Source organism: Coenobita brevimanus, chromosome 57 (genome assembly GCF_032717465.1).
Source record: "Coenobita brevimanus isolate Jiangsu-jjx chromosome 57, ASM3271746v2, whole genome shotgun sequence".
In the NCBI taxonomy this organism is placed as follows: Eukaryota; Metazoa; Arthropoda; class Malacostraca; order Decapoda; family Coenobitidae; genus Coenobita; species Coenobita brevimanus.
In genome coordinates this window covers 27,678,273-27,822,451 of record NC_137010.1, presented here as the reverse complement: position 1 = coordinate 27,822,451, position 144,179 = coordinate 27,678,273, and the positions used below count along the sequence as shown (strand labels likewise).

At 41.9% G+C, this 144,179-nt stretch overlaps 1 protein-coding gene across 1 annotated transcript; it reads left to right on the top strand.

Moving 5' to 3' along the window:
* Positions 1-37,931: 37,931 nt before the first annotated feature.
* ClC-b (chloride channel protein 7) lies at positions 37,932-131,841 on the top strand. Its single transcript, XM_080274053.1, has 17 exons — positions 37,932-37,944; positions 39,538-39,662; positions 41,482-41,581; positions 42,579-42,697; positions 45,415-45,613; positions 49,137-49,246; positions 52,362-52,505; positions 60,286-60,463; positions 70,839-70,970; positions 71,978-72,137; positions 82,161-82,299; positions 92,578-92,671; positions 98,878-99,047; positions 110,793-110,972; positions 122,657-122,746; positions 123,660-123,860; positions 131,482-131,841. Exons 1-17 carry the CDS (start codon positions 37,932-37,934, stop codon positions 131,839-131,841), a joined length of 2,514 nt encoding a protein of 837 aa, XP_080130179.1.
* Positions 131,842-144,179: the final 12,338 nt, after the last annotated feature.

Sequence of the window (144,179 nt, the reverse complement as noted above, 5' to 3'; positions counted from 1 at the left end):
CGACAGCAGTGGGGTGGGACTGATACGTCAGTCCCTCGTAGTCTTGTGGTGACGACCACAACTTCACCCCAATGGGACAGGAGGTCCCTAGGTGAGCCACGGGGTGTTTACACCTACTGCCACTGCGAGCCACGGGGAAGTACCTTCCTCTGCCGCAGTAACCCAGGTGAGCCACGAGGGGCTTGTATCCTCTGCCACAGTGAGCCACGAGGGCGTAATACCCTCTGCTACAATCAGGACAGGAGGTCCTTTGACGAGGGAAGAGAGCCCTCTATAACAAATAGGGCAGGAGGCCCAATAGTGGATTGTAGGGGGCTCACGCCCCTAGCCACTCTAAGGGTAAGAGACCCTCACACACCGCCACAAGTGGGTCCCAGGACCGATCAACCTGGTGCCACGGCAATTGTAAAGACAAGAGAGAGTCGCCTCTGTGCTACCCTCCATAAGTGCAAGAGAGACCACGGCCTCCGTGTGTCCTCTAGAGCCAGCTAACTCCTGCAGGAGTAGCCGGACACCACCCGGGGGAGTTACCCCTAAAGTGTCACCTGAACAGAGGCCTGGTCCCAGTCGGGACCTACCTCCTACCCCCGGGAAATTCTTGTCTTCCCCAGGTACCAGCGGGAGACGAGGCCGCAGCCCACACCTGACGGCGCGTCCCCCAGTAGACTATCGCAGTCCTCGGACCCCTAGGCGGGCCCGGCAACCCGTCGACGCCGACCTCCCCCTGCCGCAGACCCTACGACGTCAGGCCCGTCTGCTACACCTGTTTGGCCCCAGTCCCTAGGGCCAACACAGACAGGCCTCCCTTCACAGTGACCAGAGGAGAGCCTACAACAGGTCGAGACCCCAGGCAAGAGGGTCTCCCTGCACCGTGACCAGAGGAGGGTCTACAACAGGTCGAGACCCCAGGCAAGAGGGTCTCCCTGCACCGTGACCAGAGGAGGGCCTACAACAGGTCGAGACCCCAGGCAAGAGGGTCTCCCTGCACCGTGACCAGAGTGAGGACCTACACCTTACAATGACAAAGTGATATCGCCCCAGAAACTCGGGCAAGAATAGTGACTTTCCCTTTCCTGTAGTGATCCAGTGACAGAGTGAACCAGCGGGATTACACCAAAAAGTGTCCGTAAATACCTTCCCCTAGCAAAGACTATAAGTTCCGGGATCATCCGAGCAGTGCTATCCCAAAGTCCAACCCAGAGTAGTCTCCGCCCTTGTCAGTGTACGCGCGGGCGAGAGTTGCTGCGCCGAGCCTAAACAATGAACTCTAGTGCTCTACCTCCCTTGTTAATTTATAGTAATAATCCCTCCTCGGCTCATCAAGCCCAGACATCTCTATTGCCCCGACACGCTAAGACCTTTTGGACTTTGATACAAGTGAATCCCATCCACTTACGGACTCTTAACCTATTATAAAGCATAATTAAGGAGTGTGTGAATATCCCATATTACACTAACGTAACTCTGTATATCTGTATCCTCTGTTTATAATACCATCCTATGTGATATTGTTAAGGTGTTGTAATTAAGGTAATAGATGTGTTAAAGGTGGACTGCCTAGTTTTTATGTCCTGTTCCCTTGTTAGTGCATTACTTCCGGTCCGGAAAAAGGACCCTGCTCAGTAGCTAGTGTCTTCAGTACGAGGAGTCGGCCTAAAAACACTCAGCATAACAGTAGCTTTAATTAATAAATGTTTAATACAGTTCTTTTAATCGCTCACTGAGTAACTGTGATGGTATATTTTCTTTATCACTTTGTAGATGCAATAATGTATAGCTGTATGCATGAAACACGTATTTTATGTAGGTATAAATGGTAACACTCGTTGGTAGTAAATAAATGCTATAATAAATGAATGAATATATACAGTGTAGAATATTTATTGTTGGTGATTATTTAGTGTTTGAGTTATGCAGATAATTGAAGTAAGTATGTGTACGTAAGTTGTAACAATACAGCACGTTTTATATGTTTGTGCAGAAGTTTTTTGTCTCTCACTGTGTATCGTATAAATGAAGTAATTCACTAATTTTTACCGTGGTGGAAATGGTGTGAGTGGTGTTGCACGTGGTGATAGCGTTGTTCTTCACGGGTTGATTGACGTGTTGTGGGGTGTCAGACACACGGCTTGGCGTCGTCTCAGCACACGTATGGTGACGTCGACTTCCCACATTGGTAGCTGTGGTGAGTAAATGAGTAGCGATGAGTAACTTGAGTGAAGATGAGTGAGTAAGATTGGTTGTGAATATGGGCTTGGTATTTCCTTCGTTGTCTTGACCTCTTCACTCCTGCGTCAGCGGTGGAAGTTGGATGGATGTAGCAGAGAGAGGAGGGTGAGGTCTGGTAGTTGTGAGTTGTGAGTCGTGTCTCATTCTTCGTTTGTTTGTTTTGTTTTTCTTTCTCGATGTTTTCTCGGTCCTTTTCTTTTGTGATTTACTCGTTGTGGGATGAAGACTGCCGCTACTTGTAGGAGCATGTAGATGATTATACAGATGCATCGTAGAGTTGTTACTTGTAGTTGATTGTAGATGGTTGTAGTTCGTTGGTTCGTCGTAAAAATTGCAAGATTGTTTGTATCAATATATTGTTAAACTACTTGCAAGGCGTCCTGTGACCTCTTCACCTCTACATCAGCGTGATGATCGTGGAGACGGAGGGGGGGTTGGAGAGAATACTGTCAGGAGCTGGTTGTGAGTTGTTGGTTGTGAGAGGTATTTTTTTGTTTTCAATATTGATATTTTGTAGGAATTCACTGTTGATTCGTAGACGAGGTTCGTATACGTTCGCTGCCAACCATATCTCATAAAAGACTTTGTAGGTCCTTGTAGTGTAGTTTAGTAGATTAGTTATATATATATTAGACTCGTGGACGAGCGGTTGTTATACTTGAGTAGTTCGTAAGTAGATAATCTTGGTTCCCTTTTGTCATGCAATGACAGGAGAGGTAAAGAATAGTATGGGACTATTTTTATTTGTCTTGGAAATATTAACAAAGTCTCACACACACGAGTGAAGTATAAGTAGAGTCCCGCCTGCCACCGCCTGTCTCGCTCTCTCTCTCTTCCATGTTGCTAAGCCCTTCTCCCTACTACCTGCCTGTTCTATGGCTCGCCTCCTTCTGAGCTCTGCTTCCTAAATTCTGGTGAAACAAGGGTCGTGTCACGTGTGTTACACTGTGGTTGGAAAGTTCCAGAAACGTGTGTGTGAGTATGTGTGTATGTGTGTGTATGGTCACGAGGCGCTGTCGTGTGCCTATAAAGCATTCCTTGAGTTAAGAGTGTGTAAGCATGTTTAGCATTGCTCGATTCTTGCAGACACAGTACCTTCACATCATCTGACTTCCTGCTTCTATCTGTCTCTCTGTCTATCTATTTATCTATTATGATTTGTAATTATAATATGGACTCATAACAAAAGTTGGGCAAGGTGAATAGCACTTAGGGCAGAGGTTTATATATTATTATTGTAGGAAGTCCAAGTTTTATATATTTGTGGAGTGAGCGGTACTATTTCAATGTTGGCAATTATTACTTTAACACTGGGGTCTGTGTATGATTTTAGTATGATGCGGCGTTATCAGATGGTCGTGTATTCACTGTAATAGACCCGTATTTCACTGTTTGGCTGTGTTCACGGTTTCACTGTTACTTTTATTCACTCCACCACTTTTATATTGTCACTGGTGCTTTTCTCACTGACTTCCATTATATGGTTAATTCACTGTTCTGCCTTCACGTCACTAAGTCACGGACACTGTGCTTTCACTGTCCTTTCAGGTCTGGGCGTCGTGGGGTCAGGTACAAGGGCGGCAGAGATGACCTAGCCTCACTACTGACGAGGTTGGGTTCCACTGGGGGCTCTGTGTTCAGGGACCATGGGATCACGCATAGGGGCGTCCTCTCTCGCCCGGGGCTGTGGGTGGCGAAGGGCCCCACACTTTCGGGGCTTGGGGCGGGAGTACGTCCCTCAGGGCTGGGGCCGAATAACTGCCTGAACTTCTTGCTCAGGCACCTAATGGAGGACGAAGATCTCCGGCGTCTGGGTGTAGGGAGGTCCTGCCCGGGGGTCCTGGGGGCAGTCTGGGGGTCCTGAGGGCTGCGGTCCCTGATGCTCGGTGGTGCCGTCAGGAAGGGGCTGTAGCGCCAGCCTACATCGGGGTCCATCAGGTGAGTCCTTTCCAGATCCGGCTGCGGGAAGAAGAGGCCAGGGGAAGTCACGGGGCCTCTCCAGTACTCCTCCAGGCTGGGAACTCCCTCTGAGTCATAGGTTGGTGAACAGGAGTCAGCACCTGACAGAGGAGCAGCTACCGGCCGTCTCCTGCCGTAGGGCCCGGCTACTGGCCGTGGCCTTCTAGGGGCGCAGCTACAGGCCATTGCTAAGATCCAGCTACTGGCTGTGGCCTGGGGAAGGGAACAGCTACAAGCCGACTCAGGGGCACCTTCAGAGCGGCTACAGACCATCTCCTGACGAAGGCGGGAGCAGCTACAGGCCGTCTCCTGATTTCCCTCCGAGCGGCTACAGGCCGTCTCCTGATTTCCCTCCGAGCGGCTACAGGCTGTCTCCTGATTTCCCTCCGAGCGGCTACAGGCCGTCTCCTGATTTCCCTCCGAGCGGCTACAGGCCGTCTCCTGATTTCCCTCCGAGCGGCTACAGGCCGTCTCCTGATTTCCCTCCGAGCGGCTACAGGCCGTCTCCTGACAAAGGCGGGAGCAGCTACAGGCTGTCTCCTTCAGGAGGTTGAGCGGCTACAGGCCGTCTCCTGTTTTCCCTCAGAGCGGATACAGGCTGTCTCCTTCAGGAGGGTTGAGCAGCTACTGGCCGTCTCAGGGGTGCTGACTGGAACTGGAGTAACAGCTCCACCCCGATGTTGGTTGGGGAAGGTTCGCCCGGGAGGTAGTCTTGCATTCCTGCTATGGTGGTGGCGGGCAAGCTCCGGGTCATACGGGCGCGTGGCCCGGGCTGACTTATGTCGTTGTCGCCCTGAGTCCCGGCGCGCTGTCGTTGCTCCTCTGTGGGCTCCTTGGGGGGGTGTTAGGTCGCCCCCTGTGGCACTATACTGCATTTTATAAACTATACTTGAAAGTACTTTTCATTATTCAACGTATATATAAAGATGCAGTATCTAATATTAATAAGAGTACGTCATCCTTGTGCGAGTACTGCAAAATTTGTAAGGAAATTTAACATATACCAATTTAGGATAGCCAGTGGTTACTAAAGTGACTTATTATATACCCAGAATAATATTGTGTGTGTGTGTGTGTGTGTGTGTGTGTGTGTGTGTGTGTGTGTGTGTCCACGCACGTGATTCTCAAATACGCACTGGGCAGTAAGTATTTCCTGTGACGAACATTTGACTGGACCAACAGGTTCACCACCAGTAAACCCACGCGTGGAATCCGGGCCTATTTTCATGTAACACCCATCAAGCAAGGACTCACCAGATCTGTTTTAATGGCTGATGGTTCGGCTGGGTTCGTGTTTGTCAGGGATCTGAATCAGTTTGCAGGATGAACAGATATGGCAGTGTAAATTATTTCATATAATTTGTTGTCTGTATTTTTTCTCTTTAAGTATCGTAGCTGTATGAGTGAAGGCAAAAGAGGCGGTCTTATGTACAACTTTAGCCCAAGAAAGTTCGTGTGCCTCTGATACGAGTATATAACGCTGAGTGTGTTCTGTCCACATAATCAATCTATTGTCAGACGCCTTAATCCCGTGAGGGGTGGCCACAAACAAATCGCCTCCATGTCGCCCTGTCTCCCGCTATTTCACTCCCTACTCCCAGCTTACTCACCCTCTCTCGTATACCTTTCCACTCCATCCTTCCGTCTCATCCTCAGCCTCCCCCTCCCTCTTCTCCCCTCCACCTCACTAATATACACTCTCCTCGTCAGTCTCTTACTCTCCATCCTCTCCACATGGCCAACTAACTAATTATACGAACAAGAAGCCTTCGACATAATCATCTCCATTATTACATTTTCTCAAGTTGCATAAATTTTTTATAATGACCTTCATTTATCCCTTATCGTTCCTTTTCGCACTCCCTCCATTTTTTCCTCCCTTTCCTCCTTTCTCCCCTTTTTCCCATCCCTCTCTTCTCTCCCATATTCGTCTACCCTCACTCTCTCCCCTCTTCCACCCACACTCCCTCCCTCCATCTCTTTCCTCTTTAGTAACCTCAAAACCCCACTTTCTCCCCTCTCCCCTCTCTTTCCTTGTTTTCCTCTCTCACATATCTTTCAGTTTTCTGCACCCTTTCCCTGTCTCCCCTTCTTCCGTCCTCTCCCCTTCCATATCTGGTCAGACTATTGGACAAAGACTGTTTCCCTTTTGCCCCTGTTTACCCATGCAGCAGTAGTGTGAGGACCTAAACGTAAATATCACTCTAATTGGTAGACCGTATTTTAAGAGTAGGTTGTGACCCAGTAAAAATTTATTGTTTGTCCTTATTACTCTTGTACAATCGATGGACATTAATATAAACCTTATTCGCTTCTTCCCTTCCCTCCTCACTTTTGTTTTTCCATTCCTGTATTAAATCTCTCTCTCTCTCTCTCTCTCTCTCTCTCTCTCTCTCTCTCTCGGCGGTATTGTTGAGCAAAACTTTCCTAGAGACAACCAAGCATGGAATTTCCCGTCAGACATCGAGCAGGGTTGTCAGGGCCGAAAGTCACAAATATGAATTCACTCATGTAGGTAGGGTTTATTTTTGCACGAAGAGCAAGAAAAATAGGAAGTTTCCGCCTTCACCTCTCCTTGTGCATCCTGCAACAATGTACCGAATTAGCTGTTAAGGGATTTTTTTTTTAATATCTTCCAGATTTTCTGCAGATTCTGACCGTACAATTGCTTATTGCATTACTGAGCTCTCGGCATTTCTGGGAGCTAATATCCCCTTTCACAGCTTCTTTATATAAGATAACTGGATCGGATGTGGGAGGTGTCAGGGTGTAAGGCTGAGAGGAATTAAGACCACGAACAGGATGGATGGACAGTGTAAAGAGCGTTAGATGCGAGAGGGATGTCTGTAGAGCAAGGAAGAGTGACTGCGAGTGATAAAGATTCATCTACATTTGGTCTGATCAGCTGATCAGGTCAGGTGCGGGTAAGGGGATGCGTCCATTATGATGTGGCAGGGGTAAACCAGCTATATTGTCGGGCCTTGTTGCTGATGTCGCAGATTGCACTGCGCAGTTGACCCTCGTGCAGTGTGGTACGGTGAGCATCTGTCCCTTCTCCCCTTGAGGATACAAGCTAGTGTGTGTGTGTGTGTGTGTGTGAGTAAAGTGGTGTGTCGTCCTGTCTCGGCTACCACGCTTTTTTTGGGGGGAAGCAGCCTAAGTGTATATATATATATATATATATATATATATATATATATATATATATATATATATATATAATTAAAATTTATTTTATGATTCAGCCTTTCTTGTCTGACCGGACAGAGCTCATTGGACCGGGCACTGTGCGACCGGTTACCGTTTTTGACAGGACGTGATGGTGGCCGGATATAGTGTCGAAAGCCAAATATTTGGAAAGTGTTAACTGTAATCAGAAGTATTAATTTCATTAGTTTTCGTACGACTTCATCTTATCTTTAAGTGACCCATTATCGGTCATTTCTGAACGTTAATAGATATCAAGGCCATGAAGAGTTGGACATATAATGCGTAAATACTCATCTCTCTCCTCACTTTATAAAATGCGTTTTCAGTTTTGTCATGAATTGATTTTAATACTGTAATGTGATATTTCTGAAACAGTTCCATGTTAAAATGTAGGGCTACAGGTGGGACCTTGAATCAGCTGGCCTACACAAACAAGTTACGACACTCAGACAGTAAACAAAGTCGGAGTTGGGAGGACAAGCCATTCTCTTTTCTACTCGATACCACTCCTACTTGCTGTCTTGCCCAGTTCTCTTAAATGTGAGTATTTTGAGGGCTCTACAGAATAATTTCTTGGAAGATATGCACGCGTGAATGAGAGATACGGCTGGAGTGGGGGCAGAGATAAGGGTGTCACGAGGGTGTCGTCACATGGGTTGTGACATTAGTTTGCTGATGGATGGTACTAAGTCACAGATTTCACAAAGCAAGAGATAGAGCGACTGCAAAAGACGGACAATAGCGTTAGTAGGCAAATAGTGGGAGCACCGAGGTTTACCCAGGAGGCAGCTCTTAGAGGGGAGATAGGCATGGCAAACATGAAGGCAAGAGTAATGGAAGGACAACTGAAGTATCTGCAGTATATTTTGAGAATGGAGGGGAATGAATTACTTAAAAGAACAGTAGAGGAGATGAGAGAGAAAAAGATGAATAAAGTAAGAGAGTGAGATATGAATGAGTGGAGAAAAGAAGTGGAAGAAAAATGAAGTTTGAAGTTGTATAAAGCATGGCAAAAAGAACTAGGAGGACAGGATGAAGTGTATGATAACAGGGAGGCTTCCATGATCCTGTTCAAGTGTAGAAGCAGTGCTTTGAATGTGGGGAAGAAAAAAAGATTTTACAATCAGTGGAGTGCCTGATGTGTGGTGATGCCTTGGAAGACTTGATCCACTTCGTACTGCACTGCGAGGAGTGAAAAAGAAACACAGTACTGCAGTGACCCCACCAAGAGGATGAAGACTCAGTAGTCTGAAATCTGCTCTTCAATAGAGGTAATGTACAATAGAAGAAAGTAAATCAGTATTGTATGAATTCTGGCAAATAAGAACCAAGATTTTGAAAGAACTAGACAAGTTTAAATAAGGCCCAGACTGCAAGAAGATACATCAGGGGGTGCATTTGTGAAGGCGTCATCCCCAACATTCAGCAGAACTGAACTGAACTGGAATGTATAGGTCCTCACGCTAAGGATTTCTCACAGTTGAACAGTGAGCGTCGGTAAGTTTATCTGTCTATCTATTGCCAGATGCCTTTATCCCTTATACGAGGTGGCCACAAACAAATCACCTCCACATCACCCTGTCCCCTGCCATTTCACTGCCCTTCTCCCAGTTCACACCCCCTTCTCTCATATATCTCTCCACTCCATCCGTCCATCTCATCCTTGGCCTTCCCCTCCCTCTCTTCCCCTCCACCTCACTCACATACACTCTCCTCATCAGTCTCTCACTGTCCATCCTCTCCACATGGCCAGACCACCTCAGTGTCTGTCTCCTAATGCTTCCTATCACATCCACACCACAATGCTCCTTCACATCCTCATTTGTCAGCCTGTCTCTCCATGTGACTCACAGGCTCCTCTCAAGTAACTTGTTTCCACTGCTCTCACTCTTGACTTCTGTCCCTCCAGCAACATCCAACCTTCACTTCCATACGTCAGAGTTGGTATCACAGTACTGTCATGGAATAACATTTTCATTTCCATGCTCACTTCCCTGTTTCTTATCACTGCCTTCAAGGAACCAGCAACCTTTCTTCCTTGTTGTACCCTTTGAAGCACTTCACCCTCCAAACTTCCATCCTTACTTACACTCCCCAAGTACTTAAACGTACTCATTTTTTCCACATCCTCATCATCCAGGCTTACTGTACATTCACTGACTTCACCTCTCTCAAAGACCATAACTTTACTATTCCATACATTCACCTTTGAATCCTGTTTCTTACACTCTCCCAAACTCATCCACCAAGTTGTCGGTAAGTTCATTCATTCATTCATTCATTGCCAGACGCCAGGTATCCCAAACGGGGTGGCCAAGGGCTTAGAGTTAATTGTTTTACAGGGAGGAGCACTAATCCTCCTCCAACCCCACTTGACGTAGGGATGCCAACAGCATCTGGTGTTCCTAGGCGGTCACCCATCCAAGTACTAACCAGACCCAACGTGTCGGTAAGTACTGTATAGAAAGTGAGTCGGCCCTGTGACTTTTTAGGGTATACCAGTATATTTCCTTTATTGCCGTTTCCTTAGTGGGCAATCTTACCATACCCAGTGGATCTGTGCTATCATATATTGAATGCCTGGTACTGGTATGTGTTTTTTTGTGTGTTCAAATGAATATTACCGAATCTTGCTCAGCATACGGTACTGAAATGTGAAATTCATTTCCCAGCTTCCCAACTGTATGCTGGGTTAGGTTAAGTTAGGTTAGGTTAGGGTAGATTAAATTATTAGGTACAGTTAAGCTAGGTTAGGTTAGGTTTAGTTAAACACATAGATTAGGCCCAAGATAGTCATAGTCATATTATGGTTATTTTTCATTTGCACAATAAATTAGGCCTCAAAACATACAAATGAACAAAAAAATTATCAAGTGGAAAAAAACACCAAAAAATAGGAAACGGCAATGAAGGAAATTTTTACCGTTATTAGTTAGTGTTATAGACCTATGCTAAGTGCAGATGAGACAGGCCTATGGTGGAATGGTATGTATAAGGAAAATATATCTGTAAATCAGTAGAATCATGTTGACATATCATGAGTGGTTGTGTAAGAATTTTGTAATGAGTATGTAAAGGTGACCATCAGAAAAATGGTGTCCATAGTTTTGTATTTTGATAACCATCTTAGGAACAACCTCATTGTTCTTGTTGTTATGCCAGGTTCATCTGAAGTGTGAACCCAGTGGACTACCAGCTGAAATTGCCCTCATGCTGCAATCCATCTCCTTTTTAGGGGATACTGATGGAATTTTGGGACATTTGTATGACTGGTCATTATATTGGTGCCACCACATGAAGGTGTCCCTCTCCAGCATCTTTGAGATGATGATTGTATATGAAATACACGTGTGTGCAGGCTGTGCGGGACAGAATTGTACTTAAGCAGTATAGTGTACAGTGAATCTTTACTACATCAAGTGCTATATCAAGCCAGATTGAGGAAGAGGCTGACATATCTGATAGTTTAATATAGGTGATGTTGAGTAGGAACAGCTATATAGAAACCAGGTATGATATGCAGTATACTAAATCTTGTTTGGTGGGCAAAAAACACAGTTGTGCATGTTCACAATTTTAGTTCAGTTCTTTGTGAGTTTGTACTGTGTGCTTTGATACTGTATAGATGAATACATGTTCTGTACTATATTATATTTTATCAAGTAGTAATAGACAGCAAAACAGAAAAAACAACAAAAATGACCATTTATCTCCCTTTTGTTTGGTCTGGCAGCTGTATCCCTTGCTATGTCGACCTTTGGTTTGATATAAAGCAAATTCATTCCGTAGGGCCAGGGTTGTTGATATAGCAAAGTTCAGTTCGATATAGAGGAAATTTGCTGCATTTAATATTCACGTGATGAAGGGATCAGTCTTTCATCCTGTGTGTAAGTTATACCAATTTTAACCACACATAACACATAACGGAGCACTGCACAGCACATGTCAGACAAGGATGCAGACATACCATCAGTGGATCCTATGAGACAACCCCCTAGGGGCTGTTGCTTATTTACAGTTGGAGGGTCTTCTTGATCAGGTGGACTAGGTTGAACTACAAAAACAACAGCAGCAACCATTACAATACTGTATTTACTTTTGTGCTTAGTACTCTAGTGATGTTAGTGTTGATAGAGACTATCATGGCCAACATAATAATTATATGTATATATATCCTGCCATGAGTGGATGGTATATGTACTTAATAAGTGAAATATCATTCAGTAATGAGGTTCTGAACACACATAAGGGTAACAAAATACTGTATACATGAAGAGGGGATAGCTTAATCATAATTACAGTAAGTTTCGCAAATGTGTCTGTTGCCATTTCTGGACAATTTTCTGGTCTTTACATACTGTATGTTTGAATTGGCAACTAAGGTATGTAATACATAAAGTGTTGTGCCAGTCAGTTTTATAAAGGAATTGGAAATTATATTTGGGATAAAAGGTGTGAGATGCGTTTTTTTTCCCTCATTGTTGTCATGTTACATCGAGTGAATTTTGGGACTGTGGTACATGATTGCATGAACAGGTACTGTTCACTGCTTGCTTTGTTATGGCATTCCTACATGGACTTTATGGGGAACTTAAGATATGTCCCCAGAATAAAATACAGTAATCCCTCAGTTATCCGGATGGCCACTATTTGGGCCATCCATTATCTGGATGCCGTGATCTGGCCGTTCAGAACTATCATTCATACATTTTTCCATTTTATCTGGGCAAAATGCCTACATCTTAATGGAAATTATAGCTGCACGAACATTTTCACGTGTCAGGGCCCTTTTTTTTTTTTTTTTTTTTTTTTTTTTTTTTTTTTTTAAAGGGCCTTATTGATTGCCTGTGGTAAATGGGTCTGGTTGACCATAATTATTGCTTGGCTGTGGTTTATAGGTCTGCTTGACCAAATAGAGTAGTGTACAACACCAGGAATAAGTGTTGTACTATGTACTGTAGTGGCCTTTGACAATGGCTTTCAAAGTTAGGATATGGCATGTACCATACAAAGAGGGGCAGGGGAGAAGTTCTCTATCTGGAGGGAGTCACTATTCGGACATGCCTTTGGCTCTATTATATTGGATAATCGAGGGATTACTGTATACTGTTTGTTCTGATTCTTTCGCTGGAGTCCACCTCTTTGGTATGGTATATCTTGCATCTTCATTCCCCATCCCTTACCAGTTTCAACCAGAAGACACTGATAACTGAGAATAGTAGGCTACAAGGAAGATTTGGCATAAGAGGTATTAGATAAGTGTTGCAGACCAGCAAATTAACATGGTTTGGACATGCTGAGAGTATGGGGAATGCCGACTGGCCGAGGAGGATCATAATTTAAGAGTGTGGAGTTAAGAATGCCCAGAGATAGACTGAGGAAGACTTGGGATTGGGGTTGAAAAAGGACTAAGATTGTGACATTTGGAAACCTCCACATGCTGTATTCATTTTATCATTACTTTGTTCAGATTTTTGTCCTTTTGCAGCTTATTTAGTTCAGTGGCTGAATAAGACTGTGTTGTGGCTTTAATCCTATCCAAAACACTTTTCATGACTCATCATATTTAGGCATTCATCTGTTGCTACAACTCAAAATTCAAGATAGAGAGATGGCAGTTTTAGGCTAAGTTAGAGTAAAATGGGTATAGCATGGTCCATGGTCTGTAAAAGTAATGTAACATGATACACAAAGTAAACAGAATTAAGTCATAGAATCTCCATGGTTGAAGGTACAAAGCACATTTTACTCTAAAGTTTTGAATAATATGCCAGGCATGAATTTAAATATGAAGAAAAATAATTAAGTTCATGGGTATGAAAGCTGTAGTTATACAGTAGATCAAAATCATTTTGGAATAATTATTGAGAGTGGCCTTTGTCCTGCAGTGGACTGTTGCAGGTTGTTATTGATGATGATTTATGGTAACAGTAATAATAACGATCTCTCTCCAGTGTGGTGGATGAGGTGGAGTGCAGTAGGCACATGGTTTAACGTGAGGCAGTGTGGGAGCGGCACTGAAAAGGATGGAAGGAGGAGGAGAGCTAATGTGTCTGGTGGATGCTGAGGTGGTTCCAGTGGAAGGCGGTGACACTGATCACACACCACAACACACCAGTGATACCGGTGAAGTTGAGGCAGTAAGTGTCATATGGAAATTATCCAAGAAACAGGATTTAGGTCCTATAATTGAATTTTAGCTTACTACAAGCTGTGGAACCAAGAATTTTTGAGGCTTCATTGTTTAGAGATTGGATGCAAATTCCATTTAACTAGGGACAATGTTCAAAATTTGTTCATTTGTAAAGGCTTGAACATGACTGCATGTGTTGACCCTGATCATCTGATGCTGGCTGTCCACACTGATTGATCTCTAGTGACCTCTATTCAGTTCCTTATCCCCGAGGTCACAGTGTATGACTTCATCATAGGTCTTTTTTGGTCTACCTCTCACAACTCTGCCCTCAGCGTTCGCACCTCTTACCCTCTGCACCAAGTTGTTATCCATCATCATCTCCAGATACTCAAACTATTTCAGTCTACCCTTTTTTTTTACACAGCACTAACACATTCAAGTCCCATCATTCCTCAGTTCTTCATTTTGCAGTCCTAACTACCCCATGCCTGTCATTCAAGGATGGACTGCACATCCATTTCGTCATTATCATCTTTGTACATTTGAACCTATGAATATCCTCCTCCTTTACTGCCCAAGTCTCACTACCATATATCATTACGCTTTTAACACATGCTACATACAAGGACCTCTTAATATGGAGGGAGAACCCTCTTGGTGTCACGAGGGGCAACAATTCCCTGAATTTCTTCCTGCCTATCCTTACCTTTGTGACTCCAGCCCCACCACCAGTACATAATATGTCCCCAGATAACAAAACTCCACATGTTCAAGAGCCTCTTCAGCAAGCTTAATCCTTTCCTGCTCCTCCGCCTCTGCATGCTTTCCCTAACTCACTGCATGGGCAAAATCAGCATTATTATGCCACATGCTTGTAATACTATGTCTCTTATGCACGCACTTGTCACAGACACTGCACAAGATATGTACTTTTTTTCTCTTGTTATTTGTGAATCTGCCCACTTCATTTAATAAAGGAAAGTACGGTTAAGATAATGATGACTAAAAAATAGCACAGTATACTCAGAAAGTTTAAGAACAGCACTGCAGATAGTGCCAGTGATGTGAAGGCATTGAGAGTAGTGTGGATATTATACAATAATAGCAGTATAAAAAACATATATATGTAAAAGTAGAATATGTAATACCTGTACATAGAAATATAAAATTATTACTGTATTAAGTAATATCCATAAAGGCTCAAACAGTGACTGATTGAATGCATGTTCTATTTCACTGGACAGCATTAAGTTTTGTGCTGAAAATACAGTATGTATGTCCATATTGTAGCAGATGGCTTGCACACACCTGACATATATATCTCCTTTTCCTCCCACCCTTTTATCCCTCTCTTCCCCTCATTCACTCCCCATGCCATCCTACTCCCTTCTTCTCTCTGTCCTCTCTCCCATTTCCCTCCCTCCCCATTCCATTCCATCTCTGTCCCTTTCATTCCTCATCCTGTCCTTCTCCCTTCCCCCTTCCTCTGTTTGTCCTCATTCCTATCTCCCTCCCTCTCTATTCCATTCTATATCTGTTCCCTCTCAGTCCTGTCCTCCATCTCAGTCCTGTCCCCTCTCCATCCCTCCTTCCATTTCATCCTTGTCCTCCTCTTCCTTCCTCCTTTCCTCCATCTGACCCCTGTCCCTTCCACCTCACCCCTCTCCCCTTTTCCTCCCTCCTCCACTTCATTCCTATACCCTTTCCATCCATCCATGTTCTCTTCTCCCTTCCTTCCTCTCTCCATCCCTATTCCCTCTCCCTCCCTCCCTCCATCTGATCCTTCTCCCCTCATCCTCCTCCCTCCACCTCATCCTTATACCCTTTGCATCCACCAATCCCCTCCTCCTCTCTACCTCCCAGTGGCATACCTGAGGGGGTGGGTGGGGGGAGCTGTTTGAAACTTCCCCCCAGGCCCCCAATTAAGGGGGCCCAAAAAAGCCTTAAAAATTTATAAGCCTTTTTATTAATATTTAAAAATATATATATTTATCATCCCGACAATCCTGGCTGAGATATTATATAAGTTTTGAGAATTAGGGAGGCTAGGTTCTTTGCGGGGCCCCCCCTCCTGGGGGGGCCCCACAAAGAACCTAGTCCCCGGGCCCCCAAATCTCTAGGTACGCCCTGCTACCTCCATCTGCCGATCCCATCCATGTCCCCTCTCCCTCCCTCCCAGCCTTCCTCCCGTGTCCTCTATATCTCATTCGCGCACTTGTCCTATCTTTGTACCTTCCTCCCTTGTCTCCTCTCCTTTTCTTCCTGTCTTCCTTGTCCCCTCCCTTTCTCCCTCCTTCTTTTATCTGTCTCCATCCCTCCACTTTCACTCTCATTCAGCCCTTCCTTTCCGTACACACATTGTTTTAACTACTACACTCTGATGACATCTTTTTTATTTTAGCTTCTATACTCACATGGGTTTAGATTCTATATTCACATAGGTGTGTCCAGTGTAGGAGAGACTTTGAACTGGAAGGATTAGGTACAGCTCTCATTAATCTGTTCAGTGCAAGAGATAATTTCTAAACTGAGTAAAATTGTATGGTCATTGCTTGATGAAAACGTCATTGGATGAGAGTGGAATACCCTCTTATCTGTCAGATTTGGAGTGAATTACAGCATCATCTGATATCATAGGGTAATCAGTAGTTGCTGATTAACAATCCCTCTCTCTCTCTCTCTCTCTCTCTCTCTCTCACTCCTTATCTCCCATTCATCAAGTCAAGATAATTATTCAAGCATTATGAAGAGTGTGCTTGCAAGGCTGTCCCTGGGGAGAAGAGCTGGCAATATATTGACTTTGGAATACTCCTCTGTTCTCATCCTTGCTCAGTTGAAGATTTTTTTTTTCTTCATTTCTCTCTCTCTCTCTCTCTCTCATCATCAGGTGAAGATAATGATTGAAGCTTTATGGTCATGTTTGTTAAACAGGCTTTAAACAAAAACTTACAGTGTAGTAGCTAAAAGAATATTTTACACACACACACACACACACACACACACACACACACACACACACACACACACACACACACACACACACACACACACACACACACACACACACTAAAGACATCGAGGAATACAAAAGGTGAGGGAGATATGAGAGAAATAAGACAAGGCCTCTGATAGTAACCTTCCAGAGTGTGAACACTGTGGAGGCAATACTAAAAATGCAAATAAACTCATGGAAAAAGAGGAATTTAAAAATGTTTGGGTAAAATGATGCCTAACTCAGGAGGAATTGGGAATACTAAAAGAGAAGAGGGAGGAGGCAAAAACAAAGAACAAGGGAAGATCAGAAAAAGAGAACTTTTTTTTACAAAGTAATTGGACTGCAGGTAAGAAAGCGGTACATAACCAACAGGGAAGAGAAAGGAGGAAGGAAGGAAGTAAACTTAAGTCATGGCAAGTATGTAAATAAGATGGTTAGGTTGATGCACTCAAATGTTGATGGAATGGTGTCTTAATTGTTAGAAATAGACGACTATATAAAAAAAAAGGAACCACACATTATCTGCCTAACTGAAACAAAATTAACCCCAAATATATCAAATGATACCCTAAAATTAGAGAAATACAATATACGGAGAAGAGACAGAAATTTTAGGAAGGGAGGATGATTTTATAATCTTAACAAAGAAAGATCTGCAAGTCAAAGAAGTAAAATTAGATATACCCTTGCAAGTAGAACTGATTGGATTGGAAATTAACACATATGAAGGGAACTTTTCATTCATTATTCATTGCCAGACGCCATGGATCCCACACGGGGTGGCCAAGGGCTTAGAGTTAATTGTTTTACAGGGAGGGGCACTAATCCTCCACCAACCCCACTTGACACGTAGGGATGCCAACAGCATCTGGTGTTCCCAGGCGGTCACCCATCCAAGTACTAACCAGACCTAACGTTACTTAACTTCGCTGATCGGAAGGGAACTTAATAGTGGCAAATTTATACATGCCACCTATAACAAACCCCTGGGAAAGAGGCGAATATGAAGACCTGGCAGAAAGTACAGTGCAGAGTTTAAGAACATAATTAGATAGAATGGAAGAGAAATCTGAAAGAATTTTATTAACTGGAGACTTCAATTCAAATATTAATTGGAATACTCCTGATGTAAAAAGCCTCAAAAGCAATTGGGATCAAAAGTTCTTAGATCTTGTGCGGTTCTTCCTAACAGAGCATGTAAAGGAAAACACCAGAAAAAGAGGACTTGATGATCCCTCTGTACAGTACTACATCTAATATTTACCAGGTAAGAAAATGAAATTGACTATAATGTATTATCTTCCATTCGGCAAAAACGACCATATAGTATTAAATTGTGCCTTCTGGACTGCATATGATTAAGCAGCAATGAGAGTTACAAAAAGAGTCTAAATTACAAATAGGACAATTATCATGACCTGGAGAAGTACTTCTTAGAAATAGATTGGGAAAAAGAATTTAGAGGACAAGATTTAAATATTATGCATAGAAAATTCTGTGATCTTTATGAAACAGGAGTCCAAAATTACATCCCACAGCACAAAGCAGCAGAAATGAAAATAAACAAATGGTTTAATACAGTGTGTAAAAGAAAAAAAGAGACTTACTGTGGAATAGATATAGAAGACACAATAGTGAGAAGGCATATAACAACTATAAACAGGCAAGAAATGATTATACAAAGATAAGGAGGGAGGCTCAGAGACAGTTTGAGGAGGACATTGTAAATAAAAGTAGCGATCAACCTAAACTTTTTTACAGCTACGTCCAAAGTAATACCAAAGTTAAGGATAAAATGTAGTCCATTATGGATGAGGGATCATCAATACACAAGAAAAAGATATTTGTGAAGTACTAAAAAACTTTCAATCATTTTTTACAAAAGAAAGAAATTCTTAGAGAGATGATATGGAATATGCATGCCCACATGTATTACCAGATATGCAAATATCAGAAAAAGAAGTACAGGAGGAGTTACATAAATTGGACAAAGGAAAAGCAAATGGTCCTCACAGAATTTCAGGTTGGCTGTTGCATGAATGTGCATAAGAGCTAAGTAGACCATTGTATATAATATTTAAGGAATCCTCAGGTCAAGGTAAACTTCCTGATATTTGGAAGAAAGCAAACATTGTTCCCCTATTCAAGAAAGGGAATAGACAGGATCCACTCAACTACCAACCAGTATCACTGACCAGTTGTCAGTAAGATACTAGAAAAGTTGATGAGGGAAATTTGGGTAAAACATTTAGAAGAACACAGTATGATAGCAGAGAGGCAGTTCGGTTTTAGGAAGGGAAAGTCATGTGTTACAAATCTTTTAAGCTATTATAATAGCCTTACAGAAACATTACAGAAAAGAGAAGGATGGGTGGACAGTATCTATTTAGATTTTAAGAAAGCATTTGACAGACTACCGCGCCAAAGACTTTTATGGAAACTGTACCATCAAGGAGGTACCCAAGGCAATCTCCACTGTTGGATGCAGGATATTCTCAGAAAAATTGAGATGAGAACAATATTAAGGGGAAATGACTCATAATAGTGCCACAGGGCTCAGTGCTGGCACCAATTATGTTTTTAGTATGTATAAATGACATAGGCAGTAACATTGGAAATGGAAGCTATCTAAATATGTTTGCGGATGATGCAGAAATTCAAAGGAAAATTACTAACATAGATTCTTGCATAGAGCTGCAAGAGGAGTTGAACAAGCTTCATGAATGGAGCAATAAATGGCAAGTGGAATTTAATGTGGGGGAGTATTCTTGAAAACCCCCCTACCCCCAGGGGGTAGGGGGGTTTTCAAAAATACTCCCCAATTATCCCTGCTTGTTGTATGAGACGACTAAAAGGGTTGGTGGAGGGTTAGTGCCCCTCCCTGGAAAACAGCTAACTAAAAAGACAAACAAGAAGCCTCGGACAAGGACTGACCAAAAAATGACGACCAAGGACCAGACAAAGGACATGGTACGGATCGCGACGTGGAATGTAAGGAGTGCGAATGACGAGGTGAAAGAGAGAGAGATTGTCCATGTGCTTGAGGGTGGGAAAGTGGATGTATGTGGAGTAACATAAACTAAATGGAGAGGAGAGAGTGTGAGAGAATGGGAGTATGGATGGGGTATATGTGCAAGAGTAGGTGAGAACGAGAGGGCAAAAGAAGGAGTGTGTATTGTTGTCAGTAAAAGATGGAAGAAGATAAGAGAGTATGGATCAGTTGCAACGCTCAAGGATTGTGTGGGTAAGATTAAAAGTTGGAATACAAATGTGGGTGATTGTGTGCATGTATGTGCCAACGCAAGATTGTGCAAGCAGAGTGAGAGAAGAGTTCTGGACAAATGTGTAAGTGTGCATGGAAAAGTTTGAAAGGAATGAGAGAGTGTTTTTGATTGGTGATATGAATGGTAAAGTAAGGAATGTGAAAGTGGGTGGAATAGTTGGTGAGTGGGGTGTGCCTGCTGAGATTGATGAGAATGGCAGTGCATTAGTGGACATTTGTGCCAGGAGGGGGTTGGTGGTAGCCACTACCCTCTTCAGGCACAAAATGATCCACAGGTATACATGGCAAGTGATGAGAAGGGTGGGTGGTGAGCTGAATGAAAGGAAGGCAATGATCAATTATGTGTATGTGGATGAAAGGATGCGAAGATGTGTAATGGATGCAAGAGCTTATAGAGGCTGGGGGAGTGGACTTTCTGACCACTTGGTGGTGGCCAGAATCAAGATCCAAGTAAGATGGAGAAATAGAAGAAGGGAAGGATGGGAGGAAGGAGTAGTTGCAAGGAGAGTGGAAAGGTTACAAGAGGATGAGAAAAAGACAGAATATAAGAAAAAAGTGGAGGAACGATTGGATAAATATGAATTAGAGCAGATGGGGGACGTGGAAGGTGTGTGCAAGATATTCACAGAAGAAATATGTGCAGCATGTGATGTGATGTGTGGAGTGAAGAGAAGACGGAGGGGGGTGCAAGGAACAGCATGGTGGAATGAAGAGGTGAGACAGGCTGTGGCACAAAAGAAGAAAGCATACAATGAATGGATGAGAGATAGGGGCGTGGAAGAAGTTGAGAGGCGGAAGAGAGAGTTATAAATTATGTAGAAAGGAAGAGAGAGGTGAAAAGATTAGTAAGAGAGATTAAGAAGAGAGTGGATGAGGAATTTGGAAGAAATTTGAGTGTAAAGTGGAGGGACTGTAAAAAAATGTTCTGGAAAGAGGTGAAGAGAGTAAGACAGGGTAGCAGTGAAGTTAGCTGGGGAGTGAAAGATAAAAATGGTAGATTACTAGTGGAGAAGGGAGAAAAAGTGAGCTGATGGAGAGAACACTTTAAGGAATTGTTGAACATAGAGGATGGAAGTAATGTGAGTATAAGTGGCTGGGGAATGGCTGGGAGAAAGAGGGAGATGAGAAGACAGTAAGAAATCAGTAGGATAGAAGTTGTGAAAGCAATTAAGAAACTCAAATTGGGGAAAGCCCCAGGAATTGATGGAGTGTGTGGTGAAATGCTGAAGCATGGTGGAGAGATAGTAGTAGAATGGATATGGAAGATGTGCAGATTGGCCTGGGAGGAAGATAGAGTCCCGGAGGATTGGAAATCAGGTATAATTATTCCCTTGTACAAAGGAAAAGGGGAAAAAGAAGTGTGTGGTAATCATAGGGGCATTTGTCTTGTTAGTGTAATAGGAAAAGTGTATGGTAGGATACTTATTGACAGAGTTAGGGAAATAACAGAGGATTTAGTTGGAGAAGAACAGGGAGGCTTTAGGAAGGGAAGAGGTTGTGTAGATCAGATATTCATTCTTAGATCATTAATGAAAAAGTTTCTAGAGAATGGGAAGAAGTTGTATGCTGCCTTCATGGATTTGGAGAAAGCATATGACAGGGTAGATAGACAAGCATTGTGAAAAGTATTAAGAATATATGGGATAGATGGGAAGTTGTTGAATGCTGTGAAGAGTATGTATGATGGTGCTAAGGCTGCAATGCATGTGGATGGTGAACTGAGTGAATTTTTCTCTTTGAAGGTTGGGTTGAAACAGGGATGTGTCATGTCTCCATGGTTGTTCAATCTGTACATAGATGGGGTAATAAAAGAGGTACAAGGTAGGGTAGTGGATGTTGGAGTGGCCCTGGTGAGAGAGGGTAGTGTTTGGAAACTCCCTGTACTCTCGTTTGCAGATGATACTGTGTTGTTGAGTGAGGACGAAGGGCTTGATCGATGAGTTTGGGAATGTGTGTAAGAAACGGAATCTAAAGGTGAATGTAGGGAAGAGTAAAGTGATGGTCTTTTAGAGGGGTGAAGTCAGTGAATGTACAGTGAGGTTGGATGGTGAGGAAATGGAAAATGTGAGTATGTTTAAGTACTTGGGGAGTGTGATGAGTAAGGATGGAAGTTGGAGTGTGAAGTGCTTGAAAGGGTACAACAAGGAAGAAAGGTTACTGGTTCCTTGAAAGCAGTGATAAGAAACAGGGAAGTGAACATGAAAGTGAAAAAGTTACTACATGACAGTATTGTGATACCAACTCTAACGTATGGAAGTGAGGCTTGGACGTTGTTGGAGGGACACAAGAGTGAGAGCAGTGGAAATGAGTTATTTAAGAGGAGCCTGTGGAGTCACATGGAGAGACAGGCTGACAAATGAGGATATAAAGGAGCGTTGTGGTGTAGATGTGGATATGATAGGAAGCGTTAGGAGGAACACATTGAGGTGGTTTGGCCATGTGGAGAGGACGGAGAGTGAGAGACTGATGAGGAGAGTGTATTTGAGTGAGGTGGAGGGGGGGAGAGGGAGGGGGAGACCGAGGATGAGATGGACGGATGGAGTGGAGAGGTATATGAGAGAGGGGGTGTGTGAGTTGGAAGCACGGCAGTGAAATGGCGGGGGACAGGGTGACGTGGAGGCGATTTGTTTGTGGCCACCCCGTACGGGATTAAGGCGTCTGGCAATAGATAGATAGATAGATAGGTTGCAGTGTCATGTAATTAAATTTGGTAAAAGTGAGAAAAGACTAGATTGGGATTATAAGTTAGGAAGATCAACTCTACACATATCAAAAAAAGAGAAGGACCTGGGAGTAATTATCAATAACAGACTATCTTCAGATGATCACATCAGTGAGAAGGTACATAACATGTATACATTGCTTGCTAACATGAGAATAGCATTCACATATATAAATGAAGACATGCTGAAGAAGATAATAACATCATTCATTGGACCAACCCTGGAGTATGCAACAGTAGTCTGGAATTCTCATCTCAGAAAACACAAAGGTAAGATTGAAAAAGTTCAAAGGGCTGCTACAAGATGGGTACCAAGCTTAACCCCTAATGTGCGGACAATGGACAGCCAACCCCCCCCCCGGGTGGTGGGGTTCAATCGCAGTCTGCGTACCTGTAGGAAAATATTAGCCAAAAATCAGAGATTAACCCTAGAACATTATACTTGGTATGGCAGATAGTACTTACATTCAGCTTTCTCCAGAGACAGGTGTTGAGCCTTCATGGACTACCCAAGGACTTGTGGAGACTTGCAAAGTTGGGTAACCAAATCTTCACTTTCACACCTCCAGCAGCCCGGTTTCCCCTCTACCACAGCCTCATTCTGTCACAGTAAACTTTATACTACAATGTACAGGTAGTTTGGAATCCGTATTTGTACAATAAGCACTGAAAATAAGGCTAAAATCAACGAAGCGTACGGCCGACATGCAGTGCGGCGGCGGTCTTCCCGTCACTCAACAAACATTTCCATTTTCACAGCTAAAAACACGTATACTACATTATTTTCAATCATATTACTTCCCAAAAGATCACCGCAGCGCGCTTTTTATTCTGCCTTACGCCCGTCACTTTATTCTCGTTCCTGTCGGCCGCTCGCACTGACTCGGAAGAGCTAGAACTCGCCATAATGTCACTTTGAAAGCCTGCGGTAAACTGACGCTAAACAGGGGCAAACCGTGCGAAAAAAAGCTAGTGTGACAACTGGGGAAACAAGCGTTTCCTATTAGCATAAACTGCTTGTGAGAGGAGAGTGCAGATTTACAGTTCTGAGCAGTCAGAGCGCTGCCATGTATCACAGCCAGGCTGGCTGGGCCGTGGTGAGGGGGGGAGGGGGGGAAAAAAACGCGATACTTGGCAACAACGGAGGTCAGTAGTACAAAGGTAAAGTATGCTAATTGTAGCTAAAGGGTGGTGGTACTGATAGACAATACCAGCTGGAACATCCTTGCCCGCGTTTATTCAAAATTAACTCGAATCGCAAACGCGACGCTCCGCCGTTATGTCCTTTTCGGCGAGCGTTGCAAACGCGACGCCCTGCGTTTTAGGGGTTAAGGGATCTAAGCAGTGGAGAAAGACTGGAAAGATTGAGTCTACCAACACTGCAGGAGAGAAGGGGAAGGGGAGACATGATTATGCTATGTAAGTGCATCTCAGGGAAATAGAAAATAGACATCAATGAATATATATCATATGGCGAAGCATCAGCAAGAGGACATTGCAAAAAAATGGATAAAAAGAGAGGTGATAAAGATGTAAGGAAATTCAGTTTCCCAAATAGGGCAATTAATCAGTGGAATGCACTACTGAATGAAGTAGTCTGTGCCAAAAGTATTCATAAATTCAAGGATATGTATGATAAAAATGGTTTAATACACAGGGCAGTACGAGCTTTACTCATTCCTGTAAAGGTACAGTTAGGTAAGAATAGTTAGGCAAGAACACACACACACACACACACACACACACACACACACACACACACACACACACACACACACACACACACACCTTGTTGCAAAATGCTTTTATGCATGTTTGTTAGAAACCAGTATCTTACCTATGAAGGTAAGGTGACCATCCCTGATCCCATGAAAGATGAGAGTTGCTTGGTGCCTAGTGTTGTGCTCAGGGTTGTGGAAGCTAGTTCTCAGCAGGATTATAGCTCTGAGGTGAAATTCTGAATGGTGACAAAAGTGAGATAAGATGATAGCTTATCAAAGATATCCATTGTATTTTATGGGTTGTATGCCTGAGGTGTACATCATTATCTGTGGTGTTGTTGATACAGTGGTCACAATAGCCAGCCAAAATGAGTAAGTTAAATCCCTCTCACAGCTCTACCATCCACAACCATGGATGCTAAAGGTCCATCAGGGGGGCGGAAAAGTATATTTAAATTGAGTAGCAAAGGTCAAGTAGAAGAAGAAGAAATGGTATCTATGGCCCCTGAGTTACTTGATCTCAAAGGAAAACGATTCCACAAGAAAAATTATGGTGTAAGTGGTATCATTTCAAGTACTTTTGAATTAATAGATAAATTGTATCTGTGTAGTGTTCAGTACATCATGTGTTCAGGTGTTGTGGTGGGATGGCCTTGAAATTTTGTTAGTCTTAAAAAATAAGTCCTGACATCTGAAAAAAAGTGCAGGATGATCATACATATTGTAATGAAAATGAAAAGCAGCATTCAGGTGAACTTAAGTATTGTACATAATGAACTAAGCTCCTCGTTTAGTAACTTGAAAATGCAGCTGTGATAGTAACTCATGTTTTCTGTGAGATAGGTAATGCTGAAATAAGTGTTGAAACTACAAGTGTAGCTGTGGTTCTTGTGTCACTGAAGTGGATAGATAGGTAGGTGGTGGTGACCATCATCCATTCACTTGGTGTAGTGCTGTCTGCACCTCCCTTCCCCTTTAGCATTCTTTTTGTGTCTACCCTCCCATTTTCCTATTTCTTCCATCCCTCCTGTCACTTTTTATTACTCTCCTTTCCACTTTAGGTAACTCTGCACTGATTGACAAGCTTTAGGGTTTCCTGTAACCTGGAAAACCATTTACAATGTTGGGTGGCAACCATATAGCTTCATAATGGGGTTATGTGGAGCCTACTATGGTCTCCTCTTGTAAATGGGTGGAGATGCTGATGTGGTATCTACCCAGGAACCAAACCTCCACTGTCTTCCCCATCCTTACTGTGGCAAGGCACTATCTACTGCATAGTAATGGATGGCCCTGCAGACTAAGGTCGCTAGGGTTGCTCAACAACAGTGACAAGTGGATATTTAGTTTGTTTTGCTCGGTGGCTGTTATATCATGATACCAATGACAGGTATTTTTGGAGAGATTCAAAGCAGTTGTGTTTGTGTGTTTAGTCTTTGATGCATGAACTATTTTGTTGCATAGGATAACTGGAGTCTAAGGTGTGTATTCTTGTTGGTTACGGAAGCTCCCTTACATCTTTTCCTGAGTGACTTATTTTGCTTATTACACTTTGCTTTCCTTCTTTATATTTCATAAGTCATTGTAATATTATCATATATTCATATATAATGTACAAAAGGATATTAAGTAACCTTATCAAAAAGTAAGTTGCTAAGGAAGATATCTAGTGAGCCTTCAAAGCTAGCAAGGACATGGGCCATAATACCTCAGTAGCTGTGCAGTTGCCTCTTGATTTGCATGTGCTCTGAATTTGAAACAAATCCTTGGCAAACATTTAACCCCTTTGATATGGATGACATCCTTAGTAGTTTATTCTTGCTGCTACTGGAAGATTTTATTTAGCTTAGGAAGTGCGTCTTGTACTGGAGGGATTTTTTTGAAAACTGTATGTAACCCCTGCAGTTTGAAAAGTCTGTCCTAAACTGAACAGAATTGTCAAATGACAAGACTACAGTGCAATACCGTTTGATTACCTCAAACTCAGTGGGTTAAAATGGATGCTGCTGATTTGTCCTTCTCTGTGCTAGTATGCGTTTGCACCTTTTTGTTCATACCAATGACATATACACACACTCGTTTGTACCAGCATAGACAAGACAACACTTCCATCCTCACATGTACTGTTTTCACAACAGACACTGCTTCCTGATTTGTACTTGACCATGATGGAGATAGCTTAATTCTGTCCAGCACTCTTCCACCAAAGAGAAGCTCCAGCCCTGCATTGAAGCTGATGTTAAATGAAAATAATGATGAAATAGAAAGGTGAATAGTTGAGCAGGCTGACGGCATGAGTAGTACATGAATGGTTGTTGGCATATTTTAGTGGACTTTTAACCCCATCAGCATGATGATGTCTTGTTTATTTTATTGTTGCTGTCTCCAAGCACTTTTATTTAACCCAAGGTATACTTTTCTCCCTGGAGGAGCTCGTATAGTTTTAGATATTTTCCCATCTTTATCCATCTACTGTCAGATGCCTTAATCCTTGCAGGGGTGGCTGCAGACAGGTTGCCTCCATGTCATTCTGTCCTCAACCATAAGGCTGACCTCTCTCCAGTTCACACCCCTTCGCCTATATACCCTCCACCCCATCCTTAAGTCTCATCCTTGGTCTCCACCTTCTCCTCCCTCCTTTCTGCATCACACTCATACACTCTTCATTTCAGTCACTTATTCTCCATTCTCTCCACATGGTCAAGCCATGTCAGATGGTCCGTTTTGTACTTCTAATGCATCTCATCACATCTGCATGAACGCCAAAACCATTCAGTATTAGAAAACCTTCTAGTTTGAACAAAATCAGCCTGACTGTAAGACGTGGTCAGCCTCAGTCCAGACTATTGCATTTGTGTCTCACATCTCTCAGCTTTGCCAAGTGTTTTTCATTGTGGAGATTGGCTGTGTAAGAAGTGTACAGCCATCTATACAGATACAGTGTACAATATATGTGTTCCCTACCATTTTTAGTCCAACCTGGCCTGAAATTGTTCTCTCCCCATCATGGTTGCAGTGTTATAATAATATAAGAATATAGTAAACTTTCAATTATCTGTTGTTACAATATCCTGCCCATGGCAATATCAGGCACATTCTTCTTGGCATTATTAAGGGAATATCTGGCAGAATTTGGCAATATCTGGCACCGGAACGAGAAGCAATCAGCGGTTCTGTGCAACATCAGACGGTGAGGCTTATCATCAAGCTTAGATGCGGGAGACAACCGGCACCCGGGAAAAGCCCAAAACACACCAGCTAATCAGAGTGCAGTGTGGGAGCAGCCCACCCAGCACACCAAGCCTATGTTGCTTTCCCGTTTTGTCCCGTGGATCTCCTACAATGAAGATGTATCTCAGCTCTCTGCTCTTGTGATCATGCAGTGGCAAAACCCTAATGCTGTGACTTACTCTGTTGCCTTCCATTCCTTGCTTATTGTTGTTGCGAAGCTTGTGGTCTCTCAGTGCTGTGTGACATAGTGCTTTGTTGTGATTCTGAAATTACTGAACATGTAATTACTGCCACTAGACCACACAGGATTAAGTGCAGTGTACTGTACTGCATGGTGTACAGCTCTTCCCTCCATTGATACCAACACTAGTTGGGTACAGTCAAGCCTCGGTAGCTTGGACTAACTGGGGGTTAACTTGGTCTGAGTTATGCAATTGTCCGACCTACACAGGTTTGTACTCTAAATCCGCATAAATCATCACATTTTCATGCATACAAGTATTAAGGCACATCAAAGTACAATATAACAAAACTATGACGACTCTTAACATTCCAGTAACCTCTCCAAATTAGCGAGGTTTACATTCCAAATCCCCTCACTAATTCTTGAAATTCCCTAATTCATGACGCCTTCCTGAAAATGACATTTACTGGTAATTGTGTAGCCTATGAACCACTGTTACTGTAGTGCATTACTCATAAATTAATGTTTCTTGTTAAATCTGTTTCCTCGTTGTTTTTAGCTGTTCAGCTGTGATGATTCTTGTTTGATTCATCAAGGTAATGGCAGAAGGGACTGTCCTAAGTGTTTAATTAAACCTAACCTAACCTAGCTTAACTGTTCCTAATAATTTAACCAAACCTAACCAAACTTGCAGTTGGGGAATTGGGAAACAAAATCCATCTTTGAGTACATGGAGTAAATTTCTTCCATTGCATTGGAAACAATCGTAGTTATGACTTAACGGCTTGACCCCTCAGTGGCTGTGGGTTCAGAAATTGGGATGCACCCCTGGCCGGCCCTGAACAATTTTTGAAGAGTTCAAAAATCAATTTATTTTTCTTAAAGATGTGAAGAGAATCATCTGGTGGACCTAGCAGTGTGTTTTTTTAGTTTCCTAAATCCATCTTGTGATTTGCAGTGATTCATGGAAGAATTCGTAAGATTACAGTGCTTGTGCCACATGGGTGAAAACATCTGAGATTAATTGGCCACCTGACTGCTTGGGATGGTGGCATAGGGTCATGTAAATAATACCAGTGGCCTTCGTTCCCTTCCCATAATTGTTCACATTTTTTTTATAGCTCGCACTATCGACGTCACTGACACCAGTACTGTAAAGGGTTCAACACCGGTGGTTATTAAGGGGTTAATGGAATGCAGTACATAACTGTGTGCACCAATCCTCTTTCATTCACATATACACACAAAAACGAACAAAACAATGAGCGTTAAATGTACATTTAATTTTCAGCAGAAAGACCTTACCAGTTCAGTTCATGTTTCAGCAGTTTATTTGTCTTTTTACGACTTTTTAAAAGGAAGAACTGGCTAATAAGTGAAGTTGGCGATTAGTGAGTTCAGCAACTACGGGGTTTTACTGAAGTAATAATATATGCACACAAAGAATAAGGTGAAGATAGTAAGAGAATAAAAAGTAACAAATAAGGTGAGGATTCCAATAAGTCAATGGTTTTGGGAATGGAATTTTCTTAACAGAATTATATTAGTGTTAATGGATATTTTTGCTTAAATAGGTCAAATTAATGCTGGAAAAAAAAGTGTATTTTCTGTAATTTCCCAACTTTTTTTTTTTAAAGGAAGAAATTGCTACAGTAATTAGTGGAGTCATTGATTATGAATTCGTTAGTTATAGGGTTCTGCTGTGTATTTATGACAGTTGTGCAAAGGAAAATTTTTTGTCTTTGAATTTTTCGTATGCCCGCTTATTGACCCCTTTGTCCAACCTGTTCGGGGATCCGAGTTATGAGTGTCCAACTTACCGAGGCTTGACTGTATTGCATTGATGTACTGTATCAATACTGTATTGTATTTTTTGTTTACCTGCTAATTTTCATTCTTTACTCATGGGAAAATTTTAAAGATAGAGGGTTGAGACAGAAAGTAACACATTATCCGGTTGGACACCAAATATTGAGTTGTTGGTGGGGTACTATGCAGTATCTGACATTCTGCAATTACTGGCATGGGGGTTGGCTGAATTATGCTGGGTATTTGAGAGTTTTCTGTACTAATTCCGAAGTACTGTGACAGGGTTGTGAAATAAACTGAAAAAGGGCAAAATTATGGGCCAGGTTAGTGTAAAATAGGTATAGTTTTTATATACAAGACTAGAATATGATATTGCAGTCATTTGTTTTCAATCATGTATCATAATTCCCACCCGGGGAGTGACCCCTGGATTTATTGATCTTTCGGATTCATCGAATCAGGCTTCTCCCCAATTAGTTCGATATAGCAAGGTTCTACTTTTCCTTCTTACAAATAAAGCGATACTTTTTGTTTATCTTTAAAGGCCTGAAACTGTTTTATCATATACTGTAATGAGAATTATGAATAGAACTCTAAAGTGTGTGATTAGGGAGAGAGTGAATATAAAGAGATGCAGTTTGGCTTCTTGCTAAACAGAGGAACTGCTGATGAAACATGTTAGGCAGCTCCAGAATAAGTTTGTGTGGTCATTGGCTGTACTGCTATATTTATGTGTGCATGTTTAGAGAAGCAGACATGTGAGTTTGTGAGTGGGTGTTGATGTAGGGTGGTGAATGAGTGAGTAGGTAGGTATTAGGATGTGGATAAGAAGTGGGAGGTGGTTTTAGGTATGGGATATGGGATAGGTGTATGTGTGTGGTGGTGGGTGGTTAGGTGTGTGGACCTGTACTTTTTTCCTACTGGCCAATCCTTAGACATGCAGAATTGATGACACTGTTGGATAGGACAGATCTCGATGTGGAACATGGATAAATTGGGTTTTTACTCTGTCTTGAAGACCTCCTCTTGTAAACTTTAAGGTCTGTTTAGCATGAACTCGATATACTTTTTATGTAATGTATTCCCACTGAAAATGAAAGACAAGGTCAAACATTTGAATCAGTAACAATAAGGCATATCTTATATCACATTATTGTTGAAGTTGCCATTGTCATGATTACCTGGTTTGCATAAAGGCAAGAAGTTTTCTCTACATTTTGAAAAAAAAAAAAAAAGTTATTTACTCTCTGAAACTCAGGATAGACTGTTGAAATATTTTACTGTATGATGTACAGTATATGAATAACAGTGGAATGTAATGTTATCTGTCTCAGCTTATAAAGCATCACAAGAGATGCAGAGGTACAATTTCTAAAGGAATCTCTCTTCCAAAGAAATAAAATCACGTGAGTTAAAATGAGCAACATTTTCATTATTTCTCTCTCTCTCTCTCTCTCTCATAATAATGAAGTATGTCAATGTCTGAAATTGGAATTAAAGATGCTTGCCATCTTCACCCTGGTGAATTTGCTTCTCTGAAGGCCTCAGGAGATACAGGAGTGTGTTTACTTACAGATTTGATAAATACGATTACTGGTATATGTGAGTGTGTTGTCCGAGACGAGTGGCTGAAGAGTGTGATTGTAATTTTTTTTTTAATTAATGTAACAGAGGAAGGAAAAACAAATGAATAAGAAAAAAAATAATCCATACACCTGATTACTAGTGTCCTCCATTCATAAAAAATCTAACATTTGGACTTGAACAGCTTTAGGTTGAAGATTAGGTGGAAACAGCTCTGGGGAAGCAAGTTCCAAAGAGATGCAGTTTGGGGAATAAAAAATTTAACATTTTCTGATAGGTGGAAGCTCTTCAATATGGCAGTGTGACATTCCAGTTATGAGCTCTACCAGATGCCCATGTAGCACAAGGGAAGTCGTGGAGAGGTGGCACAATGGATGCAAGGGGGGGGCAACATTCTTTCTTATCTGTAGGGAAGGTAGTTATTTGTAATAGCAGGGTTGTTCAGTAATCCCTCAATTTTCCAACGTAATAGAGCCAAAGGCATGTCCAGGTAGTGGCAATGTCCGTATAATGAACAATATCCCCTTACTATACCCAGACCCTACCCATACCTAACCTCCAACCTATACCTAACCTATTTATACAGTACTTCTATTTCCTTTGTCAGTGTTTTCAAGTCATTCAGGCATATTTAACCCACCCCATGCCGTTGACGTACATATGTGCCCAAACATTTTGTCACTGTGACTCCTGTTGACGTTTATAAACGCCTTGCAATTGTAAGGTCCATCATTTGCATAGTTTTCAAATTTTGCGTATGATTTTTGGTACATATACGCGGGACACCTTCCTCTACCTGAGGCCAGGCGGGGACAATGCTCTACCCCGCGTGACCTCCCTCCCCCCACCCCGCACGCCATTGTCACGACAACTCACCTGTTACCAGTGACCTGGCCAGTAAAGATATGTCACGCCATGGTACAAAATTTTAGGCGAGCGTGATCCCTCAATCAAAGACAATGTGGAGGACAAAGTTTACTTGGCACCAGAGGTAGAAATGAGTAGTGATGAGGAGGTAATGTCGTCAAGGAAGGTGCGGTATGTTGATGTGTTTGGTGAATGAAACAACGCTTATGTCACCTATATTACTGTACATGCTCTTGCACTAGATATACATACCAAATAAATGAATACAGTATCTATGTATTCTGAGTGGTTTGGAATAGTTACCCCTCCCATAGAACTTATCTTCTATGGAGCTGGGCTCGATAGAGGACAGTCTTAGGTGAGGGGCCGGTCACCTGTACCAGGCATTTCTAAGCTCAGACGAGCACTTTCTCTCTGAATTTTCGATGTTTCTCATTAAAAGCGAAGGTTTTAGCCGAAAGAAAACTTTTCGAAAATCTGCCAGGATTGGGGGGAGAGTCATTGGTGAAAAATATGCTGGAACACGGCAGATTAAACATCGGAACACATATACGAATATCAAAAATAATATTCAACACCAAAAAAAACATGCCACCCCGTGTGGGATACATGGCGTCTGGCAATGGATGGATGGATGGAAAACCAAAAAACACCCTACCTATACACTGCTTATGCACAGTACCCCTCATAATTTTGGCACTGTTTTTCAGTCATTCTGGCATATTTAGACATCAAATCACACATAGGAATATCAAAAATAATTTTAACACCAAGAAAACCATGCAAAAAAAATGTTGACAATCAAAAAACACCCTACCTATTCACTACTGTATGAACAGTACCCCTCGTAATTTTGGCACTGTTTTCTGGTCATTCAGCCATATTTAGATATCAAAACACACATACGAATATCCAGAGTAATACTAAACACCAGGAAAACCATTAAAAAAAAAAAAAAATACCTACCGGATATACTAAATTAGTGCCCCTCCTAATTTTGGCACTGTTTTCAGGTCAATCTGCCATATCTAGACATCAAAACGCATAGGAATATCCAAAGTAACGCGAAACACCAAGAAAACCTTGAAAAAAAACATTGAAAACCCAGAAACACCGTCCCTGTACACTGCTGGATGTACAGTTCCCCCTCCAAATTTTGGCACTGTTTTTAGGTCAGTCAGCTATATTAAGACATCAAAACACACATAGGATTATCCATATTAATGTTAAACACCAAGAAAACAATGCATAAACAAAAACATCCACAAAAAACTCAGGAGAGTTGGAAAATCAGTTATCTGACACCAGTGATGGATGCTCCTGGGCCATAAGAAAATTCCATGGACAAACATGCCACCGGAAATTGGTTAAACTGGTATAAATGTATACCATCATCTTTGCTGATGTTTTTACTATAATATAAGCCAATGAAAACACATAAAACTGATAAGTAAAAGTACAGAAATGCAGTAAGAATAAGTAGCATTCAAGAGTTACACTTACCTTCATATAACTTCCCACCATCGTAGTGCAAAACTTTGTCAGCACCTTCCAAGAGTTAAGCACATGTCTAGATGCAGAATATCATGAGCTTTCTCGAGGTCACTTCGGAATTTCTATATGACCAATAGTATTTGAACAAATCGCAAAAATCTTTAAAAACTTGTGAGTCAGTGCTATCAGCACGAAGGAGAAGAGGGAGTGAGCAGGGAGCCAGGAGGGCATAGAGGAGGGACGGGAGCGGGGGAGAAGTGAGGCTGTGGGGAGGATTTTCACCTTTCTGTCACGAGTCTTACAGGCGCTTTTACCGCACATTTACTTGTGGCTTGCGGTCTGTTAGACGCGTGGTGGCCATTCGGAAACAAGACTCCTAGTGACCGGGCAACTTTGGACGTTTGGTAGAGAGGCAGACAGCCTCTGTCACCGAACATGTACTTGTGGCATGTGGTCTGTGTTCAACGCATGGTGGCAGTTGAGAAAGACTTAAGCCAGTGGCTGCTTGTGGGTTACATTCATATTACAGTACAGGTACTTGGGTGCTGGAGGTTCACTGGGAGTGATTGGACCAGCGCGTGACTTTGACCATTCAGTACAGGGGCGGATGGACTTTTGAGCCATTTTAGCTCTGGTTGTGGGGTAAAGCCTATTTCCTAATTACAGCTCAAGCCCAGAGGCCACAGTACCAAATGTTTGAACACGTTGGCTGGCCGGCCGAAGTTCATGGGGACTTTTTACGTCTGGATAATAGCAAGTAAATTCAGATAATGGTTTAATAGAGCCAAGGTCCAGTATCTGGATACTGCACGTCTGGATAAATGAGGGCTTACTGTAATTCTAACAGCTGTATTTTGAATTTTGTCTAGTTGCTTTAGTGCAACCTCCCCACATCCACTCCACAAGGGTGAACATTATTCCAGCTGAGAGTGCACATGACTCTTGTAAACTACAGTACTGTATAATCAATTGCTCATCTGTGAATAAGCTATAAACCTTGTACAGTAATCCAGGTAAGATGGTTTTAGCAAGTGATCTGACATGAGAGGTCCAGCTTAGGTCATTGTTGTGAAACACCGAGAATTTCAATACTTTTGGAGACTGGAATATTAGTAGCACTGAAGGTAATATATGAATCTGGCAATATTTGTCTATTAGTAAATTGAATATATTTGGTTTTACTGGCATTAAATGAGACAAGGTTATTTTGTCCCCATTCAGTGATCCTAGATGAGTCTTGATTTATAGAGATGACTCTGCTGAGTTATGAGTTAGAGATACTAAATTTTGTGAATGGGTGATTAAATGTGAATGAACTGTGAAGTGTTGAGTTATCTGTATATGAATGGATGGGATTATGGATGACAGATTTGAGGTCACTAATATGAATTAGGAATAGGGTTGGAGCCAGAACTGATCATTGTGGCATGCGGACGTTAATTGAGTGGAAATTGGAATATACATCATCAACTTTTACCCTTATCTTTCTGTCACTTAGATATGAGGAGGTCAGAGAAACAAAAGACGTTAGTCCATAGCAAGGGAGTTTGGATAGCAGGGAAAGGTGCCACACTCTGTCAGATGCCTTAGAAATATCAAGGGCTACTGTATGAGTTTCTCCATGTTGGTCAGTTGATGGATGGATGGTGTGAGTCAGGAGATTAAGTATATCAATGGTGGATCTTTCGTGGCAAAAACCATACTGTCTATCACTCATTAAGTTATTGGATTCAAGATGTTTAACAATGTGCTTATTCATTATGATTTCAAATACTTTATCAGTAGAAGATGTGATAGCTGTTGGTCTGTAATCAGAGTGCTAAGAGGAACTTCCTTTCTTCGGAGTTGGGTGGATATTGGCTTCTTTCCAAGAATTTGGGAATGAAGAAGTACGTATGCATAATGTGAATAATTTGGCTAGAGCAGGAGCAAGTGTGTACAAGGCTAGAACAGGAGCGAATGTGTAGAAGTGAAAGGGTGATGCCCTAGAAAGAGGAAATTGCAGAGCTATAATTAATGAAGAGAGTTCTGGAAGGTACTAGAAGGGGTTCCCGGCTTTGCCTGGGTAAAACCCTGTGATCATGCATTACCTGAGACCCTGGATAGCCACTCCTTTTGGGAGAAGACCCTCGGGTTTCCATTTTATCCTTGGGCCCATTTCCCCAGGGGTATATTTTCCATGGACCTATTTTCCCACTACCCACCCACCCATCCCACCAATCCATCTACCCATCCATCCCACAGTACTTAATAATATGACTATAGAAGTAAAAAATTCAACAGTAATTGGCTACTGTCTTTCCACCATGGTGACTTGAGTATTTCTGATTAATTATAATCTTGGCCATCAGAGGAGCCACTTTACCTTATGTACTGTACACTTTTAAAATGTTTGAATTTATCGCAAGAAGTTACACCTGTCAGAGCTGTTAAAAGAGTTCGACATGCATCCTCTTCGATTTCCATAGAGGACAGACAGACATGCAGACTCTCTCTCTCTCTCTCTCTCTCTCTCTCAGTGAAGAGACATGAAACTCCACAGACATGCCCTGCCGCATTTACCACGTACCAGTAATATAAGATATGGATGTGTGTTAACAAAATTTTTGGTATCTGGAGGCCGATTGCACCCTGTTTTCTTGTTTTTACGCATTTGTTAAGTTTAGCGCATTATAGGTACACTCAACCCTCAGCTATCATTCCCAGTTGGTCCCACTATGGCTGCTCTATAGCCGAAACCGTGATAGCCGAATTGAAGAACTTATGGTAATAATTCTAATTGGTGCCATGACCTCAGTATTTACCCCTAAGATTCCTTTTTTGTACCACATATTAATAAATAATAGTCTAAAAATGAGCATGTTTTATGATGTGATCACGATTCTTATAAATACCCCTCACAGTTGATTCATTGATGTTATGTTTCTTCCCCACACTTCGCTTGGTCTCACCATTCTCTATAAGTTTCACATTTCCAGTTTGTCTGCATAACTTAGGTTTTTCCTCTTCTTTATTTCCCTGCCAGGTGCCACAGCATTATATTGGGTGATGGTAGGGGGATGGGGAGGGGGTACGTTGTTTATGGTCATATCATAAAAAAGGTTATTGTTCTCGCTATCGCTGTTCACGGTCTGAGGGCGTGCACTTGAATGGTTTGGCGGGCAGGAGACTCGGTTGGGTGGCCAATCAGCGCTCAGCTGGCGCTGACGTCACACGACCAATCACGGAGTGAAGCTTTTGTTGGCTGGGCGGAGCACTGGAGCCTGGCCTTTTTTAAGTTTTCGAACATTTGTAGTGCGCGATGGCAGGCATTTAGTGCATGATAAAGGTATTTGGGTAGTTTTTTTTATACAGGCGTGATAGCGAGATACGCTATAGCAGAACCCGTGATAGCTGAGGGTTGAGTGTACTTTGATTCAAAAACTGATGCACTGTAATGCACTGTTTCTGCTAATTTGAGGGTGCAAACAGATAAACAGAATAGGAATTTTAGTACAGTCAGTGCTCGCATAGCGCAGGGGTATTGTACCCTGAAACACCCGCTTTATGGGATTTACACGTTGTAGGGCCATATGTTTACATGTTAAAGGGTTTCATGGTACCTAAGTCAGCTCCAAGTTCACTTTTGGAGCAGTTTTCATTTTTTTTTTTTTTCTCAGGATATTTACTTACGTAATGAAGATTTCATTTCATACAAACACTGGAGGATTCCTCACCTTGAATGGAAGAGGCTTGCTGACAGGAGGTGGAGTGAGGTTCTGAGGCAGGGCAGGACTCCTACTGGTCCTCAGCGTGGTTGTCCTGCAGTGCCGGTTCCATAGATTCCTCTTCTTAGGAAGAAGATGAGTCCTGTATGTTCTGATTCCTCTGTTGCCAGTCATCTGCTTCCTGCACAAAACCCTCAAAACCAACAGAAACATCAGACATTGCATCTTCCTCTGGTTGTTATTGCTTAGGAATCTCTTGACGAGGAAAGTAACGAGTGAGGAGAGTCAGGTGGCATTGGCAAATTTTCTCTTTGCTGGTGGTCTTCATAGGTTTACATGGCATGCATCACAGTGTCCAGAGGTTCAGCCTTGCATACCTCATCAACTTCATATGCCAGGATGGCTTCCTTGAGTACATCTGCACCAGTCAAGATGTTGATACGAGCCATTGACATAACTGGTGCGATGGTTGGTGCTTTTGCCTCACCTCCCAGTCTAACTCGTTGATTGGCACACACTCCTTTTCCTTCCAGTTGTAGTACATCAGCAGAAACCTCTCCATCATTACGAGAGCAGGGTCAGACACTCATATCCTCTTGTCTATGGGTGATCCTCCATATGCCCGTGCTGTCATCAGAATGGCTTCCTTCATGCCGAGAATTGTATGATTGGTGGACTTGTTAACATGGTAAAAATTCAAAATGTCACAGTTCCGCTCTCCTCTCTCCATCCTCTTGACATCCACCGTTTGCTCCTGCGTCAGAGTCTTCTGACATTTGGCTGGGCCACGGTGCAACGGCATGATCGTTCTGGGTCAGGTGGCCAAAAAAAAAATGAGCAAAGCTCACACAGAGCACATTTGCAGCCAGAGCCCAGGGAGAGGGTAGGCTCAGCTGGGGCAGGAATACTCAGTGGACTGTGACAACACCCCACACAGACATGTGATAACAATACATCATAGGCTGATGAAATCCGCGCTCTGTCTATCACTTGCTGCGTTGTGTGATTTCCAACCATAATTTTATGCCTCTTGTCGCGTTCCATCCATCATTGACTGCGTAGTATGACTTTGAAACATAAATTGGGGCCTCCCACTGTGTTATGTCCATCATCACTGCATAGTCAGGTGTTGAGAAAAATGAGGCAGCTTCCTCTGGCTGTGTTATATCTGTTTTTTGCGCATTGTGACATTTTTGGGACACTAAATGGCACCTCCCATGTTATGCGAGATTTGCACTATGGGACTGCACATTATGTGAGCAGTGACTGCAGTATATAGATGATTATGGAAAGAATGAATATGGATGAGATGCAGTTTGGGTTCATGCCAGGCAAAGGAATCATTGATGCCATCGTATTCATTGTCCGACAGCTTTAGGAAAAATATAGAGGGGAGAGAAGAGATCTGTATTTTGTTTTTGTTGATTTGAAGAGGGCCTTTGACAGAGTCCCCAGAGAGGTGGTGAAGTGGGAAATGAGAAGGCTTGGGATCAAGGAGTGGCTGGTTGTAGTGGTTATGGCTGTGTATGTGAGTGCCTGCACCTAGGTGAGAGTGAATGGAGATTTGAGTGATGAGTTTTCTGTGAATGTTGGCATGATCAGGGGTCAGTCTTGAGCCCTGTATTGTTAATCATGGTGTTTGAAGCCCTCTCACATGACTTCAGAAATGAACTCCCATGGGAGATGTTATACCGTATGCCAGTGACTTGGTGTTGATTGCAGAGAATGAAAGGGAGGCAGAGGAAAGATTTAGGAAGTGGAGAGGTGATATGTGGCACGAGTGCTTGAGAGTAACCATCCATCCATTATCTAAACCTGTGTTGCCCCATGAGGAGTGTAGGAGCCTGGAGCTAGGCCAGTTGGTCCTGACTTTTAAGATGAGATTGACCAGCCTCATTCATCCCTCAGTGGAATAACATGAGCAGTGAACCCCAACCACCCCTTGGATATAAACCTACACAAGCTCAATCTGATTGGAGTGCCTTAATTACCCACTAAACCACCAAGCACCATAATTTGGTTATATGGTTACTACCCAGTGTAGTAAACAGTTTCCTGGTGTACAGGAAACCATTTGGCTTGTCAGTCAGTGTAGTCACCCATAGGCAGAAGGAAGAGGAAAAAATGAAAGAAAGAAAGAAAGAAGAGGAAGGAGGGAAGAGAGGAAAGGGTAGACACCCAAAGCAGCACTACAAGCTTGAGAGTAAATGTGGATAAAACAAAAGTAATGATATCGGGGGCTGATGGCAGTGTTGTCAAAGAAGTGGGAGAGTGGCCATGTGTGGTTTGCCACAAGGACATTGGAAGTAATGCCATCTTGTGTGATATTTTTTATATTTGATTGCATAAGAGGTGTAACAGTACTAGAGGTAGACTGTAAGATAATGCTGATTTTTTTCTTTGCAGTGTTTCAGGGAGAGGCCGTGGAGATTGTCAGTCATGAAAGGATTGATCTTGCTGATGAATTTCTTGAGTGTGTAGGAGAGTTATGCTACTTGGGAGACATGTTATGTGTTGGAGGTGGTGCTGGGGTTAGCTCTGTGACTAGAATGAGAAGTTCAGGGGGTTGTTGCCTTTCCAGGCATTGAAAGGGCTCTCCCTCCTTGCCAAGGGACTTTGTATGTGGCATGTGTTAGGAGTGTAATGCTGTATGGTAGTGAGACATGGCCAGTAAAGGAAGAGGATATTTATAGGCTCAAGCATACAGAAATGATGATGATAAGGTGGATGTGTAGTGCTTCCTTGAATGTGAGGGCTGGGAAAGCTAAGTTCATGATCGATGATTTGAGAGGAAAGATGGGACTGGTGCTTATTGGCGTTGTGATGAGGAGTAGATTGAGATGGTTTGGGGACTGTCATCCGCCATCCTCTCCACATGCCCAAACCATTTCAGTCTGCTCCTCCTCATCACAGCACCAGTACACTCCATTCCTATCCTTCCTCTCAACTCTAAAATTGTAAACCTAGCACCCCCAGCCCTCGCATTCAAGATGCACAACACATCCATTTAATCATTGTCATTTCTGTAAGTTTGACGTCGTCCTTTTCTGCCCAGGGCTCACTACCATACAGGATTACACTCCTAACACATGCCGCATACAAAGACCCCTTAGCATATAGGGAAGGCCCTCTCTGTTTTCAGGAAAAGCAGCTCTTTTCCTCCATTTTATATCACCAGATGTTTGGAGAAAGTTGTGATATTGTGCAACACATCCCTGACATTGCCTGGACTTTAGAGTTCCATATTCAATCATAATACAGTATGGAGTATCCATTTAATCATGTCTCCATCTCTGTCACTTTGAACATACTCGTGTTTATCTAGAATGATTGATCTTGCTTTTCATGCAGTTCCCTGTGCCTCTGATAATTCTCTTGCCTATTGGCAAATTTTATAAACCTAAACTTCATAGTGTACACTGTTAGTGTCATTTCCACATAACTAAAAGCCATTAATCATCATCATTATCCCAACAGTAATTATCACCCAAGTGGTGGGGTGTGGTAGGATTTTAATTAAATCAAAACATAACTAGTGAAATGAACTCATCATCCTATGTAAGTCTTTGAAGTCGTTGCTCCATTGCAGAAGCAAAACTGTTTATATATATATATATATATATATATATATATATATATATATATATATATATATATTTTTCATTTAGTTGTGATTTACACACACCTGTAGGACATACCCATTTCATTGGTGGACAGGTTAAAAAAGATTGGAATACTTGTCATGTACTGTACATCATACCATCATTATCTATAGTATTTCGTCCATCCATTACTATCTCTTGTCATTATGTTAACTTTCTCATTTTCCATACCTTATTCAGTTTTCTCCAAGTCATCATATAGGCTTACAGTGTTCTGTCCATCCTCCCTACTACTTCCCATCACTTTACTTTTGATTACATATACTCTTTGTTTCATTATCTCACATACAGTACTGCATTCTTCAAAACTCAGTCACCAGCTGCTATATACAATATTTTCTTCATGAGTTTCTTGTGAGGGCATGTATTGCAGATATAATCCTTCATTCTGATGACATAACATTCCTTTTATTCATGATACTCCCAGATGACTTTACCCAGCCCAAGAGGGTCTTATCAAACTGGAGGTGTTAGATTATAGACTCAGTTAATACCTTTGCTACAAGATGCCTCCCCTGAATTGGGCAAAATGACTTGGTAGTGGCATGAATGAAGTAAAAAGTACGGTACAGGACTCTTCACCACAGTAATTCACATTTGTCATTTCATACAGTTTCCATTCTTATGATACTATATCTACTTTCCCCATATTATGCCTCTTAATACAGTATTGATGCCACTCTTGCAGGCTGTGACTTTCGACACAGATTCAAGGTTACCAACAGAGGACTCAGTTGATACCCTTGATGGCTGCATTTCAAGCCCCAGTGGTGCCTCCCAGGAGTCAGGCATGTACAGTATATGCATTCACTGTACAGCAGTCTTCATTGTATTGCCTTGTTTTGTGTGTGCGTGCAGTTACTTCCTCAGCCATTCCAGAAGTATTCCCACTCAAAGTTGCTTTTATACTTATTAAGCTGATTTGCCAGTTCCCGCAATTTACAGCATGACATATATGGAAAAAGTTGAGATACAGTATTTTGGAACATACTTTACACATATCAAGTAGACTTGAGGACCTTAAAAGTGATCAGTCCCTCCTGACCGCAGACAAGATCCAGATAGTTTCTGGACAGAGTCTCATCCCAATAATCAAGAGTAATGCACATGTGAGTACATAGTATGAACTGTCAGTCTTTGTGGCCAGCAAATCTTGTTATCATGTTTTCATTATGTTAAACAAATACTTCTCAACAAGGAAGATATTAATCTTTCACAAATAGATTTTCTTGTGATGTTATGTGTTTGGAAGTTTTTCTCTCTCCCAGTGCAGTACATTTTAGTGTGTGTTTTTGGCATTTGATATTTAGATATTACTGTATATTGTGTTTCTAGCAGTAGATATTAGAAATTGAAGTGTGAGATTGAGTTTCAGAGATTTGGGATAGATATGTAAGTTTGTGTCTGTGAAAAAATAGAGATAGAATTGAGAGTGTATTTTTTCCAGTAAATAGCTAGAAATAGGCATATTAGTGTGTGTTCTTGAAGTAGACAGATATAAGTGCTAGAATGTTTCTGATTGTAGGTAGATAAAGGGATAGATCTTGTTTCCGGCAGTAGATAGATAGAATTAGAAGTGTGAGATTGTGTATCTGGTACTAAATAGATCGAGACAGAAGTTTTAGGTTGTGCTTCTGGCAGCAGGTAGGAAGAGATAGAACCATCTGTATGTCGATAGGATGATTGATAGATAATATAAAATTGTTGGGGATTGGGTTGATAGGGATTGACTGTGCTTACGATAGTAGAAGCATAGAAATATTAGTGTAGTCTTGCATATTACAGATGAGGAAGGGGATGTTGCTGAGAAGGTGGGCAACAGTATATTCTATGTGGATGACCAGCCTGAATGTCCATCCGAAGAGAACCGTGGCAACCTGAATATGCTCTCTGCTGCTTATGAGGTGGGCCTTTTTTTTTTTTTTTTTTTTTTTTTTTTTTTTACCCAGTGAAACCAGGAATGTCTTTTTTTTTAATGATTTTATTCAGTTTAGGGTAAAGTTCAGACTGGAGGGGTTAAATTTAGAGTAGCATTGGTAAACCCATTCAGTACAAGATATAAGTTGCTAAGTTGAATAAAATTGTCTGGTAGCAGCAAGGATAAACTAAGAAGGACTGAGATTATTCCCAGAGAGAACATATTGCCCTTTCCTCTGCAATCAGGCAGCTCTCTTTCCCTTCCACACTATTCTCAGTAAGATACCTCTCCATCCTTTCCTTCCATCTCATCGCTGTCTCTCTTTTCTGTCATGATCTTTATTATTTACCCTTTCAGTCTGATGTTGCCTTATACAGTACTGGTATTTCATTCTTGGTATCACCAGATGCTGTTCAATTTAGGACTTCTAGCAGTGAAGGGAATAATAATGGTTATATCAAAGCCCGCCAGTATGAAAACTTTCCCGTAAGCTAATTTTTTTTTTCTTTTTCTTAATGGAGGGAAGAAGGAACCAAAGGTCTTAAGATAGCAAAAATATAATAAAATTGTTATCAGATTCATTGGTTTAACTGTTATATACTCCTCAGATGGCTTTTAGTTTACTGTAATACTGTTTAGCTTTTTTTTTTTTTAATGACATGAACCAAAAGCAAAAATTTCACATAGAAATTAGATTATTTCCCTTAAAGAAATATTTTATTGACACATATTCTTGCTGTTAAGTAAAGAATGTTTTTATTTATTGTGTCTGTAAACATTACCTCTAGGAAAATTAAGAAGAACTTTTTATGATTTAGACACTAATGCATGCTTCAACCACTCAGTGAATTAGATCATATATCTTTGTTCTCTTCTGTTGTAAAACTATATTTTAATTATTCATTGATCCCTGAACCTTTGACTGCTAGGTTTTCTGTCATGATCATCATCATCATCATCATCATCATCTGGACCTCAGAACAAAATTATCTGATGTTAGCCTAAATTTAATTCTTTGATGTGCTGTATAAGTATCAGAAAGGGTTACTTGAGATAGTTTGTAAAGCCATTGAATGCTAGGATTTCTCTCATTTGAACAAAATCATACTTTGTTAGCCAGACTGAAATACACAAATGCACCAGTTGCAGGAAAAAAAAAATTAAAGTACACAATAGAGTACAAAAGGTTCATGTATTCAGTTTTGAAAACGAAGGGTCATATTCATGTCAGTTCAAGAGGCTTCCTAGTATTGGACCTCTTCCATAGGAGTTTACAAGGTCTGTTCAGAAAGTGTGCTACCTAAGGTTCTAAAAAAAGTAAGTAGCCAACTTGTTGAGCTAGGACTCTAATCCCCTGCAAAGTAGACCCCTTCTGACTTGATACATGTAGCCCAGCATTTCCATTGCCTGAAACATTTTTCAAAGCCAATATTTGGTATCTCCTGCAGGTGCTTCGTTGCATTTGTCATGATCTCTTCTCTCGGATGAACGTTGTTCAAGACATGATGGAGTGTGCAAATCGCAATCAAGACCTTCTGAAGACTGTTATTATTGGAGATAAGACGTGGGTATATGGCTATGACCTAGAAATTTAAGCACAGTCATTCCAGTGGAAGCATGCAGGGTTGCCTCGGCCAAAAAAGGTCCAGTAGATCTGCAGCACGGTGAAATGCACTCGCATGTTGACAGTTTTTTTCAACTACCATGGTGTTATGCATCACAAATATGCACCAGAAGGTCAGTCTGTCAACAATCATTACTGTCTAGACGTTTTCTGTCATCTTTGTGATGCAGTTTGGTGAAAGAGACCAGACCTTTGGAAAGTGGCAAGTTGGAAGCTGCACAGTGACAATGCCCCTGCCCATTCTTCTCAACTGATTCAGGAATTTTTAACCAAGCACAACATCCTGCAGGCCCGGCAAGCTCCCTACTCACCAGACATGCCTCCGTGCAACTTTTGGTATTCCACAGGTTCAAAACTCAGCTGAAGGGTTCTCAATTTGGGACAAGAGAAGAGATCGTGACGAATGCAACAAAGCACCTGCAGGAGATACCGAAAACCGACTTTGAAAAATGTTTCAGGCAACGGAGAGAACGCTGAGCTATGTGTGTCAAGTCAGAAGGGGCCTACCGGAACTTTGAGGGGGATTAGTGTCCTAGCTTAATAGGTTAGCTATTTATTTTTTTAAAGCCTAAGGTCTGACACTTTCTGAACAGACCTTGCACCGTATTTTGTATAATGCACATTACTATTCTCTTGAATGTTATTTGTACCCTACAGTATTTATATTGGCATAGATTGTGTGAAAGTTATACAAGAGAATATTAATGTAATGGTTGCATGAATCTACTACAGTGGTAAGAAAGAGCTGCTGGACAGCTTTTGTTTTTACCCAGTGACCATATGGCCAAATTAACCCTTAATGTCTCTACCGTGGTTGCATACTTTTTTTATTCTGACTACCAAATGGACTATGTTTTTGCAACGTAGAGAACACTTCTAGTACTGAGTGGTTTAATAAAGGCTATATCTGATGCTTTTGGCATTAAAATTTCTCAAACTGAATGAAGTCATATGGAAGAAACAAGAATAAACCATAGTTACAACATCTGATTTAAGGGGTTAAACTACACACTAAACTGGAGACACTGCTATAAATTAGTTTTGTACACAAATTTATCTTAATCATTGTTCATCCTCAGAGCCTTGATTATGAGACATGCATAAACTCTGTGCTGGTTGATGAGGAGCGAACACGAGGCTATCCATTCATGGTGAAAAAGGATGTGGCACGCTGGTTGGTGGTGCTAGTCACTGGGGTGCTCACTGCTATTGTTGCCTGCCTCATCGACATGACTATTGAGACACTTTCAGGGTTCAAGTATACATGGCTCAAAGAGTGTATCCTTTTATTGAATGCAATTTCAGTTGCAGGAATAGAGTGGGGAGTATGTGGGGAGGGCAGTTCGGAGCGGTGGAAAAGTAGACAGAGACAGAATACTGTGAAGAGATGAAGTGGTGGAGTACAGGTCTCCATCGATGGGGGTTACGTTCATAAGATACCATCAGTGTGCAAATCCTGTCAATACTGATTTTCTGATGGATGCCCTCATGTAATTATTATTGTATAATTCTTACGTGACCATGTATGTTATGTTAACATGATTTTTAATGGCTTAAAGTGCATTTCCTTTATACGCACCATTCCACTTTAGGCCTCTGTCAAGTGGAATGAAAACAGGTGACTAGTTACATAAGTCATGTAACACAAAGGAGACAGGCTGGCATTGCCAGTGTGCATATTTATATAAGGAATTTACATGAGGAATTGATACATAGAATAAAATTTCTTGTCCTTTACTGAAGTTAAAGAGATACGAATGGAAAAGCAGGGAATGTGATGATGGATGGAGTAGTTGGTGAGTGGGGTGTGCCTGCAGAAGTGGATGAGAATGGCAGTGCTCTGGTAGACATTTGTGCAGGGAGGTGGTTGGTGATAACCAATACCCTCTTTAGGCACAAAATGATCTACAGGTATATGTGGCGAGTGATGAGAAGAGTGGGTTGTGCGGATGAGAGAATGAAAAGGTATGTAATGGATGCAAGAGCATACAGAGGTTGTAGGAGTGGAGTGTCTGACTACCACATGGTGGTGGTGAAAGTCAAGGTACAAATGCGATGGTTGAATAGGAGAGAAGTGCAGGAGGAAAAGGTCCATACAGGGACGGTAGAAAAGTTGCAAGAGAATGGAAAAAAGGCAGAATATAAGAGAGAATTGGAGGAGTGATTTGGTAAATATGATTTGGTGCAGTTGAGGGAGGTGGAAGGTGTGTGCAAAATATTCATAGAAGAAATCTGTGCAGCATGTGAGGTGGTGTGTGGGGTGAAGAGAAAGCGATTGGGGGTGCCAGGGCCGGTATGGTGGAATGAAGAGGTGAGACAAGCTGTGGTGCAAAATATGAAAGCATATTGTGAGTGGACAGAAAGCAGAGGCATGGAGGAAGCTGAGAGATAGAAGAGAGAGTTATATGTAGAGAGGAAGAGAGAGGTGAAAAGATTGGTAAGAGAGAGTAAGAAGAGAGTGGATGAGGAATTTGGAAGATATTTTAATGTAAAATGGAGGGCATGTATGAATATGTATTGGAAGGAGGTAAAGAGAATTAGATAGGGTGATAGAGAGGTTAGTAGGGAAGTGAAAAAAAAAAAAAATGGTAGGTTGGTAATGGAGAAGGGAGAAAATGTGAGCACATGGAGAGAACACTTTAAGGAACTGTTAAATATAGAGAATGAAAGTAATCCAAGTATAAGTGGCTGGTGAATGGCTGGGAGAAGGAGGGAGATGAGGAGGGAGGAAGAAATCAGTAGGATGGAAGTATTGGAAGCAATGAAGAAAGTTAAAATTGGGAAAGCCCCAAGAATTGATGGAGTGTGTGGTGAAATGGTGAAGCGTGAGGGAGGGATAGTAGTAGAATGGATATGGAAGATGTACAGATTGGCCTAGGAGGAAGGTAGAGTCCCAGAGGATTTGTCAGGTATAATTATTCTCCTGTATAAAGAAAAAGGGGAAAAATAAGTGTGTGTGGCAATCATAGGGGCATTTATCTTCTTAGTGTAATAGCAAAAGTATATGGTTGAGTACTTATCTGCAGAGTTAGGGAAATAACAGAGGAATTAGTTGGGAGAAGAACAGGGAGGTATTAAGAACGGAAGAGGTTGTGTAGATCTGATATTCACCCTTAGGTCTTTAGTGGAAAAGTTTTTAGAGAAGGTTAAGAAGTTGTTTGGGTCCATCATGGATTTGGAGAAAGCATATGAAGGAGTGGACAGCCAAGGAATGTGAAAAATATTAAGAATATATGGAGTAAATGGGGAGCTGTTAAATGCCATGAAGAGTACATATGACGATTCTAAGGCTGCAGTGCGTGTGGTTGGTGAACTGAGTGAATTTTTCTTTCTGAATATTTGATTGAAACAGGGTTGTGTCGTTTCTCCATGATTGTTCAATCTGTTTATGGATGGAGTTATAAAAGAGATACATGGTAGGGCAGTGGATGTTGGAGCAGCCCTATTAAGAGAGGGCAGTGGATGTTGGAGCAGCCCTATTGAGAGAGGGCAGTGGATGTTGGAGCAGTCCTATTGAGAGAGGGCAGTGGATGTTGGAGCAGCCCTATTGAGAGAGGGCAATGTTTGGAAACTTGCTATTCTTTTGTTTGCAAATGATACTGTATTGTTAAATGAAGATGAAGGGGGAAGTGCACACAGAATCTAAAGGTGAATGTAGGGAAGAGTAAAGTTATAGTCTTTGAGAGAAACAAAGTCACTGAATGGACAGTGAGGTTGGATGATGAGGGAATGGAAAATGTGAGTGCATTTAAGTACTTCGGTAGTGTAATGATTAAGGATGGAAGTTTGGAGGATGAAGTGCTTAAAAGGGTACAGCAGGGAAGAGAGGTGGCTGGTTCTTTGAAAACATTGATAAGAAATAGGGGAGTGAACATGGAAGTAAAAAATTGCTGCATAATAGTATGGTGATACCAGCTTTATGGAAGCAAAGCTTGGACCTTGTTGGAAGGACACAAGTCAAGAGTGAGAGCAATGGAAATGAATTATTCGAGAGGAGCATGTGGAATTGCATGGAGAGACAGACTGACAGATTAGGAAAGAAAGGAGCATTGTGGTGTGGTTGTGGATGTGATAGAAAGCATTAGGAGAAATATATTAAGGTGTTTGGTCATGTGGAGAGGATTGAGAGCAAGAAACCAGCAAGGAGAGTGTATGTGAGTGAGGTGGAGGGGGGGAGAGAGAGAGGAGGAGGCCGAGGAGGAGATGAAGGGATGGAGTGGAGAGGTATATGAGAGAGGGGTAAGTGAGCTGGGGAGAGGGCAGCAAAATTCCAGGGGACAGGGTGACATGGGGGTGATTTGTTTGTGGCCACCCCTTATGAAGGGTCTGGCAATAGATAGATAGATAGGAGGAGGTTAGAATAGAGTTTAAAAGACTTGCTTGGTAACTCTAACAAATGTATGATCCACATCACAAGGCACTCCATTTTTAGTTCTACTGCTTTTCTGTTTTAGTTTTCTGTTTCTTGGTACCACTTATTCCATTTATCAGTGGGAAGTAAGGCTATGGTTTGGAGTCTTAGGAGCTTAAGAAATTTCATAATACCTCATCATCCATGAATTATTTTTCCTATAGCACCTTAATACTCTCATGTGTGTAACTGGTGCAAATTACCATATGTCTGTTAAAAAGATATTAATACCATACAGGAAGATACAGTAATAAGATATTGTATATAAAATAAATTCCTAGGGAAGAGTTGCTACAGTTTCTTCTGTGCCATTGAGAATGGAACTCATGAAGCTGGTGATAAAATTTCATTATCTTCATGTTCTTCTTTGTACCTTAACTATTGATACAGACACAGACAAGGCAGTGGAGACTGGGACACTGATTATTCCCTTCCTGTTGTGGGGTGCACTCAATATTGGACCCACTCTCATAGCGGCGTTCCTTGGGTCATATGTTGAGGTAAGGTTGTCTCATTCAGGTTTCATTCTTCTACTTTTATGCTCATCCACTTTATTTAGCCTAAATTTGCCACCTCTCTATCATGAATGCTGAGCTGTAATAGGAGCTTAACAATAAAATATCATGCTGGTCACTAAAAAAGTGTCTTAAATGGAATGTATATTTATATTATTGTCTTACTCTGTTATTGAGCTGTGGGAAGTATCCTTCAAAATTATAAAATTTCCACCAAGTTCAGGTGGATGAACTAGTCCATTTTGCACATAATTTTTCTTTTGTCAATGTAAGAGGTTGCTGGAGATTTTTCTTACATGTAATATGGAGCCAGGAGTGTAATGCAGTCTCTTGTAGCCTAAATGTTTAGGAGTAGGGAAGCATTGTCTTAGGCCCTCTTGCCTTAAAAGTATTGACTTTTTAAAAATTCTATTAAATCATAGCCCTGTTCTGTATTTTTCCCTTTTCCTCCTTGTGGATGATACCAGTATCTACCTCATGTATGGAAGTGGGAACAGGTTAAGGTGAAGAGAATATGTTAATTAATATATCACTAAATTTAACCCATTCATTAAGATTACATCTTTCATTATATTCTTTCTACCATCAAAGTATTATTTTCATTATGTCATTGGGTACAGTATGTGTTCTGTTTGCATGTACCAAAGTAGAACCAGCGGACTTCTACTTTCACTAAGCCTTTGAGAATGGAACCATTGTGTAACCCAAGGAGTGTCTCTACTCATCTCCATCACAATCTACCAGTCCTCCTTGTTCATCCACTTCACAGTTGTATAACCATTCTATCTTTTTCAGATTTTTTTTCAGGAACTTGGTGATCATCATCCTGAACTTTCTTTTTTCCTTATCTAAAGTACTGAGTGATGTAAGAACTTGGTAATGATGCCAAATTATATAATGTGGCAGTGATCCTTTTCTGTCTGATTAGTTTCTCCTAAGCAAATCTAGAAACATCTGTGCACAGTGTAATATTAAGTAAATAAATTGTACATATTGCAGTGGAGGAAGTAGACATGCCTTACATGTAACAGTGATGTAGAAAACACTGTACACATGTGATTTTCCTTGGAGTCAGACTCCCTGTAACCTGGGGAGTATTTGTAAATAAATAAAAGCATTGAAGTGCATCGCATTAGGTAATTCAGATGTGTATTTTTGTCCTTTAATCCCTCATGTGAACCAAAGCATGTCTCAGTTAAATTTGATTCATTTAATATTGCATTCTCACTACAGTGCTCGTCAGAAGTATGGGGCGCCCTGCGTCCCTCCTGAGAAACAAACCTTTCAACATTGAAAAAACATATAAATAATGCATTTTATTTACCTTTAGTGCTTCGTAGGGTAGCCTTTACGTTTCTTCACGGACCTGAGACATCTTGGAAATGAAAGGACGAGGCTCCTGAGGTGCTGGAGGGGTATTTTGTCCCAGGAGTCACGAATGGCGGCTTCCAGCTTAGGCAGAGAGCTCACGTCCTTCCCTTGGAGACTCTTCTTTACGAGGTACCAGAGGTTTTCAATCGGGTTGAGGTCTGGGCTATTTCCTGGCCAGTCTGTCATGAATGATACCTCGCAGTCACGAAGTCAATTGGTGACCGATTTGGCCTTGTGAGCAGGTGCACTGTCCTGCTGAAACACTCGTGCACCTGTTAGCTCGAAGGAGTCTGGTAAATGATCACACAGAAGCTCCAGGTAAACATCCTGATTCACTCTGAGGTTCTTGGGAAGTACAACAAGCTTCCCCAAACCCTTCCCTGAGAAACAACCCCATACCATGAGTGAATCAGGATGTTTAACTGTGCTTTCTACATACCGTGGGTCAAGTGGGTCACTACCTTTGCATGCTCCTCTGTTACAGGTAACACTAAATGTTGCCTCATCAGACCACAACACTGACAACCATTGCTCCTCACCCCAATTTAGATATTTATTAGCAAAGGCAAGGCTACGAATTCTCTGGCTGCTAGAGAGAAGAGGCTTTTTCACAGGCCTGTGACTTGTGTAACCAAGCTCATGCACCCTACGAGACACTGTTCTCACTGACACCTCACCAAACACTTCTGGGTTGCTCTCCTTAATTTTCCTTGCACTCACACAAGGATTAAACTCCACTGCACGTTTTAAAACATTAACAGACCTTGGGAAGTTTTCCTAGGCCTACCAGACCTCGGTTTCTTTGTGGGAACTTCGCCACTGTTTTCCTCCCAAAACCGCGCACACCAACGACGCACTGTCGATCGTGCCACACCAACCAATTCACTAATTTCCTTTGTCTGGTGGCCTGCCTCCTTTAGAGCAATGATCTGGGATATGATTTCACTCGATAGTTCACGGGTAGGTGCCATAACAAAGTTTTGAAGGCCAAAACACTGCGGGACACTCGGTAAAAAATGGCGCAATTTGAGAGGGACACTCGGCGGAGTTCCTCTCTCTCAGGCAGCCCGTGGGCGACTGAGGCGGGAACCAACCAGCGCGTCAGAAGGCCTCAGGCTACCGTGACGTCATGCTCGGAGCTCAAACTTATGGCTCAATTCTTACCCCCAAAAATGGGTGATTCTTTTTGGGCCATAAGTATTGCGCGCCCGGCGGACAACGCTGAATACTTCTGACGAGCACTGTACATGCATCCTACACTTCCATGACAACAGACTGTATTGTATTGTATTTTATCCTGTTACTATCAAGATTCATTAGTCTTTCTCAAGTTTGCCACAGTATCACCATTTCCCATTTTGTACGGTGCAAGCATTCTTCATAAGTCAGCTATGCTCCAAATTTCACAGCTTTTTCCCAATGACTGGTACCATAATTGGAACTACAGGCACTTCAGCTTAACAGATAGAAATTAAACATGTTAGCAGTTTTTATTATATATTATTTAATAGCAAAAAACGTGTCAAGAAATCAACCTACAAGAATGGCTTATTGCATCTTACTTTCTCCTTTCATTGTAAATGTTCACTTAGCTTATCTCTGATTTACTCTACAGTATATTTGTTTTCACTTGTGTGCTCTACAGTATCTTGTCCTCTCATTGTTAGGATTCTTTAGCACTCCTCAAGAGTACTAAAGCATCTTCATTTTATTGTGTCATGTCCACCAGCCAGTAGCAGCAGGCAGTGGAATCCCTCAGGTGAAGTGCTACCTCAACGGTGTAAAGGTTCCACGTGTGGTGCGCATCAAGACACTCCTCAGCAAAACTGTTGGAGTCACCATGTCCGTCCTTGGGGGCCTTGCTGTGGGAAAGGTTTGTTTTCATTATGAGATTTTGTTTATTGTAGTAGTTTTTGTGCAAGAATTATCATGGCATAAGTCTATTGAATGTTGTAGGGAAGGTATCCATCCATCTATCATCCAATCCAATGTTGTCCTATAAGGACTGGAGGAGCTCAGGTTTAGGCAAGTTGGTCCTGACACACTCACCCCTGCTTGGCATTACGTGAGCAATAAACCCCAACCACCCCTTGAATATAAACCTACACAGGCTCATTCCGATTCGAGCGCCTTAATTACCCACTAAACCACCAGGCACCATAATTTGGTTATATGATTACCACCCAGCATAGTAAATGGTTTCCTGGTTTACAGGAAACCATTTGGCCTGTCACTCAGTGTAGAGTCACCCATGGGCAGAGGGAAGGGGAAAGAATGAAGGAAAGAAAGACAGGAGAGGGAGTGTAAAGTCACTCATAGGCAGAAGGAAGTGGAAAGAATGAAGGAAAGAAAGACAAGAGGAAGGAAGGACAAGAGGAAAGGGCAAACACCCAAAGCAGCACCATATGGAAGAATTATTATAAAGAAAGTGAGGTATCAGATATCCTAGTGAGTGACAAACAGGATGGCTTTAGAAGTGGTGGATGATGTGTGGATCAAATATATGCAGTGGGACAGATAGTGGAGAAGGTGTGTGAGAAGGACAATAAGGTTTTTATGGCATTTATGGATCTGGAAAAAGCATACAACAAAGTAGAGAGAGAAGGATTGTGGAAGGTTTTGCTGATGTACGGTGTAGATGGTAAGCTGCTAGGTACTGTCAAAGAGATTTTGTGATGGTAGTGAGGCATGTGTAAGGATAAATGGGCATCTAAGTGAATGGTTCATGATCACTATAGGCGTGCGATGAGGTGCCGTGATGTCCCCTTGGTTGTTCAGTATATATATATATGGATGGGGTGATGAAAGAAGTAAAAACACGAATAATGGAGAGAGGACTGGTGTTGGTTATGAATGGTGATGGATGGAATATCTCAAATTTGTTGTATGATGATGATGATGATACAATGCTACTTGCAAATACTGGACAAGAGATTTATAGGCTAGTGTAGAATTTTGTAGATGTCTGTGAGCATCATGCCTTGAGAGTGTAGAAAAGAGTGGTTATTGAGAGAGAGGTGACTCAGTGTGATGTTACAGTGAATGGAGAGAGACTGGAATTGGTGAAAAAGTTCAGATACCTGGGTACAGTGATTAAAAAGAGAGGAAAATGTGCAAAAGAAGTGGAAAGTAGAGTGACACAAGGAAGGAAAGTAGCTGGTGCTATGAAGGCCTTGATAAGAAACAGAGGCTTGAGTGTTGCACCTGTGTGAGGCTAACATGAAGGAGTCTTAGTGCCATTTTTAACATACAGTATGGATGTGAGACAATGGTGTGGCATGAAAATGAAAAGTCAAGAGCAAGGGCAGTGAAGATGGGACTGCTGAGGAATGTATGTTGAGTACAGAAAGTGGATAGGATACGAAATAATATGATTTGTGAAAGATATGGAGTGAGTAAGTCTGATGCCAGAATCGAAGAGAGTGCCCTGAGATGGTTTGGTCATTTGGAGAGAATGGATGACAATAGAGTGGTGAAAAAGGTATATCTGAGCAAATATAAAGGGGGGAAGAGGCAAGGTAGGCCAAGGAGGAGGTGGAGGGATATGGTGGATGAGTGTGTGGGGAAGAGAGGTGTGGAAGTTGGTGAGGCTAAGGGACTGAAAAGAGACTGAGCTGGATGGATGAATTTTGTGCAGAGAAGTGCATATCCAGGGATTTGGCACCCCTTTTTAACGTGACAGCATTCAGATTGACTCTGTCATAGGTACAGTATATGTGAAGCCACAGTATGTGGTGAAAGTTTTTTGGCCTAACTGATGGAGCCAGGATTTCAAGGGCTTGAATGATGAGTGAATGGAATCATGGCCCATTGAATTATGGAAACTTTGGCTGGCTGGATGTTGCTACTCCTCATCTTGCCCTAGGTTGGGAAAGGAGGTCTGGATGATGATGATGATTATATTTTTCATTTGTTAACTCTTCCTGGCTTGGAGCACAGTGGTAATTAACTGAGCACCAGAATGAGCAGTCTGCTTTTGTTTTTATAGTTACATAAAGGATATTTCTATATGAAAGATCTCTTCTTAACTGCAGAAATTATTTAATAGTATCATCATCATCATCATCATCCGTCAGTCTTCAGTCATCATCATCATCATCATCATCATCCGTCAGTCTTCAGTCATCATCATCATCATCATCATTGTCATCAATCAACATCAGTCATCATCATCATCATCATCATCATCATCATCTTCATCATCATCATCATCATTCTCATCAATCATCATCAGTCATCATCTTCAATCATCATCAGTCATCATCTTCAATCATCATCATTCATCATCTTCAATCATCATCATTCATCATCTTCTTCATCATCATCATCGTCATCATCATATTTCTCATCAGTCAACATCAGTCATCATCATCATCATCGTCATCATATTTCTCATCAATCAACATCAGTCATCATCATCATTATCATCATCATCATCTTCATCATCATCATCATCATCATCATCAATCATCAGTCATCATCTTCAATCATCATCAGTCATCATCATCATCATCATCATCAATCATCATCAGTCATCATCTGAAATCATCATCATCAGTCGTCATCATCATCATCATCATCATCATCATCATCATCATCATCATCAGTCGTCATCAGTTGTCATCATCATCGTCATCGTCATCATCATGATCATCGTCATCATCATGATCATCATCATCATCATTCATCATCTTCAATCATCATCATTCATCATCTTCTTCATCATCATCATCGTCATCATCATATTTCTCATCAGTCAACATCAGTCATCATCATCATCATCGTCATCATATTTCTCATCAATCAACATCAGTCATCATCATCATTATCATCATCATCATCTTCATCATCATCATCATCATCATCATCATCAATCATCAGTCATCATCTTCAATCATCATCAGTCATCATCATCATCATCATCATCAATCATCATCAGTCATCATCTGAAATCATCATCATCAGTCGTCATCATCATCATCATCATCATCATCATCATCATCATCATCATCAGTCGTCATCAGTTGTCATCATCATCGTCATCGTCATCATCATGATCATCGTCATCATCATGATCATCATCATCATCATCATTTTCCAAACCTCCTTTCCCACCACAAGGTGAGTTAAAGGTAGGATCCAGAGAGCCAGAAGACCATCACACCATCTAATCCAGTGTTGCCCCATGAGGAGCATAGGAGCCCAGGGCTAGGCGAGTTGGTCCTGATGTTTAAGCCCTGATGTTTAAGATGAGAGTGACCAGCCTCACTCATCCCTGAGCAGCATTATGTGAGCAATGAACCCCAACCATCCCTTGGATGTGAACCTGCACTGGCTCAGTCCACTTGGAGTGCCTTAATTACCCACTAAACCACCAGACACCATAATTTGGTTATATGGTTACCAGCAGTGTAGTATTGTAAATGGTTTCCTGGTGTACAGGAAACCATTTGGCTTGTTGCTCAGTGTAGAATCACCCATAGACAGAAGGAAGAGGACAGAAAGAAGGAAAGAAAGACAGAAGAGGAAGGAAGAGAGGAAAGGGCAGTCACCCAAGAGCAGCGCTACATCGAGTGAGTGGATGGTGAACGCCCCCATCTACCACCAAGAGTCGGAAAAAAAAAAGATAAAATGATATGCTAACCAAAATTTGAGCAACACTCATGTGTACTCATCATGGGAATATGCAGAAAGAATATTAACCTTGTGTAGGCAACCGTACCAATGATAACACTGTAGGAAACCTGGGGTAGGATATAACCCATGAAAAAAAGAAAAAAAGTTATTTGGCATTTAATGATGGCCACCCTTTACAGGATTATGGTGTCTGGCAATAGATAGATAGATAGAAAAAATACAGGAAAACCTTAGAATCATTGTGCTTTCTTTTCAACCTAAAACTGGATATCAGATCATTTTCTGAGTATGAAAAAAAAAAAAATGTACATACTAGTATGAATATTGTGGAAGCAGTGCTTCTCAGTACCGTGAATGGTAACCTGGGGTATATAATTCCCACAAGCACAAAAAAAGATGCAAAAGTGGATATATGTGGATTGACTGAAACTAAATGGAAAGGTGAAAGGATGAGAGAATGGGAATACGGTGTAGGTATATGTGCGGGAGTCAGTGAGAATGAGAGGGCAAGAGAGGGAGTATGTCTGATGATAAGCAAGAAGTGGAAGGAGAATATAAGAGAGTATGGAACAGTGGGTGCAAGGATTGTATGGGTGAGGATGAAAGTAGGTATACAAGCATGGGCGATTGTATGTGTGTATGCTCCAACAGAGGATCGAGTGGCAAGAGTGAAAGATGAGTTTTGGGCGAGAGTAGAAGCATGTATGGACAAGTTTGAGAGGAGCGAGAGAGTGCTGTTGATTGGAGACATGAATGGCAAAGTCGGGAATGTACGAGTGGATGGAGTGGTTGGTCAGTGGGGTGTGCCAGCGGAAGTAGATGGGAATGGTAGTGCTTTGGTGGACATCTGTGCTGGTTAGGGGTTGGCAATACCAACACCTACTTTCGTCATAAGATGATCCACCGGTATACATGGAGAGTAATGAGGAGGATGGATGGTGAACTTGTTGAACGAAAGGCAATGATAGACTACGTGTGTGTGGATGAGCGAATGAGAAGACAAGTGTTGGATGCAAAGGTGTGGAGAGGGTGGGGGAATGGAGTCTCGGACCATCACTTAGTGATGGCCAAGGTAGAGCTGCAAAGAAAGTGGTTGAGGAGGCGAAGGGGAAGACAGGAGGAAGCAGCTCCTGTGAGAAGAGTGGAGAAATTACAAGATAGTGAGAAGAGGACAGAGTATAAGAGCATAGTGGAAGAAAGATTGGGAAGGTATGAGCTAGAGCAGATGGAAGGGGTGGAAGACGTATGCAAGATATTCACGGAAGAGATAAGCGCAGCGTGTGAGGCGGTTTGTGGAGTGAGGAGGAGATGCAAGGGTGTGCAAGGGACAGCATGGTGGAATGATGAGGTGAAACGAGCTGTGGAACAAAAGAAGAAGGCATATGGTGAATGGTTGGCGAGTAGAGGTAGGGGAGAAGATGAGAGAGAGAAGAGAGAGGTATATGTGAGCAGGAGAAGGGAGGTTAAGAGACTGGTGAAGGAGAGTAAGAAGAAAGTGGATGAAGAGTTTGGGAGGAATCTGAGTGTGAAATGGAGGGAGAGTAAGAAATTGTTTTGGAAGGAGGTAAAGAAAGTAAGGCAGTGTGAAAGGGGAAATAGTAGGGGAGTGAAAGATAGGAATAATAGATTGTTGGTGGAGAAGAGAGAGAAATTGAGGAGATGGAAGGAGCACTTTGAGGATTTGTTGAATGTAGAGAGTGAGAGCAGTGTGAGTATAAGTGGTTGGGGAATGGCTGGGAGAAGAAGAGATGAGAGGAGGGAGGAAGAGATCAGTAGGTCGGAAGTAGTGGAAGCAATGAAGAAGATTAAGCTGGGAAAGGCCCCAGGAATTGATGGAGTGTGTGGTGAAATGCTTAGGTATGGGGGTGAGATTGTTGTGGAGTGGATATGGAAGTTGTGTAGATTGGCTTGGAAAGAGGGAAGGGTTCCAGAGGACTGGAAATCAGGTATAATTGTTCCTCTGTACAAAGGAAAAGGGGAGAGAGAAGTATGTGGTAACCATAGGGGTATTTGCCTTCTTAGTGTGACTGGTAAAATATATGGTAGAATACTCATTGATAGGGTTAGGCATATGACAGAGGAGCTAGTTGGAGAAGAACGAGGGGGATTTAGGAAGGGAAAAGGGTGTGTAGATCAGATATTTGTTCTAAGATGTTTAGTGGAGAAGTATCTAGAGAAGGGAAGGAAAGTGTACGCTGCCTTCATGGACTTGGAGAAAGCTTATGACAGAATAGATAGGAAAGGTATGTGGAAGGTATTAAGAATATATGGAGTGGAGGGGAAATTGTTGAGTGCTGTGAAGAGTATGTACGAAGGAGCTAGGGCTACGGTGTGAGTGGATGGTGAGCTGAGTGAGTTCTTTGATCTCAATGTGGGACTGAAACAGGGTTGTGTAATGTCTCCATGGCTGTTAATATATATATGGATGGGGTCGTAAAGGAGGTACAAGGTAGGGCAGTGGATGTGGGGGTGGCCCTAATGAATGAGGGTGAGATTTGGAAGCTTCCGGTGTTGCTGTTTGCTGATGATACAGTATTGTTGAGTGAAGATGAATGGGAGTTGCAAGGTTTGGTGAATGAATTTGGGACAGTGTGTAGGAGGAGGAAGCTGAAAGTTAATGTAAACAAAAGTAAAGTTATGGTGTTTGAGAGGAATGAAGTCACAGAGTGTGCAGTGAGGTTGGATGGTGAGGATATGGAGAATGTGAGTGCATTCAAGTGCTTGGGTAGTGTGATGAGTAAGGATGGAACTTTGGGGGATGAAGTACGTGAAAGGGTACAGCAGGGAAGGAAGGTTGTTGGCACACTGAAAGCAGTGATGAGAAATAGGGAGGTGAGTATGGAAGTTAAGAAGTCACTGCATGATGGTATTGTGATCCCTACCCTGACGTATGGAAGTGAGGCGTGGACCTTGCAAGAGGGGAACAAGTCAAGAGTGAGAGCAGTGGAAATGAGTTACTTGAGAGGAGCATGTGGAGTGACATGGAGGGACAGGCTGACGAATGAAGAAGTGAAGGAACGTTGTGGGGTAGATGTGGATGTGGTTGAAAAGATTAGGAGAAATACACTGAGGTGGTTTGGACATGTGGAGAGGATGGAGAATGAAAGACTGACTAAGAGGGTGTATATAGGTGAGGTGGAGGGAGGGAGAGGGAGGGGTAGACCGAGGATGAGGTGGAGGGATGGAGTTGAGAGGTATATGAGGGAGGGGGGGGTGAGTTGGGGGGAGGGGAGTCAAATGGTGGGTGACAGAGTGACTTGGAGGCGTTTTGTCTGCGGCCACCCTTTGCGGGATTAGGGCGTCGGGCTATAGATAGATAGATAGATAGACAAAAAAAGACACCTAGGAGCAGGGGTAGAAATGTGACACCCCCACCTGCCAACAGGGTCTAAGGGTGGGTGAAGGTAGAGGGAAGCAGAGATTTTCAGCCCACCCACATAATTACCACATGACAACCAGTGGGAAATTATTACCCTAGGCTGCCTATCTTGGTAAAAGGTAACCTGGGGAATATAATTCCCACAGGCACAGGAAAGGCACCTAGGAGCAGGGGTAGAAATAAGACACCCCCACCTACAAAGAGGGTCTGAAGGTGGGTGAAGGTAGAGGGAAGCAGAGATTTACAGCCCACAGAATTACCACCTGACAACCAATGAAGCAGATAGTGTGAAATTATCACCCGAGGTTGCCTATCCATGGATAGAAGAAGCCATCATGCTCATGGGATACTTAGATACCCTAACCCTGTCAGTGGGAGAAGTCTCCTCTAATATGAATCTGATAGTCTGGTATTTGCCAGAACAAATGAAAGGATGTCAGTTAACTAAAAATGTTAATGTCTTATGCTTTTGATATTTTTAATATTCAGTACTGTTCGTGATGTGTAGTTTGGATTGTTAAAAATGATTAGTAGTGATAGAGAATTACAGATGTGTATCTGTTGTATGCAACTTAGAATAAACTCAAGGATTAGGTATTTGGTAACGAAAATGAGATCGAATTTTCCTTCCTTGCAGGAAGGACCAATGATCCACTCAGGTGCAGTAATTGCAGCTGGAGTGAGTCAAGGGAAAACCACCTCCTTCAAGAAGGACTTTGGGTTCTTTGAGTACTTCCGAGAGGACCACGAGAAACGTGATTTTGTGTCGGCGGGAGCAGCAGCTGGCGTGGCTGCTGCTTTTGGGGCCCCAGTGGGTGAGTGGAGATGACTCAGCTGTGTTAATAGATGGGTGTGAGAATATAAGGAGATTTGAGATTTAGGGATTAGAAATGATCACCCTGTATCTCACATTACAGTGTAATCAGCAGTTGTGTAGAAAGATCAGGCATATTGTATCATCATCACATGCTTCAGAAATTATCATAGAACACTGGGGGATAGTCCACACCTTCACACTTGGTTTTAATTATTCTGACCTAAGGGCCTGGGAGGAGCTGCATGGTCAGTAAGAAGGACATGTTTCAAATACATGGTTGTGAGGTGTGGGGCTGGAGAGAATGAGATTTGCAGTGGGTGTGTGAAAGGTTTGATGTTTGATGAAATGAAATATGGAGAAGAAAGACTGTATGCAAGAAGTGTGATGTTTGAAGAGATGAAGTATTAGGGAGAAAGAATGCATGCAAGAGTTGTGGGATTGAAAGTGATATGTAAGTGAGGGAAAGAGCATGTAAGGTGTGAGGTTAAAAGTTGTAGTTGAGGGAGGGTGGGAACATATGAGGGGCATATGGCTTGGATGAGTGATTATGAGGTGTGGATTATAGATGAATTTTGTCTGGTTATGATATTGCAAATCTATGTACATTATCAACGTAGTATATTCCTCTCATAATGATGTCCAGACACAGACTGTATACATTGATGAATCAGTCTAAATAACATTATGCTTCCACCAAACCCCCTTCAGTACAAGAGGTTTCACCTGAGCTGAATAAAATTGAAATTATGTGACAGTAGGAAAATAAAACAAAAGATGCCATCTTCAAGAAGGAGTTATTGAACCAGTGTACTGGGTTTGGCCATGGTTGAGCTGATGATTGTGTAAAGGCTGGAAGCTTATTCCAGAACCAAAACCACGTGCTTACTTCCTGTTGGCAGTTGGAAGCTCTTGGAAGTTTTTTGGGTAAATTGATCTATCTATCTATCTATCTATCTATTGCCAGATGCCTCAATCCCATTCAGGGTGGCCACAAACAAATCGCCTCCACCTCGCCCTGTCCCCTGCCATTTCACTGCCCCGCTTCCAACTCATTTCCACTGCTCTCACTCTTGACTTGTGTTCTTCCAGCAACGTCCAAGCTTCACTTCCATATGTTAGAGTTGGTATCACAATACTGTCATGTAGTAAATTTTTCACTTCCATGCTCACTTCTCTGTTTCTTATCACTGCTTTCAAGGAACCAGCAAACTTTCTTCCCTGCTGTACCCTTTCAAGCACTTCATCCTCCAAACCTCCATCCTTACTCATCACACTACCCAAGTACTTAAATGTACTCACATTTTCCAATTCCTCACCATCCAACCTCGCTGTACATTCACTGGCTTCACCTCTCTCAAAAACCATCACTTTACTCTTTCCTACATTCACCTTTAGATTCCGTTTCTTACACACTCTTCTAAACTCATCCACCAAGCCTTGCAGCTCTCCTTCATCTTCACTCAACAACACAGTATCATCTGCAAACAGCAGTACAGGGAGTTTCCAAACACTACCCTCTCTTACCAGGGCCACTCCAACATCCACTACCCTACCTTGTACCTCTTTTATTACCCCATCCATGTACAGATTGAACAACCATGGAGACATGACACATCCCTGTTTCAACCCAACCTTCAAAGAGAAAAATTCACTCAGTTCACCATCCACACGCACTGCAGCCTTAGCACCATCATACATACTCTTCACAGCATTCAACAACTTCCCTTCTACTCCATATATTCTTAATACTTTCCACAATCCTTGTCTATCCTCCCTGTCATATGCATTGTCCAAATCCATGAAAGCCGTATACAACTTCTTTCCCTTCTCTAGAAACTTTTCCACTAAAGATCTAAGAATGAATATCTGATCTACACAACCTCTTCCCTTCCTAAAGCCTCCCTGTTCTTCTCCAACTAATTCCTCTGTTCTTTCTCTAACTTTGTTAGTAAGTATCCTACCATACACTTTTCCTATTATACTAAGAAGACAGATGCCCCTATGATTACCACACACTTCTTTTTCCCCTTTTCCTTTGTACAAGGGAATAATTATACCTGACTTCCAATCCTCCGGGACTCTGCCTTCCTCCCAGGCCAATCTGCACATTTCCACATCCATTCTAATATCTCTCCCCCATACTTCAGCATTTCACCCCACACTCCATGAATTCCTGGGGCTTTCCCCGATTTAACTTTCTACATTGCTTCCACAACTTCTATCCTACTGATTTCTTCCTGTCTTCTCACCTCCCTCCTTCTCCCAACCATTCCCCAGCCACTTATACACGCATTACTTCCATCCTCTATGTTCAACAATTCCTTAAAGTGTTCTCTCCATCTGCTCACTTTTTCTCCCTTCTCCACTAGTAATCTACCAATTGTATCTTTCACTCCCCAACTAACTTCACTTCCACTCTGTCTTACTCTTTTCACCTCTTTCCAGAACATTTTCTTACAGTCCCTCCACTTTACACTCAAGTTCCTTCCAAATTCCTCATCCGCTATCTTCTTACTCTCTCTTACTAATCTTTTCACCTCTCTCTTTCTTTCTACATATAACTCTCTTCCGCCTCTCAGCTTCTTCCATGCCCCATTTCTCATCCATTCATTGTATGCTTTCTTCTTTTGTGGCACAGCCTGTCTCACTTCTTCATTCCACCACACTGTAATTGATCTGTAATTGATGTTTATTAATATTTTAATCTCTTTTAGGCATTCAGGAATCATATAAAACACAGTGATCAGAAACAGAATTAACAAAACCTTCATAAAATATTTAACTTTTATCTTGTCAGTATTTAGTAAAATAGATAGCAAAAATTACCACACTTTGATTGCATGATCATCACAGATGACAGTCTGAACATATTCCTTAATGCATTTTTCCACTCAAATTCATCATATCGAAACAGGTGTTGATTAGTCTTAAAATGGCATCAGTACCTGGGACCATGGCACTTTTATCATCATCATTTTACCCATTTTCCATCATGTTAATAGAATGGGTAGAGTTGAGAAGTAGAATTAGAAAAACACAGAAGTAGCAGTTTGTGTAAAAAAAAAAAAAAAAAATGTGCATTTTGAAGTTGGCCATAGATTCATTTATTCATTATTGAAATTTTCACAATTTCAGCTTCATCTCAGGCAGTTTTGTCAACACACAGCTTTATGTTCATAATGCCTCTCTTACATGTTTACCATCAGTTTTTACTTAGTCTCCTGGGTATTTGCAGTCAAAATGGGACTTTATATGGAACATCTTTAAGTGCTGCTTAGTCTTACGGTCATGGTATAGGTATTGCAGATGGAAAAGAATACTCATTTCTAACTTAGTAACAACATTATAGTGAATCATGAGTAACTTCAGCCATTTCATTACACTGATATCTTTTTATGTCATTTACCAGCAAATTATCCTACAGAGCTGAGGAGAAACCCCATACAGCAGGTGGGTTTTAAATACAGTAAAAGCTCGATTAACTGGAATGCATGGGGATTCTTCCATTCCGGATATGGAATTTTCTTGATAATTGAATGTTACTCTTAGAAATTTTCTAGGAAATCAAACAAATGAAACAGTACCAAACTTGGGACTTTATGTAATGTACATTATTCAGTATTAGATACAGTACAGGTAAGATACAGTACAGGTACACTCACACTCACTAATATCTGCCCAGTGGTGCCCCATTCCTACCTCAGAATACCCAGGGAAGAGGGGAGGGGGGGACGAAATGAGCTCCACCCGTCACTACCCCAGCTCCCAACCATCCCCCATACCCCTACCCAACCTCCCACCTCACCCATCATTCTTAACTAGCAGTTACATCTCAAGCCAATTTCATGCTTAACACTCTTGGTCTCACTACTAATACAAACAAAGATCATTAGGATATGTTAAAAGAATATAACTATCAACATGTTGCAGCAAGAAATTAATGCATTATGACTTGGACAGTAAAACAAAAATGTTAACAACAGCCACCTCGGGCCTCCCGTGTTGGGTGCGCGCGCACACACACACACACACACACACACACACACACACACACACACACACACACACACACACACACACACACACACACACACACACACACACACACACACACACACACACACACACACACACACACACACACACACACACACACACACACACACACACACACACACACACACACACACACACACTGAAAAACACAGACATAAACACACCCAAACACGCAGGCACAAACACGAACGCACGCAAACACTTAGTGCATGAGGCCTGGGATGGGCGTTGTTAACATTTTTATTTTATTGTCAACGCTATAATGCATGAATTTCTTGCTGCAGCATGTTCATAGTCATATTGTATACTTTTTACATATCCTAGTGTTTTGTATTTGTGTATTAGTGATGTGACTTTGAGTGTAAAGTATGAGGTTAACTTTAGATGTAAAGAATGATGAGTGGGGGGCTGGGAGGGGTAGGGGTATGGGGGAGGGTTGGGAGCTGGGGTAGAGGCAGGTGGAGCTCATTTCGTCTCCCCCTCCCGTCTTCCCTGGGTATGTGGGGGTACAAAGGGGGCACCGCTGAGCAGAAATTAGTGATCATGAGTGTACACTACAATACACACAAAAAGACCGGTATCCAGAATATTTTCGACCCCATGCCGGATCGAATCTGTGTTCTGGTTATACGGATGTGTTGATGCATCAGATGCTGGTTAATTGAGCTTTTACTGTAAAATCCATTCATTCCTTAAGTACAACTTTCATATTTTTTCTCACTGTATCAAGATATCTTTATTCAACCCAAGGAAAGGCCCTTAATTCTAAAGAGACAAAGTTAATTTATTAGTAACTTACCACAAAGTATGGCTTCCTGAATTAACCACCTAACTACGATTTCATCTTACATCGTTTTATTCATCCCTTCTCCAGATGATTTTAGTCAACCTCTCATGACTCCAAGATGAAAAGTGTCAACTATGCTGAATTAATTTTCTATTTATACAAGTAGTTAGGGGGAAAAAATTACATCCACAGGCTTTCATATGGAAGCACCTCTAAATTGTGTATGTGTGTTTGTTTTTACTCTAATCCCTGGTTAATTACTAGCAGTTACTGTATAACTCACAAATAATCTACTGTACTCTGCCCCTTCTGTAATGCAGGCCCTGGCAGGAGAACACACTTATATACCTCAGACACCTCACTGTCACTATCTAAACAATCTTTTCAACTTATGCTCAGCAAACGATCTCTGGGAAGATTTGGCAGAAGTGTCTGGTTTCCTGGAGTCCATCAGATTCGCAGCCAGATGAGTCTCGGGTTGCAATTCCAATAGAATTATGTTCATATCTTTTGTACGCATAGTTTATATTTTGTCTTTTTCAGAAAACTTTTTTCATTGCATCTAACTATCTCAGTGTGAAAAGTTTCCATAAGTTGAATAACATTGTCACCATGGCAAGAAGAAGATAAAAATGACATCCACCTATCATTTACAAGCACCTCTGTTGTAGGGTACAGTAGACCATCTGTGTGTATAGTTACCCAGAAAAAGTACCCTGCATGCAGAATCTGAGCAATTATTCTATTTTTTTTTTTTTTAAATTGGAAGAAACAATTTCCAGTTTTCTCAAAAGCCTGTGTTTTATCCCTCTTAACCCTTTAACCGCGGGTATTGTTTTGGTCTGACTGTCCTCTCCCGCGGGGGTTTCAGCCAAATGTAAACAAACCTTTAAACCTTAATAACTCTGCACAGAATAAAGCTAGAGAAAAAAATAAGGTACCATTAGAAAGTACTAACCTTCAGCTTTCCATTGATGTAGGTTTCATGACTTTGTTGACTTTCACAGGACGGGCAGTGCCGTTAGAAGTGAGGGGTGTAAAATCACTATTTTTCGCTCACACATCATTACCTTCGCTCATACACCATTACCAAATGCCAACCTCATTCTGATAATAATACTATAAACATATATGAACACTGCACATACGATAAACAACCCACTCTGTGTTCACTGAGGCAGGTAAAAGGCACTGTAATTACCTGCACTTCACTGCCACATCAGCGGTGTTGTAATCACTATTTTTCGCTCACACACCATTACCAAATGCCAACCTCATTCTGATAATAATACTATAAACATATATGAACACTGCACATACGATAAACACCCACTCTGTGTTCACTGAGGCAGGTAAAAGGCACTGTAATTGCCTGCACTTCACTGCCACATCAGCGGTGTTGTAATCACTATTTTTCGCTCACACACCATTACCAAATGCCAATCACATTCTGATAATAATACTATAAACATATATGAACACTGCACATACGATAAACACCCACTCTGTGTTCACTGAGACAGGTAAAAGGCACTGTAATTGCCTGCACTTCACTGCCACATCAACATGTGTTGTCACTCACACAGCTGGACAGATACTGATGCGCGCTTGGTCAGGGGTGGGGTGGGGGGCCCAGGGGGTGGGAGGTGGGGCCCCAGGGGGGGAAGAGGGAGGTGGGGGTCGGCTGGAGTGAAAGAACTTAATAGCTACTCTCCCTTGAAACAATTGGCGCACGGAAAAAACGCGGGGTATTCAAAATATTCACAAACATTCGAGAATGACACCCGCGGTTTGGTCCAGTTTTTGCAACGTCATTCTGGAATGACACCCGCGGTTAAAGGGTTAAGAGCCTTTTAATTTTTTTCTGATACATGTATGATGTATGATGTGTGAAGACATTGATTATCAGTAGGTATAATAAAGTGGTATTAAGTTTTATAGGAAGGCAGAGATTGTGGGTAAGGAGAGTCAGCATCACTGAAGCTGCAATCAGCATTTGGGAGGATGCGTTGATTTCATGTGACTACACTCATATATTACTCAGTTTTTGTCAGTTTAAAACTCTAAAATATTAGTCATTCAGAATTTTAATCCATATGTAATTTTTATTGTGTCACTTTAAAGCTCTAAAATATTAGTCTTTCAGAATTTTAATCCATATGTAATTTTTAGGATAATTATCAGACACTTTGACTGTGTAGAGGCTACTTTATGTCAAAGCTCCCTGCCAGTAATCAGCTCTTGTAAGGACTCATTGATTTTTTTTGTTAGTATTTACACATCACATAGTTTTTGTCACTTTATAGTTCAGTAGATATTAATATTTGTTCAGCACAGCCATAATGCATAGATCACATTTAGGATAATTAAGGCACACTTCGATTCAAGATGATACAACCTCCGTGTGTCTATATATCTATCTATGGCCAGATGCCATAATCCTGTAAGGGGTGGTTGTTTGACTTTGAGTTACCTGTTTTGTGGGGAGAGCCTCTAACCCTCCATTATCCCACTTGTTGCCTTGTAGGGAGCACATTTGGGTTGGTTATCTAATTACCATCCAGCATCTGTAAATGGCTTCCTGGCTCACAGGACACCTTTAGGCTTGTCACTCAGTGTAGAGTCACCTGAAAAGGAAGGAAGAGTAATGATACTTGAGAGGAAAAATAAGAGAAATAGGAAGAGAGGTCAGACACAGAAAAAAAAAAAATGATAAAGGTGAAGGAAGAAGTAGGCAACACTACATCAAGTGAGTGGATGATGGTCGCCACCACCCACCACTATGGCGATGGTTATTTCCTACCCAGATCCTGCCTGGTAATTAGCTGTTGGCAGGCCTCATTGATCACTTACATCGCTCAATTTTTGTCAGGTTAGAGCTTGGTAAAATAATTATAGTTCATATTCAGGGAAGTGAGCATGGAAGTGAAAAAGTTACTACATGACAGTATTGTGATACCAACTCTAACGTACGGAAGTGAAGCTTGGATGTTGTTGGAAGGACACAAGTCAAGAGTGAGAGCAGTGGAAATGAGTTATTTAAGAGGAGCCTGTGGAGTCACATGGAGAGACAGGCTGACGAATGAGGATATAAAGGAGCGTTGTGGTGTGGATGTGGATGTGATAGGAAGCGTTATGAGGAACACACTGAGGTGGTTTGGCCATGTGGAGAGGATGGAGGGTGAAAGACTGACGAAGAGAGTGTATGTGAGTGAGGTGGAGGGGGGAAGAGGGAGGGGGAGGCCGAGGATGAGATGGAGGGATGGGGTGGAGAGGTATATGAGAGAGGGGGGTGTGAGTTGGGAGCAGGGCAGTGAAATGGCGGGGGACAGGGCGACTTGGAGGCGATTTGTTTGTGGCCACCCCAAACGGGATTGAGGCATCTGGCAATAGATAGATAGATTCATGTTTAAGTTAATTATGGCATGATTTGAATGGGGTGATGCAGTATTTTTTTGTGTGGTGGCTATTTCACGCTCATCTCCCACTCATGATGCAGGTGCTGTGTCACTGTGCAGGTGTTTTGAATTTCTGAACTTATTTCTCCACCTCTGGTACTTTGCAGGAAGTACAGGTGATTTTTCATAGATTTGCCTTTCATTATTAGTTGAAAATGTATGAATCAGACCTACATTCATGTATAATGGAAGGTCTGTTAGTTACCCCTTTGTATACATGGGCTCTGCACAGATTCTGAGTGCATTGTGGCCAAAAGATATACCAGAGCCATCACTAGCAAGGAAAAAGATTGCCAAGTGCACTGTTCTGTGTGGGAAAAGTAACTGGTGTTGCATACCACTTATTTATTGCTTTATTCCCGTTTAACCCCCTCAGTCCAATGACAGATTTTTATTTAATTTTTCATACCACCAGAGAGTTTTGTTCATACTAAGGACCTGTGTTAGTAAAGGGGTTTTGGAAGGCTACAGGTAACCCTTCCACTTCAAAAAGTCTGTCCTAAGCTGAAGAAAATCATTTGAAGATGAGAAGAGTATACACAGGACCCTCCTTCTATGCAGCTAATGTGGGGAGTAAAAATAACAGTGCAAATGTAAACACATAAAACATATCATAAGACCCATGGGCATTTGGTGAATTGGGGGCACCTCCTCCCAGAAATTTTCCAGTCCCCATTTTGACTCTTGAAAAATTTTCTCTTACCAAATACATTGCATATAAACACACTAATCATCATTAGACACAAGAAATAGTGCATGAGCAAGAATGTAATGGTAATAAGTAACCAATAAATGGATATTTAAACTCAGAGTGTAAATGATAAAGTGATGATGGTTTTGTGGGGGGGGGGGGATATCCAAGGCTGAAGGGCTAGAGCAGGAAGACTGAGCAGAGGCTTTAACCCCTCGAGGTTAAGGTAGGTTAGGTTAACCTCGTATGCTGTACAGTATATCGCATTACTTTATTGTCCACTGGCACGTCAGCTTCATGCTGAGCACAAACCTACTTGGGCATTATCTGTTCAGGTTTTAACAGCACATGATTCATGACATAAGATCTTGAACCTTCATCTTTACCTCCAGTGAAGTGGACTGCTTGGATGATATTGCCTTTGCACTTCTCCTCACACAGTTGATTCATTCAAGTTCATCACATTTGCTGTGTCTGCTGTATGCACTTTGCCCAGGTTTCTTATCCAGACTTAGCAGTGCTCATTTACCATTTCCACCTAGTCTAGGGGATTTTGGGTCTGTGGGTGGCATATTGTCACTATGTTTACACATAATTTCCAATAGAGTGGCTGGATTACATGGGATTTTGATACGAGTCAAGGTCAAGGACACAGAACAATGGCTTGGAAGGGGGTGAAGGTTGTGGGGTGAGCATGTGCCACAGGCATGATGTTGGCAGCACATGAGCGCCACATCACTGCATGGGTATTTTGAATGTCAGTGGCAAAAATGGAAAGCCAGACAGCTTTTTCCCTAGCATAGATGTGATTTTTAATTGCAGAAACAGATGTAAGGTTTATATTTCCTTGCAAAAGTGAATTGAGGAAACAGAGACTGCATAAACAGAGGGCCTGGGGTCTACTGTAATGGAAAATGTTGCCAGACTGAATGGGTTGATGTCAGTGTCTTATATTTTCTTTACCTCAGTACCTTAGGCTGTGCCCCTAAGAAGCATGGTCGTAGAACTTATTTCCCACTTATTTATTGCTTTAAGCCTCCTTAATGCCACTATCTTATGTCAGCTTTACATTATACAGTAAGCATTGCCTTTTAAACATATCTGTAGTACCTTTTTTCCCCACTTGCGTAATGCTTTAATTGTAATGTTACTTCTGTACAGGACACTGTACAGTTAGGAAGCATAACTTTGGTCTAGTTGTCAGCTTAGAGGGTCTTTAGTAGACAAGATGACGTTAGGCCATAGGGTTAGTTAATACTTTAAGTTTCCATAATGGATTCTAGGTCTCCGAGTGCATGGAACCCTAGACTAATATATTATCTACTGGTATGCATATGGAGGGGGTCTGTGTATTTTATTCCTGTTCCACTGTGTCCCACAGGTGGTGTGTTGTTTTCACTGGAGGAAGGTGCAAGCTTTTGGAACCAGGCGCTGACATGGCGAGTCTTCTTTGCTGCCATGATGTCCACTTTCACCCTCAATCTTGTCCTCTCAGCTTACAATGGTGTCCCAGGTTAGTTGTTTTGCTTGTCATTGTAGATATTTAATGCTTCAGGGATGTGCTCTAAAATTTCACAGCTTTTCTACACAAATGGCACTAGAATTTACAGGCCAGTTTTATAAGTACTGTACCATGATGAGCAAGAGTTCACTGACAGTCCCTTGCCAGCACTACATTCTGTTTTTCATATATCTCATTCCTCCTCTGCCACCTGAGTATCATTCCTTTTCACACAATGTTGTTTTGTGTTTCATGTTTCTGACACATGCAAATATTTCCTATAATTTATTCCATTGCCAGAATGAGCAGGGGAACGTCTTCAAAATTTTTTATTGTCATAGGACCATTGGAGTTTAAATGGCATATTTTCTCTGGTTTACCAAGGACTTGAAAGCAAAAATAATCATAACAGTGTTGAATTGTAAAGAAGATAAACTGTATAGTCATCAGATTTGGTATCATTACTTTTGCCATAAGGGTTTTTAAAAGCGCCAGTCAGTCATTTCATGGTTGTAGTGACTAAAGTTATATTTTAAACTTGTCTGAGATTGGTATTATTGACATGGACACCATACAGGAAGACAATATAATAAGAGGAGTGTTTGATGATGAGGTAATGTTGCAAAGGTAACACTTCCAGATAGGTTTAATTTTTTATGGAAGAAGAGTTAAAGACTGTTTATAAGGGAAGAAGGGTGGTTGAGAAAGCAAGAGAAATATGTAGTGACAGTGTAAGCTGAAGATTCCTTTCATTGGGAGATCACAAGATAGAACACAGTTTATGTATGTATTCAAGTGACTGCCTTTGCCTACATCTGACACAGGGGAGCAGCTTTGCAATGTACATTCAAGCCTTGTTTTACTCATCCAGAAAGGCAGCTAATCAGTAGGGCCGAGGGACACCATTTTCTGTAATTGGGAAAGTAGCATGCCTTCACCCAACACTTCACACATGGGTATAGCTTCAGTAGGATTAATAAAGTAAATCCAAACATTGTTATTTGCTCTTGATTTGGCAGGGATGCTGGCTTATAATGGACTACTCAACTTTGGGAAATTTGATGATCTGACATATGAGATCTGGGAGTTCCTGCCTTACTTGGTGATGGGGATCATCGGAGGGCTACTGGGGGCTCTCTACAACCACATCAACCACAGACTCACGGCATTTAGAATGAAGTGAGTTCTTGAACCACAGTATGTTTTAGTTGCCCAGAATTCCCAGCCATCATTGCCCTAAATGATACAACAGTTGATACAATAAATCTCATTTTTAACATATTATAGTGGAATATAAATCCCGGCTTTATGAGACTGAGCATATGTCGTGATTTAAGAATTCCACAAATTAAAAATGATTGATCTCTTGGGGAAAATTGCTCATGGGGCTGTCATCTCGGAAAAGTTGCCCCCTTACCCCCAAACCAACATCAAACTGGTCACCAGCAAACACTGACAACCTGGAAAAGAAATTAGTAAGGCATATTTAATGGGAATGAACAGTAATGTAAGATTCTTACCTAAATGTGACTGACGACATTGCTTGAATGGATGAGGGAGGGGGGAGGGGTTGCGAGGCTTGTGGCGGACTATGACCTCTCAGCATGAGGCAAGCATGCTGCCACCTCATGCTGACACCTGTGTACTGCTTCCTCTTCATCAGCCTCCCACAGGAACCCCTCAAGTCCTGTGTTGACAACGGAGTGGTGTCGTCATCGCCCTCAGTTGCCTCCGTGTCATCGTAAGAGTCGTCGATTCACTGTTTGAATTACAGATAATTCTTTACCAAATGGGCATGGCCTTTCCATATTTTCTATTGGAATGAGTCTTGCATAGGTTACTTGTTATTATTCCTGGATTACCACAGTTGCTGGGCCTTTTTATATACTTACCTCTGAAAGCTATAAATGAGGATTTAGAATGTGTGATACACTGATGCGCCCAGTTGGAGCAGTGGTTGTTAAGTAATGTGGCAATTTGGAAAGATTGTCGGTAGCAGTGGTTGTTAAGTAATGTGGCAATTTGGAAAGATTGTCGGTAAACTGCCTGCCTCTTTAAATACCCCAAAATAGGCATACGGGCCTACTCTGATGTCCGGCAGTGTTGCGTACCGGTGGGAGTGTTCGGTCAGCAGGTATGTCAGATATCAAAGCAATTTTCCTCATAAGATACTGAAGAAAAGCCAGAGATGCATTCCAGGCCCAAACCCAAACTCTTATATACCTTAATTAATAGAGACTGACCCAGAAACACCGCAGGTATAATTGTTATCCATGTAAACAATCTATCTATCTATTTATAGCCCGATGCCCTAATCCTGCAAAGGTTTGGCGCAGACAAATCGCCTCAGGTCGCTCTGTCACCCACCATTTGACTATCCTCCCCCCAACTCACCCCCCCCTCCCTCATATACCTCTCAACTCCATCCCTCCACCTCATCCTCAGTCTACCCCTCCCTCTCTCTCCCTCCACCTCACCTACATACACCTTCTTAGTCAGTCTTTCATTCTCCATTCTCTCCACACCACCTCAGTGTATTTCTCCTAATCTTCTCAACCATATCCACATCCACCCCACAACGTTCCTTCACTTCTTTATTCGTCAACCTGTCTCTCTATGTCACTCCACATGCTCCTCTCAAGTAACTCATTTCTACTGCTCTCGCTCTTGACTTGTTCCTCTCTTGCAGGGTCCACACCTCGCTTCCATATGTCAGGGTAGGGATCACAGTACTATCATGCAGTGACTTCTTAACTTCCATACTCACCTCCCTATTCCTCATCACTGCTTTCAGTGAACCAACAACCTTCCTTCCCTGCTGTACCCTTTCACGCACTTCATCCCCCAAAGTTCCATCCTTATTCATCACACCACCCAATTACTTGAATGCACTCACATTCTCCATATCCTCACCATCCAACCTCACTGTACATTCTGTGACTTCATTCCTCTCAAACACCATAACTTTACTTTTGTTTACATTAACCTTCAGCTTCCTCCTCCTACACACTGTCCCAAATTCATTCACCAAACCTTGCAACTCCCATTCGTCTTCACTCAACAATACTGTATCATCAGCAAACAGCAACACCGGACTCTTTCAAATCTCATCCTTATTCATCAGAGCCACCCCCACATCCACTGCCCTACCTTGCACTTCCTTTACAACCCCATCCATGTATATATTAAACAGCCATGGAGACATCACACAACCCTGTTTCAGTCCCACATTGAGATCAAAGAACTCACTCAGCTCACCATCCACTTGCGCCATAGCCCTAGCTCCTTCGTACATACTCTTCACAGCACTCAGCAATTTCCCCTCCACTCCATGTATTCTTAATACCTTCCACATACCTTGCCTATCTATTCTGTCATAAGCTTTCTCCAAGTCCATGAAGGCAGCATACACTTTCTTTCCCTTCTCTAGATACTTCTCCACTAAACATCTTAGAACAAATATCTGATCTACACACCCTTTTCCCTTCCTAAATCCCCCTAGTTCTTCTCCAGCTAGCTCCTCTGTCATATGCTTAACGATATCAATGAGTATTTTACCATATATTTTTCCAGTCACGCTAAGAAGGCAAATACCCCTATGGTTACCACATACTTCTCTCTACCCCTTTCCTTTGTATAAAGGAACACTTATTCCTGATATCCAGTCCTCTGGAACCCTTCCCTCTTTCCAAGCCAATCTACACAACTTCCATATCCACTCCACAACAACAATACTGTTGCTAAAAATGAGACATCAAACATTACATGCTGGAAGGTAAGGTGGTGGGAAGTACGGTGTTGAGATGTTTCAGGGCAACTGATAGCCAGGCAGGTAGCTGGCAGTGCACCAAGCGGGGGTGGGGGAGGGCAGGGGGATAGACAAGCAGGGATGTGGGAGGGTGGGAGGACAAGGAGGGAAACTAGCAGGAGGACAGGGAGAGAGATAAGAAACTCAAACTGTCCTACTACCCCTCTCCCCAGTCTCTCTCTCTCTCTCTCTCTCTCTCTCTCCACACACACACACACACACACACACACACACACACACACACACACACACACACACACACACACACACACACACACACACCTATAGGAAAAAGTGATCATATGGTCATTGAGTTCCAGGTGATAATTGGGAACGTGTTGCCAAGAGACGAGCTTTATAGGGAGGGAAGATAAAACTTTGGGAAAGCAAACATTATACAATTGAGAACATTTTTCGAAAATGCGGATTGGAGCAAATTCAGAGAAACATGACAGATACAGGGGAAGTGGGAAGTGGGATATCTTTCTAGACTTCTATAATTCGGGAGTGGAAAAATATGTGCCAAGAGTAAGGGGGAAGAAAACAGGAAAAAAGGAGTGGTTTAATAGACGGTGTATAATAGCAGTAAAAGAGAAGGACATGGCATGGAACAGCTGGAGAAAGAGAGGTAATAACAGAACAAAGGAAGAATATAAAAGAACTAGAAATGAATATTCAAGAATATGTAGAGAGGAACTTTGAAAAAGGTATAATTGACAAATGTAAGGAAGAACCCAAATTGTTTTATAGGTTTGTCAGTGGAAAATTGAAACAAAAGGAAGGAATCACCAGACTGAAAGTAGAAGGAGAGGTTATAAAGATGCAGCAATTCAAGCTGAAATAATGAACAAATGTTTCCAATTGGTTTTCACTAATGAAAGGGATTTTGTGGAGGGGGAGGAAGTGACTAGAAATGTAATGATAAAAGATATAAAAGTGGAAGTGCAGGAAGTGTATAAATTACTGGAAACTCAAGATATAAGGAAAGCCCCAGGACCAGATAGAATCTCTAATTGGGTACTGAAGGAATGCAGAGAACAACTGACGGATAAGATTCACGGTTTAAGTGTGTGTTCCCTGGAAGAGGGGAAAGTGCCTCGGGAATGGAAGAGGGCAAATGTGGTACCAGTTTATAAAGGAGGAAACAAGGAAGAACCCCAGAATTATAGACCAGTGTCTCTAACCAGCATGGTTGCAAAATTGTGTGAGAGAATCCTGAAAGACAGATGGATAAAATATCTGGAAGAGATGAATATTTTGGCTGAAAGTCAGTTTGGACTCAGAAGTGGAAGGTCATGTGTTTCCAACTTGTTGAGCATTTACTCAAGAGCGATTGACGTGCTACAGGAGAGAGACGGTTGGGTGGATTGTGTGTATTTAGATTAGGAGAAGGCCTTCGACAAAGTAACCCATAAGTGACTAATGTGGAAATTAGAGCATATAGGAGGACTGAAGGGAAACCTTCTGGAATGGATGAGAGACCTTTTGAGAGACAGACAAATGAGGACAGTAATAAAGGACAGAATGTCTGGATGGAGGGAAGTAACAAGTGGAGTCCCAGAGGGCTCGGTGTTGGCACCAGTAATATTCCTGATTTATGTAAATGATATGGTAGCTGGAGTGAACAGTTATGCAAGTTTGTTTGCTGATGGTGCAAAGGTCCTGAGGAAGGTAGAGGTTAGGAGGACTATAAAATGCTGCAGGAGGATCTGGATAAGATACATGATTGGAGCTGGATGTGGGAAATGAAATGCAATGCCAAAAAATGTAAAATATTGGAAATGGGTAAAAGTACCAAAAGGCCATCACTGAATTATTTGATGGGTAACAAATCAATCACAAAAGCGAGAGAAGAGCAAGATTTGGGAGTGCTGGTCCAGGGCAGTGTGTCACCTGAAAAACACATTAACAAGACAGTTAGAGAGACATATAAACTTTAACAAACATGAGAGTAGCATTTCACTACATGGATGAGGAGATGATGAAAAAACTGATAATGACCATGATCCGCCCAGGTTAGAATATGCAGCGGTAGTGTGGTCCCCACACAAAGAATACAAAGAACAGCAACCAAAATGGTCCCCAGTCTGGCAGATGTCGTACAGAGAGGCTGGAAGAGCTGGATTTGCCTTCCTTAGAGGAAAGGAGAGAGAGAGAGGCAGCATGATTGCAGTGTTCAGGACCATGATGGGAGTAGATAAAATTGACAGAAAAGATCTGTTTTTATGGGATAAGAGAGTAACAAGAGGGGATGGGAGTAGATAAAATGGACGGAGAAGATCTGTTTGTATGGGATAAGAGAGTAACAAGAGGACACGGAATGAAACTGAAGAAGCCAAGCTGCTTGAAGGATATCAAGAAATATAGTTTTCCTCATGGATGCATAGACCTATGGAATAGCCTGGACAAAGAGATCGTCCAGTCTAAAAACTTAAACGGGTTTAAAGCAAAATTTGACTTCCTGAGAAACAGAGACGGGACCCCACGAGCATAGCTCATTTCCTGTATGTCACAGTTAGGTAAATTAGGTAAACACACACACACACACACACACACACACACACACACACACACACACACACACACACACACACACACACACACACGGGAGACAAGCAGGGGTGGGGGAGGATGGGGGAATGGGGAGAGAGACAACCAGGGGTGGGGAAGGGCAGGGGTACAGGGACGGAGACATGCTTGGCAGTGTTGAATGTGGCAGGGGATAAAGGAGGGACATGGGGGGAGAAGAGAGAGGATGGAGTGAAGACTGGGAGGGCCTCATGCACCACCACATCTGCTTTTGGACGTGCTCATTTCATACCTAGGGAACAGCAGAGTGTTTGGACTAGTAAGTCGATGGCCATTTGGATTGTAGGAATGATCCCCAATTTCTTCTGTTCAGTTTAGCGGGCAGTCAGTTATCGATGTGTTGGGTATTGGGGTATGCCTGTAAAGGCCCTTTCCTACTTAATGGGTCGAGTTCCGAGAAACTGCTCGTAAGTTGATTTTTTCATGTCAAAAATGCATTTAGTAAGTAAAAAATGCATTTATTACACCTAACCAACCGAACATCATAGCTTACCCTAGCCTACCTTTAATGTGCTTAGAACACTTACGTTATCCTACAGCTGTACAGAGTCATTAACACAAAACCTGTTTTATAATAAAGTGTTGAATATCTCATGCTATTTATTGAATGCTGTAGTGAGATCGTCATTTGCAAAAGTCCAAGTTCACGTGTGATGGCCGCCTTCATGCTCGGTAGTTATATTGTTTCATCTCAAGAGTAATTGCCTTCCACTTTGTTTTCTTACCAGTAGCAGGAAAGACAGATGGGCATTTCATAGACATGATGGATGCACAAAACACAATGTAGATATATGGGGGGGGGGGGTATCCAAAAAAAAAGGCTGTCACCACAGAGCACTGTACAGTAGGTCGCTTACACTAGCAGGCAAACTAGGAGGTACCAGCCCGGGACAAGTCCCCATCAAGGCAGTTCTCTGTCGGAATCTTGAGAATCTCAAACTTATGTTTATATACATGTAACGTGTAGGCTGTTTATATAATTTTAATGTACAGTATATTGATTGTACACTTACAGTTATCAGACAGTTAAATAAATGCTGATGTCTTGTATCTAGCCTAATGTTAAATAATGAAGTGAAAGTTATTGTCCATCGCCTGATTCGCATTTCAGTATTATATTTTTTCTGTTATCACCAACCATTTGATGCCATGTTTTACATTTATAATAAAAACAGTATACTGTACCGTCATCACTTCTGTAACTCATAAAACTCAAAAACTCTGTCCCTGAACCATCAGGCCGCCACCTTCATGTTAGGCAAGTAAGTTTCATCTCAGGAATAATTGCCTTCCCCTTCTTCTCACCAGTAGCAGGAGAGACAGATGGGCATTTCATAGACATGATGGATGCACAAAACACAACTTAGACACAGGGGGGTACCCCCAAACGACAGTGGCAACACAGAACACTGTAGAGCATCAGAGCATCGATTGTTTACACTAATGACTACCCAGGCAGACTGGGTCTCGGCTTGCTGTCATTGCATCATACCACATATTGCTAGCCCAGGAAAAGATCAAAATTCATATTTCGAAGTATGGTTTCTACATTCGTAAAGTTGAAGATTCGGTGGTTGACTGTTCATAAAATAGGGACCACCTGAATTTTGTTTTTTGCCATTCAGTTCTTGCAGTCACAGTTCAGCAGTTACCTATCTGTTGCATATATACCATAATTGATTAACTTGAGACAGTGAATTTGTTATAATGTAGGTGGAATTTCTGCACCTGCTTAGAAAAGAATTACCTTGTTGAGCCCATAATGGTGTGAAACTTTGGCTTTCTTCTCACTACCCTCGGCCCTTATTACATCTAACTCTGAGGTTTAAGTTAACATTGGCTTCATCCTCCCCTTCCTTGAAGAAGTTGTAGGCATAGGAGGGTTATGATCAGCCATGTTAACACTGGGCAGGCAGAGGAAGCATGGGGGAAAAAAAAATCATCTCGTAACAGACCATACTCGAACCACACGCCAACAACAGAGAGGAAACAATGCACCGAGCTTGTCGCCGGGGCATAGCACATGCGTCTTTCTTGCTTGGTGTGGGAGGGAAGTGCAATGATTGTCTCATAGTAAATGCTATGCTTGACTGTGATTAGTTAAGTAATTGTCATGCTTGACTGTGATTGGTTTATTCCTGGCTAAACGTGTGGTCTTGAGGTAATGGTGGCGTGTATTATATGAGGCATTAAAAAAGATGTCACTTTAGAGGCTGGACTCAAGAATTTCATTTAGTTTCCACGAGTTGCTGATGTAAATTGTTGCATGATGTTGCCACATATTATGAATTCGCTGTTTAGGATCATGTGATTTAGGAGACTCCACTGTAGTTCATGTGGTGGCAGAGTTTTCAAAGTGTTCTCGTAGAGTTCCTCCGCAAAATCTTGTTGGTATTGGGGTTCCAAGCTCATTTGGATGTGAACCTTGTGGATATCAGGCTCAAGTGTCCTTCACCTGCAGCCTGGTATCCAACTTTCAGGGGATCGGAAGGGATTGAAGGATGTTTGTAAAACTTGATACAGTACCAAAGTTTCCTTGGTATATTGGTGCCATCACGTGAAAGTATCTCTTTCCTGTCCTGCTTCAGAGGGTCAGGCTAGTCAGATCTGTGCTGGAAGTAGAGTCTGGTCATGACTACTGGACTGAGTCTCAATAGGAGCCATCCAGGGGGTGGCATTTTGGGCAGGTAATGGGTGGTTCGGGGATTTTCTTGGGCCTGGTGAACTTAGGTAGGTCACAGTTTGGGTGAGCCTGCAGCTTTCTCTCCTTACCATCCATTGAGCTGTTCCTGCTGTGGTGGGTGCCTTTGCTTTTTTGATGACCCTTCTTTGGATAGCACATGTCAGTATGGCAGTCTAAGAGTCTTTTCCTCCCCATACAAAATCCTGATGCCCCTGTAAACTTGCATGCATGCTCACACCCACACCCACATACCCGCATGCACAACCACACACTCTCTCACTCACTCTTGAAAAAATGCGTTTTATTTAGGAACTCTTATGTAAATGGCTTTGAATAGAGTGTTGCTGTACGTTACTGTACCGTATATAGTTTCTGCTGTAATAGTAGTAGTGATATTAATGTAGGTGGGAGCACTAACCATCCACTCATTTGATGTAGTGCCACTCACAGGTGTCTGCCCTTTCCTCTCCTTCATCCCTCTTTCCTTCCATCCTCTTCTGTCTTTTTTTCCTTTATTCTTTCCTCATCCTTCTGCCTACGGGTGACTTTACACTCCCTCTTCTGGCTTTTTTCCTTCATTCTTTCATCTTTGTTTTGCCTATGGGTGACTGTACACTGAGTGACAAGCCAAATGGTTTCCTCTACACCAGGACCAATTTATTCTGCTGGGTGGTAACCATATAACCAAATTATGGCATCTGGTGGTTTAGTGGGTAATTAAGGTGCTACAATCGGATTGAGCCATTGAAAGTTTATATCCAAGGGGTGGTTTGGGTTTATTGCTAATGTAATGCCACTCAGAGATGAGTGAGGCTGGTCACTCTCTTCTTAAATGTCAGGACCAACTTGCCCAGCCCCGGGCTTCTATGCTCCTTATGGGGCAACATAGGATTGGATGATGGATGGATATTGATGTAATGATTATACTACTGAACTATGAATAATGCTGCAGCTGATAGAACCAATAACCATAGTGATGATGGTGATAATTATGATTTCTGATGTTGATATTGATAATGATGCTTGTAATAATGTGATAATTATACTTATGATAATGATAATGATGTTCATAATGATTTGAAGGCAATAGTGATGAGAGAGGTTCATTTTGATAATTATTATAAGCTAGCTGACAACAGTAATAATGTTAATTTTAACATCTTTAGGGGCTGGCATGCTTCTCCATTTTCCTAAGAGTGAATATCCTCAACTACTGTGTCAGAGAGATTAAAAAGTCTACACTCATAGCACATACTTGAAGTTTTGAAGTTGCTTAGTGGACATAGTGTTTTTCTAATACAAAGCTCAGAAAGCTAAAAATTTGAAATGTGAAATAAATTATCTTGCAGATCAAACACTGAGAGTCTCATCTATAAAGCAGCGTAAATATATGTTGCAGAAAGTATCAAGATACATTCAGGGATTACTAATAATGGTTTTGATAATGAGGGTGGTGCTTGAGAGGGATGCATTCACATCTATCTATCTATCTATCTATAGCCCGAAGCCCTAATCCCACAAAGTGTGGCTGCAGACAAAATGCCTCCAAGTCTCTCTGTCACTCACCATTTGACCGCCCACCCCCCAACTCACTCCCTCCTCCCTTATACACCACTCAACTCCATCCCTCCACCTCATCCTCGGTCTTCCCCTCCCTCTCCCTCCCTCCACCACACCTACATACACCCTTTTAGTCAGTCTCTCATTCTCCATTCTCTCCGCATGTCCAGACCATCTCAGTGTATTTCTCCTAATTTTCTCAACCACATCCCCATTCACATGGAGCACCAGTATGACCAGGAGGTTCTGCTGTCTGTTTATACAAACATCCCTTAGTTCCCTTCCTTATCCCTTGAAAGGAAGATGGTAGATTGTAGAAGGTCATCTTATGCATGCAGCCCACCAGGTTCATGTCCAATGAACTGTGGCCACAGCAGTAACAACATGCTGATGAGGATAATAATAATGAAATTGATATCAATAAGGCACTGGTGATAATGATAATGATGATGGTGATGATGATGATGATGATGATGATGGAAATAATGCTAGACATCAATAAGGATGGTAATAATAGTAATAATGCAACCCTTCCTTGCCTTTTCTACACCACCACCACCAGGTACATCAACCGTCCTTGGCAGAAAATCCTTGAGGCTGCAGTTGTGGCATTTGTGACTGCATGTGTGGCCTTCCTCATGATGTACTGCTTAGATGACTGCCGTGAGATTAACCCTGACATTGCCACCTACCCCATACAGGTCAGTTAGGGTGCTGAATAGTGCTAACCTCATGACAATGGCATCGTTCTTACCTTTATTCTTGTTATCTCCAGATAATGTTACTCAGATTTTATTTATTTATTTTATTTTTTTGTAGTTACATGTGGTTTTCCGTAACCCTTTCACTTCTAAGGAACTCTTTCTAAGCTGAATATGTTCAAGTGGCACTAGCAGGAATTAAATATAAAAGGCATCGTCAGTAGGGTGTGCCAGCTGACGAAGATGGGAATGGAAGTGCTTTGGTGGACATCTGTGCTTGTAAGGGGTTGGCAATAGCCAACACCTACTTTCGGCATAAGATGATCCACCGGTATACATGGAGAGTAATGAGGAGGATGGATGGTGAACTTGTTGAACGAAAAGCAATGATAGACTACGTGTGTGTGGAAGAGCGAATGAGAAGACAAGTGTTGGATGCAAGAGTGTGGAGAGGGTGGGGGAATGGAGTCTCGGACCATCACTTAGTGATGGCCAAGGTAGAGCTGCAAAGAAAGTGGTTGAGGAGACGAAGGGGAAGACAGGAGGAAGCAACTCCTGTGAGAAGAGTGGAGAAATTGCAAGATAGTGAAAAAATTACTGAGTATAAGAGCATAGTGGAAGAAAGACTGGGAAGGTATGAGCTAGAGCAGATGGAAGGGGTAGAAGACGTATGTAAGATATTCACGGAAGAGATAGGCGCAGCGTGTGAGGCGGTTTGTGGAGTGAGGAGGAGATGCAAGGGTGTGCAAGGGACAGCATGGTGGAATGATGAGGTGAAACTAGCTGTGGAAGAAAAGAAGAAGGCATATAGTGAATGGTTAGCGAGTAGAGGTAGGGGAGAAGATGAGAGAGAGAAGAGAGAGGTATATGTGAGCAGGAGAAGGGAGGTTAAGAGACTGGTGAAGGAGAGTAAAAAGAAAGTGGATGAGGAGTTTGGGAGGAATCTGAGTGTGAAATGGAGGGAGAGTAAGAAATTGTTTTGGAAGGAGGTAAAGAATGTAAGGCAGTGTGAAAGGGGAAATAGTAGGGGAGTGAAAGATAGGAATAATAGATTGTTGGTGGAGAAGAAAGAGAAACTGAGGAGATGGAAGGAGCACTTTGAGGATTTGTTGAATGTGGAGAGTGAGAGCAGTGCGAGTATAAGTGGTTGTGGAATGGCTGGGAGAAGAAGAGATGAGAAGAGGGAGGAAGAGATCAGTACGGCGGAAGTAATGGAAGCGATGAAGAAGATTAAGTTGGGAAAGGCCCCAGGAATTGATGGAGTGTGTGGTGAAATGCTTAGGTATGGGAGTGAGATTGTTGTGGAGTGGATATGGAAGTTGTGTAGATTGGCTTGGGAAGAGGGAAGGGTTCCAGAGGACTGGAAATCAGATATAATTGTTCCTTTATACAAAGGAAAACGAGAGAGAGAAGTATGTGGTAACCATAGACATATTTGCCTACTTAGTGTGACTGGTAAAATATATGGTAGAATACTCATTGATAGGGTTAGGCATATGACAGAGGAGCTAGTTGGAGAAGAACAAGGGGGATTTAGGAAGGGAAAAGGGTGTGTAGATCAGATATTTGTTCTAAGATGTTTAGTGGAGAAGTATCTAGAGAAGGGAAGGAAAGTGTATGCTGCCTTCATGGACTTGGAGAAAGCTTATGACAGAATAGATAGGCAAGGTATGTGGAAGGTATTAAGAATATATGGAGTGGAGGGAAAATTGTTGAGTGCTGTGAAGAGTATGTACAAGGGAGCTAGGGTTACAGTGCGAGTGGATGGTGAGCTGAGTGAGTTCTTTGATCTCAATGTGGGACTGAAACAGGGTTGTGTGATGTCTCCATGGCTGTTTAATATATACATGGATGGGGTTGTAAAGGAGGTGCAAGGTAGGGCAGTGGATGTGGGGGTGGCTCTAATGAATGAGGGTGAGATTTGGAAGCTTCCAGTGTTGCTGTTTGCTGATGATACAGTACTGTTGAGTGAAGATGAATGGGAGCTGCAAGGTTTGGTGAATGAATTTGGGACAGTGTGTAGGAGGAGGAATCTGAAAGTTAATGTAAACAAAAGTAAAGTTATGGTGTTGAGAGGAATGAAGTCACAGAGTGTGCAGTGAGATTGGATGGTGAGGATATGGAGAATGTGAGTGCATTCAAGTACTTGGGTAGTGTGATGAGTAAGGATGGAACTTTGGGGGATGAAGTGCGTGAAAGGGTACAGCAGGGAAGGAAGGTTGTTGGTACACTGAAAGCAGTGATGAGAAATAGAGAGGTGAGTATGGAAGTTAAGAAGTCACTGCATGATAGTATTGTGATCCCTACCCTGACGTATGGAAGCGAGGCATGGACCTTGCAAGAGGGGAACAAGTCAAGAGTGAGAGCAGTGGAAATGAGTTACTTGAGAGGAGCATGTTGAGTGACGTGGAGGGACAGGTTGACGAATGAAGAAGTGAAGGAACGCTGTGGGGTGGATGTGGATGTGGTTGAGAAGATTAGGAGAAATACACTGAGGTGGTTTGGACATGTGAAGAGAATGGAGAATGAAAGACTGACTAAGAGGGTGTATGTAGGTGAGGTGGAAGGAGGGAGAGGGAGAGGTAGACCGAGGATGAGGTGGAGGGATGGAGTTGAGAGGTATATGAGGGAGGGGGGGGGTGAGTTGGGGGGAGGGTAGTCAAATGGTAGGTGACAGAGCGACTTGGAGGCGTTTTGTCTGCGGCCACCCTTTGCGGGATTAGGGCGTTGGGCTATAGATAGATAGATAGATAGATCGTTGTAGTGAAGAAGTTAACTCTTCATTATGGTAATACAAGGTCTGTTCAGAGAGTATCTGACCTTAGGCCCTAAAAAAATAAAAAGCTGACCAGTTGAGTGAGGACACTAATCCCCCTCAAAGTAGCCCCCTTCTGACTTCACACATGTAGGAAGAGACTAGACCTTTCCACTGCTTGAAATATTTTTGAAAGTCGGTTTTCGGTATCTCCTTCAGGAGCTTCGTCGCATTCGTCTTGAGTTCATCTCTTGGATGATCATTGGCCAAGACGTGTTGGAATGTGCAAATCGCAATCCAGGCTTTCTGAAGTCTGTGATCACTGGAGGTGAGACTTGGGAGTATGGGTACAACCCAGAAACCAAAGCACAGTCATCCTAGTAATAGCATACTAGGTTGCCTCAGCCAAAAAAAGCACGACAGGTCGACAGCAAGGTAAAGTGCACTTGCATGTTGACTTTTTTTTTTTTTTTTCTACCATGGTGTTGTGCATCACAAATACACACCAGAAGGTCAGACTGTTGACAGATATTACTACCTCAATGTTATCCATTGTCTTCATGACACAGTTTGGCGGAAGAGACCAGACCTTTGGAAAGCACACAAGTTGGAAGCTGCACCATGACAATGTCCCTGCCCATTCATCTCAACTGATTCAGGAATTTTTGGCCAAGCAAAGCATCCCGTAAGTCCGGCAGGCTTCCTACTTACCAGACATGGCTCCGTGTGACTTTTGGTTATTCCCTAAGCTGAAAACTCTGCTGAAGGGTTCCTGGTTTGAGACGAGAATAGATCATGAGGAATGTGACAAAGCGCCTCTAGGAGTTACCGAAACTCAACTTTGAAAAATGTTTCAAGTAGGGGAATTAATGCTGGGTTATGTGTGTCACGTCAGAAGGGGCCTGTTTTGAGAGAGATTAGTGTCCTAGCTTAACAGGTTAGCTATTTATTTTTTTTCGAGCTTAATGTTGGATGCTTTCTAAACAGACCCTTGTATATGATTTTCTTCACAGTCCTTCCTGATAAAATATTTCCATTAATATGCATGTAGGCAGCACAAGCCCATCTCCTTTGTGTTGCATATCTTATGGAGCCAGTCACCTGCTTTAGGCTCTACTTATTTCCATCAACACATCTCATTCTCGCTTTTAATAAATAGCGGTACTGTACTTTTAATGCTTGAAACTGAAGAAGCATTTAATGTGGATGAGTACAGGCCTGTGGTTGAGTTTATATAAAGGAAATGCCTTTTTAATAATTAAAATAATCTTAATATAACATATGAGTGGTTGTGTAAGAATTAGGTAATGAATTTATAAAAACACTCACTCTTCTGTCTTTCTTTCCTTCACTCTTTCCTCTTCCTTCTGCTTATGGGTGACTCTACACTGAGTGACAAGCCAGATGGTTTCCTGTACACCAGGAAACCATTTACTACACTAGGTGGTAATCATATAACCATATTATGGTGCCTGGTGATTTAGTGCGTAATTAAGGTACTCCATTTGGACTGAGCCTGTGTAGGTTTATTTCCGAGGGGTGGTTGGAGTTTATTGCTCACGTAATGCCACTCAGGGACGAGTGAAGTTGGTCACTCTCATCTTAAATGTCAGAACCAACTTGCCTAGTCCCAGGCACCTCATGGGGCAACATAGGATTGGATGATGGATGGATAGACTATAGGAAAATTGGTATTGACAGCTATCATAGGAATGTAACCCCATTGATAATGAGGGGGACCTGTATAAGCTTTTATAGGGGCTGTACCCCCAGTTGAGGGTTTGGAGGTAGAGCGGCATGTAAAAAAAAAAAAATGCATTATCTGACAGAGCTTTGGCTAAACTATGATGGATAAATGGGGTATTACTGTAATTTGGGCGTGCTTTGCAGACTGTCCCCATCATTGTATGTGACATTATATTTTCTCACTTGGAGAATTTGAGGTACAATTCTGTAAACATGCTGTAAAGCACAGTATATCATAATTAGGTATTTGGAACCAAAGAAAAAAAAAGTGGTTAACTCTGTATTAATTGTCTCAGTGTATGCAAGTGTTAAAAAGGTTGATGATTAGAAGGTAATGTGTATTCAAAAAGTATTTTTAGGAAACCATTTGCAACACTTAGTGGCAATTATATAACCAAATCATGGGGGTATATGGAGCCTGCTATGATGCCCCTGTTAACTGGGTGGAGAGATGTTAGTGTGGTGTCTGTCTGGAAACCACATGTCCGCACTCTTCCCTGTGCTGTGCTGTGGTGAGGTGCTCTTTACTGCAAGAGAAGAATGGTTTGCTGCACAGGTTGGCCCTGCAGGGGCATTTGCTTGCCTGTGGTTAATGGGTCTGTTTGACCAGACAGATCAGAGTTACCCAGCAACAACAACAACAACAACAATGCTGCAGATAATGCTGTACTTAATAAACATTACAGGCAAGGCTGATTGGACAGGTACCATATTTCTGAATGGTCAGTTACTGAGTGAAGCACTGAAGTGTGTGATACTGCATATAGATATTCTATGTATTACGATACCCTCCGTTGAGACGAATAACCTCAACTAGGCACAAATTTATCTTTTATTCAAAGCAGTATAACCAGTATTATTTTCCTTTCCCCTGTGTTTGTATACCAACTGATGTTATGTGGTGATGCAGTTCATTTAATGAAGTGGCACTATAGAGAGTATATGTAAGTAAATCTCATGTATACAGAAATCTCACAATATCCGGCCCAAAGCAATATCCGGCGCTTTTTGCTCATTTATATTAAACAGTATCCGATGAAATTTGGCAATATCCAGCTCAGAAAATGGAAAGCAGTCAGCAGCACCATGCACTTTCCGGTGTTGAGGGATTTCATCCGACTCAGACACAGGACCCAGTCGACACACGGGCAGACCCCACAACTTGCCAGCCAATCGCAGTGCATTGTGGGAGCAGCCCACCCTACATGCCAAGCCATCCATCTCTCTCTCAGTCTCTCCCGTGGACACAATTTACAGTAATGAGGACGTATTTGTGCTTTGCATTTGTGACCCACAAAGTGGCTAACCCTTAGTGCTGTGACTAACCTTGTGACCCTTCAGTGCTCCATGCACTAGTGCTCTGACCAGTGTATAGTGAGGACATGTGTGTATCTACCCTCCATTGATGCCAACACTAGGGGAGTACAGTATGATTATGTTTATATTATGTACTGTAATAATGTTCTGGTGGTAGGTGGTGGCGACATCATCCACTCACTTGATGTAGTGCTGCTTACTTCTTATCCTTTATCATTCTTTTTCTGTGCCTGCCCTCCTCTCTTCCTATATCTCCCATCTTTCCTACCACTTCTTATTTTCTTCTTTCCTTTGCCGGTGACTTTACATTGAGTGACAAGCCAAATGGTTTCCTGTAAGCCAAGAAACCATTTACAACGCTGGGTGGTAACCATAGAACCAACCCATACGTGCTCCCTACGTGTCAACTAGTGAATTGGTGGAGGGTTAGTGCCCCTCCCCGTAAAACCAATAACTCAAAGTCAAATGGCCACCCCTTAAGGGATTATGGCATCTGGCAATAGATAGATAGATAATGTTCTACATGTACAGGTCTACCCCTCTATATGATCCATCGCTATATGATACCCCGCCTTAGCGATGTGAAAAAACTGATACCTTTCCCTGCCTGTCGATGGCTGGTCCCCAGTTATCTGATGGGTTCTGTGTTTTTTTTAACAGATTTTGATGAGAGTTTAGTGTTAAATTTTGTGTTTAGGTTGATTTATAAACTCTTTTTAGACTTTGATCAATGTGTTTTAGTCATAAGTGGGGTGAACACTGTCATTTTTGGGTACAGTTTACTAAGTTTGATTTTTTCTGGACTTATTTTTGATGATATTCAGATTCATTTTGGGTTTAGGTGAGTTATAAACTGATTTTTAAGCTTAGTTTAGCGTGTTTTAAAGCTATTTGGGGGTTTAGGTGAGCTAGAAACTTGTTTTTGGACTCACTTGGATGGGTTTTGAACTTGGTTGGGGGGGGGGAATCCCAAGGCTCCCAAATGCATCCCTGTATACGAAGCCCTTGTTTTTCGACTGATTGTTATTCGACAGTTCATTGTTTCGACATTTATAAATTGATACCCCTTTTTGTTGTATGACATGGTTATCCCCGCCTCTCTCCTATGCTCTGCCCTGGTGATCGGTTGCCTCTTCATTCGTCAACATTTCAATTTGGCCTTGTGGAATATATCAGCACCATCAAGGCTCCTAAGACCCCTACTATTACACCTATCAAGTGCAGTCATGTGTTCACCAACCTGAGAGAGTGTTTTGCCATCGCATGTCAGGTGACGATTGCACCAACGATTAACGAACACTCTTAACGCACGATACAGTTTTGGCACCAGTTTTACATAATGCACTTCTTAATTTGCACTAGGTTAGGTAGTTTATAATCATTGGGGGGTCCTGGGGTGAAGCCCCCCAGTTGGAGGTTTCAGCACTTCCAGTTAGGCTTCCAGTGCTATTTATGATTTTAAATTGTATACATTTGAGTTTGTTTGGTGTGGTGACGTCATGTCCAGTCTGCAGGATCTGCAGTATACACAGTTTCGAAAACATTCAGGTGGCTTTCTGTAATATGTAGTACTGAAATAATTTTTCTTGAGAATGTAGGTATATAAGAAAACAGCTTAAATTCCTGTCATTTTCATACATATTTACTTGTATTTTTTCCATCTTTATTGAATATTTTTTGAATGATGAATGTGGTCTGGAACCGAACCCCCCCATTTCTTAAAAATCTCACGCGAAAAGTCAGTTTGTTATTCGACACATTCATCATTCAACCACTTTTAATGGAACGCATCCCCGTCAAATAAGGGTGAGAGGTGTACTGTACTTCCTGTTATAATGTCCCCATTTAACCCCTTAACCGTGGGGCGTCACTTTTGTGACGCTTGGGAGCAAGGGATCATACCGCGGGGCGTCACTTTTGCAATTCTGAGTTATTTTGAATTTGCCCGGGCTTTCAAGTGGTGGCTTGTATCATCTATCAGTACTGCCAGTGTCCAACACTAGTCAGCACTCCTAGTCTCATCTGTACTCCCATCCATTGTTGACAATTTAGCCATTTCTCCCTGTTCTTGACTGCCCTCCCTACCTCCCCTCCAATACCCTATCCTCTCGCCTGCCCGGCTGTGCTACGCTAAGTAAATCTTCCCTGGAATTTTCCACTGATTTCATCCATTGAAATAAGCCCTATGCCCTATTCTTATACCAAATAATATATACCCAAAAGAAATAAGGTAAGTGAGAGTGCCATACACCTGGAATTGGCTAATTATCACCTGACAACACTCACATGCACTCGTTCGCTAATTTTCGCTGTTTATTTCCCCTTGAAATATGCAGTATAATCTATTCTCGTAATAAGAATATATATAAGAAAGGAAAGGAGAAGCCTAAGTGATATTTACATTCACCTGGAACTACCTAATTATTGCAGGCCACCACACTTTATTCTACGTTAAGTAAATCTTCCCTGGAATTTTCCACTGATTTCATCCATTGAAATAAGCCCTATGCCCTATTCTTATACCAAATAATATATACCCAAAAGAAATAAGGTGATAGTGCCATACACCTGGAATTGGCTAATTATCACCTGACAACACCTCACGTGCACTTGTTCGCTAATTTTCGCTGTTTATTTCCCCCTTGAAATATGTCGTATAATCTATTTTCATAATAAAAATATATATAAGGAGGGAAGGGAGAAGTCTAAGTGATATTTACATTCACCTGGAACTACCTAATTTATAATGTATTGTCTAGATTTCCTGCCAGTCATTTCATAGCTATATATTAGCAGCTCTCAAGAGGTTGATATTGGCAGTAATGTATTCTCCCTAGGTAGGCCACCCCGGCCCACCACTATCAGTTTACTGTCGTCCTTCAAGGTGAAAGTACGTCGGGTTCGCTTCTGGTAACTTCCGCCGCTTTTTAGCCCCATACTAAGGGCCCTGTGACCTCTACCCCCTACTAAACCTCATGTGGAAAGAGGTAAAGGGCTGACAATTGATACAGAGTGACTACGATCTTTCTGGTGAGTAAAACAGTGCAAGTGTAATTGTAAATAATGTGTAAACAGCAAGTGAAAGCAATGAATGTAAATATAAGTGAACAGTGGAAAATAGTTTTATAAGTTACTTCAAGTGACAGTGCATAACACAGTGTAAATAAAATAGAAATGTAAATAATGTAAATAAAATAGAGAACGTAAATAGAAGTGTAAATGAGTAGTATTATAAGAATACCAGTACCTGTATATATACTGTACTAGGAGTAATGAAAGTGAAAGTTTCACTCTAGCATGTATGAATACTATGAGTTATGAGGGTGAAGGTGAAAGTGACATTCACTCTCAGTGCTAGTATACAGGACGAGAAAGTGAATGCTACGTATTTTACTGAAAGAGAAAGTGAATCCCTACAGTGACAATAAACCACTACTACTGAAGGAAACGTATGGATAAAGACTGCAGATATATATAAGTGTTGTATAGTAATAGAAATAAAAACTGTGAGTGTTTTTATGAATAATAAATAACAGAATACCAGCGGCGAACGATGTCAAGTGGGAAGGTCATACGCCCTCGTAGTTTTCATTGCTTTTACAGTTTTTTTTTTTTTTTTTTTAGTATGGATTCCATGTGGAGAGGATGGAGGGTGAAAGACTGACGAAGAGAGTGTATGTGAGTGAGGTGGAGGGGGAAAAAGGGAGGGGGAGGCCGAGGATGAGATGGAGAGATGGGGTGGAGAGGTATATGAGAGAGGGGGGTGTGAGTTGGGAGCAGGGCAGTGAAATGGCGGGGAACAGGGCGACTTGGAGGCGATTTGTTTGTGGCCACCCCAAACGGGATTGAGGCATCTTGCAATAGATAGATAGATAGATAGATATATTCCAAACTATTTGAGAATCATAGAATAGTGTTTCTAGTGATAATATCAGGCTGTGGTAATCATATTACGGGTTGTCGGGAAGTGTAAAGTGGAGACTTCGTTACCCTACTTCAGAGGTCTCCACAAGTCCTACGGTACTTGACAAAGGCTCAGCAAACACCCCAGGAGAAAGCTGAAGGTATGTGCCATAAGCATATGTGATTTTAATATTCTAGGACTAATAACTGATTTTTGGCAAATATTTTTAAAGAGTCTGTCAGAGCGCGAATATGCCCACAGGAGCCACAAGAAAAAGCAAAACAAGCCCGCGGTTGAGGGGTTAATGATACCTCGGCACGACGATGGGTTTTCCCAAATGCATCTCATTGTTATAACAGGGATGGCCTGTACTGTATCAATACTATATTGTATTTTGTGCTTGATTTTAATCTTTTACTCATGGGTAATGTTGTTGGACTTTTATTTATTTTATTTTTTTTTTATTTTTATTTTTTTATAAGTCTTCACCCCGAAGCATATGTTTGATTATCCAAAATATCTTCCATAACCCCTTATCAGTATTTGGTATCATCAGATGTTTTGTGAACCGGGGAAGGAGAGTGCCGCTGCATCCATTTGGTTCCAGACGCCAGAAAAGAGTGTCCGATCCTTTTTCCATGATCCTCCTGGTGGGTGTATGATGTTTCACCATTGTCTCTCATTATCTTTCTCCCTTGGCTTAACTTACTTGTCTTAACTCTTTCCAGTTAGAATACAAATATGTACAGTATATGCTATGTTCCTGGAGTTTCTTTTTTAATTTGCAGTATATTGCACTTCTTGCTTGCATAATTTAGTTTGAAGCAAAGAGAAAAACTTTGTGATAGTTTGATGTTATGGAGCAACTGAAGAGCATGTGTGTGTGTGTGTTTGAGGTAGTTGTAAAAAAGTGGAAGAGTAAGCTAAGGTGGAGAGATAGGATAGGAAAGTATACAAGGAAGGGTGTTATGTTGCTGGAGGGAAAATCATTTCTGAATATAAATAAATGCCTGGAGGTTTTTTTTTTTTTTTTTTTTTTTTTTGATAAAGCTATCCTCATAGGATGCAGCTTTGGCCAATAGTTAGATAAATTATTTAAAGTAGTATTCCAGTTGTATTGACTCCAAGATTTAAATCTCTCTCTCTCTCTCTCTCTCTCTTTTTAATATGCTGGCATGCATTAGCCTTCGTCAGCTGTTGGTCACTCTCCACACTGCTTAATCTCTGGCAGCCTCTCTGTTCAGTCCCTTATCCCTGAAGTCACACTCTGTGTCTTCATCATAAGTCTTTTTTGGTTTGCCCCTCAAACCCTACCCTTGCCATTCACACCACACATCTTCCCTACCCAATTGTCATCTTTCATCCTCTCACCATCCCCAAACCATTTCAGTCTGCCCTTCCTCATCACAGCACTAACGTAGTCAAGTACCATCCTTCCTCTGAATCCTCAATCGCAGACCTAACCTTTCCAGCCCCCTCATTCAAGGATACACTACATATCCATCTAACCATCATCACCTCTGTACATTTGAGCCTTTGAATATCTTATTCCTTTACTGCCCAGGTCTCACTACTGTACAACATTACACTCCTAACACATGCTGCATACAAGAACCCCTTAACATGGAGGGGGAGCCCTCTCAGTGTCAGGAGAGGCAACAAGTCCCTGTACTTCTCCAGTCACTCCTTACCCTAGCCAGCCCCACCTCCAGCACATAATGTCTCCAAAATAACAAGACTCTTCCACATACTCAAGAGACTCTCCAGCAACATCATATGTCTGTTTTTGTCTCTGTCTATCTGTCTATCTATTGCCAGACATCTTAATCCCATAAGGGGTGGCCACAAACAAATCGCCTCCATGTCGCACTGTCCCCCACCATTTCACTGCCCTCGTTCCAGCTTACACCGCCTCTCTCATATGCCTCACCACTCCATCCCTCCATCTCATCCTTGTCCTCCCCCTCCCTCTCCCCCATCCACTTTATTCATATACACTCTTCTCATCAGTCTCTCACTCTCCATCCTCTACACATGGCCAAACCACCTCAGTGTGTTTTTTGTAATGCTTCCAATCACATCCACATCCACTCCACAGCGCTCCTTCACATTCTCATTTGTAAGTCTGTCTCTCCATATGACTCCACAGGCTCCTTTCAAATAACTCATTTCCATTGCTCTCACTCTTGACTTCCACCCCACCAACAAGGTCCAAGCTTCACTTCCATACATTAGAGCTGGTATCACAATACTGTCATGTAGTAACTTTTTCACTTCCATGCTCACCTCTCTGTTTCTTATCACTGCTTTCAAGGAACCAGCAACCTTTCTTCCTTGTTGCACCCCTTTGAACACTTCACCCTCTAAACTTCCATCCTTACTCATCACACTACTCAGGTACTTAAATGCACTCACGTTTTCCATTTCCTCTTCATCCAACCTCACTGTACATTCAGTGACTTCACTTCTCACAAAGACCATAACTTTACAATTCCCTACATTCACCTTTAGATTCCGTTTCTTACACACTCTCCCAAATCCATCCACCAAGCCTAACAGTTACTCTTCTTCTTCATTTAACAATACAGTATCATCTGCAAACAACAGTACAGAGAGTTTCCAAACTCTGCTCTCTCTCTTTAGGGCCGCTTCAACATCCACTGCCCTACCTTGTATCTCTTTTATAACCCTATCTGTATACAGATTGAACAACCATGGAGACATGGCACATCGCTGTTTCAGTCAAACATGCGTGTAGAAAATTCACTCAGTTCACTATCCACACGCACTGCAGTCTTAGCGCCCTCCTACATACTCTTCACAGCATTCAGCAACATCCCATCTGCTCCATATATTCTTAATACTTTCCACAGTCCTTGCCTATCCACCCTGTCATATGCTTTCCCCAAATCCATGAAGGCTGCATACAACTTCTTTCGCTTTTTTAGAAACTTTTCCACTAAAGACCTAAGAATGAATATGAGATCTACACAACCTCTTCCCTTCCTAAAATCCCTCTGTTCTTCTCCAAGTAGTTCCTCCGTTATTTTCCTAACTCTGTCAGTATGTATCCTACCATATACTTTTCATATTACACTAAGAAGACAAATGCCCCTATGATTACCACACACTTCTTTTTACCCTTTTCCTTTGTACAAGGGAATAATTATACCTGACTTCCAATCCTTCATGACTCTGCCTTCCTCTTAGGCCAATTTCTTAGACATCCATGCTACTACTATCTCTCCCCTATGCTTAAGCATTTCACCACACACACTCAATTCCTGGGGCATTCTCCATTTTAACTTTCTTCATTGCTTCCACAACTTCTGCCCTACTGATTTCTTCCTCTCTTGTCACATCCCTCCTTCTCCCAGCCATTCACCAACCACTTACACTCACATTACTTTCATTCTCCATGTTCAACAATTCCCTAAAGTGTTCCCTCCATCTGCTCACTTTTTCTCCCTTCTCAACTAGTAATCTACCATTTTTGTCTTTCACTCCCCGACTAATTTCACTGCCACCCTGTCTAACTCTCTTTACCTCTTTCCAGAACATTTTCTTACATTCCCTTGACTTTACACTAAAATTCCTTCCGAATTCCTCATCCACACTCTTCTTCCTCTCCCCTACTAATCTTTTCACCTCTCTCTTCCATTCAACTTATAACTCTCTCTTCGGTCTCTTAGCTTCTTCCATGCCTGTTTCCCATCCATTCATTGTATGCTTTCTTCTTTTGTGCCACAATCTGTCTCACCTCTTCATTCCACCATTCTGTTCCTTGCACCCCTTTTTGTCTTCTCTTCACCCCACACACCACCTCACATGCTGCACATATTTCTTCTGTGAATATCCTGCACACACCTTCCACATTGCTCATCTGCTCCAGTCCATATTTACCCAATCGCCCTTCCTCTTCTCTCATATTTTCTGCCCTTTTTTCATCCTCGTGTAACCTTTCCACCCTCCTTGCATGTACTACTTCCTCCTATCCTTCCCTTCTTCTATTTCTCCATTTCACTTGGACCTTGATTCTCACCACCACCAAGTGGTGGTCAGAAAATCCACTCCCCCAGCCTCTATGTACTCTTGCATCCATTACACACTTTCTCATCTTTTCATCCACGTACACATAATGAATCATTGTCTTCCATTCATTCAGTTCAACACCCACCCTTCTCATCACTCACCATGTATACCTATGGATAATTTTGTGCCTGAAGATGGTATTGGCTATCATCAAGCCCCTTCTGGCACAAATGTCCATTAACGCACTGCTATTCTCATCTATCTCAGCGGGCACACGCCACTCTCCAACTACTTCATCCACCTTCACATTCCCTACTTTACCATTCATATTGCCAATCAAAAAAACTCTCATTCCTTTCACATTTTTCCATGGGCGCTTCCACATTTGTCCAGAACTCTTTCATTTTGCTTGCACGATCTTGTGTTGACATGTACACGCACACAATCGCCGACATTTGTAATTCAACTTTCAATCTTACCGACACAATCCTTGAGCCAACTGATCCATACACTCTTACATTCTCCTTCCATTTGTTACTCACAGCATTATGCACTCCGTCTTTTGCCCTCTCATTCTCACCTATTCTCACACATATACTCCATCTATACTCCCATTCTCTCACATTCTCACCTTTTCGTTTACTTTAGTTTCAGTTAATCCACATACATCCACTTTCTCACCCTGAAACACCGGAACAATCTCTCTCTGTCATTCACCTCATCATTTGCACCCCTTACATTCCATGTCGCTATCCGTATGTTCAGTCCTTAGTCATCATCTTTTGGTCAGTCGTGGTCCGAGGCTTCTTGTTCGTATTCATAGCTAGTTGTTTTCCGGCGAGGGATACTAACTCTCCACCAACCCACTTGTTGCCACATAGGGAACACGTGTTGGTTGGTTATAAGGCTACCATCCAGCGTTGTAAATGCTTTCCTGGTTTACAGGAAATCATTGGATTGCCTTTCAGTGTAGAGCTACCCTGATGTCATAGTATCACTACACTAAGTGGGTGGATGATGGGCACCCCCACCCTGGAATTATTTTGGATCCATAGGTGGAAATCGGCATTGGATTTATGATGATGATATAATTAAAAAATGTTAATGTAAGATCATGGTTAACTTTTTTTTTTTAATGCAAGAAAGAAGGCCAGACCCCGCAAACTGTTCCTTCTGAGAAAAAACAAAAACAATACAACAGAGAGCCAAATTCAAGATCCGTTCATTTCGAGATGCCTGGACACACTGCGTTTGGAAGACTCGAGTTCATAGGAAATACAGACAGAGGGAGACAGTTCCAGATTTGACCCGTTGCATAAATGAAGGACTGGGAGTAATGGTTAACTCATACTTTAGAGAGTTGGACAGAAAAGAAATGAGAATTTGTTGTTAGATGGTTGCTACGCACCTGCTGAAGAGGTGGAGAGGTGCAAGCAGATATTTCAGAGGAGCAGTGATCATTGAAGTAGCGATAGAAGAGAGAGAAATATGTAACCGTACAGCGAAGAGACAGAAGTTGAAGGGACTTAATAAGAGGAATAGAGTTTATAAGAGGAAAAGCCTTTGACTCCACCTAGTTGAGAAAAGCTGTGTGTGGGGAGCCTTTCCACACATGAGAGTTATACTCTACACGGGCGAATAAAACCCGTGTATAAAGGCAACAACTGTGCAGTGGTAAAGAAGGTACGGAGTTGGCTTAGCATACCTAATCTCTTGGAAGCAGATTTTTTAAGGGATGTAACATGATCTTTCCAAGATAAATCCCGAGTGAATGAAACCTCAAGCATGTTCAAGGATGATACAGGATTGAGCTGGATATTATTAAACAAAAAATTTTGTTTAATAATATCCAAAGATTTTGATGGGTTGAAAGGTGTAAGAACTGAGTTTTTGATGCATTAAAAACAACAAGATTACTTTTACCCCAGTCAGAGATATGAGCCAAGTCAGACATTAGGTGTGCCATAGCCTCATCCCTTGTTTGCTGACTACCAGACTTAAGTATTTGATGATCTTTATTTAGTAAATCCTTAACTACACATCCCTGTCCCTATCTTCACATCTCTTCAGGGGTCACTTCAACAATAGAACCTCCAGGCATGTCTTCTACCCCACACTCCTGTAACTCTACATTTATTGGGGTTGTTAGATTTATTTCAAACAAATAAAATAAATAATAAACCAAACTATGGTGCTTGGTGGTTTAGTGGGTAATTAAACTGCACCAACTGGGTTGAGCCTGAGTTGCTTCATATCCAAGGGATGGTTGGGGTTTATTGCTCATGTAATGCCACTGAGGGATGAGCCAGGCTGATCATTTCCATCTTACTGTAAATGTCAGGACCAACATGCCTAGCCCAGGGATCCTACACTCCTCATGGGAGAGCACAGGTTTAGATGATGTATGTTCAGTATGTATGTTTAATGGAGACCTGTGATAGTCAAGGGGTTAAGAAGGAAGAATTATAATCACACATTGTTATTGTGTTTATTATGAAAGTTTTCAGACTTTTTGCTATACAAGTGTGTTTGAGTAGTTTACAGTTGGGGTCTTCTTTTCTTTTCTTTTCCCCCATACTAAATGGGTTAACATTCTTTTGGTCAAGACAACTCCAGTATTCTATTGTAGCTAATACCGAATTATTTTACTTTGGTGAGAGTGAATCATAAGGGCCTGGGACGGTTAATATTGGTGCCAGTGAACCTTCTTATTGTGGGAGGGACAACTTTGCAATTCTGTTCTGGGTAAAAGTAGCTAGATGATTTTGTTCAACTGAAAATGAGTTACAGGAGCTTGAAAATGATAAGATACTATATTCTGCAGGTGCTTTTGAATGGTCGACAGTTTGCGTGTTCTTCGTGTGCTACTTCTTGCTGGCGTGTTGGACATATGGGCTGGGTATCCCTTCTGGACTATTCATCCCCACGCTGCTGTGTGGGGCCGCCTGGGGAAGACTCACTGGCATGCTTATCAAGCTCATGTTTCCTGGCCAGGTATCGTCATTGACTCACTTGTTTGAGGAGTATAATCATCACTGAGAATCCCATAATTCAACCGAGGGCAAAGTTCCTACCTGTTATGTTATCATACTCATATTCCCCAACCAGATACAGTAACCTCTCAAATAACATGAGGGTTAGGTTCCTGGAGAGGTCGTGTTAGTTAAAAATGTGTTATTTAAACATAATTTTCCCATAAAAAACAATGGTAATATTGGGGGTTACTTTCCTGGAAAGTCTACCCATTTGGGGAGTTATGCTACTCTAAACTTAAAAGCAACAATATTAATTTGAAAGAAAATTCACGTAAAAAACAAAAACAGTATATTTGGGGAGAAATAAACAACATTTGAGCCCTAGTTGGGCCGAAGCGTTGTTTACTTCTCCCCAAATACATACTGTATTTGTTTTTTACATGGATTTTCTTTCAATTCTGCTTCATTCACGGCATTGTGAAAGGTCCTCAACATTATTAATGCATTAGTAGGTCATAAAAACACTACAGTAAAAGCATCCATTTCATTACAGTAAGTAGGTCACAAACAATAACAACACACAGCCTCACTTCATCTGTGCATCACTCGTCATCTGCTGCTATCCCTCCTCCCCCTTCTCCCCCACCTCCCGCCGCTCCCCACCCTAAATTTGTTGTCCCTTCTCGCTCTACTGTCCTTTCTCTTCCTTTTCTTCTGACTCCTGTGCTACTGGTGATGAAGATAACTCCCTTAAGTTTTCTGTCTTCTTCATAAAGAACTGCACTATCTTGGTCTGAGTGGTGTTCTTCTTTCTGTTCTGCAGCATCAAGTTGTAACAATTTAGATCTGTCATCACTTTCCTGGTCAAATTTTGTCTGAAAATGAGCCAAATTGCTCAGAATGGGGCCAAACTTCATTTTCGAATATTATAGTTCAAATAAAACCAGTTTAAGCAACAGGCAAATAAAAAATTGTATTTATGCATAAATTGCCACACACAGTCTATCAGCTCGGGATTGTCCAAGGCGCGCGCGGCTAATTTGAAACCATAAGTATGTGTAAAGTCGCGTTAAATCGAGAAACCCTTGTTAGTTAAACATATCTCCTTAAATATTTGCTCTTGTTAAAACAAAAACGCATTTTTTAAACTTGCGTTAGTTGAGAGGTAACTGTACACTCATTTTCAGAACCGCTTCCACACTGTGTGATTTTTTTTCATTTTTTTTTTTTTTTTTTTTAATCTATGGCCATATTATTTTATTAATTTTGGAAAAGAATAAAATTGTTGGATGGTAGCAGGATTAACCCATCCCATCCGGGTGACGTGTACATGTCCTCCCGGGGCCTTCTGAGGGTCATGTTTACATGATCTAGTAATTCGCGCCATTGTTTGAATACTCAGCTGATTATTTTCACCACCTGCACCCGCTGGCAACCCCCCACACGCATCCCAGTCACGCTCCAGTTGCCTGTGTACCTCCTCGATGGATAGGCCTACGCGTAAAGATATTCCTGTGTCCTGACCCTTGGCCAACTGCCCGCGCCTTCTGACTTCTACTCCTATGAAGTCCAAAGGCCCTCGGAGGAAAGGCCTTAGTGATAGTGCACTAGGGAGTGAGTTAGATGTACCACTATCACCAACTGTGAGTGGGGAGAGTGACTCCTCCTTTGAAGAACCATACTTAGCCATGTTGAGTATGGAAAAATACGTGTCAGAGGAGGAGAGTGACCATGAATTCGCCACTGTGTAGCGTTATTTTCTGTGTGCAGGATCATCAGCCTTTTCAGGTGATGAAGGATCAGATGCGGTTGATGATCCTGCAGAGGGTGATATATGCACAGTGGAGAAAGTGGCGGGGGAGGTAGAGAGTGAAGGAAGTGAGGAGGCTGGCGGGAGGAGAAAATGCCGCAGGCTGAGCCGCCGGGCAGGAGAGCGGCGTAGGGTGGAATTTTCCACCCATACACCATCACCACTACGTTCACCCACATGTCTTGCATCACTTCATTCATCACCAAATGCATCACCACGCCAGCCTGCATCACTCCAGGCCTCACCACACCGACCTGCCTCACCATGTGCATCACCACACCAACCTGCCTCACCACGTGTATCACCACGCCAACCTGCCTCACTTCAGGCCTCACCACGTGCCTCACCACGCCGACCTGCCTCACTTCCGGCCTCTATGATTACCACCCAGCATAGTAAATGATTTCCTGGGTACAAGAAGCCATTTTGCTTGCCATTCAGTGGAGAGACCATAAAGCAACACTACCTTGAGTGAGTGGATGGTGGGCACCCCCGCCTACCACGTAGAAGGGTAATAAGTAGTGACAGGAAGGATGGGAGAAATAGGAAGAGAGAAGGACAGACTCAGAAAAAGAATGATAGACAGTAAGGAAGAAGTAGGCATTAAGTGAGGGGATGATGGGTGCCCCCATCTGCCACCTACTGAGTGAATGAGGTGGTTATGAAAGCAAAGTAGTCTGAGAGCAGTTCAGTCATGGCCATTCCCTGCTGAGGTTCCTAGGAGGGGCTAGACATTGGAAATTATTGTTTAGCAAGATTTGTAAAAGTTTGGACATATTATTGTCAAAGTATAAGGAAACATCAAGGGTTGTTTTGTAGGTGATCTTATCCAGTGAAGCATATAGTGCACAAGGTATATGAGGAGGTTGAAACTGGAGATATAAAAGACTGGACATTTTGTGAATGAAGGATTGCATGTGAGTTATATAAGGGCTGCTGGAGATTGATGTCCATCCCATGTAAGAGGGAGAATATGAGTCAGTGGATATAGTAGTAGTAGTTGTTCCCTAGGCAGTCTGGCCGAACAGCCCGAGTCCCTAAGGAAGGCCACGGCCGAGACCTGGCTTTCCCACAGAGCTCTCAAGGAGTGTATGTTATGTTGTTGGCGTAGATGATTGTGTGCAATACAGTCTTCCATAATGTGCTTAATGCTATGGGATGCTGTGTTACATCCTGAACAGGCATCAGCAATGGAGTCATCCACCCTCTTCTGATAACTTAAGAGGGCTGGATGATGCCCACATCTCAGCCTGGCCAGGTGGACCCTGTCCTCACGAGGGAGATAGGATTCAGAAGGGTGGATATCTGGAGGCCATGCATGCAGCTGTGTGTTGTCTTTAAGTGACTGAATGGAGCAGCAAATGATTTGAGTATGGATATGGTTCTGGAAGCTGGTCTGAGGCGGGTGAAGTGGGGAGAGATGACAGTATTAGTGTATAATATCGTGTGCTGGGTGTTGTTTTGATGTTCCTTGGTGTGTCTAGATGTGCTGCCATGTAGTGTAGTGGATGTTGTGGGTTTGTGGAGGCTGCAGCTAGAATTTGTGTGCCTCTTATGTCTAGATGATCCTTGACTTTGAGGACTTTGGTTTCTTGATGTAGGTGGTCTGTGGGTGTAGTAGCTGTGCAGCCAGTGATTATTTTTAGGGCCTTGTTCTCTATGGTCTGTAGAGTGTTGTAGTGTGTTTTAGTGAGGTTAGGAACCCAAGCAGGGCTTACATAATTCATCACAATGTGTATATTGTTTGTATACTGTGGTGGTGGTTTCTTTGTTGTATTTACCTATTTACCTATTTGTAGTATACAGGAATTGAGCTATGCTCATGTTGTCCTGTCTCCATATCCACATTTATCAAGTCTGCCTTCACACACATGAATGTTTTTCTCATGCACCACCTCTTTGTTTAAGTCGTTCCAAATATTTAAGTATTTACCTAATATACCTAATTGTGATATACACGGAATAGTGGGTTTCCGTCGCTGTTTCTCAGTAAGTCAAATTTAGCTTTGAACTTGTTTAAGTTTTTAGACTGGACGATCTGTTTGTCCAGGCTATTCCATAAGTCTGTACTTCTATAAGGAAAGCTATATTTCTTGATATCCTTCAAGCAGCTTGACTTTTTCAATTTCATTCTGTGTCCTCTTGTTGCTCTCTTATCCCATACAAACAGATCTTCTTTGTCAATTTTATCTACTCCCACCATGGTCCTGAACACTGCAATCATGTCTCCCCTCTTTCTCCTTTCCTCTAAGGAAGGCAAATCCAGTTTTTCCAGCCTCTCTCAATGACAGGTCTGTCAGACTGGGGACCATCTTGGTTGCTGTTCTTTGTATTCTCTCAATCTTGTTTATATCTTTCTTTTTGTGTGGGGACCACACTACCGCTGCATATTCTAACCTGGGGCGGATCATGGCCACTATCAATTTTTTCATCATCTCCTCATCCATATAATGAAATGCTACTCTTATGTTAGTCAAGAGTTTATAAGTCTCTCCAACTATCTTGTGAATGTGCTTTTCTGGTGACAAACTATCTTGGACCAGCACTCCCAAATCTTTCTCTTCTCTCCTTTTTGTGATTAATTCATTACCCAACAAATAATTCAGTGATGGCCTCCTGGTACTTTTACCCATTTCCAATATTTTACATTTCTTTACATTAAATTTCATTTCCCACATCCGGCTCCAATTGTGTATCCTGTCCCAATCCTCCTGTAGTATTTTACAATCCTCCTCAACCTCTACCTTCCTCAAGATCTTTACATCATCAGCAAACGGACTTGCATAACTGTTCACTCCATCTACCATATCATTTACTTAAATCAGGAACATTACTGGCGCCAACACCGAGCCTTGAGGGACTCCACTTGTTACTTCCTTCCATCCAGACATCCTATCCTTTATTACTGTCCTCATTTGTCTCTCTCAAAAAGTCTTTCATCCATTCCAGAAGTTTCCCCTTCAGTCTTCCTATATATTCTAGTTTCCACATTAGTCTCTTATGAGGTAACTTGTCAAAGGCCTTCTCTAAGTCTAAGTACACACAATCCACCCAACCATCTCTCTCCTGTACCACGTCAATCGCTCTTGAGTAAAAGCTCAACAAGTTAGAAACACATGACCTTCCACTTCTGAATCCAAACTGACATTCAGCCAAAATATTCATCTCTTCCAGATAATTTATCCATCTGTCTTTCAGGATTCTCTCACACAATTTTGCGACCATGCTGGTTAGAGACACTGGTCTATAATTCTGGGGTTCTTCCCTGTTTCCTCCCTTGTAAATTGGTGCCACATTTGCCCTCATCCATTCTTGTGGCACTTTCCCCTCTTCCAGTGAGCATACGATTAAACTGTGAATTTTATCCGCCAGTTGTTCTCTGCATTCCTTCAGTACCCAATTAGAAATTCCATCAGGTCCTGGGGCTTTCCTTACGTCTTGAGTTTTCAGTAATTTATACACTTCCTGTACCTCCACTTTTATATCTTTTATCACCGGAACATTTCTAATCACTCCCTCCCCTTCCACAAGCTCCTTTTCTTTAGTGAAAACTGATTGGAAACGTTTGTTCATTATTTCTGCTTGCATTGCCGCATCCTTAAAGACCTCTCCTTCTACTTTCAGTTTGGTGATTCCTTCCTTTTGTTTCAGTTTGCCATTAACAAATCTATAAAACAGTTTAGGCTCATCCTTGCATTTGTCTATTATACCTTTTTCAAAATTCCTTTCTTCTTCTCTACGTATTCTTGTGTATTCATTTCTCGTTCTTTTATATTCTTCCTTTGTTCTGTTGTTACCTCTCTTTCTCCAATTGTTCCACACCTTATCTCTCTCTTTTTTGCTATCATACACTTTCTATTAAACCACTCCTTTTTCCTGTTTTCTTTCCCTCTTACTCTTGGTACAAATTTTTCCACTTCCAAATTATAGAGGTCTAGAAAGATATCCCACTACCTCTGTATCTCCCTTGTTTCTCTGAATTTTCTCCAATCCCAAATGTATGGGCAAGTGACCTTAAGGCATTGAGGCATGGTGTTAATTTATCTTTAATGTTTGTGATGTGTTTTTTAAATGACATTGATGTATGTTACTCCAAGGATTTTGTGTGTGTGTGTGTGTGTGTGTGTGTGTGTGTGTGTGTGTGTGTGTGTGTGTGTGGTAGGGGGTGAGGTGTGGAATATGACTGTGTTCTGCTGTCCAGTTTGTGAGAAGGGTCACTGTAGATTTGGCTGGAGCTATTTTAAGCTTGTTTGTGGTGAACCATTCATGTAGTGTGTTGAGGTAAGGTTGGAGGATGTATGCAGCTGTGTTTGCATTTTGGTGTGTACATGTAAGTGTTATGTCGTCTGCATGGGAAGCTATTTGTATCTGTGGTGTGTGGGGTGTGGGTATGTCATGCATGTATAGGTTAAAGAGTGTAGGGGGCAAAACAGATTGGGGGACGGCATTTGTGAAGTTTCTGATGTTTGAAGACTGATTGGCAAATGTTACATGTGCACTTCTGCCTGCTCAGTAGTTTGCCAGCCATCTTTTTGTGTTATTGTGCATGTTTGTGTTGAATATTTTGTTTGTGAGGTTGTGGTGGAGGATGTTTCTCACTGTTATAAGCCTTATGTCCATCCCAGATGAGAGAGAGGATATGAGTCAGGGATTGTTTCTTAATATTTGTAGTATTCTTGTTATTCTGCAGTATTATCCCATCCAGCTGAGATGGAAAATTATACGGTTTTCATCCCTGTTTCTCATTCCACTGGATTGCAGATAAACAAATGAGGGAGCTCATAATGAAAAATGTGAGATATTCATTTTTGGTGGTTGGTGCGGGTGCTCACCATCCACTCATTCGATGTAGTGCTGCTCTCGGGTGCCTGCCCATTCCTCTCTTCTTTCTTTCCATCCTTCTTCTTCTGTCTTTCCTCTTCTTTATGAGCTCATAATGAAAAATGTGAGATATTCATTTTTGGTGGTTGTTGGGGGTCTCACCATCCACTCATTCGATGTAGTGCTGCTCTCGGGTGCCTGCCCATTCCTCTCTTCTTTCTTTCCATCCTTCTTCTTCTGTCTTTCCTCTTCTTTATGTCTACAGGTATACACTGAATGGCAAGCCAAATGGTCTCTTGTACACCAGGAAACCATTTACTACGATGGGTGGTAACCACATAACCATATTATGGCATCTGCTGGTTCAGTGGGCAATTAAGGCATTTCAATTGGATTGAGCTGGTATAGGTTTATATCCAAGGGGTGGTTGGGGTTTAATGCTCACGTAATGCCTCTCAGGGATGAGTAAGGCTAGTCACTCTCTTCTTAAATATCAGGACCAACTTGCCTAGCCCTGGGCCCCTGCACTTCTGACGGGGCAATGTTGGATTAGATGATGATGATGATGATGATGATAATAATAAATTATTGAATTTTGGTGACAGTATCTACCTCACTCCATCCCTGAATGGCAAGAAAGGTCAGCATGATTATGATGAAGGTGATGATGAAAGACTAAACAAATAAGGAAATGTGAATTGCTCGGTGTGACCAAAGTACTGAGTGTCATTGTAGTTGTATAATTTGAAGCTTAGACTTGATCAGAATAGTCAAGGGCTTTAGTTGGGATGGAATAAGATTGCATGAAAATGGAAAGATGTGGTATGGTGATAAAATAGTAAATGGAAAGATGAGAATTATTTAGCACTTCTTCATCTTTATCTTCCATCTTTTCCCACCTTTACTTGGGGTCAGCGCATTTGGCCAATATTTGCCATACAGCTTGGTCCTGCACCACAGAGGCTGTTGTGATTTTAATTGCCATTTTGGGTTTGGCTGGTTTTGCGGCCAGATGCCCTTCCTGATGCCAACCATCCCTTATATATCTGGGACTTGGGACTGTCTGGTGGGAGTGCATTTAGTCTGAATGCTGCTAATAAGCTCTTCTAGTAAGGCCCCACTTAGTTGAAACAGTACTCAAGCCTGCTCACCAATGTGAGGTACACTCAACCCTTGTAAATTGCATGTTCATAAATCACGGATTCGTAAATCACGGCTAGGTGGCCGTCAGACTGCCAGCAACCTTAAATCACTATTAGGTCACGAAAATCGCGGATCTAGGCACCCAAGTGGGCCTTTTCCAAGGAGAACCATAAACCGCGGTATTCAAACTGAAAATTGCGACCCAACAACCAATCACTGCACGTCCCTGGTGGCATATGTGCATACTAATGCCACCATGTTGTTGTTGTTCTTGTCCCGCCAGTCCGCACACTACACACCGTCGCCGTGGAGTACGAGAGTTGCCTGCCTTTTTGTGCAACTTCCCTCCGCCTCCTACCTGCCATGATCCCTCCCGACCCCCCAATGAAGCGCTCTAAGCAGTATGGCATCGAGAAGCTGCCACAGTTGTTGTACAGTCAATGTTTGGAGCTCCTTCGTCGTGTTGAGAGGGGAGAGAAGTTTTCAAAGCTGGCGAAAGAGTTTGGGAAGAACAAGTGCTGAGAGGTTCTAAGTTCTTGCCAACACCACCCCACTCCATTCGCTTAAGCAATTTTGTCATAGGATTAAGGTGAGATCCCTTAACATTGCTTATTTCTATTTAATACATGCACTGAATATTCCTAAATTTGTATGTTTGTATTTGATGGTGCCTAGGTAGGTGTAAGGAGGGTGCTGTGGGGGTGGGTTAGCCAAAGTCCAGACCCAAATTAATTTTTCACACAAAAGTTATTATTCATAAATCATGGAAATCGTAAATCACGGCAGTGGTCCAGACCCAAATTGCCGCAATTTACGAGGATTGAGTGTATTACTCCGTGAATAAGCTTACCTTCACCCTCGAAGAGTCACCACCACCTTTTCTGACTGGGGTTGTGGCTCAAAAGTCTCGGGAGAGGTGGAGGATGAGGTGGCCTGGCAGGCCTCCTCACTATATCCCTACTCTCAAAAGGCCACCACCACCTTTTCCAGCTGGGGTTCTATCTCCAGAGGACCTCAGGAAAGGTGGGGTTGAGGCAGCCTTCCATCCTCTTCCATGCCCGCCTCATCCCTGCCCCTTCACCTTTTCCAATTGAGGCTCTGGCTCAAGAGAGTCTAAGAGGAGGTTGGGAATGAGGTGGCATTATCATTCTCCTCTGCCTAGCCCTTGTCATTACCCCCAAGGGGCCACCACCTTTTGTTGCTGGGACCCTGACTCAAAAAGTTCTCAAAAGATCTGGGGGAGGAAGGTACCATTATACCCACCCTGGCTGGCTTTCGTCTCAGGTTGGGGGAATACTTTTAGTCTGACCGCTGCTAGTAGGCCCTTCTAGTATGGTTTCACCTATCTAGTCTGGCCTTGCTAGGTCGAAACAACACTCAAACCAGCTCACCACTTTGGAGAGATGAGAATTATTTGGCACTATACAATCTAATATTGCATGTTTCCTCAGCAACAGTTGTCCATTCCATCTCAACCTGCCCTCCTAGTTTCACCAACCCACCCATGCATTTCAGTGATCTCATTATTATTATTATCATATCCCTATTTCCCACTGAAAATTAGGGGTAGAGGATTAGTAAGTAAGAAAAGGGAAACAAAAGTAAGAAAACTATCAGCAGAGTGTGCAGTGAAATGAGGCATACAGTGTCACTCATCATTCATGTCCTAGAAGTCATATTTCTACTTACGTATACTGAATGCAGTTTCTGTAGTACATTCTTAAGGCTTATGTAGATGGTCTAATTTGTAGGATGAAGCTTGGAGTTTTAATATCTTAAGTGCTGTACGTAATCAGTAATTGTGTGTTTGGCTGATTCCACATTGCACTGGGCACTCTCTACTCATGCATTTCTTTTCCAATCTCAGGGTCTTACCCACCACATTCTTGTAATAGTGGGAAATGTGATGACGGTTATAATTATGGTCATGATTGTGATCATGGATGTGTCTCACCCTGTTGGAACTGTGAGACATATTTGAGGATAATGATGATATTTGTAATGATTTTGGGACCCCTCCTACCCTTTTGCAGTTGTTAGACATTGAAGGAGGATGATTACCATGATTTCTGAATCCTTTCAGCTCCGTTGAAGTTGTTGGATGTTGGGTTCAGATAACGATGGTTTCTGGAATCATTCCTATCCCATTAAAATATTGAGAGATAGGGTTTTAATGGTGACAGTAATGAATTTTAAACCCTTCCAATTGGTGGTGACCATCATCCACTCACTTCGTTTAGTGTTACCTACTTCATCTTTCACCTTTATCATTGTTTTTCTGTATTTGCCCCTTGCTCTTCATATTTCTTCCATCCTTCCTGTCCATCCATCCCTCCATAATCCAGTCCTATGCTGCCCCATGAGGAGTGTAGGAGCCCAGGGCTAGGCAGGTTGGTCCTGACACTTAAGATGAGAGAGACCAGCCTCACTCATCCCTGAGTGGCATTACATGAGCAATGAACTCCAACCACCCCATGGATATAAACCTGTACCGGCTCAAACCGGCTGGGCACCTTTATTACCCACTAAACCACCAGGCACCATAATTTGGTTTTATGGTTACCTCCCAGCATAATAAATGGTTTCCTGGTGTACAGGAAACCATTTGGCTTGTCATTCAGTGTAGAGTCACCTGTTGGTAACCTTGTAGCAAAAGAACAGTGATGTGGAGCTAACTATGGTGTCCCTGCTAACTGGATGGAGGGATGCAAGTGCATTGTCCATCTGGAACCAAACCTCCGTGCACTGTCTACCACAAGGGAAACATCAGTCCACTGCATGGGATGCTATTGTAGGGGTGTTTGATTGCCTGTGATTGATGGTTCTGCTCAGCCAGACTAAGATTAACAACAACAACAACCCATTGAAATTTTGTGGGATTAGTTATGTACAGTACGTGTCGCAATAACCAGCTGGCTTATACGAGGTGCAACCCAAAAGTTCCAGTAATTTGAACAGAGGGAGTCAACTGTTTGCAGTTTTGCCTTTTGCCACTAGGAGGAGTCAGCAGCACCCCTTGTGCATCAGTGTACCCCTGGCCATGTCTGTGAGCGGACATGTTGTTGAGCTGCACTAACTGTTGTAATGTGGTGTGTCCGTGGTTTGGCGGTTTTGCAATGGTGGACCAATGGCGCAGAAATGTCAAGTCGATGTTGATTGTTTTCTTCAATATCCAAGGAACTGTTCACAAGGAATTCGTCCCACGTGGTCAGTCTGTCAGCGGAAAGTTTTACTGTGAAGTTTTGCAGCGTCTGAGGGAGAACATCCACCGCAACAGTCCAGAACAGTGGAAGAACAAGGACTGGGTCCTGCATCATGACAGCGCCCTCACCTACACATCAGTTTTTGTCCAGCAGTTCCTGGCTTCCACTAACACGGTAGCCATTTTCCAGCCATCCTATTCGCCTGACCTTGCCCCCTACAACTTTTTCATGTTTCCCAAGCTGAAATTACGACTGAAAGGGCATCGATTTGACTCAATTGAGGAAATTCAGACAGAATTGCAGGAGATGCTCAAGACCATCATGCCTGAAGCCTTCCAGGGATGCATGGACTCATGGAAAAAGGGCTGGGACCACTGTATACAGTACATGCCCAAGGGGACTACTTCAAAGGTGATGGTGAGAACTAGGAGGTAAGGTAACTTATTTTCCTGCAGTATTCAAATTACTGGAACTTTTGGGTAGCACCTCATACATGCCTGTCATAGGTGGGCAGCTGTACCGTACATATTCATGTCATGTTTTATAAGTCCTGAAGGGCAGCTGTTCCATAAAATTGAAGAGCAGTACTTTCTGTTACTGGAGAAACAACCTGCTCCCACCCAGTGCTTCCTGAATGGATATAGGTGTGAGAGACTTTTAGAGTGTAGGATGAGAAGTGCATGTGGAAATTTTGTGGTGGGATGGTTGTGAAGACAGTAACATATACAGTAATTCTTTCCCATGCATCTCAGTGCATATTCACTAACTCCCTGTCCTCTGTCCCCAGACATGGGTGTCTGAGGGTAAGTATGCCCTGGTGGGTGCTGGTGCCATGCTGGGGGGTGTTGTGCGTATGACCCTCAGCCTCACGGTCATTCTTATGGAGTGTGTGGGCAACATCACCTTTGGTCTTCCCCTTATGATCGTGCTCATGGTTGCAAAGTGGGTTGGTGACTACTTTAATGAGGTTGGTCTCAAGTTTTTATGTGTGTTTAGCCCTTTCAGTCTGGTAAATCTGTTTTCAGTCTGATAAGCAGTTTTCATATGTAGGATGCATGCAGCAAAATGCTACTTTACCCCATTCAACTCAAGAACATCTTATACTTAATTCTTGCTACCTGCAGATGGTTTGAGTCACCTTAGGATAAAACATCGTGTACTGAAGAGGGTTAATGAAGGCTGTAAAGTAGCCTACCCCTCCAGTTTGAAAAATCTTTATTAAGCAGAATATAGTAATCTTGAAACAGCAAGAATAATACTGTATATAAAAGATGTTCTCAGGTTGTTATTATTGTTTGGCCCCAGACTCACCTGAATGAACCAGGTTGGCTACTGGTTGAAGTTGCCCTGCTCCTTCGGTCATCATCCCCATTTGGGGGGATAGGGAGGGAGTGGAGGGGCATTGGTATAACTGGGCAGTGGAGCTGCTCCTTTATATTGATGTCACTGCATGAAGATGTCTCTCTCTGCCACCATTCCTCATATTGAACATGTTAGTGAAACATTGTAAAGTAATGCACATGTTTTGGTTCCTAGTTCCAAGAGTATGAGAGAGAGAAAAAAAAAACCTCATTTCTAATTTGACAGCAACTTTACAGTGAAGATCAGCAGCGTTTAAGTGAAAACTAGGCTCAGCATATCAGCAGCTTACCTGTGAAATAGTTTTGAGTAAAATCATCTTGTGATAAAAAAAAAAGAAAAAAAAAAGTGTCATGTTGACAAGCAGTATAGATTGTTTCCAACTCTTTCATTTGCATGATTTCTTGTAAGCTAAATCATCTAGTGGTAGCAAGAATGAAATATGAAAGACATTATACTGAAGAATTTAGTGGATACTCATAGCTTTTAACTTCAGTTCAACCACTGTTTCCCCGTAGCTGAATATTGTCAAGTGATGGTAGTAAGAATGAAATACAGTTAACATCATCTCACTGAAGTGCTAGGTTGATGTCATTTTCCCATACCAACCACTGGATGTTTGGATATACATGTGATTAGCTTAGTTTAATTTCTTAAAACATTAGTAATGCATTGAAACTTGCAGGGTGTATTACCCTGTACTGTATCTCAGGTCTAGTGGATGATAAGTATTTTATCACTTGTCATACATACAGTATCATTTTGTGTAATGTTTTTATTTGTGTAATATCTCAGGCAGATGGGCAGATGGACTTGGTGGTGTGGGTGTGTTGATTAAGGAGAAATGGATGGATTATGTCATGAATGTATCAAGAGCAATAATAGGAGTGAAACTTTTGTTTGGTGGAGTCACATTTTCCTTTACATCGGCATATGCCGCACAGGCTGGATTGGATGATTTAGAAAAAGATAGATTCTGGGATGACTTAATATGTGTGGTGAGTGGTATGGGGGATTATGAAATTGTAGTTTTGGGAGGGGACTTAACTCCTAAAGTCCTTTCATCATTGATCAATGTATTTTAGACAAGGTATGTTCAGTCTGATCCGCATCGACTTAGCAGAAGCCACAAGAAACTGGGGAGAAGTTGCCACGCCTCTTTGATCACATAAATGGAAGCTAGCAAATGTGAACAACAATATCTGGTGGTGTCTGGCATGATTTATCCCCCTAGATATGGTGGGAGGCACCCCCCCCCCCTTGGCCATGACTCCACCTCCCTCTGCCCCACTGTCTCCTCTTCTCACTGTCTCCTCCCACCCTAATCTCCCCCATATCCTCTTTGTACCATTGTAGGAGTGTGTAGCATCCATATTCCACCCCTATTGAGGCCTCCCCACCCCCTCCATCTCCCAGGGCCCCCCCACTCCCACTCCACCTCCCTCTGTCCCATTGGTTCCTCATCTGACAGTCACCCACCCAAATCAAGCAAGCCAAACACCACATCATTACGTCATTGACTTACAAGCTATTACCCTCGACCTGTTTTATACAGTAGAATGTATAATTGTTATTAGTTCTTTATGTAAGGTTATTAGGCAAAGAATATTAGTTTCTTTATATAATTTACCCATTTTCCATCCTTTTCAATGGGAAACATTTGTGATTGTACAGTACCTGCAGCTTATGATTTTCTTTTATTATTTCTGCCAGTCGACCATTTACACTCATCAGTGCAGGTTTTTTAGCATTTTATACAACACGTACGTGTATTTTATTGTATTATTTTCGTGCAGAACCTAATTTTTTTTACATGACAAGCAATTTATTTTTTGTTCATTTAGGCTATTTCATTTATATTTATATTATCATAATGTTTTTTCTTCATTTATACATTTCAGTATATGTGTAAACATTTGTCTTATTGAATGATTGACTTATGCGATGAATCAATATATTTTTGTCTTGCATGCAAAGGTATTTTTTCCTCCCTTTTTTTTATACACACACATACAGCTTGTTTCATGCCTGGGCACATGTTTCATATTGATTTGGGTGATTTTTGTAAGGGTATATGACAAAAAATAGGTATATGCTAAAATTTTCCTATTTTCTTTCAAACGTGATGGGTAACTGCTGTATTATAATATTTGATGGTCAATTGTCTGGTAACCATTATGCCTATGGGACCAAGATTGGCATATTCACGTGTGTAAATTCAAGTTCTTCAGATCGTTAAGAGAAAATTTTACCTTGGTGAAAGTTGAACAATCGATGCCTTGTTGTGGATAGGGTAACTGTTGAGGCTGGAGATTTGCGGACTCTAGGGGTTAAATGGTCATGTAGGTGAAGCAGCTCAGAGATATGAAGGAGTACAGGTATACCCCGATATACGGTACCCCTAGATGCTATACCCCGGTTTAGCAATGGGGATAGAAATACCACCATACCCCACTTGACGATGGCCGCACCCCAGTTTAATGATGGGCACCATCTGAGGTCTCATCCACGGTCGATGGGCCAAAATTTTGAATCACGCACGTTCCTGCAGCCAGCTGAGTCCACCTGACTCCCAGGATGCGCAGAAACGCTCACGCAGCCCCAACAGCTATCGTTCACGCTCACCCATATCGCTCTTCTCGCACCAGCCATCTCTGAGTGAGGAACTGTCTGACACTCGCCCACCTTGCATCATATTGCATCGCCAACATTATGCAAGCCACTATTGTACTACATTGTAACTTTGTACAAGCAGTGCAGTGAGTAGAACAGTGATACTAATTGTGTGTGGAGTGCGATTTTGTGTGAATTTTGGCTTAAATAAGTGTGATCATGACAGTATTGTGATACCAACTCTAACGTACGGAAGTGAAGCTTGGACGTTGTTGGAAGGACACAAGTCAAGAGTGAGAGCCGTGGAAATGAGTTATTTTAGAGGAGCCTGTGGAGTCATATGGAGAGACAGGCTGACGAATGAGGATATAAAGGAGCGTTGTGGTGTTGATGTGGATGTGATAGGAAGCGTTATGAGGAACACACTGAGGTGGTTTGGCCATGTGGAGAGGATGGAGGGTGAAAGACTGACGAAGAGAGTGTATGTGAGTGAGTTGGAGGGGGAAAGAGGGAGGGGGAGGCTGAGGATGAGATGGAGAGATGGGATGGAGAGGTATATCAGAGAGGGGGGTGTGAGTTGGGAGCAGGGGAGTGAAATGGCTGGGGACAGGGCGACTTGGAGGCGATTTGTTTGTGGCCATCCCAAACGGGATTGAGGCGTCTGGCAATAGATAGATAGATAGATGTTTGGTAAAGGCACTGCACGTGGTGGTGCAAGTGATGGTACTAGTGGAGGCCCTAGTCGGGGTGGTAAGCAGCCTGCTAGTGTTGGTGCTGGCGATGTTCCTGTGAAGCGTGATCGTAAAACTGTGTCTTTGGACATGAAGTTGAGTGCCACAACAAAGGCAAGTGTGCATGTGCCATCGCCTTGGCTCTCCACCTGGCCCAGTCAACTGTCACCACCATTATCAAGAAGGGGGAGGCCATTAAGGCTGCCACTGGGGAGGTTGCAGTCGTATCTGCCTCCTGTATCACCCGTCATAGAGAGCCTACAATGGAGGAGCTGGACCGGATCATAGAGAGCCTACGATGGAGGAGCTGGACTGGATGCTCTGCACGTGGGTGGAGGACCAGAACAGGAGGAAGGCACCCATGAATCAGGCTATCATTTGCACCAAGGCTCTCTCACTATGGGAGGAAATAAAGGTGAGGGAGAATCGTGATGATAGCGGAACATTTAAGGCTAGCCATGGATGGTTTGACCGCTTCAAAAGGCAGGCAAGCCTGCACCGTGAGATGTATGGTGAGGCGGCGAGTGCAGATACAGTGGTGGCAGCAGTGTTTCCTGATGAGCTGCAGTGCATCATTGCGGAAGGTGGCTACAGCACGAAGCAGGTTTTGATTTTTGACGAGACTGGGCTCTTTTGGAGGAGAATGTCCTCAAAGGCAACAGAGGAGAAGTGTACGCCAGGGTTCAAGGCCTCGATGGGCTGGCTTACACTGCTGCTGGGGGGGCATCGCCGAGGGCGACCCCATGTTGAAGCTGCTGGTGATCTACCACTCTGAGAACCCCAGTGCTCCGGTAAGATATGTGAAGGAGAATTTAGGGGTGATTTGGAAGTCAAACAAGAAGGCCTGGTTGATTTCTGACATCTGTTCTTCCTTTTTTCACTCCTACCTCTGTCGTGTCCTCAAGAGGAATGCCTGGAGGGAGAACCAAGCAAACAGATTTCTCTTGGTGTTAGACAACGCGCCTAGCCACCCTCCTGCAATGGACTGGGCAAGCAACATAGAAGTGGTGTTCTTGCCCCCCAACACCATGTCCTTGTTGCAACCCGTGGACCAAGGGGTGATCACAACGTTTAACCGTGGATTGTGCAATTACTCTTTTTTTATCCCATCCCGTGGTGTGCAAAAAACGAAGGAAAAAAGTTATTTTTTTTTTTAGTTTTTGTTTATTGTAAACTTGAAGATAAACATCCAGGGCATCATGTGATGAAAAGAAAAAAAATCTCTCTCTCTCCGTCTTTGCGTAGCACCATGCATAAGTTTGCATAGGGGTCGAGTTGTTTACGGTGATGCACGACCAGCATAGCCTGAGCTGTGGCTCGCAATGCAACGTTACCCAGCCTGAGCTGTGGCTTGGAATCCACGGGTTAAAGTATATTACCTCTGCCGCACAGTGCAGCAGTTGGTGAGGGCCTGTGACAGCGACGACAAGACGACAGTGCAAACATTCTGGAAAGGCCATAATATACGCCACACCATAGAGAACATCAGTGCTGCATGTCGGGAAGTTAGCCAGTCCACCATGAGCAGTGTGTGGTAGAAGCTGTGGCCGGAGTGCATTCACTCCTTTACTGGCTTCCCTGAGGTCATGCAAGCTCCTCCTGTGGAACGTGTACATCAGGAAATTGTTAAACTGTTGCACAAGGCAGACTTCGGGGAGGTCAACAATGAGGACGTGGAGGAGGTCCTGGACAGCCACAGGGAGGAGCTCAGCAATAAGGAATTCCTCAATATGGAGATTCAGCGGGTGCACCAGGAGGCACAGGAGGAGAGGTCATCCCTGAAGTGTGAGCCCTAAATATGAACATTCTGAGGGAGATGGTGGACAAACTCATTGTGCTTATGTGCACACATGACCCTCTCCCAGGACAAAGCAGGGACGCAGCTGATCAGCTGGAGGAGGGGATGAAAGTGTACAGGACGATGCTGGAGGAAAAGAAGAGGGCGGCCAGGCAGACTACAATCACAGCCTTCTTCAAACAGGCCCCCACCACGCCAGCAACCCACAGAGGATCTCCCCAGCTCTCGACCAGCGGAGCATCTCCCCAGCCATCGATCAGCAGAGACACACCCAGGGCCTCCTCCTACTGAGGATGTGCTTGGCCCCTAGTGCTGGACCGCACCTCCAGCTGATCCCCGTCTCCCATGTCAGCTGTGTCTCCACTGCGGCATTCCGCCACTCCATCGCTGCCTTCCTTGCCCCTCCTCTGTCCTCCTCGCCACGACGTGAACCACTACATCTTTCTCCCCCGCTACCTCATCAGTCATCGCAGCTGTCTTCCTCACCACCTCCTCTGTCATTACGTTGCACTCCATCGCCACCCCTAGAGCCATTGCATCACACCCCGTTGCCACTGCCTGAGTCATCTCATCGCACCCCATCTCCATTGCCTGAGTCATTGCATCACACCCCATCACCACCCCCAGAGCCAATGCATCGGTCTCCCGTTACCACCACCCCACCTTGCCAGGCTACCCTCCCTCCCCCAGCCCTCCCCTGGATATGGGATTTGAGGGCATTGAGGAGGAGGAGTGAGTGTAGGGAGCAGCACATGTCCCCTAGCCTGTGGGGGAATAGCAAGGATGATGACCAGACTGGACATGGACTTACAAGAAGTAAATGATGAGAGGTGTTTGATATTTTCTGACCTATTGTTTTTTTATTTTCAGATTTTTTTTGTAGATTTTAGTGAGTTATTTACAGGTGTTAAGCTTAGGTTAGCTTCTTTTACACCTGTTAGGCCATTTAGATTGGCTTGAAACTTTTTCTGGGCCTCATTTCAGTGTATTTAGGATTTGGTTGGGGGAAAACCCAAGGCTGAAAAACGCATTCCCATACTTTACATGTTAAATCTATCCTGATATACGATACCCCGCCTAGTGATGGGTTTTTACCTAGCCAATTGCATTATTAAACTGGGGTATACCTGTACATGGGGGATGTGCATATAGTACAAGGAATGAGAAAGAGTAAAGGTACTTGACTTTGGGGAGGCAGTGGAACATGATTGTGGGCAACATACACACAGTACAGTATTGGGAAAAGGGAGAGTAGATTGATTACATATGAGTCTGGGGGTAATAGCAGCCAGATAGATTATTTCCTGGTCAGGAGAGCTGAAAGGAGGTTGGTGAGGGATGTTAACGTTATAGGAAATGAGTATGTGGAGCAACCACTGGGCTCTATAGTATGGAGAGGCTATCTCCATCGTGAGCATGTGACTTTGGCCACTATACTGAAACACCCACACTTGTCGCCTATACTACAAAAACATGTATGGATTATGATTTTTTTCTGCCAAGTTCAATGAATTGTATGGGGCACATTTAGTCAGTGGTATAAAAACAACTCCATAGGTTGCTACAGGACAGAACTTACCCTTTATGGCACAAAGGCAGAGAAAGGTAATGGCAGAAAGGGAAAAGATAGTTTGATATTAACGTTGAAATAATAGTGATGTTGAAGCTGTTTTATGTCAAAGTAATGGTTTTGAAATGGTGTGTGAAGTCCATAGACTATCTGTGCCATGAAACAGAATGTCCAAATTGATAAAGGCTGGAAGAAACATGGAAATACCTACAAGAGAATATGAACAGAATAGAAGAGGACATGGAGAGAAAGACTGGAGATAAATGGGCCTCTTTTAGTCGCCTCATTCATGCAGGGATACTGGGGAAGAATCTTGCTGCCCCTCCCCAGTGGGCAGTAATCTTATAGAATTAGCAGCAAGATATATTTCTTGTGAAATGTAATGCCATCTCTTTTCGATGAATTCCTATGCCCACTTTTGCATGCGTAAGCTTCATAGTGGACTGTGGTGCTGCATATTCCGGAATCATCAGCTGCTTTAAAAAAAAACCATTAAGCAGCTCAGTACAAAAAATGAGGGCATCAGGCATGGTGTAACATGGCTGCTGCTACACCATTCCCACCCTGGTGGCGGACACGCAAATTACACGTTGCTACCCATGAGAAAGCCTCTCCATACTACAGAGCTCAGTAGGAGCAATGCAAGTTATTGATATGTGATACTGTGCTTAAGGAGCGAGTGATGAAAAAGAGGACCTATGCACCAAAGAGGAAAGTATGAAAGTTGAAAACTAAGCAGTAAGGAATGCCTTCAATAGCGAGATGAGTAGAGTGATGGCTGAACAGGGAGTCGTTGACAGAAATGTTAATGAATATTACAGAGCTCTCAAAAACAATCTCCTGAGAGTTACTGATCCATTGTGTGGATGGACAAGGGGGCCCCCAAGGCGTAAAGTAACTTGGTGGTGGGATGACGGTGTAGAAGCTGCAGTTAAGGAGAAAAGAAAGCCTTTCCAGGAATTGAAAAAGGGTAGAACATAGAGGAATACTTGTCTGCCAAGTATAGGGCTAGAAAAGTGGATTTACAGGGCAGATTCTGAGTCTCAGAGATTTTTACTTGATAACCTAAATAGTGTGGAAAGGAAGAATATGATATTTAAGGTGGCAAATCAGATAAAGAGGGAAAACAGGGATATCATAGGTGAGCAGTGTAATAGTGGTGAACGGTGGGGATATTAAAGACACCTGGAGAGAGCATTATAACCAGTTGTTGAATGAGGAGTTTGACTAGGACATGGAAGGTTTGGAGCCAGCAAACCCAGTGTTTGGCCCTTGACCTTTGATCGACGCTGCTACTGTGAGCAGGGCAATAGGCAGGATGCAAGTCAGGAAGGCAGCAGTTGTGTCTGGATTGACTGCTGAAATGCTGAAAGCCTCAGAAGATATAGGAGTGGGGTTAGTTACTGACTTGATAAATATCATTATATATGAGTGTTTTGTCCCAGATGATTGGCTGAAGAGTGCAATTGTAAATGTGTACAAGGGGAAGGGTGATGCCCTGAAAAGAGGAAATTGTGGAGGTGTAAAGCTTTTGGACCAGATAATGAAGGTAATGGAGAGAGTTGTAGAAGGTATGATTAGAGAAAGAGCGAATATTGATGAGATGCAGTTTGGGTTTATGCCAGGCAAAGGGACCACTGATGCCATGTTCATTATTCAACAGCTTCAGGAAAAATATATAGAAAAGAAATGGGATCTGCACTATGTTTTTGTTGATTTGGAGAAGGCCTTTGACAGTCTCTAGAGTAGTGGCGAAGTGGGCAATGAGAAAGCTTGGGATCGAAAGGTGGCTGGTTAGGATGGTCATGACTTTGTATGTGAGTGCTTGCACCCAGGCAAGGGTGAATGGAGATTTGAGTGATGAGTTTTCTGTGAATGTTGGTGTGCATCAGGGGTCAGTTGCCCCATGTTGTTTATTATGGTACATGAGGCCCTCTCTTGTTACTTCAGAAATGGACTCCCATGGGAGATGTTTTATGCTGATGATTTGGTGTTGATTGCAGAGAATAAAAGGGAGGTAGGGGAAAGACTTACGGAGTTGGGAGATGGTATGGGTCACAAGGGCTTAAGAGTACATGAAGAAAAAACGAAAGTGATGGTGTCTAGTGCTGGTGGCTGTACTGTCAAAGAAGTGGGAGAGTGACCATTTGCATTTTACCACAAGTACATGGGAAACAGTTGCATTTTGTGCAGTGTTTGTGACAAGTGGATGGATAAGTGATGTAGTGGTATTAGAGGTAGACTGTGAGATAATGCTGATTTCATTTGTGTGATGCATCAGGGAGAGCATGTGGAGATCGTCAGGTGTGAAAGGATTGATCTTGCTGGTGAGTCTCTTGGTGTGCAGATGAGTTTAATTATTTGGGAGGCATGTTATGTACTGGAGGTGGATCTGGAGCTGGGGCTAGCTTTGTGGCTAGAATGAAGAGTGGCTGGGAGAAATTCTGGGAACCGTTGCCTTTCCTGACATTGAGAGGGCTCTTCCTTCAAGCTAAGGGTTCTTTGTATGTGTCACGCATTAGGAGTGCAATGCTGTATGGTAGTGATACCTGGGCAGTAAAGGGAGAGGATATTTGCAGGCTCAAATGTCCAGAAATGACACTGATTCAGTGGATGTGCAGTGTGTCCCTGAGTTCGAGGCCTGCGGAGGCTAGGTTGATGATGGAAGAGTTAAGAGGTAGGATGGGACTGGACTTTGGAGTGTATTGGTGTTGTGATGAAGAGAGGTTGATTGAGATGGGTTGGGCATGTGGAGAGGATGGGGGATGACAATTGGGTGCAGAAAGTGAGAAGGATTATTGTTAGAGGTAGGGCTGCATGAGGTAGATCAAAAAAGACCTGGGATGAAGTAATTAAGCATGACCTCACAGATAAGGGGGTGAATAGGGAAGCTGCCAGAGATTGAGCAGCATGGAGGGCTGCCATTAGGTGACCAAGGCCAATGCATGCAAGCATATTGGAGCCTTTAAATAACGAAACAAAACAAAATGATTTATTTATCAAAATTGTGAGTGATGAACAGAGTGGCTTTAGGAGTGGCAGAGGATGTGTGGATCAAATATTTGCAGTGAGACAGATAGTGGAGAAGGCTTGTGAGAAGGACTATAAGGTGTTTCTGGCATTTATGGATCTGGAAAAAGCATACACCAAAGTAGACAGAGAAGGATTGTGGAAGGTTTTGTGCATGTACAGTGTAGATGGTAAGCTGCTAGGTGCTGTCAAGAGTTTTTGTGATGGTAGTGAAGCATGTGTAAGGGTAAATGGACATCTAAGTGAATGGTTCATAGTCAGTGTGAGTGTGCGACAAGGTTGTGTGATGTCCCCATGGTTGTTAAATATATATGTGGAGGGGTGATGAGAGAAGTAAAATCATGATGTAATGGAGAGAGGGATGGCATTGGTAATGAATGGTGATGGATGGAATATCTCAAATTTGTTGTATGCTGATGATGCAGTGCTACTTGCAAATACCAGAGAAGAACTTGGTAGACTAGTGCAGGGTTTTGCTGATGTGTGTGAACATCGTGCCTTGAGAGTACATGTAGAAAAGAGTAAAGTGATGGTAATTGAGAGAGAAGGTGACTCCCAGTGTGATGTTACAGTGAATGGAGAGAGACTGGCAGTGGCGAGAGGGTTCAAATACCTGGGTACAATGATAGAAAAGAGAGGAAAATGTTCAAAAGAAGTGAAAGGTAGAGTGACACAAGGAAGGAAAGTAGCTGGTGCTATGAAGGCCTTGATAAGAAACAGAGGCTTGAGTATTGCAGCTGTCCAAGGCCTACATGAAGGAATGTTAGTGCCAGTTTTAAATATGGATGTGAGACTACAGTGTGGCATGAAAATGAAAAGTTGAGAGTGAGAGCAGTGGAGATGGGACTGCTGAGGAATGTGTGTGGAGTACAGCGAGTGGATAGGATACAAAATAATGTGATTCGTGAAAGATGCAGAGTGAGGAAGTCTGTGGACACCAGAATCGAAGAGAGTATACTTAGTATGGTCATGTGGATAGAATGGATAACAATAGAGTGGTGAAAAAGGTATATCTGAGCAAATTTGAAGGAGAGAGAAGGAGAGGTAGGCCAGGGAGAAGGTGGAGGGATTTGGTGGATGAGAGTGTGAAGGAGAGAGGTATGGAAGTTGATGAGGCTAGGGGACTGACAAGAGATCGAGCTGGCTGGAACAGTGTTGTGAGAAATACATGTTCTGTGATTTGGCACCCTTTTTTAACATGACAGTGTTCGGATTGACTCTATCAGATACGTTTATGTGAAGCTACAGACTGTGGTTAAAGTTTCTGGTGTATCAGATAGAGCCAGGATTCCAGGGGCTTGAATGATGAGTGAATGGAAGGATGGCTCATTGGATTGGGGAAACTTATTGTTTGGACATTGCTACTCCTCACCCTGCCCTAGGGTGGGAAAGGAGGTCTGGATGATGATGATGATGATGATGATGATGATGTCATTTACTCTGTGTGGGTTTTATATTCACTCTTCACCATTTTAGTATCAGATGTACACAATAACCGTAACAGTTTCCTGAATGTGAGATAAAAGCTGACCAGTTTGTATTCTTTGCAGGGTTTGTATGATATCCATATACAAATGGCTGGGGTGCCTATCATGGGCTGGGACCCTCCTGCACTTTCCAGCACCATATATGCCTCTGAGGTAAATTACTACAGCCCATTTTTTCTATTATGACAAAGAGCACTAACCCCTTTTAGCTCAGATGATGGCCAAGTGTAGCCAGATTGAAGGCTCAGTATTGATTAGTGACCAAGGAGACTCACTCATACAATTACCTATGCTACTACTACAACTAGCAACATTACTGCAACTATATATATATATATATATATATATATATATATATATATATATACATATATATATACTGTATTTGTATGTTGTTTCTAGGTTTCATATACAGTATCTCACAGTTACAAAGTAGCAAATGTAGGTGGGCTGTGGTAACATTGCCAGGTTATTACTGTAGTTTAATATCATGCTTCCTTTGTTTAACTCCAAATTAGTTAATTATGGGAGTAAAACAGTTGAATAGTTACAGGACTTTATTGCTGCATTGTTCTAAGAATTTCAATGGCTTAAATTATGTGAGAATTGATGTGCATTACTATACTGCGTATCTCATTTAACTGGGTAATATTTCCATATTTTACAATGGATTTAAGAACAAAACTGTGTAAAAATGGCTACTTATAACTTCAGTCGCAGCACGCGAGTCTGAAGGTGTCATTATCTTGCCCTGGCAATGGTGCATCCAATTTCATGTATACTGTAATATGATACACCTGTGATTCGTGTATAATATATTTATGTATAATAATATTCGTGTTTAATATATTTGTGTATAATAATATGATTCGTGTATAATGATACGAAATGAGACACATTCTCGACTGGTAGGTGTGGTGTGACTGTAGGACATGCTATGTGCACATTAACCATCTGGCAATGAAATGTCGAGTAGCGCAATTTTTCTAGAACCTGCTGTGGATTTGCAATCAAAAATGAAAGTCATTTCATAATGAGGACTTACTGTGTTTGTGTTGTCTGTCAGGCCATGAACCGACCCGTGGTGACCCTAAGGTGTATGGAGAAGGTGGGCCGCATTGTCAATATCCTCAAGACCTACACCTATAATGGCTTTCCTGTGGTGGACTCCATACCTGAGGGAGGTGACGTTAGCTATTTTAAGTCATTTGGCACACTGAGGGGGGTCATACTCCGCTCGCAGCTCACCGTCCTCCTAAAGCATAAGGTAAAGGGATGCTGGGTGCTTTGAATGTTGTAGTTCATTACAGTATTTCTTTATTGCTGAGGATGCATTCTGGGAAAGGAGCTTATGTAGGGATAGCAGACATGCAATCTCAAACTATCTTTTTTGTGGTTATTGATGGCTTTCATAGTTCTGGAGAATTGGAAGTCGTGTGATTATTTCCTGTACAGAGGAAAAGGAAAAAAGACGTGTGTGGCAGTCATAGGAGCCTTTGTCTTCTTAGTGTGATAGGAAAAGCACATGGTAGGGTACTGATTGACAGCTTTAGGGAAATAACTGAGGAATTGGTTGGAGAAGAACGGAGAGGTTTCAATATGGGAAGAGGTTGTGTAGATCAGATATTTATCCTAAGGTGTTTTGTGGAAAAGTTTCTAGAGAGGAGAAAGAAGTTGTATGAGGCCCTAATGGATTTGGAGAAAGCATATGACGGAGTGGTTAGACAAGGAATGTGGAAAATATTAAAAATCTATGGAGTAAATGGGAAGCTGTCAAATACCATGAAGAGTATGTATGAGGGTACTAGGGTTGCAGAGCCTGTGGATGGTGAACTGAGTGAATTTTTTTGTCAGAATGTTGGATTGAAACAGAGATGTGTCATGTCTTCATGGTTGTTCAGTTTGTATATGGATGGAGTTATAAATGAGATATATGGTAGGACATTGTATGTTGGAGCTACCCCAATGTGAGAAGGCAGCATTTGGAAATATCTCTTCTGTGGTTTGCTGATGATACTGTTTTGTTGAGTGAAGACGAAGGAGAACTGTAAGGCTTGGTGAATGAGTTTGGGAAAGTATGGAAGAAATGGAGTCTAAAGATGAATGTAGGCAAGAGTAAAGTTGTGGTCATTGGTAGAATTGAAGTCACTGAATGCACAGTGAAGCTGGGTGGTGAGGAAATGGAAAATGTGAGTGCATTTAAGTACTTGGTTAGTATGATGTGTAAGGATGGAAGTTTAGAGGATGACCTGCTTGGAAGGGTACAGCAAGGAAGAAAGGTGACTGGTTCATTGAAAACAGTGACAAGAAATAGGGAAGCGAGCATGGAAGTAAAAAAGTTGCTGCATGATGGTAGTGTTTCTCACTCTAATGTATGGAAGTGAAGCATGGCCTTTGTTGGAAGGACACAAGTCAAGAGTGAGAGCAGTAGAAATTATTTATTTGAGAGGAGCATATGGAGTTACATGGAGATGGACTGACAAATGAGGCAGTGAAGGAGCATTGTGGTATGGATGCAGATGTGCGAGAAAGCATTAGGAGAAATACACCGAGGTGGTTTGGCCATGTGAAGAGGATGGAGAGTGAGAGATTAACAAGGAGAGTGTATGTGAGTGAAGTGGGGTGGGGGGAGAGGGAGGGGGAGACCAAGGATGAGATGGAGGGATGGGATGGAGAGTATATGAGAGAGGGGGGGAAGGTGTAAGTTGGGGGGAAGGCATCGAAATAGCAGGGGTAGAGTGACATGGAGGCAATTTGTTTTGTGGCCACCCCTGACAGGATTAAGGGATCTGGCTGTAGATAGATATGTAAAATATTGTTTTTGATATATATTGTAAGGTAGATATTTCTGAAGGTGCATTATAGTTGTATGTTATATAGAAATTTTTCTTTACGCTATATTTGTAGTGACTGAATGTACACAAAGATATGAAGTTGCAGGAGAATATTTTCAGAATTTAATGTGCCAGTTCAGAATGAAAACATGGGAAAAGTCAATGGTTTATGGAGGTATTGTACATAAGAACCATATTCATAAGGGTTTAGGGGGCAGTTTAGAACGTCTTCCAAAGCAAGGTTTTGCACGTGCACTTTAATATTGCTTTGTGTGTTCGGGTTCAGATGAGCCAGGGACAGCAGAAGCAGCAACAACAATATCATGTTAATGATAAGCCGACTCCATTCCTTCTTTACCCCTGCACAATTGTTGCTTCTATACACGGGTTTTATCCGCCCCTGTGTAGAGTACAACTTTCATGTGTGGGGAGGCTCCCCACATACAGCTCTTCTCAGTAGGGTGGAGTCAAAGGCATTTCATCTCATTAACTCTCCTCCTCTCACTGGCTCCCTTCAACCTCAGTCTCTTCGCCACACTGTTGTATCTTTATCTCTTTTTTATCGCTACTTCAGTGGTCACTGCTTCTCTGAACTGTCTGCTTGCATTCCTCCACCTCTACAACAGGTGCATAGCACCCATCTAGCAGCAAACTCTCATCACTTTTCTGTCCATCTCCCTAATGCAAGAGTTAATTGTTACTCCCAGTCCTTCATTCTTACAACAGGTCAACTCTGTAACTGTCTCCCTCTGTCTGCATTTCCTGCTAGCTATGATCAGTCTTTCAAATGCAGTGTGTCCAGGCATCTCGAAATGATTGGATCTTGAATTTGGCTCTCTCTTGTATTTTGTTTTTCTCTCGGAAGGAACAGATACTGCAGGCTCGTGGCCTTTGGTTCCTTCTTCCTAGCACAAAAAAAAGAAGAAAAAAAACTTTCTGAGAAAATCTTGCATCCTAAAGTACAATTTGCCTTGGATTCCTCCTTGATGGTACAGTTTCCATAAAAGTCTTTGGTGCGGTACTCTTTCAAATGCTTTCTTGAAATCTAAATAAATACTATCCACCCACCCTTCTCTTTTCTGTAATGTTTGTGTAACTCTATCATAGTAGCTTAATAGATTAGTAACCCATGATTTTCCCCTCCTGAAACCAAACTGCCTTTCTGTTATCATATTTTGTTCTTCTAGATGGTTTGCCCAAACTTTTCTTATCAGCTTTTCCAGTATCTTACAGTACTGGTTAGTGATACTGGTTGGTAGTTGAGTGGATTCTGTCTGCTCCCTTTCTTGAACAGAGGAACAGTGTTTGCTTTCTTCCAAATATCAGGTAGTTTACCTTGACCCAAGGATTCCTTGAATATTAAATATATTGGTCTACTTGACTCTTTTGCACATTCATGTAGCACCCAACATGAAATTTCTTCAGGATCATTTGCTTTTCCTTTGTCTAATTTACTTAACTCCTCCTGTATTTCATTTTCTGATATTTGTACATCTGGTAATATGTGTAGGCATGCATGTTCTGTACATCTGGTAATATGTGTAGGCATGCATGTTCCATATCATTTTTAAAAATTATTTTCTTCTGTGAAAACTGATTGGAAATTTTTATTCAGTGCTTCACAAATATCTTTCTCTTGTGTATAGATGAACCTCTCATCCGTAATGGATTGTATTTTATCTTTAACCCGTGGATTGCGCTATTAACTTTTTTTTTCCCACCCCATGGTGTGCAAAAAATGAAGAAAGAAAAAGTTTTTCTTTTTTAGCTTTTGTTTGTTATAAACTTCAAGATAAACATCGATGGAATCATCTGGTGAAAATAAAAATAATCTCTCTCTCTCTCTCTCTCTCTTTGCGTAGGGCCATGCGAAAGTTTACGTGGGGGAGTAGTGAAAAAAAAAAAATAATAATTTGCTTTCGTTTATTATAAACTTGAAGATAAACATCCAGAGCATCATCTGGTGAAAAGAAAAAAATTCTCTCTCTCCCTGTCTTTGCGTAGCACCATGCATAAGTTTGTGTAGGGTTCGAGTAGGTAACGGTGATGCATGGCCAGCACTGCCTGAGGTGTGGCTCGAAATGTGATATTACCCAGCCTGAGCATTGGTGAGCAGTCCACAGGTTCACTTTGGTTTTACTTTGGCTGTAGCTGTAAAATAGCGTAGATTGATCACTACTTTTATTTATAATGTCTTCCTCAAACAGTCTTTGGGCTTCCCTCCTTACACTTGTATAATCGTTTCTTGCCTGTTTAAAGTTGTTATATGCCCTCCCACCATTGTGTCTTCTGTATCTACTCCACAACAAGTCTCTTTTTTCTTTTGATTTTTTACATTCTGTATTCTGTATTAAACCATTTCTTTATTTTCATTTCTGTTTCTTTTTGCTGTGGGATGTAATTTTGGACTCCGATTTCATAAAGTTCACAGAATTTACTATATATAACATTTAAATCTTGTCCTCTAAGCTCCTTTTCCCAATCTATTTCTAAGAAGTACTTCTTTAAGTCATGGAAATTGCCCTTTATTTAGTTTAGGCCCTTTTTGTATTTCTCATAACTGTAAACTATGTTATATGCAATCCTGAAGTTGCAATTTAATATTGCATGGTTGCTTTTGCCAAATGGAGGGTGATACATTATATTGTCAATATCATTTTCTTGCCAGGTAAATATAAGATCTAGTACTGATGGATCAGCGTCCTTTTTTTCTGGTGTTATCCTTTACATGTTGTGTTAGGAAAAACTGCACAAGATCCAGGAGCTTTTGGTCCCAACAGCTTTCATGGCTTTTTACATCTAGAGTATTCCAATATATGTTTGTATTGAAATCTCCAGTTAATATAATTCTTTCAGATTTCTGTACCATTCTATGTAGTAATGCTCTTAAACTCTGAATTGTGTGTGTGTGTGTGTGTGTGTGTGTGTGTGTTCTTAACTAATTGTTCTTACCTAATAGTATCTTTACAGGAATGAGTCAGGCTTGTACTGTCCCATGGATTGAACCATTTTTATCATACATATCCTTAAATTTGTGAATAGTCGGTAGTGCATTCCACTGATCAATTGCCCTATTTGGGAAACTGATTTTCCGTACGTCTTTATCGCCTCTCTTTTTATGTTTTTTTTTTTTTTGCAGTGTCCTCTTGCTGATGCTTCCCCATAGGTTATATACTCATTTATGTCTATTTTCTCTTCCCCTGAGTTGCATTTATATAGCATAATCATGTCTCCTCATTTCCTTCTCTCCTGTAGTGTTGGATGATTCAGTCTTTCTAATCTTTCTTCATAGCTTAGATCCCTCAAGCTTGGTATCCATTTTGTAGCTGCCCTCTGTACTTTTTCAGTCTTATCTATGTGTTTTTTGAGATGAGGATTCCATACCACTGATGCCTATTCCAGTGTTGGTCTGATGAATGATGTTACTATCTTTCTCAACATGTCTTCATTTATGTATGTGTAGAGAAGTTTTGTTGTTTAGTTGTCACTCTTAATTCTTGTAGTAGGAATTAAAGATGAATACAGTGAGTTGATCTTAATTTATTATCTTCAGAGAAAATCTAAGTTGAGCAGGGTATGTCTTACAGAGACAATATAAGTAAGTAAGTCTAGTTGGGCCTCTCTTTCTTGTTCACTCTCTCCACTACCTGTCGATTCTATGGCCTGTCTCCTTCTGAGCCCTGCTTCCTAAATTCTGGTGAAACAGGGGTCGTGTCACGTGTGTTACACTGTGGTTGGAAAGTTCCAGAAACCTGTGTGTGAGTGTGTGTGTATGTCACTAGGCTTTGTTCGCCTGCTATCTCGCTGACACACTACCTACATCATCCCCTGACTTTGCTACTTCCTGTGAATCGTCAACATTTCCTCAGTTAACTTGCAAGATCATTTCCCTTTCCCAGGCTTGCGTGGAGCTCCGGATATCTACCTATTTATCTATCTATCTATTATGATTTGTAATTATAATATGGATTCATAATAAATGCTATTCTCATATTATCAAGCAGTGTATACATGTTACGTACCTTCTCACTGATATGGTCATCTGGAGATAGCCTATTATTGATAATTACTCCTAGGTCCTTCTATCTATCTATCTATTGCCAGACGCCTCAATCCCGTTTGGGGTGGCCACAAACAAATCGCCTCCAAGTCACCCTGTCCCCCGCCATTTCACTGCCCTGCTCCCAACTCACACCCCCCTCTCTCATATACCTCTCCACCCCATCCCTCCATCTCATCCTCGGCCTCCCCCTCCCTCTTCCCCCCTCCACCTCACTCACATACACTCTCTTCGTCAGTCTTTCACCCTCCATCCTCTCCACATGGCCAAACCACCTCAGTGTGTTCCTCATAACGCTTCCTATCACATCCACATCCACACCACAACGCTTCTTTATATCTTCATTCGTCAGCCTGTCTCTCCACGTGAGTCCACAGGCTCCTCTTAAATAACTCATTTCCACTGCTCTCACTCTTGAGTTGTGTCCTTCCAACAATGTCCAAGCTTCACTTCCATACGTTAGAGTTGGTATCACAATACTGTCATGTAGTAACTTTTTCACATCCATGCTCACTTCCCTGTTTCTTATCACTAGGTCCTTCTCCCTTTGTGATATGTGTAGGGTTGACCTTCCTAACTTATAATCCCAATCTGGTCTTTTCTCACTCTTACTAAATTTAATTACATGACACCTGTCCACATTGAATTCCATTTGCCATTTACTGCTCCATTCATGATGCTTGTTTCATTCCTCTCGCAGCTCTTTGCAAGAGTCTGTGTTAGTAATTTTCCTTTGAATTTTTGCATTATCCACAAACATATTTAGATAGATTCCATTTCCAGTGTTACTGTCTGTGTCATTTATATATACTAAAAACATAATTGGTGCCAGCACCGAGCCCTGTGGAACGCCGCTGGTCACTTCCCTCCATGATGAGTAATTTCCCCTTAATATTGTTTTCATTTCCCTTTTTCTAAGAAATTCCTGCATCCAACAGTACAGATTGCCTTGGATACCCCCTTTGATGGTACAGTTTCCATAAAAGTGTAAGTAGATGTAGCCGAGGGGTGTAATTCTATAGAGAAGGTTATCTGGTTAAATCATCAATAGAAGGAGAGTTGCTAGGAGAGAGTAATGATGAGGCATGTAGGAGATAGTGTAGGCCTTCTCTGTTCCATTATTCGCTTCATATTTTAAGTGGGATGATGAAACAGGCAGATTTTGGCCAGCGGAGTTTATTGTGAGACTGTTACTTGAATAAAAGTTAAGAGCTTGGCATGACCCGTGTAGCCTATGGTTAGTAGCAGTTTATGCTAGTTGTTGCCCTCCTACTTTACTCTCACTCTCCTACTCCCTATCGCACTCTCCTTGTCTAACTCTTGTTCTCTCCTGTCTTACTCTGTCTGACTTGTTCTTCTAACCCTCCTACATATGATATGAGACTTATATCCCCCTTTAGCTTCCGGCTAAAATGTGTGGGCATACGTGTGCGTACATTTGTGCGTGTGTGTGTCTGTCATGTTTTCAACTCATGATCAGAGGTGTTTGACACTGTTGATTTGTCAAGGCAAGGGGATGTGTTTTGTAACTCTTCCTGGTGAACTCAGACATAACTACCTGTTTTACATATTATTGCCTATAGCTACTGGTATGTAGTTACATACTGTAGTTATATATAGTATTGTGTTATATTATTCCTACAAAAGTCTTTGGTGCAGTACTTTGTCATATGCTTTCTTAAAATCTTAGTAGATACTGTCCACCGTTTCAAAAACTCATGCCAGTTATAGAGGTACTTGTACTTTATGGATAATGTGCTACCAAGGATATCATCCTCAGAAGTTTGCTAACACTTCCCAAATGGCTGTGGTAATAGATGTTGTTGCATAAAATATATAGCACACAACAAAAGATTTTTAGAAGGAAGGATACTTTCTAATGGTAAGGGAGAAATGAGAACTGTGGAAAGTAGGATACAGTGCTGACAGGAGATTGTTAGAATATGGTTATTTTGCCTGTGATAGTATATAATGATGTATCTTCCATGATGCAGGTGTTCAATGAGAACACAGAGCTGTGGCAGGACAGCAAAGTGGACATCCACCTGTTCCGACAGTCGTACCCTCGTTACTACACCCTGGACCAGGTGGACTTGACTCCTGAGGACCTGGAGATGACTGTAGACTTGCGACCTTTCCACAACCCATCACCGTACTCCATCATGGCCTGCACACCATTACCTCGAATATTCAACATCTTCAGAGCACTTGGCTTGCGGCATCTGGTGGTGGTAAATGATAATAATGAAGTGGTTGGCATGGTCACAAGGAAGGATCTTGTTAAATATCGTATGTGGAAGCACAAGGGTCGCATGGGGCTTGAGGAACTAGTTATTTACAATAATGTCATGTAATTTATATATATTTTAATATTCAAAGTAAAGATTTATGAGGCTTTTTATAGTAAGATTTTAAATGTTACTGTTGCATATGATTTTTTATGTTGAAATTTTATACAGTAGAACATCAGTTTAACACGAATCAATTTGAAATTATTGATTTAAAACAACACATACAGTTACATACATATTTTCAATTAAAAGCAAATCCTTCCGATTTTATGCAGGTTAAATTTGGCAAACCTTTCTCTATATCCTCCTGCTTTCTCTGTAACCATTTCAAAGCCAAAGGTGGCTGTTGCACATATGTATGCAACAACTTATCCTGCTCTCGTGTTCCTGAACTTGATTCTTCTGAATTCTCTACTCTCTGGCTTCAGCTTTCCGGTTATTCTCTGACTAAATATATGTGTGCTGTTTACTTATCTCCTAATTCTACTGACTATGAAAAATTCATCGACTGTCTTACTTCTATGATGAAACACATCCTATTCATTTCTCCTTTCTCTGAACTCTCCACTGTAGGAGATTTCAGTGTTCACCACCTCCTTCGGCACTCCTCTCCTTTCTCGGAACACCTGGTGAACAAGCCTACATCTTTTCTATACATAATTACCTAGAGCAGCTTGTACAGCACCCTACCCATATCCCTGACTGCCATGGAGAGAGTTCCAACATACTTGACCTCTTCCTTACAACCAATCCTTCTGCTTACATTGTAAATCTTTCCTCTCCTTTGGGCTCCTCCAATCACAACCTTATTACCTTAACCTGTCCTATTGCCCCGGTACGGCCTATGGACCCTCCAAATAAACATCGGTTATGGCACTTTGGAGTGCTGATTGGGAGGCCTCCAGGCAATACTTCTTTGATTTTCCCTGGAATGATTATTGCACCCATGGCTGAGAGCCATCTGAGTGTGCCTTGCACATAACAGAGGTTATTCTTTTGGGCATGGAAGCATACATTCCATTCTCATGTCCTTTGACTAATGTAAGAAAAAACCTTGGTTTAATCATGCTGTTCTAATGCTGTCCACAACAAGGAGATGGCATACAAAGGATACTGAAGCCAACCCACCCTTGAATCTCATTTTTTATGTTTCTGCCCGGAATCATGCTAAGTCTGTTCTTTGCTCTTCTAAAAATAATGTCATCCATACTAAACATTCTGAACTCTCCAGTGCTAATTTTTCCTGCTCCTTCTGGCACCTTGCCAAAACCTTCCTAACAACATTACCTCATCATTCTTCCCTCCAGTTTTCCATTCTGATGGCACTATAGCTATTTCTTCTGATAAAGCAAACTCTTCGTTCAGACTTTCTCCTCCAATTCCACCTTAGACGATTGCAGTGCTGTCCCTTCATCTCTTCCTCCCTCATATTTCCTCATGGCTGACATTAAAATTTCTTCAACTGATGTGCTGTATTTTCTGTCATCACTGGACTCAGTACCAACAAGGCATATGGACCTGATGGAGTCCCTCCTGTTGTCTTCAAGAACTGTGCTTCTGTGCTTACACCCTGCCTTGGCAAACTCTTTCATCTTTGTCAACTTGTACCTCTCCTTCTAGCTAGAATTTTGCTTTCATTCAGCCTGTCCCAAAGAAGGGTGACCATTCCCAGCCCTCTGACTGTCACGCATTTGCTTTAACATCCTGTATTTCAAAAGTTTTCGAGTCTGTTCTTAATAGAAAAATATTAAAGCATCTTTCCTATCTTAGCTTTCTTTCTGATCATCAGTATGGGTTCCACAAGTGGTTTTCTCATCTACCTTTCAGACTCCTGGTTATCCTCCTTTCGGGACTTTGGCGAAAGCTTTGCCATTGCACATGACATCTCAAAGGCTTTCGATTGAGTCTAGTAGAAATCTTTAATTTCCAAACTGCCCTCTTATGGTTTCTATCCTTCTATCTATGCCTTCATCTCTAGCTTTCTTTCTGATACAGTAGTTCTATAGCTGCTGTTGTAGATGGCCACTGTTCTTCTCCTAGAACTATCCATAATGTTGTTCCTTAGGGCTCTGTCCTATCACCAACTGTCTTCCTTTTATTCATCAGTGGCCTTCTAACCTGTACATCTAACCCTATCCACTCATACGCTGATGACCTCATCTTTCACGTTTCCATTCGCTTCTTGCAGCGTCCATCTCAGCAGTTGCTTCAACAAACAAGGGGTGAGGGTATGGCACACCTGATGTCTGGCGTGGCTCATATCTCTGATTGGTGTAAAAATAGCGCTGTTGTTTTTAATGCATCGAAGACTCAGTTCTTTCATCTACCAACCCAACAAAATCTTCCACAGGAGTACACTCCAATTTTTAACAATATCCAGCTCAATCCTGCATCATCTTTAAACATACTTGGGGTTTCATTCCCTTGAGAGCTATCTGGGAAAGAACATAGTACCTCTCTTGTAAAATCTGCTTCCAAGAGATTGTGTGTGCTAAGCTGACTCCGTACCTTCCTTACCTCTGCACAGTTGTTGACTTTATACACGGGATTTATTCGCCCGTGTATAGTACAACTCTCGTGTAGGGAGGCTCCCTACTCACAGCTCTTCTCAATAGGTCGGAGTCAGAGGCTCTCGTCTCATTAACTCTCCTCCTCTTACTGTTTCTTCACCTCTCTGTCTCTTTGCCACACTGTTGCATCTTCGTCTCTTTTCTGTTGCCACTTCAATGGTCACTGCTCCTCTGAACTGTCTGCTTGCAACCCTCCACCACCATGGTGGGCATCTAGCACTTGTCTATCAACAAATTCTCATCCTTTTTCTCTCCAGCTGTCTAATGCAAGAATTAACTGCTACTCCCAGTCCTTCATGTATGCAACAGGTCAGCTCTGGAACTCTCCCTCTGTTTGTTTTTCCTACTGCCTACGATCTTCAGTCTTTCAAACGCAGTGTGTCCAGGCATCATGAAATGAATGGCTCTTGAATTTGGCTCTGTGTTATCTTGTTTTTGGTTTTTCTTGGAGAGAGCAGTTTGCAAGCCCCTGGGCTTTGGTTCCTTCTGTCTATCTATCTGTTGCCAGATGTCATAATCCCGTAAGGGGTGCCTATATGACTTTGAGTTATTTGTTTTGCGGGGAGGGGCACTAACCCTCCACCAACCCACTTGTTGACACGTAGGGAGCAGGTATGGTTTGGTTATATGGTTACCACCCAGCATTGTAAATGGTTTCTTGGCTTACAGGAAACCACTTGGCTTGTCACTCAATGTAAAGCCACCTGTAAAGGAAAGAAAAGCAATAAGAAGTGACAGGAAAGATGAGAGAAATAGGAAGAGAGAAGGGCAGGCACAGAAAAAGAATGATAAAGGCTAAGAAAGAAGTAGGCAGCATTACTTCAAGTGAGTAGATGATGGTCTCCACCACCTACCACTGCATTAAAAAAAAAAAAAAAAAAAAAATAGTTTGGAGCCTAATGCTTCCTACTAGACACTATTCTGGGCATTCCTCTCACATGCTGGTTCTCTAGCAAGCGGACGTCCAGTGTTGTGTGACTTACCCTCCCATCCCTCCACCACCACCACCAAGTGCACCAACCATCCGCACTGTATCCAGGAGGCCAGCCACTACTTCATTAACTACTCCACATATCAAGAAATCAAGACAGGCTATTATACTGGACCAGAAAATCAAGATGCTGGAATCTCTGCAATGTGGCAACGGCACGTCAAGTGTTGGGTGCCAGTTTGGAGCAGAGGGAGGGTATGAGTGATATGAGGTAGTGTATGATGTGATCCAGTGCGAGTGATGTGAGGCAGCACGAGACGTAATGCAGCATGAGTGATGTGAAGCAGCACGAGACGTGATGCAGCACGAGTGAGGTGAAGCAGCACGAGACGTGATGCAGCACGAATGATGTGAGGCAGCATGAGACGTGATGCAGCACAAGTGATGTGAGGCAGCACGAGATGTGATGCAGCACGAGTGATGTGAGGCAGCACGAGATGCGATCCAGCGCGAGTGATGTGAGGCAGCAGTCAGTGTACTCGTACATACCATGCAGTAAGGATGCCATTCACCTCCCAACTTCGGTGCTGGGAACGACTGGTGCTGAGTTATCTTTCTGATGTATACTTTCTAATTATTAGTTAATTAAAGCATTTTTACTAATCTTTGTTGTTCTCAGGCACCAGACTATTTTATTACATTAAAACAACACTTCAATTCTGCGCAAAATCAATTTTAGACAACTTCATGAGGAACCTATCTCGTGTTAAACCGACGTTATACTGTGGTATGAAGAGGGTGCATGGGTTGTGAAGTGTCTTTGTTACCTGTTTTTTATTTTCCTTTGTGTCACATTTCTTACTTAAGGTTTCTGTTTTTTCCAAAGAAAATTCTTTTATAAGTCAAATGTATTTGACATACAGAATTGAAGTAATAATTACAGGTAATTTTGTGGATCAGTTTAATGTATCAGATATAAAATGTAGTTCAGTAATGCCACTTCCTTTGAATGTTTGTGTCAACATGAAACAGTTGCATCATTGTCCATACAGAGACACTCCATGTTTTTGCAGGGTTTCTATTTGATATATAAACTGACTACTTTGAACAGTACAGATTGGCAGCTGTGTGTTTATATGTGTCCAGCCCTCCACTGCCAAGTTTAACAAGAGCATATCAGTTACACATCCATCAAGGTTTGCAGATCTGTTATTTTTGTCCAGAGCAGGCTGTTGACTTCAGCCACTCATCTATTAGAGTTTGTAGCTGTTATTTTGGTCCACAGCAAGATATTCAGTATTTTGAACTTTGAGCATCTGTATGCCACATTAGTCTGTCTGATGTGTGTGCCATTATTGATATTACCGTACTCTGTTGTACATAATCCAGCCTTGCTATACTGACATTTATGCATCTGTACACCACAGTAGCTTACCTGTATTCTGTACCACTATTGGCATTTTTCATTTACAGCAAGTAGGCATAAAGCCTTGCCATGCTGTAAGTCTTCAGTATACTTTGCCCTTTTTTTTTATGTTCTTTTTTTGCTTTCATGCAGGCAGTAATTGCAAAAATATTGCTTCCTCAGTCTCAGTTCGTTCATGTTAAGCTGCTCCACCAATTTTTCCGGTTTATGGGTTGTATTAAAAAAGTTGATATTTTGGATCTCATATGTGGAGTTTAATCTCTTCTGTCAAGTGACATAATTTGTATTTTGTTTTTGCAACTGCCAGTTGGTTTCATTCACCATAGAAGAGCTACCATGTCATGAAAGGAGTTACTGTAATGAATACAGTATGTAACTTCTGCAGCAGGAAAAATTTATCCTAAATTGAATAAAAGTGTTTTTTGGTAGCTGTGGGTGTAAAATAGCAATTATGTACAGTAAAAGCCCCCTCAAAAGTGGAAGGTGGGGGCGCTGACCATGCACTCACTCGATGTAGTGCTTCTCCCAGGTGCCTAACCTTTCCTCTCTTTCTTCCTTCTTTCCTTCCTTCCTATTCTGTCTTTCTTTCCTTTATTCTTTCCTCTTCCTTCTGTCTGTGGGTAACTCTACACCAAGTGACAAGCCAAATGGTTTCCTATACACCAGGAAACCATTTACAGTACTACACTGGGTAGTAACCATATAGCTAAATTATGGTGCCTGGTGGTTTTGCGGGTAATTAAGGCGCTCCAGTTGGATAGAGCTGGTGTAGGTTTATATCCAAGTGGTGATTGGGGTTTATTGCTCATGTAATGCCACTCAGTTGAGTGAGGCTAGTCACTCATCTTAAATGTCAGGACCAACTTGCATGGCCCTGGACTCCTACACTTCTCAAGGGGCAACACTAGATTAGATGATGAATGAATAAATGAATGAATGAAAAATCTCAAAAATCCAGACCTCAAAGATCTCGATTTCATGAAGAACCAGACTGCACCTTGACCCAAACCAGGTACTGCATATAAGCACTCCTCACTCCCCTTCACTTTGCTACATATGAGAGAATTTCGGCAAATAATTATCCATCCACAGCATATGATGGGAAAGGAGTTGAAGATTGATTCAATCTTCCATCCTACGACCACAGATTCAAACACTCCCAGCACTAGTGTTATTGCCAAGGACCATCGAGCCCTTCACCTTCTGGATGTGGATAACTATATGAGTAAATTGTTCCTCTCCTAATTTTCTCTCTTGTATTTCTGTTCAGTGTTTTTAGTGTTGTTCAGTTAACAGAGTGTACTGTATAATGTTTTATTCAATAACACTGTGACAGTTGTAAGGTTACTTACATGAAGGTAGCGAAAACACTACAGTAAAACCTCGATATAACGGACTTCAATAGACCGGAATTCGTTTTTATCGGACTCGAGGAGCTACCGGACTAAATTTCTATATATCGGAAAAAGTCCAGTAAAGCCAGAAGCAGTCCGGACTGCCTGACCACTTCAGGTACAGGTATGCTCACCACAATAAGGTAAATAAAAGTCATGTTTATCAGTGTACAGTACAGTATTATTATATATATTATTCCATTTGATTAATGTAGTGAAGTTATAACACAGTACAGTACTGCAATGGTAATCAAAACAGTTTAAAAACGTTCATACGATCTGGACTAACGTCTGATATATCAGAAAAAGTCTGGATTAGCTGGGGGAAGTCCGGATGTGGCTTTTATCGGAATTTTGCATTTTTCGGACTGGCTTGGGCCCCAATTAGTCCGTTATAGTGAGGTCTTACTGTATTGGTGAAAAACCCCAATCTTCACAAAGATCTGGATTTTCAAAGATCTGGACAACTTTCCCTCTGTATGGGTCAGATCTTTGAGCATTTACTGTATTCAGGTTGAAAGGGTTAACAAGAGCCAAATGTATGGGGAAATTACAGAATGGCAAGGCTTCACTCCACATGAATGAAAATTATGACAAAACAGCTGATCAGCTGATGTATAGCAATTTGTAGTTTTATTTTGATGTTGAATGTAGCATTCCAGAAATCCCTGTACTGCAGTCGTATTTCTACTTTTAACTTGAGGCTATACTATTATTCTATGTTCTAGGTTGTGAGTGAATGAGTTGCATTTTTTATTAATATTTTTTGGTAAGAATGGAGTCATAGTTAATTCATGAATACTAAGTTGTTGGAGCTAAGATGTTTCTGTGTATAATACACTACTTGTGTATGAATGATATCTGGTGACAGGATAGTTGTTTGTGTATGTATACTCATTGGTAGGGCATTTCTCTCTCTCTCTCTCTCTCTCTCTCTGATATATATACTTATATAATGTGTGTGTGTGTGTGTGATATATATATATATATATATATATATATATATATATATATGTGTGTGTGTGTGTGTGTGTGTGTGTGTGCACTTAATGTACCATAATTTTATATAAAACAAATTAATGTTAAAGAAGTACAGTATTGAAATACTATAGTATATTATAGATATTTATTGACTGCTTTACTCCTATATATCATTTTATGAATTATCAGCATACACGAAAAGTGTCACATTCCTTGGATGTCTGTGAATAACATTACTGTACTTTAGTAAACAATATTTTTTTACTGCTTTTTTATTTGTTTTCAAGTACTGTATATGTTGCAGACTGTTTTTGTAAATTGTGGTATCTGCCAGAGAGGAGATATTATACTGATATTTTAAGGTAGACTTGTTCCATTCCTACAGCTTCCATATTATCCTAGGTCTAGCAGTCATTATTTATATGTGAAATGAAGCAACAGTATGTTTATATTTATATGGATGAAAGTCTTCCATTAGTGTAAGTAGTCTGTAACACTTTTTTTTTTTTTTTTTTAAGGTTTGGCTGGCCTATAAGATGCTGGAGTATAGCCAGACCCAGATTCTGTTTATGAGATTATGCAGTAGGATAATCCCTTCTGTACCATGAAGAATTATGTATATTGTTGTTGCTGTCTCAAGAGATTTTATTCAGCTTAGGAGATATTTTCATGTAGGAGAGGTTAAACTGTAGCCTTTGTTATTTCCTCTTCTACTAGGGTGCATTCTTAAGCTTTATAAACTGAGCAGGTAGCAGTAACAATAAAATAACAATGGTATCTTCAGCCTGAAGGGCTTAGTAAGTTTGGAGCCTTCACAGTTCTTGTGGTGTGGTGAACAGTATTACCTCACTGTAAGTCAGGAATGCAGTGTGAAAAAATACTACTTAACTCTTAAACCCTTTGAATCTAATGACATATTGTCTAGCTGCCACCAGTCTGTTATACTGTGTTATGTTTGGGAGAGTATTTGTTTTTTTAGATTACCTGTATAATTAACTCTTTCAATACAAGGTTGTATTTAAGTTGAAATAAATTGTCTGGAAGTAGCAAAAGTAAACTTGCATATTAATGTCATCAGATTGAAGGGGTTAACTCATGTAAACTGTACAGTTAGTGAAAGAGAGCACAGATTGTATTGTTTGAAAGTTCTTTGTCTGTTTTGTAATGTGAACACAGTGAGATTAACGGTGTTTGAAAGGCGTTGACCATGCGTTCACCTGTTAAGAAGAATAGCAAAAGTTAAATAATTTTCACAACACACAAGATAAAAAAAAAAGTACATGCACAGGAAAGCTAAAGCTTTCTACTTACCTTTGAGCACTTAAATGAATGTCTAGATGTTCCTATGTTGCTGTAGAAATAAGTGGAACCTGCATCATTTTTGGTGTTTTTGTGTGTCGCTGTAGCTGTCCATTGATCCCAGCCACCCCCTCTGTTGTCCACCACCCTTCACTTCACCACCTCGCACTGTTATACACATCAGTTAGGCTTGCACTATGGTGTATATGTCACTTAGCACTTCAATATAATTATTTTACAGACATTATGTAATAAAATAGTGTTGTATTGAACAGTGAAAAACTAGCCAGCTATAGTAAAAAATGCTACACTCAACAAAATATGTTTACATAGCTTACACCAAACACTTTCATTTCCCAAATAGTTTATTCACTTACGCTTACAATTACTATAGTTTGTTTCACTTATTTACATTTTATGAGTCGCTTTTCTAGAAGTTGACGGGTTTGAGCAAGTCATGATAGTAGTCTCCCAGACATAAGCCAGCCTGACCCTGGGCACCATGTTGTCGTTTTCCATCATACTTGATCATGCCTGCTAGTGTTTGAGCAGATAGGGCTCAAAATCCGCATTCTTTTTCCTGCTTTTGTTGCTGTTGTAGGAAGCTAAAATGATGAACTAGCAACCCCAAGTAAGAGCAGATGAATACCCCTGTACACAAAGTTCTTGGGGCAGAATACACGGGACATCTTTTGAAACAGAACGGTGGATTTTAACCCCTAGGCGACGGGCATTGGTTTACCTGTCCACATCCCAGAACCGGGTTATTTTCAGGATAATCGATTTTCCCCAAAATATATATATTTTTTTTCATTACAAATCAATCACGAAGACAAAAAACCCATAAAAAGCGCGTACTTATTCTCTGTTGGCGATTTAGAGGTGGTGGTATGGTGTGAGGGAGCCGGTGTGTGGCAGCTGGGCTGAGCATGTTCAAGGTCGTGGTGGTGTGTTGGCGGTATTAGTGGAGGGAAAAGGAATGATTACCTTATGCCAGAATAAGTGTTGAGTGTGTATTTGTTTCTCTCACTAATTCACAGTGCTGTATGAACATAATATTACAACTAAAATAGCAAAAAAAAACAAGAAAGTAACTAATAAAGATTGGCTTATTTTATGTTTTCCATGATACTTATTTTCTAACAAAATTATGTCTGTTTATTTATTCACTATTATTGACACACTATTTACACATTATTTCACTTTTTAGTAACTCTTGATAGTATGATACTCTCCGTACACTCTATCCCACACCCCTCATGGCCCCCTAGTACCCCTCCCCACCACCTCACCCCTCCCGACCCCTACCCCAACCCTGAACCAGTATCAGCTGGTTCCAAGGTCACACTCTCCCTACGCCGGCCTCACACCACTCTCCACCACAGCCCTTCTCACTATTGGGCTGCCCTCCCACCCCCCCACCCACATCCCCACCCCCTCCCCTGGCCAGCCAGCATTACCCCACGCACCAGCCATGCCGGGACAATACACTGAGTCCATATGGCGCGCTACTAAGTTCAAACATGCTCGCAAAAAATTAAAACGTCATATGACGTGGACCGTAGGCCTCTACCAACACATCATATGACGTGGACCGGCGCCTAGGGGTTAAATGGAATATTGCAGTCTGTCAATAGGTCTTTTCAGAAGGAACATCACGGTTAAGGGGTTAATAATATACAGCTAGGTCTACATGGCTCTTTTTCTCAATGAATGCTCTATTTATGGCTTCTCTTATGATGCTGGTCACCCAGAGACTGATGTGGCTTTCTGCAGGATGTGGTGGAGTGCAGGTGTGTGTGTGTGTGAGTGTGTGCATGCACAGGGATGCCACACAGGTTGTTGTTTCCTGCACATCCATTCTTTTAACAAACTAAATTCGTTAAATGAACATAACATTTGGCCAGCTCAAGGTGGTCATTAAAACCTAAATTCATTAAAACAGGGTTCAATATATTGAGGGGTTACTATATATACAGTTATACAGTACATTCATACATACAGACATATATAGATAGATAATATATGTTACAGTAATAATAATTGGGAAAATTTCTGTTATCTACTTATGAGTTTCTATGGTTGCTGTGTCGCAGTATTGGCTTGAGTATGGTACTATATCTTGATGTGTCAGAAGTTTCCACCATTTGTCATTGGGTTTAAGAAGCTCCTTAGCACTTTTCACTTGCGATGATTTTGCATATTACACTTTTATATTTTTTTTATTTCATGTTGTGCTGTATGATTAATTGAGTTTGCATATTAACTTTGGGGGAAAATATTTGTCTTCAAGTAAGTGCTATAAGAGGTAATGGAGATCCCCTAAGCCAATGGGAATATGGACCATTATCTCAGTCTGCCTTAAGTTTAATAATTATTATATAAATTGACACGTTTGAAAATCTCACACATAAGTAAATGCAGGGATTTATTTTAATTATAGGCTATATATTACAGTAGTTTTTCTTTGAGAAGGAAGAGAGAATTCAGGAAGAATAAGTGGAAAATTGGAAATGAGATGGGGAGATGAGATGGAGGAGTACATAAGGGAGGGATGCTTGTGGTGGTGATTAAAGGATTTGAGGTATTGTGTAACTGAGGAAGGAAAATTTGAGTGAAGGGAGTAGTGACGAATGGTGATAGAAGTCTGTGAAGAAGTATGTAAAGTAAGAGGGCTTGGAGTGGTGGGAGGGGGAAATGGTAAATGGTGATAGAAAGATCCTTGAAGATATGATGTACATGAAGGAGGGAGGCCTGGAGTGGTGAAAAGTGGTCATAGAGAGAAGCTTCAAGATATTTTGTGTATTAGGGAAGGAAGCTTGGAGAGATGATTGGGGATAGAGGCATGGAGTAGTTGGTGTCTTGGCCACCCTGGATGAACTGTGGGATTGGACTTCTGCAGATGAACTGACAATACTAAGTTATGAGTGTATTATTAGCTATGAAGAGAGAGAGAGAGTGTGTGTGTGTGTGTGTGTGTGTGTGTGTGTGTGTGTGTGTGTGTGTGTGAGAGTTGAATTTGCCTCCAGAATTGTTCAGCTGAGTTTGTTTGGTTGGGATTTTTTCTATATACATAAGACCTTTAGTTTTGGTTGTATAAAAATGCATTTGAAAAATTTCTTGCTGGTACAGTAATGCTGTAATACTGTATGTGTTTTTCTTTATGGAGACAGCCAAGCTCGCTTGTAAGAATATTGTGTCAGGAGTGACTTTGGTAACTTTCAAGCAGTTATGTATCTGACAGCAACTTTTTATACATTGTGCCTTGTCTTGCCCCCTCCGCCAGGCCTCGGCGTCCAGTTTTTATGTAATATCAGCAAGACCTGTTTATGTCGCCAGGGTTACAGTTTATGGCTGCAGGAGTATGGCATTTTTTGCTGCCAGTGATGGTATTGGTGGGTATTTACAGCACAGCCACACTTTGATCCAGTATTTTTTCTCCCGTATTACCACCCAGCTTGTGTGTATGACTGAGCTTTCAGTCTGAGAGATCTTTCTATAAACTGAATAAAATTGTTTGGTGGTACCAAGAATAAAGAAGAATGTGTCATCATAATGATGCTAACAACAATAAAAATAAAAATCTCTTTATACTGAAGGGTTTATTGGAATTATGTCTAACCATTTCATTGTGAAAAGCCTTTCCCAAGTTGAGTAAAATTGCCTGCCAGCAACATTAGTAAGTCATATACAGTATAACACTCTCTCTCTCTCTCTCATATATATATATATATATATATATATATCTGTATGTATATATATATATATATATATATATATGTATATATAAATATATATAT

What these genes read in the sequence shown, in the direction of transcription:
- ClC-b (XM_080274053.1), top strand. An exon ending in TCCTTGGGTCATATGTTGAG is followed by an intron (nt 49,247 to 52,361) that starts GTAAGGTTGTCT and finishes CATGTCCACCAG; the next exon opens with CCAGTAGCAGCAGGCAGTGG. An exon ending in AGCTCATGTTTCCTGGCCAG is followed by an intron (nt 99,048 to 110,792) that starts GTATCGTCATTG and finishes CTCTGTCCCCAG; the next exon opens with ACATGGGTGTCTGAGGGTAA.